The following is a 121,896-nucleotide window of genomic DNA, read 5'->3' on the forward strand; positions in this document are numbered from 1 at the left end:
CTAGGTGTCGAAGTATGATGACTAGTTTCCCTACTCTCCACCCAGGGCTGTGAATGCAGCCTAAACCACATCCTTAGCCAAGCTGACCCAGGAAGCAGAAATCTGATCTGGGAATCAATCTAAATCCTTCTAATGGGCCATGGAGCCAACTCACTCTTGTTTTTAAGCACATTTACACCCTTTGCTGTGGTACTGTTACACCATGTCCCCAATAGGATCATATAGCAGGGCTCCCTCCCTCCCATTATAAAGATTCTCATTTCAGCCACAATGCCAAGTAAAGAAGTATCATCAGCTCACAGCTCAGACCTTGAACTTAGGACATCAGCAAAAGACAGGGAAGTATTAACCACATTGCATTGCTTCTCCTCCTACTCTTTCATTCACTTTGTGATGTACTACTTCCACTGAGTCACTTCACTCATAGTAATGCAAAGCCCTCATTAATGTTATGTCTACAGAGCGCTATTCACAACCTAACCTTCAATTCAGGTCACCTAGTTGGCAACCTCACTTGGTACTGGCTGCTCTAGTTCAGTGACCTCCTAACACTGAATGCTACGGTGACCATCAAACAGGGATGAGATGTGTAAGTCAGCACTTAATGCATCAAACTTATGTTTTCATAGAATTAAACCTGAGAAAACTATTAAGCCAGTAAAGCATGAAAAGGGAATATTACAGTTTAGTGAATTTTAAGGGATTTAAAGAAGAGAAAAAATATTGTCAACTTATGCAGCAAATGTGCTGCAATTCCTGACCTTAACAGCTGAAACAGAATGTAAGTGAAAACTCATTTTATAGAAAAGGTACCCAACATTAGCAGAGTATATAACTGCCCACCCTCTTCCAGAAGGGGCATCAAATTTTACAAGAATTACATTTAATACTCATTTGCGCAGACCCGACACAGATACTGTACCTTTTTAAGTACTGTAACTGTAATTAATTTATACATCCTATATAATAGTAAGCTTCCATCTGCTGCCCTCTCATATAAGGAATGTGATGTCAAAGTCTCTAGTCCAACTGCTAAAAAAAAAAGCTCATGCTGGAAGGAACTAAACGGAAAGGCTGCCGAGAGGAGTACTGAGAATTTATTTAGTTTGATGGGTGGTGGGGATAGTGCTGGGCAGACTTATACGGTCTGTGCCCTGAAAAAGACAGGTACAAATCAAGGTAAGGTATACACAAAAAATGACACGTGAGTTTATCTTGTTGGGCAGACTGGGTGGACCGTGCAGGTCTTTTTCTGCCGTCATCTACTATGTTACTATGATGTGCTTTAGAAAAATTCCACAACAGCATAAATTTGAAATTTACACTCTTCCCAATCACTCCTCCAATCCCACGCCCAATGCAGAATACACTTCTAGTCACTGCGTTTTTTCCAGCGAAAAAGGTGCCAGTACTCAAATGCCAGGCCACCCTTCAGGGATTGGATGATCAATGAGGGACCCACAATAGCCAGGACCCTGCAACCAGTCACAGAATCTATGACAAGGCAGAATTTGGTGTGTAGAGCCTTAGCTGTTTCATTAAAACCTGGGGTCCATGGGTCAATTTTAGCAGACAATGGAAAAGGTACCGGTATTCAATACCCCCCAAGTACCCCCTCAAAAAAGCCCTGCTTCTAGTGAAAAAAAAAATAAGTAATGAGAAACACCTTTTATTCCAACCACCCATCCGTTATTAAAGACAAGGCGACTGCAACGTCTTTACTGACTTTTACCACTCAGCTCACACACTCTCCCCTGGTTTGGAAGGGAGACAATTTCTACTCCTCCTTCCCCAGATTCATGTTTCCAGCTTTGACAGCAAGATTTAAAACATCACATTTCACAGTGAAAACCACACACACAAGGAACACCACCGCACACGGAAAAGAAGGTGTAAAACAGCCACTGGTAAAAGCACTGCAACAAGCGCCTCACGTGGACACCCGAGCGCGCTCCACACAGCAGGTCACAGCGATCCCCGCCCCAGCCTTTCCCGTCAGCTTGCGAAACTAGGTCAGCAAAACAGGGACACAACTGAGACTCACGTGGAGCGACGGCAAACCCGCGCCCCAGCCCCACCTTGTGTAACCCTGACGTCACGGCCCGCGCAGCCAATCCGCGGAGACGCACGGGCCAACGTAAACAGTGGCCGCACATGGCTCAGGGTGCTGAGCCATGTGAGCTAGGGACGCTTAGCTTATACAGCATAGACGCTACCCCCCCCCCCCCACACACACACCCCCCAAGCGTATAACGCACGGAGAGTATCTGCTTCGATCGTCCCTTCCACCAGTTCCCACTGCACTACTGCACCCCCAGACCGGCCAGAGCCAGGCACTGGTTTCCGCTGCAATTAATGCTCACCTCCGGTGCTTTCCATGGCTGTGGATGATGGAGATGCGCCCTTTCCTCTTCCTCTCTCCACCGAGGACCCTCAGCTGCTCCGGCCAGCCCCAGCCACTGGATCCATCCCCCAGTCGCCCGATAGTAGTAGCTACCGCCGCAGCCTACCAACAGCAGCCAAGTGTGCGAGCCGAAGCCGGGCGGTCGAGCTGCTGTGGCCCCTCCTTTTCCTTTCCCCTCCCCCGCCGGGGGCGGAGAACTGGAGTCGCTGGCAGCATTGTATGGTGTGTGGGGAGCTGAGAGCTTACATATAGTCCGGTGATGATGACCCTAAAGCTGCAGAGCTTTTATGTGAGGGAACAGACAGGAGTTTGTTTTCCTCTCACTTTATTCCAGTACAGGCACAACAACCCAAAGCTCTACCTTTACTTCTTCCCCGCCTTATCATTGCAGGAGGGTCCAATATTGTAGTGCCGACTTTAGGAGGAACTCTTTCCTTTGGGATAAAAGAGCTACACACTGCTGCCTTCTCTGCCAAGCCTCCTAATCATTAGAACTTCAGGCATGATGACGGTTAATATAAGTGCAAAAGCTGCAGTTAACAATAACAGCTCTAGCCCTTGCACTTATAGAAGCTCTTGCTAAGATTAGCCAGGTTTTTTGCCCTAAAAAGAGAGTCTTTTTATGGCCAAATTGTTCTCTGTCTTTCAATTTAGCCACAGGTCTGGAATTAAGCCTAGCCAACTGCCTAAGGCACTGTGCACATTTTAAAGTTGCTAAAGAAGAGCCCACACCTGGTTTGGGATACTTCAAAGAGGAAATGAGTATGTAAATGGCAGTTTGACCTCTGATCTACAGAATCTGGCCCCTCACCTTTCCAGTCCATCCTATGGGTGCCAATATCTTAAATTAACTAAATTAGGGAATTAATCTATATTACTATTCTTCAAATCTAAACAATACCAACTAATAAGAATAGATTATAATAGCAACGTAATTTCCGTGAGTCACATAAGAGCCTACTTAGGAAAACACTGCAATGGGTACTAGAATATCAATAACCCCTATTGGAAAACTAAAGAAACCAGATTAGTACAGATCCGTCCTGCACAGTTAATGATAAACAGAAAACCATGTCTGTTTCATATACACAGAACACTGATAGACCCTCACACAGTATAAAATAACCACAAAGTAAAAACAAAAATACGCAGATAAATATTAAACTGAACCCCCAAGAAGCCACAGTGCAACTCCAGAGAAAGAGAAAAAGTGATGCATATCCCCCTGTACTGTGCAAATATAAAGATAGCAGATGGAAACAAACTCAAAGAAAATACAAATATACAATAAGACAAACCAAAAGATCATACTACAAAATCAAGATAGGGCCAGATTACAAAGACATTAAGAAACTATATCAACTCGTGAACAAACTACTAGACACCACCATGGTCACCACGACCAATTCAGACACCCTATCTGCAGACAAACTTGCTAAATACTTCAAGGAAAAAATTGAAAACCTATGCAACACCTTACCTCAGAACAACATCGACATCGATAAATTCTTTGAATGTCTGGACCCAATATCCAGCAGACCGAATCTGGACAAACTTCGATCTCAATGCTAAAACAGTCACCCAAGCGATCAACAAAGGTGCCAAGACTCACTATAATTGGACACCTGCTCCAGCTACTTAATAAAATCTGCTCCTCTACGTTTCATAGCAGACCTCACATCTCACCTAAACTACATGCTACAACATGGACACTTCCCTAAGAAAAACTGTAACATCCTACTCACCCCAATTCCAAAAGATACAAAGAAAAAAATGAATGAAATCACCAACTACCGCCCAGTAGCATCTATCCCACTGGTAGTCAAACTGATGGAAAGCATGGTAACCAAACAGCTCACCGACTACATAAATAGACCATGTTTGTAAGGGATGTATAACAGAAATCAACAATGAAATCAAACTCAGCTTGAACATCATGAACTCATGGGCGAATGTATTTCAACTAAACCTCAACGCAGAAAAAAAACACACTGTCTCTTCCTTTCATCTCAATACAACACGAATAAACCCACTAACATAAGCACCCCAGACTACACCCTTCCTATTTCAGACACAATAGACCGAAACCTCACGCTAGAAAATCAAACGAAATCTGTGACAAATAAATTGTTCCATTCAATGTGGAAACTCAAATGTATGAAACCTTTCTTCCCAAGGGAAATATTTCACAACTTGGTACAATCTATGGTACTGAGCCACCTAGACCACTGTAATGGAATCTATGCGGGATGCAAAGAAATAATCATAAAGAAACTCCAAACTGCTCAAAACACCGCAGCCAGGCTTATATTTGGTAAAACGAGATTCGAAAGCGCCAAACCCCTAAGAGAAAAACTGCATTGGCTTCCAATCAAAGAACGGATTGCGTTCAAAATCTGCACTCTGGTTCATAAAATCATCTACAGCGAAGCCCCAGGATACATGTTAAACCTCATAGACCTACCAACTAGAAACACAACAAGATCAACACGCTCATACCTAAACCTTCACTACCCAAGCTGCAAAGGACTCAAATACAAATCAACCTATGCATCCAGTTTCTCCTATATAAGCATGCAATGACCTACCAAACTTCCGGAAATCACTAAAGACTATCTTCAAAAAGGCATACCCTAACGATCCAACTTAAATACCTGAATCCTGCAACACAACGATACTAATACTTGAACTGGACATAACTTAAAGATTCCTCCTTTCTATTCCCTTATGTGTCTGTCACACATGCACCTTATTGTACCATAATATCACTCTGTATTTGTCATACCGGAAGGCGATCGCCTCACGGTACTATGTAAGCCACATTGAGCCTGCAAATAGGTGGTAAAATGTGGGATACAAATGCAACAAATACATTTCAAATGACATATTCCAATCACTACACTATAAGTTAACATACAAATAAAACAAAAAAAAGAAAATCTGATGATGCCATTTTATTGGACAAAATACATTTTTCAATTAGTTTTCAGAGGTCAAAACCTCTTTCCTCAGGTCTGGACAGTATACTGCTGATATAGTATTCTGTTATGACATGAAAAAGGGGGGTTTGGTTTCCAACCATTAGTCAAAAATATATTAAAATTAGTCCAATAAAGATATCACCTTATTTCAATTTTCTATATTTATTAACACAGCTACCACACTACTGCTTGATATTTTCTGAAGATTTTATTTCCTCTGTTTGGCTGTTCCAGCCCTTATAATGGGGGAATACTGGGCAAAAACATGACAAAGGGGGCCTTTTACTAAAGCTTAGTGCGCTCTAAATGAGTTTCTTAGCATTTAGAGCTTGCTAAGCTTTAGTAAAAGGGCCCCAAAGTGTACAGAACTTTCAATCTTTTTTTTATTTCGCTCAAAATTCCCTCAGGAGTAATATATATTCAATAGAGTGTCCTTTGCAGGCAGGTGGTGACATTAATGGAGTGTGGGTGTAGAGAACACTTATGCATATAACTCAGTGATTCCCAAACCTGTCCTGGGGAACCCCAGGTTTTCAGGATATCCACAATGAATATGCATGAGATTGATTTGCATACACTGCCTCCTTGGTATGAAAATCTACCTCATGCATATTAATTGTGGATATCCTGAAAACCTGACGCTGGGGTTCCCCCAAGACAGGTTTGGGAACCTCTGAGATACCTTATAGAATATTGTAAGTTACACACATATCTCTACAATCTATGTGCAAGCATTCACACTAGTAATATGCTTATGCTTTGTAGAACTTCCCTCCACATGATGTGTGCAAGTTCCACAAGGAATGGTAGTGGGATTTGAACCTTGACTTCACTAATTCTTAGCCCACTGCTCTAACTCAGGGGCTCTCAACCCAGTCCTCGGGACATGCCAAGCCAGTCAGGTTCTCAGGATACCCAGAATGAATATGCATGAGATAGTTCGACATACAATGGAGGTAGTGCATGCAAATTTATCTCATGCATATTCATTGCGCATAGCTTGAAAACCAGACTGGCATGGTGCATCCTGAGGACTGGGTTGAGAACAGCTGTTTTAATATCTTGGCAGCTGAGCAAGTCTAGGCTTCACCTAGATAAGAAACTAGCAGCACATTGCTGACATTTTTTTTTACTGTACTTTTATTATATACTAGTAAAAAAGGCCAGTTTCTGGAGCAAATGAAACGGGCACTAGCAAGGTTTTCCTCCCCAACCCCCCCCCCCCCACCTCCTCGTCGTTGTGAAGCCACTGACGCCATTGCTCCGTACCTCATCAACGCACCTTCATCACCTTCTTTGTTCTGAAGCCACTGACGCCATTGCTCCGCCCTCGATGTGTGATGCCATTGCTCCGCCCTCGACGTCATCACGTTTGACGCGAGGGCGGGGCCAGAGACGTAGTGATTTCGGTGACTTCACCACCACGAACCCTTCATGAAGGAAGTGACGTCAGTGGCTTGGCTTCAGTGACGTCAGTGTCTTCAGAACGTTGAGGGTGAGTTTTATTATATAGGATTTTTTTTTATATAAAAGAAATAAACAACAAAGGAAACAATATGATCAACCATACAACAGAAACATAGGTAGATACACATGGTTCCTTCAATGCACCTACCCACCCCCACAAATAATACAAACAAACCCCCTCAATCTCTCCATCCCCCAACTCCCCTACAGAATCCAACCCCCCACACCCTCAAACAAAATATCTCTTATCCCACCCACCATATATATCAGTTCAGTTGGGAGCAGACCTCCATACTTAGAACCTCTTCCATCGTTTCTCAAAGAGATGGACTTTGTTATATTTTAATGCAGTCAAAATCTGGATTTTTCTCCTGGCTCGGATTCCCGAGCGTTTTTCTTGTTGGGGAGCATTAGGTATACACTACTTGTATCAATAACAGACAGTTGCAAACTGAAACCTCTTCCTTCCTCCAGTCTCATACGAGTAGCCATTTAAGACCACTGTTGCGCCTATAGCATATCCTTCAAAAGTGAGAGGTGAGCGACTCTTTATACTATTTTTATGAGAGGTTTATGATGGAGTACCTTGAGCTGTTATGAGAGGTCGCGGCAGCCATTTTACAAAGGTGCCGCAAGGGGCAGGAGCGAGGGGGCTCTGCTTCTGCCCCCGACGACAACCGCTGGACCACCACGGATTAAGGTAGGCCTGGGGGGCCTACATGAACTACGGAGGGGGAAGGGGGGATGGATGGCATTTGTGGGGATGGGGAGAGGATGCAACACATTGAGGGCCGGGGAGGGGGCTTTACTTACAAGAAAACAAAAAAAAGAAAACAACAAAGCTTATGCAGGTCCAGGCTTTTGAGTTGCCCTAAATTTACCCACTTAAGCTTATGCAGGCATCAGCTGAATATCTCCGGCACCCACATACGCCCTGGCTCCTCCCCAACATGGCCCTGGCCCACCCCTGACCAGCCCACTTTATTTTGGGTCAGTCAGAGGCGATATCCAGCAGCACTGCCCGGTTTAATGCTGCTGAATATCAGCAATTGGGTGGGGACAGGTGATTTAAGAGGGCTAGAGTCTCTCCAGCCCACTTCAATCATTCTGAATATTGACCTGCAAGAATATTATAATGCCTCTGTCTTGGTCCAAGGTGCAACCTCACCTTGAGTACTGCATTCAATTCTGGTCGCTGTATCTCAAAAAAGATATAGCAGAATTAGAAAAGGTTCAAAAGTGACCAAAATGATAAAGGGGATGGAACTCCTCCCGTATGAGGAAAGGCTAAAGAGGTTATGGCTTTTCAGCTTGGAAAACAGACATCTGAAGGGGGTTTATGACTGAGGTTTATAAAATCCTGAGTGGTGTACAATGGATAGAAGTGAATCGATTTTTCACTATTTCAAAAAGTACAAAGACCAGGGGACACTCAATTAAGTTACATGGAAATATTTTTTAAACTAATATTAGGAAATATTTTTTCACTCAAAGAATAGAGGTTCTTGAACTCACTACTGGATCCACCCCAGGATATTGAGGGAGCTCAGAGAGGTTTTGGCGGGTCCTCTTAAAGATTTGTTTAATATATCCTTGCAGACGGGAAAGGTTCCGAGGGATTGGAGAACGGCAGAGGTGGTCCCTCTTCACAAAAGTGGTGATAGGGAAGAAGCTGGAAACTACAGGCCGGTAAGCCTCACTTCAGTTATTGGAAAAGTAATGGAAACGATGCTGAAGGAAAGGATAGTGAATTTCCTGGAAGTCAATAAGTTGCAAGATCCGAGACAACATGGTTTAACGAAAGAGAAATCGTGCCAAACGAATCTCATTGAGTTCTTTGATTGGGTGACAGAAGAATTGAATCAGGGACGAGCTATAGACGTAATCTACTTAGATTTCAGCAAAGCTTTTGACACGGTTCCCCACAAGAGGCTCTTAAATAAACTGGAGGGGCTGAAGATAGGACCTGAAGTGGTGAACTGGATTAGGAACTGGTTGACGGACAGACACCAGACGGTGGTGGTGAATGGAATTCACTCGGAGGGAAAGGTGAGTAGTGGAGTGCCTCAGGGATCGGTGCTGGGGCCGATTCTGTTCAATATATTTTTGAGTGACATTGCCGAAGGGTTAGAAGGTAAAGTTTGCCTATTTGCGGATGATACTAAGATCTGTAACAGAGTGGACACCCGGGAGGGAGTGGAAAACATGAAAAAGGATCTGAGGAAGCTAGAAGAATGGTCTAAGGTTTGGCAATTAAAATTCAATGCGAAGAAATACAAAGTGATGCACTTAGGGAATAGAAATCCACGGGAGACGTATGTGTTAGGCGGGGAGAGTCTGATAGGTATGGGCAGAGAGAGGGATCTTGGGGTGATAGTATCTGAGGATTTGAAGGTGACGAAACAGTGTGACAAGGCGGTGGCCGTAGCTAGAAGGTTGTTAGGCTGTATAGAGAGAGGTGTGACCAGCAGAAGAAAGGGGGTGTTGATGCCCCTGTATAAGTCATGGGTGAGGCCCTACCTGGAGTATTGTGTTCAGTTTTGGAGGCCGTATCTTGTTAAGGATGTAAAAAGAATTGAAGTGGTGCAAAGAAAAGATACGAGAATGGAATGGGATTTGCGTTACAAGACATATGAGGAGAGACTTGCTGAACTAAACATGTATACTCTGGAGGAAAGGAGAAACAGGGGTGATATGATACAGACGTTCAAATATTTGAAAGGTATTAATCCGCAAATGAACCTTTTCCGGAGATGGGAAGATGGTAGAACGAGAGGACATGAAATGAGATTGAAGGGGGGCAGACTCAAGAAAAATGTCAGGAAGTATTTTTTCACGGAGAGAGTAGTGGATGCTTGGAATGCTCTCCCGCGGGAGGTGGTGGAAATGAAAACCGTAACGGAATTCAAACATGCCTGGGATAAGCATAAAGGAATCCTGTGCCGAAGGAATGGATCCTCAGGAGCTTAGTCAAGATCGGGAGGCGGGGCTGGTGGTTGGTAGGCGGGGATAGTGCTGGGCAGACTTATACGGTCTGTGCCAGAGCCGGTGGTTGGGAGGCAGGGCTGGTGGTTGGGAGGTGAGGGTAGTGCTGGGCAGACTTATACGGTCTGTGCCAGAGCCGGTGGTTGGGAGAAGGGGCTGGTGGTTGGGAGGCGGGGATAGTGCTGGGCAGACTTATACGGTCTGTGCCCTGAAGAGCACAGGTACAAATCAAAATAGGGTATACACAAAAAGCAGCAAATATGAGCTATCTTGTTGGGTAGACTGGATGGACTATGCAGGTCTTTTTCTGCCGTCATCTACTATGTTACTATGTGGTAACAACGGCAAGCATATCTGGGTTTAAAAAAAGGTTTGGACAAGTTCCTGGAGGAAATGTTCATAGTCTGTTATTGAGATGGACATGGGGGAAGCCACTGCTTGCCCCGGGATTGGTAGCATGGAATGTTGCAACTAATTGGGTTTCTGCCAGGTACTTGTGACCTGGATTGGCCACTGTCGGAAGCCGGATACTGGGCTACATGGACAATTGAACTGACCCAGTATGGCTATTCTTATGTTCTTATACTATTACCGATTCTAGATGTCCTGCTAGGAATCTCTTTCAATTCTCTCTCGCCTCATCAATCAACTTTCCTCTCCTGCTGCCGATGTAGCCCTTATCCCATCTGCTACAGACTTGGGTAATTTATTTGTAGGTAAAATTTCCCAGCTACTGTGTGCTATAGATAACACTACTCCTATATCTCCTTGTACATCAACACACTCTATTTCCCCCACCCTTTGCTCCACTTTGAGTTCTTTCCAAATACATTCCCTCACAACATTCTCAATCTTGCTTAGTCACATGCACCAGACAACCTGTTTACTAGACCCTCTCCCCTCTAGCTGGTTGAAAATTCCCCTCCATAGCCTCACCCCTCTCCTTCTTCACCTTGTAATGCTTAGCCTCACGTCTGGATCTATCCTTCCCCTTGGAAAAAAAGCTGTTGTTAAGCCATTATTGAAATATCCATCTAGAGACCCCATTGTCCCCATTCACTATAAGGCCTGTTTCTAACCTTTATATTGCCTCCAACATCAGAGAAAATTGCCTTTGATCAGCCCCTCTGTTTTCCCCATGGTCTCTCAATCTTGCACCCCAGACAAACTGTTTTTCATTTCGAACACAGCACTGAAACTACCATCACTTCCCTACTTAGCGAATTCCACACCATCTTAGATAGGGGAAATATTGCTTATCTCTCTGCAGCCTTCGACCTGGTCAAACACTCTCTCTTACTATTTCAGCTAGAGGCCATCAGTTTTAGGGGCACTGTCCTTTCCTGGTTCACTTCCTACCTTTCCAGTCGATCTTTCACAGTTTCCACTTGTGTTTCCAGATCCACAAATACCCCCCTTAAATGTGGGGTCCCCCAGGGTTCCATTCTTTCGCCCCTTCTATTTAACAATTTCCTATGTCCACTAGCCACCCTTTTGCAAGATTTCAACATCCACTTCTTTGTCTATGCTGATGAAATTCTACTTATCTACCCCACTACTTTCTATGCCCCCAGCATTGGTCCTCTGCACGCTGTCCTTCATGCCCTTTCTGATTGGCACCTCGCCCACAGACTTGTACTTAATGCTACTAAGACCACTGCTTGTTAGATTACTGGCCCATGCCCCACTCCCTCTATCCCTTTGTTGTTCCTCAACCACCCTTTCACATCAGTTCCTTTCTTCTGCTATTTGGAAGTGATCTTCGACTTTCATCTTTCATTAGAACATCAGGTCTCCCACATGGTTAAATTAGGTTGCTTTTGGTTATGTTGTCTGCGATCAATTCACAAACTCTTAGACTTACCCTTGCATACCCTAATCCATTCCTTTATTATATCCCACCTAGACTACTGCAATTCCTATGCTGATATCACCCAGATTCAGAACTCTGCTGCCTGTTTACACTGGCTTCCTATCTCTTTTAGGTCCTGGTTTAAGATTCTTACTTACAAGGTCTTTCATTCTAGTAGCCCTTCTTCTGTCATCATCCCCTATACCCAAGCCTGCTCTCTTTGCTCTCTAGATGTCCATCGCATTGTTCTTCCCTCCCCTCTGTTTGCACACTACAGATCCACTAGGTCCACTGCCTTCTTTTTTCTGGCCGCCAAATTTTGGAATGACCTTTGCCCTATACTTCATTCTGAGCTTTCTCTCCCCAGATTCAAAACAAGCCTCAAAGCTCATTTTTTTCAGACTGGCCTTTGGCGCCCCCCTGAGCTAACTTGACCAGCGGTGACTATGGGAGAAAATAACTTTTAAAACTTAAACATTTTTTATCCTATTGTTTCCTGTGTTTGAGTGTTATCTCTTTGATGTGCATGCACTCTTGTCACGCTGGTCAGGAATAGTGAGCCCTTGGGCCACTGCCGAGGAGCGGCAGTGGCAGGCGAATCACCCAAACAGGAGGCAAGGCAGAACAGACTGGTACCACCAGAACTGGAACAGCCAGACTGAAGTTGCTGAACTGGAACAGAAGCAATAAGCAGGAGAATAGTCCACGAGCCAAGCAGAGTTTTACTGGCAGGCAGCAAAGCAGAAGGGAAACCAGGAACCAAACAGAGTCTATAGGCTGGCGGCAATCAGTAGTAAACCAGGAATCAAGCAGGGACTTGGGCAGGCAGCAAACAGGAGAATAAGCCAGGAATCAAGCAGGGTCTTGGGCAGGCAGCAGACAGTAGAATAAACCAGGAAACAAGCAGAGTCTTAGGCAGGCAGCAGACAGTAGAATAATCCAGGAAAACAAGCAGAGTCAAGCTGACAAAGCTTTCAGGGCAGGAACCGCAACAGACCAACAGGGACAGGAACAGGAACACAACTCAAGACCTCTGTTGCCAAGGCAAAGTAGAAAGTTTCCAGGTGGTTAATAAAGGCAACATACAAGGGAGGTCACCAGGTAAGGGTGCTGCTTAGTTCCAAAAATCCCAAGACAGTCTGGAAGGCTGGAAAATCCATACCGGACCAGACCAGCATGAATTCTGTAATATGGGAAACAGCAGACAGTCCATCGCAGCCACCAGGTCTAACCACCAGGTGGCGAGATGCATGAGAGCATGAAACATGGGCACAATCGTGACAACTCTTTAATTAATTTAGTTATTTATTGCACTTGTATCTCACATTTTCCCACCTATTTGCAGGCTCAATGTGGCTTACAGAGTCCTGTTATGGCATCACCATTACAGGGTATAATATACAATTTGGGATTACAGGGTATAACATACAGTTGGTGTTACAAAGAGATTAAGGATGACAAAAAGAACTAAGCAATTATAGAATGAAGATATTCAGAATAGGAGTGAGGTAGTGTTGTATTATAGTTAAGCTATGGATTCTGATGGTAGGCCTTGTTGAAGAGATAGGTTTTCAGGGATTTGCGAAAGTTAGTTATTTCGTTAATTGTTTTCAAGTTAGTTGGTAGTGCATTCCACAGCTGCGTGCTCATGTAGGCAAAGCTGGTCACATGTGTTAGTTTGTATTTTAATCCTTTACAGCTGGGGAAGTGTAGATTGAGAAATGTGCGAGCAGATCTTTTAGCGTTTCTGGGTGGGAGGTCCACGAGATCTAGCATGGAGGTCGGGGCATCTCCGTAAATGATTTTATGAACAATCATACAGATCTTGAACGCGGTATGTTTTTTGAGTGGGAGCCAGTGTAATTTCTCTCTTAGGGGTTTTGCAGTTTCATATTTTGTTTTTCCAAATACGAGTCTGGATGCGGTGTTCTGGGCTGTTTGAAGTTTCTTGATGGTCTGTTCTTTACATCCTGCGTAGACGGCATTACAGTAATCCAGGTGGCTTAGTACCATTGACTGTACCAAGTTACGAAAAACGGTTCTGGGGAAGAAAGGTTTTACTCTTTTGAGTTTCCACATGGAGTGGAACATCTGCATTAAGTTTTAGTTGGAATGCATCCGCCCAGGAATGCATGATTTGGAAGCTTTGGTTGATGTCATTGGTGATTTCCTTTAGCTCATGCTTGAACGGGATGTAGATCGTGACATCATCTGCATATATATATGGATTGAGGTTTTGATTGGCTAGTAGCTTGGCTAAGGGTATCATCATTAGGTTGAAGAGGGTGGGTGAGAGGGGGAATCCTTGGAGGACTCCACATTCAGGTTTCTATGGGGCTGAAGTGGCCGTGTTAGTTGTTACTTGGTATGATCTTGTGGTCAGGAATCCTTTAAGAACATTGACTCCGATTCCAAAGTATTCTAGGATGTGTAGTAATATTTCATGGTTGACCATGTCAAAGGCACTGGACATGTCAAATTGTAGGAGAAGTACATTGTTGCCAGTTGCAATTGTTTGTTTGAATTTATTCATTAAAGTCACTAGTACTGTTTCAGTGCTGTAGTTCGATCGAAATCCTGATTGAGATTCGTGCAGGATTGAGTGTTTATTTAGGTAGTTAGTGAGCTGTTTCGTCACTACGCCTTCCATAAGTTTGGTTATCAGCGGGATGGAAGCTACTGGGCGATAGTTGGTTAAGTCACTTGTGCTTTTCTTTGCATCATTAGGTAGAGGAGTCCCTCTTCCATCGTTGTTTGTAAACTGCTTTGACCTCACCTACGTAAAGGTGGTATATCAAGTAAAGAAATAAACAAACACTCTCTAGAGTCGGGAGTGGTCCCAGAGGACTGGAGAAGAAAGAGGTTGGGAACTACAGGCTGGTAAGTCTGACTTCTGTGGTAAGCAAATGAATGGAAACGCTTTTAAAAGAGAGAATAGTGAAGTTTCTGGAATATAATGGATTACAGGACCAGAAGCAACATGGTTTAACTAGAGGTAGGTCTTGTCAGACAAATCTGATTAACTTCTGTGACTGGGTGACTAGAGAGTTGGATTGAAGGAGAGTGCTAGATGTGGTGTATTTAGATTTTAGCAAAGCCTTTGACACGGTTCCACATAGACAACTAATAAATAAACTGAGTACCCTCAGTATGAGCCCTAAAGTGACTGGGTTAGAAACTAGTTGAATAGAAGGTGACAGAGGGTAGTGATAGAGCTCATTCTGAGGGGAAAAAATGTTACCAGTGGTGTGCCTTAAGGTTCGGTTCTTAGGCCGGTTCTTTTTCACATTTTTGTATGCAATATTGCTGAAGGGCTGTCTGGTAATGTTTGCCTCTTTGTGGATGATACCAAAATCCGCAATAGGGTAGACAACCCTGACAGTGTGGATAACATGAGGAAGGACTTAGCGAAGCTAGAGGAATGGTCTGGAATTTGACAGTTAAGATTTAATGCTAAGAAATGCAGGGTCATGCATTTGGGCTGCAAAAACCTGAGGGAACCGTACAAGTTTAGAGGGAGAAGAACTTTTGTGCACGAAAGAGTTGCTGGACTTGGGTGTAATCATATCAGGGGCGTAGCTACGGGTGGGCCTGGATGGGCCTGGGTGGGCCCAGGCCCACCCAATCTCAGCTCAGGCCCACCCAGTTTAAGCGCTGAAAAGTGCACAGCTGAGCTGAGCAGCCACTGCCTTTTTGCCTCGCAGCAGCGCCGGCCTGCTCAGCCACTTCCCACCTGCTTTTAGTCTCTCAGGCGGCACCAGTAGCTGTAGTGAGCGAAGTGACACTCCATGACGCAAGCCACGCGCTGTGCGGTGCCGAACAAATCCACCACTTCCTGTGGGCTGAGGTCGCGGAAACGAGGAACTGGGCGCAGAGGACAAACCAACACGTGTCCGGGCAGCACCGGTCGCCGGTTTACCAGTGCGAACGAGAGCTCTCAAATAGCTTCATGTCTACACATCCTGAAGGGACATTTGGTGTAATAATATATATGAGAGCAAGTGAGTGGCAAAATAAATTCTTATTGCTTTTATTTCTCTTTGACTTCTTATCACCTTATGAGAAAGATGCTCTCTCTGTTTACTGTGGTATTCTTTAAAAGTTCACAGAAGTAATATCCTCTGACAATTAAAACTCTGGCTGCTAAGTCATTATTCTTACAACTTCTCTCTCCCCCCCCCCCCCCCCCCCCCCCGTGTATCTTTTGAATTCTCAAGAGCATAAATGTTCATAACAGTGACAGCAGTTACTTTTCTCAGTATGGGATCTGTTGGTATGTGGATTTGCACAAGAACAGCAAAAAATAATTCGGTTACAAATGCTATTTTGAATTACCACAGGCAGGGAAAGATTGTGCCTAAAAAATTAGCACAAGCATGGCAATCCTCTCCTCTCCCCTTTCTTTCTCTCTCCCCATCTAACCTTGGTGCTGCAGTGTGGGCTGCTAGGTTCAGTGTATTATCACTGCAAGTCTCTGCCTCATTTAAACAAATTCCAGAAGCAGTAGTTTCCCTCCTTTCAAATCTGCCCCCTTAAAGGTACATGAGTTCATGAGCTGGCAGCTATTCCTGTACTGTGGCCTGCAAATCCCTGCATCTTTAAGAGGCTCGGGGGGGCCTCACTTTTGGGTTGCAAATCCTCTGCTTTCCTGGCGGGCGCAGATACTAAGCCCCACCAGCCAAACACCTCTCCTCACTGGGTCCTGCCTGCAGCAGCAGCAGCAGTGTTGCCAGGTACTCGCCCCGAAACCCGTCCAAAAAGTTCACACCCCCACCCCCGCCGTCATCAACTCCACCTCCGTCATCGACCCCGTCTCTTCCATCATCGGCCCCGCCCAAAACATCACTAACCCCGCCCCCAGCGGCCCGAAAAACCGGACAAAAACCACTGAAAAAAACCAAAAACCAGCCCAAAAAACCGCGACCTGCAGCGGGCAAAAATTTCCCGCAGCAGGTCGCGGAAAACCGCCCAATTCACCTGGCAACCTTGAGCAGCAGTTATTCAATAGGCGCACTTTGTACATGCTTAGTTGAGGTCTAACTGAGCATGTGCAATAGTGGTGAAGCGCTCCTGCTGAATAAGTGCTGCTGCAGGCATGTGTAAGGCAGGAGAGGTCTTTGGCTGGCAGGGCATGGCATCCCTGCCAGCTCAGGCATTTATATTTTGAAGAGCCAAGGGCACAAATGTATCTAAAAATAAAAAAAAAGTTGGGGTGGGGGAGAGAGAATTACTTGCCCACCCACATTGGGCCAAGGCCTACCCAGAATTGGTTGTCTGGCTACGCCACTGGATCATATGTGTTGATCTTAAGGTGGAGAAACAAGTAGAAAAGGTGATGGTGAAAGCTAGAAGGATGCTTGGGTGCATAGGGAGAGGAATGGCCAGTAGGAAAAAAGAGGTAATGAGACCTCATTTAGAATATTGTATACATTTCTGGAGACCACACTTTTAAAAAGATATAAGCAGGATTGAGTCGATCTAGAGGGTGGCTACTAGCATGGTCTGTGGTAATCATAAACAATATTTTTATTACATTTGTACCCCGCACTTTCCCACTCATGGCAGGCTCAATGCGGCAGGCAATGGAGGGTTAAGTGACTTGCCCAGAGTCCTGTGCCGGGAATTGAACTCAGTTCTCCAGGACCAAAGTCCACCACCCTAACCACTAGGCCACTCCTCCACTAAAAGATCTCAATATGTATTCGTTGGAAGAAAGGCGGGAAATGGGAAATATGATAGAGACATTTAAATACCTGTGTGGCATAAATGCACAAGAGGCAATTCTTTTACAATTGAAAGAAAGTTCTGGAACAAGGGGGCACAGGATGAAGGTGAAAGGGGATGAATTGAGAAGTAGCCTGAGGAAATTCTTCTTCATGAAAAGGGTGGAGAATTAATGAAACAGCCTCCCGGTGGAAAGAGTAGAGAGGAAAACAGTATCTGAATTAAAGAGAGCTTGGGAAAAGCAATAGGATCTCTAAGGGAGTGATGGGGAGAGGAGGTGGCATGGATGGGCAGACTGGACAGGCCATATGGTCTGTATCTGCCTACATTTTTCTGTGTTTCTATGTTCAAAAGCAAGGAGCAAATTTACCAAGCATATAAAAAACTAATATTTGCAGTGATTGTTATGGTTGTCTGGGTCTTGCTGCATCCTAGTAAGTGGAACAGACATTTCAACCATCATGCTGTGGCTTTCTTCAGGGTGTGCTGTGAGATCTGCAGTTTGTCTTTATATAGTGACAAACAAGATTTTCCTACCAAAATTGAAATTTGTGACCAACATTTTTCAGGGGCAAAATAAAATTACCCTAGGGTAAAAGGTAACCGCACTGTTTGCATCAATGCGAGCATTTTCAGTATTGCTCCACAACTCCTATGCATCTGAACCTCTCCCTCAGAGGCCTTTGATACAGTAGAGGAAAGTTTGTGTTTAAAAAGGCCATCACTCAGTGGCCTGAATGCTCAAGTGGATAGACTAGATATTATTTTTTTTTCTCTTTGAAGCCTGAATATATTTTTGATCAAATATTTACTTAAGTGGTAGGCAAACATTCAACTCCTCATCACTGAAATACAAAGGTCAGCCAGAGTGTATTATAAGCACAAGAATGCTCCTCAGTGTACATTCAGCTAGCTTTCTGTGATTTGTGTTTCTAATTCTCCCAGTCTGCAGATAACACACCCCGGTATGTACTCTGGGTTTAGGAATTTAATAGATAGGTGCCAAAGCATTTGCCTGATAAGAAACACTGCTCAGCTAAACAGCAATGCTCAAACCTACTGACATCTCATGGTGCATGCTTGTCAAGACTCAATCTAATAACAAGCAAGGGCGGGGGGGGGGGGGGGGGGGGGGGGTCAGTCTAACACCCCTCCTCCCCAATTACCCTTCCCATATCCTCTTCCTAATTTAGCTCATGCTTCTCCAGGTCTCCCCACAGCTGTTCTGGTCCCTGGCATAACTTTCCTCTTTCTCTCAGGAATGCATTGGGGGGTGGGGGGGAAGGGCCAGAGTACAAGGGGATCCAGTAGTCTTCATTCCAAGGTTGCTGACTGTGGCCAGTATTCCATAGTGCTCTTCAGTCAAGCGCAATGCTAGTCAATTTGGGAAGCTGTAAGCAGGCATCTGCTCAGAGGCCCCACCCATGCAGTCTGCATTGGCTTCGGGTTACTAAGGAAACCCAAGCAGGGTGCAAGCAAGAAGGTTTAATAGACAGGAGACAAGTGAGCCTATCTAGTCCACTGTAAAAGCTGAAGCCAGTAGGCGGAGCTTGCCGCAGTTTTAGTACACCCAAAACAATAGCAAACTAGCAAATGCAATTGAAAACAATAGCAAAACATTATTAGAAATAAGGGACTGCCTATGTGTGGTTCATCTGTAACAAGTCTAAAGCTGTTTCAGTTGGATAGGCAGTGCCTTAAAAGGTGAAGAACTAAAGATAGATTGATTTAGCAGCTTTTTATCGTGAAGTAACAATTGACTATCACTAAAACAGCTTCAAAAACTATTGTAGCTGGTAGAGATAGCAATTATAAACTCCATAGTTTGTGCTCATTTTTCTTCACTGTTCTATACAATGCAGATGGCCAAATTTTAATGAGGATATCCTGTTTCCTGATGGGTTAATGTTAACTGTTGTTGTAATCTGCCTTCGGAAGCCTGGTGTTATAAAGCTGATGGACTATATTGAAATTAAATGGAAGTAAAATTAAACTCTCCTTTCATTGGGATAAACAGCATAAAATGTATTGAACTTTTTTGGGATTTTGCCAGGTATTTGTGACCTGGATTGGCCACTGTTGGAAACAGGATGCTGGGCTTGATGGACCTTTGGTCTGTCCCATTGTGCCTAAACCTCAAACCACAACAAAACCAAAGCTCATAATAGACTCTATGCAACTCTTCCCCTCTACGATTCCCCAATGTGCCTATAACACATGAACCTTATTCGTCTACTACAACTCTCTGTATTTGTTTCACTACCGGAAATGGCGATTGCCTCTACAGTATTATGTAAGCCACATTGAGCTTGCTAATAGGTGGGAAAATGTGGGATACAAATGTAACAAATAAATAAAATAAATACTTATGTACTTATGGAATCACATCATCTGTTTTGTAGAAATTTACCTTTTAGATACAAAAATGGATTATTCTGTTTTTGAACATGTTTCAGAGACAAGTGGTTTTATAAGTCAAAATAAAAAATATTTTGTTTCATGTAGATCTCTTTTATTTAAACATAACTAAATGGGCTATAAGCTCCTAATGCAGTCCATTGGTTTTCTTATATTTTGTTCTTGTGATGACTTATCCAGTGCCAAAAATGAAAACTCTTATCTCTTCTATCTGGTTGATAATAAAAGCAGCTCCCAGTTTCAATCTAATTAATGTTTTTTTTTTATTTTTAATTCTACTTATAAATAGTAAGTCTGATTGTTAAGCACCTGATTTTCATAACATGATGTCTGTTTTTGTGGCCCTTTACTAGATGAAAACATCTCTGCATGAATACAGGGAGTCCCTATAGCCAGCCCCTCCAAATGACACAATTTAAAATGTAGAACAAATTAGTATTCTAACTGATGAAACTAATACTTAGTATTCATGCAGAGGAATACTTCCTCTGTGTACATCCGTATACTGCACAAGCCAGCATGTTTGAAAATATAAGTGAGATTAAATAAAAATGCCACCAACATTAAACAACGACAAGGATGCAGCAGGTCATAGGTTTGCTTGCATGTTTTTGGTATACTGGATGACGGCTGCGTGGGGGAGTGGAAACAGAAATTAACCTAATAGGTTTCAAGTTGTTGACGTCGCTTTGTCTCCTGTCTACTAAATCTCCTTGGGTACAAGAAAAGTGAGGGCTGGGCTCACAGGCTCCATATTAGCCCTTTCTCATTATTGAATGGAGAAGTAGTTTAATGGTTAGTGCAGTGGACTGAGATCCTGGGGAACTGGGTTCAATTCCCACTGCAGCTCTTTGTGATCCTGGGCAAGTCACTTAATCCTCCATTGCCCCAGGTACAAAAAAAAAATTGTGAACCTACTAGGGACAGAGTAAGTACCTGCATATGTGTGCATGTCCAGTAGTGCTATTGAAATGATTAGTAATAGTAGTATTGCTGCTCAACGATTGAAGCTGAGCATTGGGCTAGCAGTCCTAGGGTGAGGACCATTTGAGCCTGGCCCCTCTGTATTGTGGAGGTAGCTTAGATACAGTTTATCTCAGTGCCTGGGGCACAAGTTGTCAGCACTGATTCCTTTAAGCTGAGCAGGAGCTGTCCACCTACAGTCCTGCCAGTGGGGGGAGGCTGTTTCACTATTACATTTTCAGTAGTGAGAGACAGGCTAGCTCGGCAGGACTCCAGGGAACCCGTCTGTCCCAAATGCTTGAAAACACAATACTGAAGCACCACCCCCTACTGGCAGCAATGCAGTTGGAGGACTCCTGCTCTGCTTAGAGGGAACAGTGGTCTCAGGCAGAGGTGTTTGGATAAAATCAGTGCAGGACATATAACCTGGTGTGTGCGTACATGACGATTAGTGGCCCTGAATGTACTTAATTTGTAACAGGAAGCTTACATGGGAGGTGGTGTTGGAATCACCACAAGGCCTGTGAAATAGTGCTGGCTAAAGTGTCTCCTCTGTCACTGACTATCTCCATGGACCACTGCCTGAAGATGCCATCTGGGCCCAGGTCCAGGACCGGCCTGATGCGTAGAAGAAGAGGAAGGATCAGTAGGGAATGGAGAAGTACATTTTGAATGATTACTGTGGATTGGGAAGAGGTGGGGGTGTAGAGTAAAAACTGGAAGATTACCACAGGGGGAAAGCCTAAAAATTGGAGGGTTGATAGGGTAAGAGTAAAAATTAGAGGATCACCTTGGGAGAGTAGGTGAATTAAAATTGGCGGCTCACCAGGGTAAAGAGTTCAGACTTGGAGTTTTGCCAATGGGAAGGAAAGGAGTGGAGAATTCAAGATGTCTTGGTGTGATCTGGGTGGGAAAAAAATGTTACCCGAGGCTTGCCTTCTCTTTCTCTGTGCCATTCTGCCCTGAGATTGAGTGGGGGTAGGAGGAGGAGGATAACTTCAGTTGGATGGTGAGGATAAGGAGGAGGATGAGGGAGAGAACATAATATGGTGAGGTGGAGGGGTTAATATAAGAAGAGGGAGAGGAACTGAGATCAAAGGTGGAGGAGAGTGTAGGGAGGTGACTTGGGGAAGGAGGGGGGAGGATCAGGGATCAGGAGCGCAAGACTACCCATGCCTTAGTTTCTGTCACATCATCACCAAGAACCTATCCGACAATGTGCTCCCAAATTGAACCTCTTCTGGAAATGAGGAGAACTTTACAATTTCAGCAATAAGAGGATCTAGATACATACGGGTGTAACAATTGCCTAGACCAGGGGTTCGCAACCTAGTCCTTGGGACACATCTAGCCAGTCGGCTTTTCAGGATACCTACAATGAATAAGCATGAGATACATTTGCATACAGTGGAGGTAGCAGCACACAAATGGAACAGACAAGCAGATGTAGTTACTCCTACACCTGCTGGTCTGCTCCATTTATGTCTGATTGCTGTTTGCAGATCCCTGCTTCTTTGCGCTTCTGATACAATGGAGGTAGTGCATGCAAATTTATTTCATGCATATTCATTGTAGGTATCCTGAAAATCTGACTAGCTAGGTGTGTCCCAAACCCATGGCCACAACTGATAAAAAGTATCCATATTTTTACTCCATGGACTCTGCAGGATTTTCAAAGAAAAAGTACCTGCATACATTTACACATACTAATTTGTATGAATACTTTTTCCTGGGTAAAAGGTGGAATTCTTCTTAATCCTCTTAGCAGTGGCATAGCCACTGGTGGTGGTGGGGGAGCTCATGGGCCTGGGCCCTCTCACCTTTGGCTTGGGGCCCCTCTGCTTTAATGGCTGGCAGGGATGCCATGCCCCGTCAGCTGAAGACATCTCCTGCCCCAGTCCCCCCTGTACTGTCTGAGCAGCACTTAAGTTAGCAGGTGTGCTGACTGAACTGAGCATGTGTGGGAGTGCCGAAGTCAGTGGCTGACGTGCATTGCTGACTTGCGCAGGAGACGTCTTTAGCTGGCAGGGCTTGGTATCTCCACCAGCAAAGGTATATTTTAATGTTGTGGGGGGGGGGGGAGGGAGTGAATTCCTTGTCCCCTCAGTCCACCTTTGGGATCCCCCAAAATGGACTTCTGGCTATGCCCTTGTCTCTTAGTCAAGTATAAAGGCTGAAGCTAAGAAACTTGCATCCTGAACATGAATATGTGTCTCCTTATATGATTCAGTAAAAATGTCCCAGCTTCCTTCACCATGGAATGACATTCCAAAGACTACTAAGTAGATATGGGATCCACAGGTGGAAGAAGGGGTGAAATGTCTTCCAAAACAGACTGGCACATCTACCAAGGAGGGCTTTAAACTATGATCATTTGGGATGAGTGTTCAAAGCCTTCAGGTAAGTAAAACACTAAACACTTACAGAGAAATGGAGAAAGAGAGCAACATCCGGAAAGCCATGAAATGCCTCTAGTGTGGAAAATAAGGGCTCAGTTCTGGAGGCAAAAGGCTAGATACAATGCATAGAGAACCATGCCTGAGATATTATACTTCACTATGAGGAAAGGCTGAGAAGGTTAGGGCTCTTCAGCTTGGAGAAAAGGCGGCTGAGGGGTGATATGATTAGAAGTCTACAAGATAATGAGTGGAGTAGAGTGGACAGATGTGAAGCGTTTGGTTACACTTTCAAACAACAATAGAACCAGGGGACACAAGATGAAGCTAGAATATGGTAGATTTAAAATAAACAGGAGAAAGTTTTTCTTTACTCAGCGTAGTTGGACTCTGGAACTCGTTGCTGGAAAATGTAGTGACAGCAGCTGGCGTTACGGAGCTTAAAGGGGGTTTGGACAGATTCCTGAGGGAAAAGTCCATTGAACATTATTAAAAATTATTATTATTTTTTTTTTTTTTGGGGGGGGGGGGGGTTGCCGGGTTCTTGAGCTTGGATTGGCCGCTGTCAGAGACAGGATGCTGGGCTTGATGGACCATTGGTCTTTTCCCAGTATGGTGGTGCTTATGTCTTATTCAGGAAGGACCACAGGTGCTATAAGTAAAAAATAATATTAAAGCAACAGAACTGCAGCATGCAGATCACAGATGTGCACGTAAACTACTCAGTCAATTAGGTACTAAAAATAATTGGCGTTAATTGCCACTAATTAGGATTACGAGCACATCTGTCCTACACCCTAATCTATAACATGTGCTCCTAAATTTCACAGCGCACAACTCCAACAGGAGCATGGGTGGGTCAGGGGCTGTGACAAAACAGTGGGGTTTATTTCTTGAAGTGTATTTCTCTAGTTTGGCCAGCAGGTGGTGCATGTTTATGTTTGAAGCTGTTACAGAGAACTGACTGTGTAACCTGCAGTAATGTGGACAGCTATTTTTAAAACTTGTTGTTCTGGGCTTTGGTTGGCCCAAGAGCTCAAAATTCAACTAGAATGTACTGACGTTTTCTCTAGTCTTAGCCAGGGAGAAAAAAAAAAAAAGAGAAGGGTCTCTTTGCTGAGGCCCTGTGAACAGTTATATTTGATAACTTGTGAACAGCTATATGTCCTGATCTTCCCAGGTACTATTTACATAATAATGTTTTGTTAGTTTTAGAATTGATCCATATTCAGTTACCTGTTATTATGTGCTGTTTTATTCCATATATTTTTATGGTTCACTATTCTATATTTTTTTCATGACAATAAATAGTTTATTGCCTCTGCTTATCTGGACTAAGAATCTTGGTTGTTTGTGTGTTAGGTCTGTGGGTGCTTTCTAGGAACTGTGGGGAGTGTGGCCCCTGTAACCTAGAAATCACTGGAGATAATTTGAGAGGAGACTCACCCCGGGGTGGTTGGGACACAGTCAGTGGGAGAAGGGTGCTCGTGTACAGCACAAGCGGCAGGTGCAGGCAGACCTGAGCTGTGCTGGGGATAGACCTAAGTAGCTGTGGGGTAGCCCCTGGCGGGTGGCTAGACATTTTGTGACAGGTGCATTCCCACAAATTAGGCACAGTGTTATAGAATACTTGGATTTGTGCACCCAACTGCCATCAGTTGGGTGCAATCATTTGCACCAGCTTTTGGCAGGTGTAAGTGCTCATTCACAAAGGTAGGTGCATAGGAAGCATGCAAAATTACTATTCTATAAAGGGAGCTCTGTGTTTAATACCCGATATAGAATACTGTCTTTGCATGATCATAACGGCACCTAACTTTGGGTGCCATTTACCAAATCTAGCCCAAACTGTACTAAGTCCAATAAAAAAATGGAAAAATAAGATAATACCTTTCATGTTTTTTGTCTAGGCTTGAGTGAGTGTCTGGGGACAGATGTGTGTCTATATGATACATAGGGATATAAAAATGTCTATACTCTGGGTGGGTAAGTAGGTATGTGGGGATAGTTTTGGGGTATTTGGGTGTGTGCCAAGGGAGCTATGCTATGCTATTTATGTTTTGTATACCACACATATTATCCGCTCATGGAAGAAGGCCACAAGCAGCCTATCAGTGCCACTGCCTGGGTGGAGACTGCAGCAGAAAGGATTTTAAGGTACGGAAGGGGGGGGGTGGGGGAGACGGGCTACGTCACTGGTTCAAAGCAGATAAGACTGAATTATATAGATAAAATGTTAAGGAGCATCACTACTACAACAACAAGCAAATAAGAGGGAACCTTTTAAAAATCAGCAGGTAAAAACACCATGCAGAAACTGCTTTATAAGGAAATGAAGTTCATAGAGACTTTTTAAACTTAGCTTCTACAAAATATAGAAAGTAAATAAGAATCATTAGCTACTAGTAAAAAAGGCCCGTTTCTGACACAAATGAAACGGGCGCTAGCAAGGTTTTCCTCGGCTCCCCTGCAGCCAACCATGTCCAGCGACCCTCCTCTCTCCCCTGCCCCCCCCCACCCTCCAGCCACCCATGTCCAGCGACCCTCCTCTGGACATGGATCAGCTGTGAGGCATGTTTTTTTTTTCCCCCGGGTTCTGAAGTTGACATCATAATGGCTACAGTGATGTCAGCCTGATCTACGGAGCCTAGCAGGGGGGCAACTGAGAGAGTAAAAACTGTACAACAGGCATGGACGCTGTTCAAAAATACCATCCTGGAGGCCCAGGCCATACATATTCCGCGAATTAGAAAAGAAAGACGGAAGTCCAAAAGACAGCCGGCCTGGTTGAAAAGTGAGGTGAAGGAAGCTATTCGGGCTAAAAGAAATGCCTTCAGAAAATGGAAGAAGGAACCGTATGAAAATAACAAGAAGCAGCATAAGGAGTGTCAAATCAAATGCAAGGCGCAGATAAAGAAGGCCAAGAGGGATTACGAAAAAAAGATAGCATTAGAGGCAAAAAAAACATAGTAAAAAATGTTTTCGGTATATTAAAAGCAGGAAGCCGGCAAAAGAATCGGTTGGGCCGCTGGATGACCGAGGGGTAAAAGGGGCGGATCAAGGATGACAAAGACGTAGCGGAGAGACTGAATGAATTCTTTGCTTCGGTCTTCACCGAGGAAGATTTGGGTGGGATACCGGTGTTGGAAATGGTATTTCAAGCTGACGAGTCGGAGAAACTTACTGACTTCACGGTAAACCTGGAGGACGTAATGGGGCAGTTCAGCAAACTGAAGAGTAGCAAATCTCCTGGACTGGATGGTAATCATCCTAGAGTACTGATAGAACTGAAAAATGTGCTTGCGGAGCTACTGCTAGTGATATGCAACTTATCCTTAAAATCAAGCGTGGTACCGGAAGATTGGAGGGTGGCCAATGTAACACCGATTTTTCAAAAAGGCTCCAGGGGAGATCCTGGAAATTATAGACCGGTGAGTCTGACGTCAGTGCCGGGGAAAATGGTAGAGGCTATTATTAAAAACAAAATTACAGAGCACATCCGAGGACATGGATTACGGAGACCGAGTCAGCACGGCTTTTGTGTGGGGAAATCTTGCCTGACCAATTTACTTCAATTCTTTGAAGGAGTAAACAAACATGTGGACAAAGGGGAACCGGTTGATATTGTGTATCTGGATTTCCAAAAGGCATTTGACAAGGTACCTCATGAAAGGCTACAGAGGAAATTGGAGGGTCATGGGATAGGAGGAAATGTCCTATTGTGGATTAAAAACTGGTTGAAGGATAGGAAACAGAGAGTGGGGTTAAATGGGCAGTATTCACAATGGAGAAGGGTAGTTAGTGGGGTTCCTCAGGGGTCTGTGCTAGGACTGCTGCTTTTTAATATATTTATAAATGATTTAGAGATGGGAGTAACTAGCGAGGTAATTAAATTTGCTGAGGACACAAAGTTATTCAAAGTTGTTAAATCGAGACAGGATTGTGAAAAATTACAAGAGGACCTTACGAGACTGGAAGACTGGGCGGCTAAATGGCAGATGACGTTTAATGTGAGCAAGTGCAAGGTGATGCATGTGGGAAAAAAGAACCCGAATTATAGCTACGTCATGCAAGGTTCCACGTTAGGAGTTACGGACCAAGAAAGGGATCTGGGTGTCGTCGTCGATAACACACTGAAACCTTCTGCTCAGTGTGCTGCTGCGGCTAGGAAAGCGAATAGAATGTTGGGTATTATTAGGAAAGGTATGGAAAACAGGTGTGAGGATGTTATAATGCCGTTGTATCGCTCCATGGTGCGACCGCACCTTGAGTATTGTGTTCAATTCTGGTCGCCGCATCTCAAGAAAGATATAGTAGAATTGGAAAAGGTGCAGAGAAGGGCGACTAAATGATAGCGGGGATGGGACGACTTCCCTATGAAGAAGATTAAGGAGGCTAGGGCTATTCAGCTTGGAGAAGAGACGGCTGAGGGGAGACATGATAGAGGTATATAAAATAATGAGTGGAGTGGAACAGGTGGATGTGAAGCGTCTGTTCACGCTTTCCAAAAATACTAGGACTAGGGAGCATGCGATGAAACTACAGTGTAGTAAATTTAAAACAAATCTGAGAAAATTTTTCTTCACCCAACGTATAATTAAACTCTGGAATTCATTGCCGGAGAAAGTGGTGAAGGCGGTTAGCTTAGCAGAGTTTAAAAAGGGGTTGGACGGTTTCCTAAAGGACAAGTCCATAAACCGCTACTAAATGGACTTGGGGAAAAATCCACAATTTCAGGAACATGTATAGAATGTTTGTACGTTTGGGAAGCTCGCCAGGTGCTCTTGGCCTGGATTGGCCGCTGTCGTGGACAGGTTGCTGGGCTCGATGGACCCTTGGTCTTTTCCCAGTATGGCATTACTTATGTACTTATGAGCCACGGTCCCAGGCAAGTCAGAACGTTGGAGGTGAGAATTATTATATAGGATGAAGGTGCCCAGTGTGTGGCAGTGGGCAAAAAAACAAACAAGATGCTAGGAATTATTAGGAAAGGGATGCAAAATAAGAACAAAAATACTATAATGCCTCTGTATTGCTCCATGGTGTGACCTCACCTTGAGTATTACGTTCAGTTCTGGTTACCATATCTCAAAAAAAGATATAGCGGAATTAGAAAAGGTTCAAAGAAGAGCGACCAAAATAATAAAGGGGATGGAACTTACCATATGAGGAAAGGCTAAAGAGGTTAGGGCTCTTCAGCTTGGAAAAGGCCCATCCCGCAGCTTGCATCTTGAGATGTAGGTTTATCGATAGGAGCCAGCTCCGTTGGTAGCAGAAGGTGTCGAGCACTCCAAATACCATACAAGCTCCTGTCCAGGAAGTGGCAATTTATCTTCTGATAGGCATCTCTAATCATCCTGAAATATTAGCACCTATGGGTTTATCTGCACATGCACATCTATGTATATAGTAAGGCTGCACCTTAACCACAATTAACATGTTAAATTTATCAAGAACTAAAAGACAAAAAAAAAAAAAAAATCACAGTTACTGGCTTTTACCCTTGCTCGGGGCCACCATTGCTTCTCCTGCCCTCAGTCTGCATTTCATCATGCTTGGCCAGCCAAGTGGCCTCCTGCTTGGCTCTTTCCCCAGGGAGCCAATGAGTGCTGCTGATGGAGGATATCAGTTGTTCCCACTGCCATGTGGGCCCGAGCTAGCTAGCTGCCTGCCTGAGTGAAGCTTCTCCACCCTCCCTCCCAAGCAAACTGCCTGGCGCCTCACCTAGTATCACTTCACCCCCCCCCCCCCAAGGTCCAGCACTCTCACACCTGGCTCCACCCCCCCTCCCAGTCCAGCATCTTCTCCTGCCTGCCCTGTCACAGGGCAGAACAGGCTGCAGGGAGGGGGACAGGAGGGAGAGATGCAGTCACACAGGCAGTGAGTGTAACTAGAGAGACATGGGGACAAAAGTTTGGCAATGTCCTATCTCCACGTGCACTGTCCCCATAAGTTCTGACACCATCTACACAAGCAAAGTTATGTAGTACAATTTCTGCCCTGGGGCCCAGCCATGTCTAATACCAGCTCTGGCAGGATGTACATTTAATATATAACACATACTCTAATCACAAAATGGAAAATTAAATTTTCTGCCTTTTGCTGTTTGGTCATCTCTAGTTTTTGCTACCCACTGTCTTCTCTTAACTCACGCACCAGGGTGTCCTGTTCATTTGACATCTCTTCTCTCTTCACATCTACCATCCATCTCTGTGGCCCTATCGTCCCCCATGTTTAGCATCTCCTTTTTCTGTCCCTACACTTCCCTGTCCAGTATCTTCTGTTCACATCCCTGCATCCATCATTCCCTATCCTTTCCACGTTGAGCATCACTCCTCTATGCCCATCTCAGTGGCGTAGCTGGGGGGGGGGGGGGGGGGGGGGGGGGCGCCAGAGGAGCGGCTGCTCCCCCAAATGGAGTTCTGCCAGTGCCTATTGCATTGAAAATGTGTGCCGGCGCTGGCGGAAGTCCGCTCTTGCGCCCCCCGCACCGTCAACCTGGCTCATCTCCCTCCTGTGTTATTCTCCCCCATGCCCAGATACCCCCTCCTGTGTCCAGCACTGCCCTTTTGTGTCTACATACCATCCCCACACATCTCCAGTGTCCCTATGCTCCCCCATGCACATAATTTCCCGTTTCTGTTATATCCTCATGTCTCTCCCCCTCTAGTATTTAGCTCACTTGCCTGCCCTACTTTCCCCTGTGGGTTCAGTATTTGAGTCCTCCTTCTTTCAGTCCCTTGGTTTAGCATCTTTCCCTTCCCTCTCCCCCTTCCTATCCTCTCAGATCCGGCATCCCTTTCTACCCACTGCTTGTAGCTTACATTTTCCTGTGGGCCAGCAGCAATGTAGAGGCTGGCTCTGTGGCTTTCCTTCTACTGCATCGCACCCTCTCTACTGCAACTTCCTGTTTAATCCTCAAAATGAAGAGTTGCAGAACAGAAGGCAGGATGCGGCAAAAGGAAGGCCATGGAGTCAGCCTGTGTGAATTGCTGCTGGGCTGCAAAAACACAAGTTACAAGCAGTGGGTAAGAAAGAGGTCACCGACCTGCAGGGAGAAGACAGAAAAGGAGTAAAAGTTTTTTTTTTTTTTTTTTTAATAGCATGAACAAGGTTTTTTACCATTCCTGCAGGGCAGCAAAAAATTTTTTCTGCAGTTGCGGTAATTCCAATTAGTGTTACCATGTCACGACTGGTGTGGTAGCCATGTTAGTCCACTCTTAAAGGTTATCAATAGAAAAACAAACAAATATTTGAAAGGTATTAATCCGCAAACAAACCTTTTCCGGAGATGGGAAGATGGTAGAACGAGAGGACATGAAATGAGATTGAAGGGGGGCAGACTCAAGAAAAATGTCAGGAAGTATTTTTTCATGGAGAGAGTAGTGGATGCTTGGAATTCCCTCCCGCGGGAGCTGGTGGAAATGAAAACGGTAACAGAATTCAAACATGCGTGGGATAAGCATAAAGGAATCCTGTGCCGAAGGAATGGATCCTCAGGAGCTTAGTCAAGATCGGGAGGCGGGGATAGTGCTGGGCAGACTTATACGGTCTGTGCCAGAGCCAGTGGTGGGAAGCGGGACTGATGGTTGGGAGGCGGGGATAGTGCTGGACAGACTTGTATGGTCTGTGCCAGAGCCGGTGGTTGGGAGGCAGGGATAGTGCTGGGCAGACTTATACGGTCTGTGCCCTGAAGAGCACAGGTACAAATCAAAGTAGGGTATACACAAAAAGTAGCAAATATGAGTTATCTTGTTGGGCAGACTGGATGGACCGTGAGGTCTTTTTCTGCCGGCATCTACTATGTTACTATGTAAAATAAAACATGGAAAAGAAAATAAGATACCTTTTTTATTGGACATAACTTAATACATTTCTTGATTAGCTTTCGAAGGTTGCCCTTCTTCGTCAGATCGGAAATAAGCAAATGTGGTAGCAGATAGTATATATAAGAGAAACATCAAAGCATTACTTTGACAGTCTGACAGAGTGGGAGGGTGGGGGTATGCATGGGGACATCAAAGCGTTTCATTGATATTCTAACAGGATGGGTGTTGGTAGGTGAGAGGAGGGTAAGTATGACTGCATCTCCTCCCTCCAGTGTGCTACCTGCCATGCTCTGTGATGCACAGACTTTTACCAGGCAATGTTGAAAATCTCATGTACCTCAGCTGCTCACTGAAACACTATGATAATGTATAGTATGTTTAATGTATATGCCAGTCTTTTTTTTTTTTTTGCCTATCCTTTTTATGGTTATTTGTTAATACATACAATATTGTTATTTTAAGTTTTCACTGATTCCTTTTTCATTGTTTGATTGTAACTACTATTGTTGATGTAATTATTTTGTTGTTGTTGCTGTAATTAACCTCAAACCCAAGGCTTCCTTAGTTAAACTGGAGAAATATGAATCGAATTGTGGAATAATAAAAAAGAAGGGAAATGAGAACTCAATGTTGCCATGGAAACCATAAACTAGTATCTGTCTCTGCAGACTTCAGGTGCATTTAGTTATTGTAGTAAAATACAAATAACTTAGTGTACACCAGATTTCCTAACAACATTTTTGGTGCATTTTGGAGAACACCCAGCAGAGACTCAAAGCCAGGAGTGTTGTTGTTCCCCCCCCCCCCCCCCCCCCCCCCCCCCCTTTGGACATTTAGTGCTTGCTGTTTTCACTAGTAATTCTAAGTGAAGCAAAGTTCGATTGTTGTAGAGGAATTCGATATACTGCTTTTCTGTGGTACAATCAAAGCAGTTTACATATACAGGTACTGCCCTGTAGTAGGCTCATAATCTAAGTTCTTGGATTTGGGGCAATGGAGCATTAACTGAAACAAGTTTCTTTTTAAGCATTTATGTATTCTGCCTATGAGATATACCACCTAAAAGGCTGACAATAAAACCTTACTGGAGACATCCCCATGGCTTAGGCTTCAGTGGCCACAACACAAGTTACATATGCAATATGGAAGAGAGATGCTGCTGTTAACCACCACCCTCTAGAGGCCAACTAGTGTCACTGGAGGTATGCTTTAGCTTACTCCTTTCGCAGCAGCAGCTCAATGTAAATTATAAGATGCAGCAGGTAATTTACTGTCACAAAGAGACTTACAATTGAAGTTTATGAACAGAATAAAATCCTCTCCACAAACTTTCCCATGTGCATCAGGTCCTCAGGAAGTGTTTCTCCGTTTGGGGCGGGCCTAATATACTATCATGCTGCAGGGCCGTAGAGCGGTCAGAGGCACACGATGGCCATAGAATGGTGCTGGAGCTGCCCAGTAAAGAGCTTGTGCTGCCCCGTCCAAGACAGTCACCGTTTCTCTTTTGGGGCATCTACGGACAGGAGGGTTCCCCTTTGGATCGATGAAGGTGAGAGAAGTATTCTTGGCTGTCCAGGTCAGAACATTATAGCAATTAAAACTCACAGTTGCTGTGAGGAGAGGGGGGGGGGGGGGGGGGGAGGAATGTAACATGTCAGGAGGAGTTCTGGGCATGTACATAGAAGCCATGCTACCAATTGACTGACTGCTAGGCGCTTTTCCTACTGAGCTGAATGGTAAAAGTCCATGCAGCTCATTTGCATGCAATTTCTTTTGGGAATCACTCGCTATTTTCACCTCTTGTAATTCTAAGAAAATAAAGGAAAAAAAAGATATATATATATATATTTTTTTTAAACAAAGAAAGGGTAACAAAGAGACTTGAAAAAGCCAAAAAACATTCAAAGGCTCTTTCCCGGCCGAGAGAGGAATCACAGAACTTGGCTGTTGCTCCTCGCACAGAAAAAAACCCCAAAAACTGAGGAGCACGGCAGGTGGGAAGACACTGTACATGGACGGTGCGACACGCAGCACGCTCAGAAGGCTCTAGCAAATTCTGCTATGTGAAATGCCGGTTCCCAGGCCGGCGTGGATCGCTGACCCAGTTGTGAGTATAATACAGTCTGCTTGTCCCGAGAACATCAAATCACTATACAAACTAACTTAAAATATATAACATCTTTTATATTATAGTACTACTAATAGTTACACCATGTTTCAACAAATGCATTTGTATCTTGAATTATAAAGTTTGTTTTCCAAGATTGTATTTTATATTTATGCTTGTTTTATAGTGTTTGTAAGTGACCCCTGATCAAGTGGCTTGTCTGCCAAAACATGGACCCGTGATGGGTCTTAAAAAAGCACCAACAGTAATCTGCAACTGTCAGTCAAAGTCGTGTGCATCCTTTACTTACTTTGGTGTCTACAAAGGGTCTGTACCAGCTCCAATTGATTCAGAACACTGCAGCAAGACTAAAAGGTTGCAAGCGACATGACCACATCACACCATTTTTGCAAAAACTTCAGTGGTTACCAATAAAATACAAGGCTAAATTTAAAACTCTATGTCTTATTATCTTCAAGGCCCTTAAAGGAAATAGCCCCGAGTACTTAAAACCGGGATCACCCTCTACACACCTCCAAGGACACAGAGGTACTCCCAAGGAGTATCTCTAACCACACCCTCTTGAAAGGGCATTAGACTATGTGATACCCCCAAACGAGCCTTCTCTGGAATGCACTCCCTGAGGCTCCACTTAACACAAGACTACCTCTATTTCAGGAAGCAAGTGAAAGTTTGGCTCTTCAACAAGGTCTTTATAGAAGAACTAGCTAACTTGCTAGTCTGTCATGTACCATGTACAAGGAATGGCACCAGTTACATATACTGTAGCTAGACATTTATCTACTGCTACCCTAGCTAATATTTAATCACCTCTGACCTCATGTGCAACTTTCTTTAAAATAGTCCCCTTATTTTCTCTCTTACCTGTCTATATGTTCCATCTTTGTGAATACCCTATGCTATTAAAATGTTTTCTTACAAATTATGTTGATATTGTAAGTAGCATACTATGCCATACTTTGTATTGTTAGAATATTTTTACTGCTGTAATTGTCTATGACTTATGTTTGACTTATTCTTGCTGTACACTGCCTAGTGAATTCATTCACAAAGGCTAACAAATCCAAATAAATAAATGTCAACCCTTTGTCCAATTCAGCTGATAAACCCAGTGAATCCCAGCTCACACTATTTGTATACCCTTTAACTTAAAAATCCCATTTTAAAGTTTACCATGGACAATAGCACCTGTTGCCAGGGGTGTATCTCAATCCATGTTTGTTTCTTTACATGGTTGCCCCTGAACTCTATGTAGGTTTTGCTAGCAGCAGATGGACCTTTGAGAATATATGTTAGCATGCCAGAGTCAGCAGTGGCTATTTGACATGACACCAGGGTAGCAGCAGCAGCACAACTGAGGCACATTAGCAGAGGTTTCCAGATTCTGCTCAAAAGATACAGCCCAGAAGGAAAAGCCAGCACTTGCAGCAAGTAGCCACAGTTCTACATGTACCGACAAACATTTTCATGCAATAACTGTTAGCATGCACTTTAACATTCTTTTCGGAAGAGAATATACTCCTTTCTTTGAGTATATTCCCTGTCAGAATATTCCACTTTCAGTTTTAAAAATATTTCGTGACCCATGATGATGGCATTGTTGCGTGACTGTGTTTGAAAACCAAGGAAGCAGAGGTATGTCATCATCAACTTTTCAGTATTAGGCCAGTTCATGGTAACTACAATAAAAGTACCATAATTGTAGAGTAATAATAGTAGCATGCCACCTTTTTCACAAGACCATGACCTCTCTGAGATTTCAATCAAAGTAATATATATATCTATATAAAAGGCAAAACCAACGTTCTATGAAGCCTCCAGCCGGAAGTGTGAAGGGGGCGAGATATCCGGTTTCCCTATGAGTGTCTGCCCCACCCTCTCTAACACAGTCAGTGAAGGAAAACAGCAGAGCACGAAATCAAATCCCTGGCTCTGTAACAGTGAAGGACTCAGAGGGGGGAGGGGAGAGAGGCCAGAGGGCAGGGACACACACTCCCACATGCACACAGAAGAAAACATTGCTAGCGCCCGTTTCATTTGCATCAGAAACCGGGCTTTTTTACTAGTATATATATATATAAAGGGGGGGGGGGGGGGGGGGAGAGGAACCTAACCATCATGGAACTTTCACACCTTTCTTTGCCAACACCAGATTACTGACATTTGGGACTTGGAAAAAGACCAACATTCATTATGAGGTGCTAGCAACAGATGACAGCTTACTAACAAAGGAAGGCCAAAGCTGAGAATTTTTAGAGTCTGCAAAATTTCTTGGTCTCGTAGTTCCCCTACACTTCGTGTTGTACCACTGAGCATAGGAGCAATAACAGGCTGTGAAATATCTAACAGTAAAATTAGCCTCTATCCAGCACAAGAACTATAGGTGTACCAAACTAGCACTGTCAAACTCAAACTGATATACAATATGCTGCCCTATGAGAGGCACAGATTGGAAAAGAATAAGCTAGACCACTACAAATCTCTAAACAGAAAATTTGGCTAACAGAACATCAGCTCAGTTAAACATGCAAAACACAGACCCCCCCCCCCCCCCCCCCCCCCCAAATACAGAATAAGTTACCACAGCTTAGCAACAGAACTATGAAGACAAAAGCTGAACCAGAAACGCCAAGAAGCCAGGATCTGGATACAATGCAAACGTAGAGAAACAGAACTTTCTGCCATACAATATAAACATCTCAAGAAAGACAATGAAAGACTTCTCACAAAAACAGCAGCCTGCAAAACGTTTTTGTCTTGTTACTACATTGAAAATGTTAATATAACAGACTAGCACAAGAACCTTACTGGGTCCCTTTGACTAACCTGCATTAAGCACTAATATGCACTCAATGTAGGAAAAATGGCTCAACACAGGACAGAGTAAAGAGTTTTGTGTTAGCACACATAAATAGCAACGCTAACTGCACAGTATTTTTTTGGAAGGGGCAGAGAATAGGCATGGAAATGCTATTCAGCTAGCATGCCGACATCAATTATTCTTACCATACCGAATAATGCAGACTTAACTATGTCAAATTTTTTTTTCAGTGGCCACACACCAATCTTAACAGTGCACTGCCAGAAAAAGATAATAGAAAAAGGTCAAATTTATAGCTGTACTAGAAATGGATTTAGCACGTGGCAAAGTCCAGTGTTAGGACATGCTAAGCCCATTTACCAGTAAAAGGACCATATCATTTTGTATGTACACACATATTTATTTACAATTATTGTACTTTGTATTCCCCCCCCACCCCCAACTATTTTGGCAATTGTTATTCCAATAGGTTTATTGACACGAGTGACAAATCTGTAAAGGAAGCAGAAGTGTGAGAAGGGAATGAGACCATGGCTGCACGGATTTCCCTGGCAGCTTATGTGAACAAATTGGAGAGAATGCACCTTGCTCTGCTTCATGGAAAGCATTGGAAGGTATGCAGAAAGTTCTAACTACCTAGATTACACTCTGCATTTTACAGAGGATAAAACAGCATGTAGAAGCTAAGGTTGATAATTACTATAAGTTTGTATATAATTATACTACCATCTCAAGGCATGCACTATTTTAAAGAGAAACACTCTCCACGACAGTTTCTTTCTGAAAAAAAGCATGTGTTACCATTCCTTCTTCCTCAATACTCTAAAAGCTTATTCATAAGAAACAAATTGCCATGTCAGGATTTAATGTTCACAGGAACATGTGTAGGTTTACTGCTCTGGTATAATCTTGTTCATAAAGGGCCCAATTCAAACTCTGAATACAGCTGCATTATCACAACAGCAAGCAGACAGCCCCAAAGAATTTTGCAAATATTAAGCTTGTTTCCTGTGGGAACCTACAGCTAAGCCAGGAACAATAACTTTTGCCAAGTAGTGCATAGGTATGGACAAGACACCCAATTCTTCAGTTAGTTCTAGAACAAGGCCAGAAGATGTGGTAAAGAAAGGAGATGCACAAATACAAGATACAAAACTAAAACACAGTACATTGCATGAACAAAATACTATGATGGTTTCAGCTAGTAAAAGCAGAATACTACCTCCTATGTATTTTTTTTTTGGTTGGGGGGGGGGGGGGGGGGGAAGATGGATAGCTAGGGACTGAAAAGCCTGGATTTCTACATGCTGTAAAATTCTAGGCTAGATCATCATCAAGCAAGCAACTGAGATGTTTAATAAATGCAACTAAAAAAATGTGTTAGCAGACTGAAAATCTCCAGACTTTTATTAGTAAAATGAAATTTACAATCAGAATCAGATTTAGCGATAACGGTGGAGTTGCAAAGTATTGCGTCTTCTCCAGGCTGCACGCCGTGAACCACCAATGGTGAGATGGAATTTGTGGCCCTTGCCAAGCCCACGGCTCTTCTTGCCAGCTGATGTCAGTCCACGCATCTCTCTGTGTTTGTGGACTGGCTTTGTGATCCACTGGGTGTCAGGGTTGCGCCTGATGGCCTTGTGGAATGGGTCAATAAGAACAACCTCAAAGAACTTGTACGTGGAATCTTCACCCACCCAATATGAGCTCAGTACTCTCAAACCCCCACAGTGCCGGCCAGCACGCTCCTGAGGAAAAAAGTGCATAACACAGGCAGTGTTTAAAACAAAATGCATCCTAACACATTCATAAAAAACTTTCCAACAATTCAGAAATTTGTAAAGAAATATTCCAGAAGTACAGCAAATAATTGTACACATGGCCAAATAGAGTTGAAAAGCACAAAACATGCTTAACTGTTAAGAAAGAACGCTGTCATCCTTAACAACTGCTAATATGGCAGCCTAATACTACACTGCTCCCTGCAATTTAGATAAATATTTCAATCCTACTTGCTCACAGCTTTCCAACCTCTTGTAAAAAGTCCTAGGCCTCCCACTGGGCAGCTCAGCTCATGTCCCATCCCATGGGAACTTTGCATTTACACACAGCACTGTCCAGCAGTGATAAGTTTTCAGGTACAAGATGTCCGTTCTGCCTTAAGTGGGGTAGTTGTGACCTTGGACAAGTCACCATCTCCTAATGTCTCAATGAGTGCCAGAAGAGAGATTTGAACCCTGGCTTTCCTGGTTCTCAACCCATTGGCTAACGTAAGAACATAAGAATTGCCAAACTGGGTCAGACCAATGGTCCACGCAGCCCAGTATCTTGTTTCCAACAGGGGCCAATCCAGGTCACAAGTCCCTGGCAGAAACTAATAGTAGCAACATTCCATGATACCAATCCCAGGGCAAGCAGTGGCTTCCCCATGCCCTTGTCTACTTCTAATCTGCTTCTGTGATTTTCTCAAACCTCACCCTCCCTTAGACACAGAGTAGTCTAGTCTTTTATGGTATCGTCACCATATCCATTTGAACTTTTGCCCACTGCGTCTTAGTCTTCCAATAAGTTGAATGCATCAGTGACGGTCAGGTCATTTACAGAATTCTTAACCCTAACCTCACTGGATAGGAATGCATTTTATGAGATCAACCTTAAAAAGAACATGCAGTTAAATACATACATATATATATATATATATATATATATATATAAAAAAAAAGAACATGCAGTTTGCTAACAAAATAACTAATCCAGACTGGGGCGGGGGGGGGGGGGGGGGGGAGAAGACTCTCAAAATTTAAATAACACACCAAAGCTCCAAGAGCATTGGTCTGACCAAACAAGTTAGCGGGGAACCCCTTTGGGGAAGGCTTATCATCACTGGCCTCAATAAATCATCTAGCTCCACAAAAAAAGCCAACAAAAAACACCCTAGAATGGAGACAAAAAATTGTTCACCAAAAAAACCGGCGCAAAAATAGCCAAAACCCATATAGCCCATCAAAAAAACAAACATGTCCACAACAAATCCCAAGTAGCTCAAAAAAAAAAACCCACAAATATAATCCCACAAATACGTTAAATCAAAATATACTCAGTTCTGTAAAAAAAAAAAAATAATAATAAGTAGGCAGTTGTATGGTTTAAAAAGAAATTCTCATATTTATATATTTGCAATTCAGGGCTCAACATATTTTCTAACTCCCTTTACTCTCTTACATATCTATCGCCTATGTTTACTAATGTGCGCTATGGGCATGTTAGCATTTTTAACGCATGTAAATGGTTTACGTGCGATAAACGCTAACACGCAAATGTATAGGCGCGTTGGCATTTAATGTGCCTTAAATTTAAGGGCACGTTAGAAACACTAACACACCTTAGTAAACATACCCCCCCCCCCTATATGTTCCATCTTTGTTTATAACCTACACTGTCAATTAAAATGTTTTATTACATATTGTGTCGACATTCTACTTCAGTATGACATAATCCAAATAAATAATAAAATATCGGCTGCCTTTGACCTACTACTGAACAAATTGAGTGAGACTGGGATGGTTGTCCCTGTCCTAGATTAGTTTAATTTCTATTAAGCAAAAAGTTTTTCTGGAAAAATGGTAAAATTTCCTCAAAGCTGGCATTCAACCTGCGGAGTGCCCCAGGGCTCCCCCTTTCGTCAAATGTTATTCAATTTGTTTATGGGCTCTTTGGGAACAATTTTACTTACTGATGGTAAATAACTATTTCCTCATGCCAGTGATATATTGATGCTGGTTCCAATCTGTGCTAACACTTGGCGGCTCAACTAATTTTTTGCAGAAATGACAGTATTTATGATTATCTTCCTAGGCTTCATTGGCTTCCTTTAAAAGCACACATTGTTTTCAAATTGCTTGTACCATTTCTCAGTTATATTATATACAAGTTCATCGGATTCAACTCCTGTCTCAGTCATTTTTTTCTCTCATTTCAGGTACATGATACATTTTTATTAAAGGTACCTAACTATTAAAATACGTTTTAAACAATACGATTCCATGTTCTCTTTCCGGGCAATCTTTATATGGAATGAACTTCCTATGTATATTAGAGTAGAACCAAACTATGCACAATTTCAAAAGGAATTGAAAACTGTCTTAAAATGCTCTTGTATCTCCCTGATTTTTTTAAATATATAATTCTTGTTATCCTGATGTAGTTCTTATACATTACAAATTTTTTTTTTTTGGTAGGGGGGGCGGGGAGGGGTTAATTATATTTCCTACTGTCCACAAAGAACACCCATTACAGATAACTGACCTTGCTAACAAACAGACTTTCTCCATAGGTAAGCAGGGTGAGTTGGCCACACACTGGTGACTCCCAAGCAGAGGGCTGTGAAGGGATGTTATGTACAGGAGCATGCTGCAGTAGGATTAAGCTAGCCCTCCGGGCTTATTTAATAGCATTGTGAGATCCCAATGCACAAAAGTTGTTGAGAGGTGACAGAAAACGTTCAGAATCCCAATCTTATAGTAGACTTATTCACTGCACAAATCCCAGCTATGGGTTCTAGGTGGCTTACATACCAAGAAACCCATTAGTTATATATGGGGCATTATATTAAAAATAGCATGCTCCCGAAGTTAATATAATTAACCCCGACAGTAGGAAACGTTAGCTACACAAACGTGCCTCTAGCTGGAGAATGCACTTGATTATAAGTAACCCTCACTTGACACCACTACTGCCCGATTCCAACATGATAAAATATCCTATTGCCTGCAATAAGGGTGTACAGTTATTCAACCACTATTTTGATTGAAATGCAATCCTGGGTTCTAGTTATGTTTAAAAAATAACTACTAGTTTGTACTATTAACAATAAGAATTTTTTTGTCCCAAACAATTATCTTCAGCAAACAAATTTAAACTGGAAACTTTGCAGTCCTATTAATTGTTTTTAGAGCACTGTACATAAGTCTAGCATGTACTTGCTAAGCACTTCTGTGCAAAATGAAAATGGCTGTTACAGTGCAGCCAGAGCTCCAACTCCCTGTACTGTAGAAAATGCTGTGGAATTTCTACAGTATTGCTGTATATGTTTCCACCAGGAGCTAGAATGTTTGACCTTCTCTTATAAATGTATAAGAAGTAAACCATACTAAGTTAGTTTCTCCATAACTATAGGGTAGCACACCAGGAACTCTTCTGCTGGATGATGCCATATCCCCAGCACCTAACCCAATTCACTGCCAGTCAGAATTACAGCCGAGGTTGTAAATATTTATACGTCATTAGCTTTTGATGGTGGTGGGGTGGAGAAGACAGTAACTTGTATATTAACCCGCTCTCCTCCCCAAACTTTCCCACATGCCCCTGGGATAGCCTATATCCAACCCATGCAGCATGCTAAGGAAAGGAAAACTATGTCAATGGCTAACTTCAGCAGGTCTCCAACCCATCACGATCAATACGGGTGTTTATACAGTGACTAAAGAATAAGATATTTAATATCCCTTAATTACTCCGCCAAAGAAACCAGATTTCCAGTAGTGCTGCACCTCAGGATTAATCTTCAGAGCTACATTGTGCTTCACATTAATGATTGCTTGAAATTAAAATCCCCTTATCAGTCTTACCTCAGCAACTGACTGCAGGCTGCGTGCAAATTTGATTTGGTTGACACCATGGTGGACGGGTTTACCGTAAGTAGCTCCCTTAGGGACAGGGCGTTTGCGACCACCTCGGCGAACTCGAATACGGTAGATAACATAGCCTGCACATGGAGTTAAAAAGTATAGTAAAGGCACGATTATTAAACTGGATGCTTACATACAGCTCACAAAAGGCATATCTGCTCAAACCAGAAGCCCACCATCCTCTCTGAGAAATACCAGCAAGATCCGAAAGAACAGATTCATTCTTTGTTGCTCACTCCTGTGGATAAGCAATGGCTTTCCCAATTTTCTTATGGACAACTTGTTTAAACCCAGCTATGTAAACTTCCTGAACCAGCAAAATTTCACAGTTTAATTTGTGTTAAAGGAAAAAATTACCTTGTTTTGACACATTTGTAACCACTAAAGTACAATAAACAGCGCAAAAATATGACAAGTCATCTACTTTTTCCAAAATTATTAAACCCCCAATTCTACCCCTCCCCCCCATCCATGGCCTCTTATTCGTTTTAACCTGGTTCTAGTTTCATGGCCTGTCTGCCTATCTTGTGATTACTTAATAACTGGTCCTCATTTACCTGTAGAATTCAAAAAGGTGTTCTGGTACATAGCCCTTGGCTGTGGCATCAGAAGCAATTTTGTATGGCATCCGAGTTGGTAAAAAACATACCAACTCCAGCTTCAAAATAATGTTGTAGCTTTGTCCCAGATCTAAAGTACTGGTAAATATAGTTACAATTTGTACTAACTCCACTCAAAATTGCTTTCGACTCCATGGCCCAGTATTTAAATGATAATCCACAGCCAAGGGCTATGTAACGGAACATCTTTTGGAGTCCTACAGTCATGGACCATAAATCTGGTCACTAGGTGTTATCATGGCTATAATATTAAACTATACCACGTAAATAAGCAGCACTGTGATACAGTCTGTCCTTCAAATGTGTTAGTTGCCGATTCAAGATAGGGGTTCAAATCCATACAAAGCAAATAGTTGGAATAGATGTAAAGCAGAAAGGTTCATCTGAAAGCACTAGCAATCTGCCTTACCAGTACTTTAGATCCAGGACAAAAAAACTTTAAAGCCTAACATCAGTGGCATCACAGCTGGAGGACAGTAGGAAAACAGAGGAGTCAGAGTCGAAAGCTTGGTATACTGACTCCACAGCCCTGCTTAAATGACTGGACTAAAATAGGAAGGGATATAATAGGAACAAAATAAAATGGGAAGGAGTATAATAAACAACATCTCTGTGTACAAAAGCTTGTGACAATAACTAGACAACTTTTTTTTTTTTTAAGACAAAAAGGTGTGCACGCTTACAAAGAATTTTCTATTTTATGGAGGGAAGTCCCGGAGCCCAAGTAAGGCAGACCACACAGTGTTTGCAAGTAAAGGAAAATATTTATTGAAGGTGTTTGGCAAGGTGTTTTATTCACAGGAAAGAAGGCAAACTCAAAACAAAATCCTTGAATGTGACAATGTCCTTGGCTTATGATTATGAGGAAGTATGTTTAAGGGAAAGTGGCGGTATCCTATAGACTCCCTCGAGATTAAATGAAAAGTAGTGCCTCCACCTTCATAACTTTTGTTTAAATGAAGATATTGTAATGAATAAAAAAAATGTTTCAAATTTGCTCTTATTACATGTTTGTACAGAGTCACCACTTCTTGCCACACATTTCTGCCAACAAAGGACATAATTTTGAAAGCAGTCACAAAAACCTGCAAATCTTGTCTCTTCAACAAATTGCTCATCCTCTCCACCTCTTCATGTCAAACAAGGTATTCCTTCAATTTTGAAAAAAGGATGAAAAAAAAAATCAAATGGCGCAGCTTTACTGTTGAAGGGGTAAGACTAAAACCCATCTTGGAAACTTTCTCTATGTTTTGTGCTGTGTGAGGCCTGGGGTCATGTTGCAACAAAATTTCCTCCTTGTGCTTCCAAACTCCTCTCAATTGTTCTTACACTGCAGCCCTGAAAACTTTGCATGACCTCCAATTGTCCATTATGAGTTTGTCATGCGAGTCATCTGTTGCCATCACAGATCATCCACTTTGCTTCTATCACACACGTCAGCCTTTCATGGTCTACAATCTTTACATTTTTTGGCCCAGCGATGACTTGACTGAGTACTGTATATCACCATAAACAACCTGTATGTGGCAGTGAATTTCAATAAAATGAACTCCTTAGTGTTCACTGCATGCTTCCATGTCACAAACAGCAAAATAGCTTCTCATCAACTAAGTTGAAGGAAAAGATTTCAAAGAACAAATGAACCCATAGTGCTGATATCTGTTGAATCATGGAGGTGGAGATGTTACTTTTCAATTAATATATATATATATATATATATATATATACACATATACATATATATACACACACACTTGACACTTCAGCTGCACCTGTCATTTTCACCCGCAGTGTAACAACCGAGAAAGACTGTAGCCACATAACTACCTAAATCTACTGAATTGCTGACCGTACAAATTTCTGCATTCCACCAGAGCAAGTCACTTCCCATTACACTGACCCAGCAGCAACCACTTTGTTGTGCAGCTTTCAAGATCAAAACATGTTAACTGGATCTCGAGACCAAATGTATTCAAACATGGTTAAATGGAAGATTTACTGCAGATCTACTGTAGTCCTGCTATAGCCCTGAAGGAGCAGAGTTTAAGTTCTTTAACAGTAAATACTTTTACCATGTGTATACTGGTAAAGTAGACCAAGCCTTTTGACATTTCATACAAATACTTTAAAATCTTTTCATTCAACAGGTGATAAAGAAAGTGGTTTATTACCAACCTTGTTTAGCCTTATACCCCAGCCTTCGAGCCTTGTCTGGCCTAGTGGGACGGGGTGCCCGGTGGAGGGAAGATAACTGGCGATACTGCCAGCATCGGACTCGCAACAGGAAACGCATCACATCTGACTGCTTCTTCCTCCATAGTTCTTGCATGTATTTGTATGCACCCATCTTGACCTACAAATTCAAGAAAGAAATCAAGAATGTCAGCACTATCTCTGGCGGGCTGCAACATTATGTAAATGTCAGAACCAGAAATACATTTTTACTTATCACAGATCTATGGAGCCCTGTGTAACTAAAAACAATGGTAACAAACCAGTAGCTTAGAGTACTGAAACACAGTATTTAAAAATCACAAACTCTGGTTAATGTAATTTTCTGTGTCTACTTCCCATGGTCTCACAGGCTGCATAAAATTCAATGGTGGGCCACATTCAGCTTATCCCCGATCTAGAATTAATCACAAGGAAAAAAAAACCCCCCAGACATCCAGTTTACATAAAGAACAGCTCAAAGGACTTTGGGGCCCATGCAGGAAGAGGTAGAGCCAGCGCACTGCACTCTTTCTGCGCTCCAACTCAAAAAAATATTCCACTAAGTACATAAGTAATGCCACACTGGGAAAAGACCAAGGGTCCTTCGAGCCCAGCATCCTGTCCACGACAGCGGCCAATCCACTAGTATGCTACATGCAAGGCAGTAATCTGCAGCTCACTGTGAAATGTAACTGTCAGTGTCTAAGAAGTAATTAACTCAGGCACTGACAGGAAAGGGGGGGGGGGGGGGAGTAACTGGGATGTACCATGAGAGCCAGATATCGCCATTTTTGAAGACAGTGGCAAGAATGCATGGGCATTGCTCCTGCCTCTTTTGAAGTACAAACCTGGGGTCTTGGGAGAAGTGTTGGGGTGTCGCTAGACACCAGGGATTGTTTTCTAAACTGGGGACAAGGCGGGTTGGGGGGAAAGAGCGTGGCCAGGGACGTGTAATGTTGGGGGCAAAGCTGTAGGGATGGAAGGACAGAGAGAGAGGGGCTGTCAAAGGCACTTTTTTGTGTGGCATTTGATGTAGCCCTTCTAGGAGACACTGGGGGGGGGGGGGGGGGGGGCATTGGGCCTGGTGATCCATTTCATTGCCCCCCCATTTATATACCGCTCTTTTCTTGTGCACGTGTGGTTCTGTCCTCTCTTTATTGGAGGTTTTTTTATTTGGTTTTGTGTTTTTATTGGAATGTAAACAGCTGTGAAATTAGGTTTTCCAGCCTAGCAGTATAACAAATGAAAAGCTATAAACCGTACAAGCGCTTACAGGATTAGTAGTGTAGCCAGCAAGGCTCTTCAAAAAACAAGATGACTGGAGGGTAAAATACTTTATTCTTCAAAAGGACCTGACCAAACTGTGCCATGTCAGATCCTTTCAAGAATAAAGTATTTTCCCTTCCAATCATCCTCCTGTTTTTGGAAGAGCCCTACTGGCTACACTACTCTTCCTGTGATCACTTTTATACATAGTGAGCTACAGTCTTCTGTGGTCTTTTCCCCCACTGTACTAGACCACTAGGACTTTTTGGTATATTGAGGTGGGTGGGAAGGAATAGTTTGAATTGTATCGGGGTTGAGGAGGGGGTATTAGACTACCAGGGAACAATATAGAAATCTACCGAGGACAGGGTGTGGCCTCCCCCTAACCCTATTTTGCCTCAGACCCAGAGGTAAATTTCTTGCACTGCAGACATTTGCATACAGGCTACAAGTTGATTTTTTTGTTTTTGTTGTTGCATTGTTGTGGATTAGCTAAGTCTGTTTACCATGCATTTTAAAGTGTTATGCACCATCGTCTACTGAGCGAGTTAATTTTATCCCTAAATCCCTTTCTGCACTGTGCAGCACGTGGAGGGGCATTTTCGAAAGGGACGTCCATGTTTTGATATGGACGTCCCGATATAGGGGTGGGGAAACCCGTATTTTCGAAACAAGATGGACGTCCATCTTTCGTTTCGAAAATACCATCAGGGACATCCAAATCCTTAAATTTGGTCGTCCGTAGATTTGGTAGTTTCTGATTTTCAGCGATAATCGAAACCATGGACGTCCATCTCAGAAACGACCAAATACAAGCCATTTGGTTGTGGGAGGAGCCAGCTTTTGTAGTGCACTGGTCCCCCTGACATGCCAGGACACCAACCAGGCACCCTAGAGGGCACTGCAGTGGACTTCATAAGTGCTCCCAGGTACATAGCTCCCTTACCCTTGTGTGTTGAGCCCCCCCCAACCCCACTACCATATCCCTTACGGGTGAAGGGGGGCACCTAGATGTGGGTACAGTGGATTTGTGGCAGGTTTTGGAGGGCTCGCTGTTTCCTCCACAAACGTAACAGGTGGAGGTGGGATGGGCCTGGGCCTGCCTGAAGTGCTCTGCACCCACTAAAACTGCTCCAGGGACCTGCATACTGCTGTCATGGACCCGAGTACGACATCTGAGGCTGGCACGACATATTTTGAAACATGCTTTTTTGATGGTGGGAGGGGGTTAGTGACCACTGGGGGAGTAACGGGAGGTCATCCCCAATTCCCTCCGGTGGTCATCTGGTCTTTTCGAGCTCCTTTTTGTGCCTTGGTCATAAGAAAAATACAACCAGGTAAAGTTGTCCAAGTGTTCATCAGGGACGTCCTTATTTCTTTCGATTATGGGTTGAGCATGTCCAAGTGTTAGGCACGCCCATGTCCCGCCTTCGCTACGCCTCCTTGAACTTTGGCCATTCCCGCGACGGAAAGCAGTTGGGAACTTCCAAAATCGGCTTTCGATTATACTGATTTGGACGACCCTGTGAGAAGGACGCCCATCTTCCAATTTCTGTCGAAAGATGGGCGTCCTCTTTTGAAAATGAGCCCTATAAGTACCTAGCCTGCTCGTTAACTATGAGCTGCAGCTTTCTGGTAGCTTTCTGCATGACCCCCTTTGTTAGAATTCAGTCAAAGAGAGAGCTAGATGGCAGAATAAACTCAGCTCACACGAACCTTTGCAAAACACGGGAGATACAAAGGGTTAAAGATGTGGCCTGATGAGGGCTCAGCTCTAGCTTTGTAACCAAGGAGGTTAGATTGAGAACAGAAGATAGTATGAGCAAGTCTAGCCCATTATATGGGCTGAGGCCAGTAGGCGGAGCTTGCTGGCAGTAGGCAGAGATTGCCACCACTTTTGCCCATCCAAAACAATAGCAAACGCTAAACAAAAGCAAAATAATGAATTGCCTATCTGAGGTCCATCTGTAAAAAAATCAAAAGCTGTTCCAGCTGGTTAGGCAGTGTCTTAAAAGGAGGACAAAAGTTTTTTTTTAACTTGACAGCTTTTTAATATATTTGAAAGCTTCCCATATCCTATATAATAAAACTCACCCTCAACGTTCTGAGGACACTGACGTCACTGTCAGGTCCTCCGGGCACTTCCTTCCGGTTCGAAGCCTTTGTGGTGGTGAAGCCACCGAAAACACTGTGCTGGGGCCCCGCCCTCGCGTCAAACGTGATGACGTCGAGGGTGGAGCAATGGCGTCAGTGGCTTCACAACCAACGAATCAGCAGATGGAAGGTGGCGTGCCGAGGTCCGCAACAATGGCGGTCAGTGCCTTCAGTACGCCAAAGGGGTGAGTAGGGAGGGGGGCAGGTTCGGAAGGAAACCGTGCTAGCGCCCGTTTCATTTGCGCAAGAAACGAGCATGTTTTACTAGTGTAGATATAAATATCATGAAATAAAAATTAAGTAAAACAGCTTAAAAATTACTGTAGCTGGTAGAAACAGCAGTTATAAACTCTATTTTGTGCTTATTTTTCTACACTGTTCTATACAATACAGATGGCAAAATTTCAGTGAGGACACAGATTCATCTTCACTGTTGTAATCTGCCTTGAGAAGCTTAGTGTTATAAAGATGGAATCACATCTGTTTTGTAGAAGTTTACATTCTAGATACACAAATGGATTCCGTTTTGAGCATGTTTCAGGGACAAGTGGTTTTATAAGTCAAAATAAAAATTAATATTTTGTTGCATTCAGATCTTTTGTTTAAACATAATTAAATGGGCTATAAGCCCCTAAAGCAGTGCACTGGTTTTCTTATATTTTGTTCTTGTGATGACTTAAGAGTGCCAAAACTGAAACTCTTAACTCTTCTATCTGATTGATAATAAAAGGAGCTCATTGTTGTTTTGGGGCTGTATGTTTTTGCTCCTAGTCATGCATCCAAAGATTATATAATCCTTTCAAGAAAGGACTTCATAAAGTGCTCCCAGGTACATAGCTCCCTTACCCTTGTGTGTTGAGCCCCCCCAACCCCACTACCAGAGAAGCATGGTAGGGTCGCATTTTCAATATGGTAATACTAGAGCCCAGCTAAGGAAACAAGTTATTTTGATTTATTCTTCACTGGACCAAACTTGCTTTCCTTGTGCCATCACCATCCAGCTGGATAGGTAATGTCTTAAAAGGTGGCAGATAAAGGATTTTACATTAATATACCAAATTATCCCAAGTAAACTCAGGTTCAATGTGGCTTACATTTGAAAATACAGTGAAACAGAATAATAGAATCCAGTTACATCATGGGAGCAAGTAGATAGATAAGTCTGAAACATTTAACAAAGTTGAAATTAGCACATATACCCAACTGGTCATTTGTCCTTTAATAATGCCGCATGTTCAGTAATCATAGCAGTAAGACGGTTATTCAAACATTATGAGATGCACACACTAGAACAGGCATCCACATACATACACGTTACAAATGTAAACAACTTCTACAGAGCACATCCAAAACTTAATTTTTATTTTCTCATTTCCATCTTCCAAAATTCTAGACAGATGTACAGATCAGTAGGGCCAAAAGCAGTCCAAAACAAGTCTGAAACAGCACAGTTTATACCTAATTGTTCAACCACCCACAGAATTCACCTTTGGGTTTAAAAAGCAAACCATGTACATGTAAGGACTGGATAAACAAAATAAAGTTTAAAGCAAATGCCCTTCACATGTAATACTTAGTAGCAATAATGAAACAGTAATAGAATATTTACATAGCAAGCAGGCTGAGCCAACAGATTCTGACCCTGGACAGAACTTCTGCATGATGGAAGCCCTTCCTTCATTATTCAATACATATGTGTGAAATAGTAGCATTTTTATAATATACTATGGCATTTCATAAAACAAAAAGAGCAAGTTCCCACATGCCATCTTTTTCTTTTGATTTAGGCACATGAAAAAAAAAAAAAAAAAAGAAAATATGTTAAATACTCCCAGGTTTCAACCTAATTAACGTTAAAAAAATTGTACTTACAAATAGTAAATCTTATTTTGATTCTCATGTCTCTTTTGGTGGCCCTAGGTGAAAACATTTCTGCATGAATACAGGGAGCCCCTAAACCAGCCCCCATCTAAATGACTACTACTAATCATTTCTATATCGCTGCTAGACGTTTGCAGCACTGTACACTTGAATGACACAACAACTTACAATTTAAAGCCAATTACTACTCTAACCCACGAAACCAATACTTCCGTATGCTGCACAAGCCTGCATATTTGAATATAAGTGAAACCAAGTAAAAATGCTACCAACAAAGAACGACAGTGTGGATAGAGGTACTCGTACGGTTTACTTTGCTTTGTTTCGAGTGAACGGGGATGACGGCTGCACGAAGAGGGAAAAGGAGATAAGCCTAATCGGCTTCAGTTTTTTTTTATGCCATGCCGGCTTCTGTTTTCAATTTAACCTCATCGTTTGTAACTTTATTACAAACCTATACGGCTTAAGCTCCAAAACCAAGCAGTGCAACTTTCTGTGATCGCGTTGATGTCCACCAAGAAACTCACCGACAAGAAAGTGCAAAGTTTGGAATGTACGAGTCACAGGAAATACAATAAACGCCTATAACAAAACTGAACATTTAAGCCAAATAGCAAATGCACCCCCTCGCTTTTATACTACATACCGAGAAGTTTCCTCATTATCAAACCATATAAACATTAAAGCATCAGCTGATCCCCAAACATTCCAGTTGCTTATAGGGGAAAAAAAAAACATATTTTGCTCAGCTGAAGTGACTCAATTTACCTCCGATTCAAACGTCACCACACTCGTGCATCATAACTACAGTATGGCGCACACAGGGTGAAACCCAGGTCCAGCTAATAATAAGGCAGGGTGAGAAAGACTTAAGCGAACTGTCACAGTGAATCGGGAGCTCTCCTTCATTATACAGCGCACAGTTTTATTAGCAGGCCATGGCCGAGCTCCGTTCACCACCCAGCCTCCCTCCCCAGAGCCGGCAAACCAGCAACAATGGCCAAAGAGGCACCACCACCAGTAGGGCTTTATCCTCGAATGGGGGGAGTCGTGCCCATCCACAATCCAGGTCCTCCATCACTGGATGGCAATGTTCTCTACCCGATATTCAACAGATACCACAACCCACCAAGCAACAAACCAGACTAGCCTTTACCTGATGGCGCCCTTACCGGAAAGGAAAGGCCGCTTTCCCAGAATCCTTTAAGGCAGCGACGTCCTTCTTCCGGTTCTAGACGGCGGGGCGTCGCTGGGAAATGTAGTTCTTCTCTCAGACTATCCGCACCAGTGGCGCCTGCCCTCTGCTCTGTTTCTCTTCTCTCTTTTCTAGTCGCCGCTAACGTCAGGTCAGAGGCTCAGAGCGACTTCGCTCCGGTCGCCTCAGGTACAGACATACGAGGGTCCTGCCATGCTCCACCTCTCCGCGCTCTCCCCCTGTGCCCCCCTGGTTGCTTGCCAACTGCTCTCCCTCCATGCGTCGTTTGCGCTGCGCGAGGCTCAATAGGCGTAGGTGATGGCATCACCGTGATGCTAAGGTTAGAACCGCGCAGGCCGGCAGGAAGAGAGAGAGAGAGAAGGGAATTTCAGGGAGAAATGAGACTTACATGGGAGGGCCGGGGGACTCGGGGGAGAATAAGAGATGATGAGTCCAAGAGTGGGGACTTCAGGGAGAAGTTTCTCTCCCCATTAGGAGGGGGTTTGCGCTCGCAGCGAGTGGGGGCTCTAACATTGAAAGGGGGGAGGGGGCTTGGAAACAAATAGGGGTATATGGGAATCGCAAGGAGAGCAAGCACTTAATGGTGGTATTGGATGAGTTAGGAGAGGATGTGTGTATGTTGGGGATAAGAGAATGGCGCTGAAAGGTTTAAGATGTACAAAAAGTTTGATTAATCGTCCTTCATGAAAAGCAGCAAAGCTGTGTGCAAAACATTAGTAAAACTGAAATTAAAATACAGGTCAGACAAAGGAAACAACATAGAAAAAAAAAGTAGCCGCACGCATAGGAGTATCAAATACAATTTATAAGCTATCGACAGTGGAAACACAAGAAGTCAGAGAAAGGTAAAGAGAAGACAAAGCAGTTTTTAAAGCAGTCTTAAACTTTAGTTAGATTGGGCTCTAATCTCTACCAGAAGTTTATTCCACAAATGTGGGACCAAATATGTAAAAGACAATGAGGTGTAGTGTCAAAGCCTAACTATGAAAAGTGTGGGACAAAGATGGTGTGATTAAGTGGATCTAAGAGGATGTGTAGAAAAATTAGATATTAACAGGGAGTCTACGCAATATGGAGGACCTGTATGTAAAACACAGTGAGCCAGTAATGTGTGATGGGAGATGCATAGCCATTGGAGCATTTGCAATTAATGGATGATGTGGTTGTAGTACTTGCAGTGGCATGATTTTTGTTTAGAACATTTTGTGCTGTTTGAAAGTTATAACATTGAACAAACATTCAAACTAGCAAGTAAAGAATTACAGTAATCTTTTCTGTTAGAAATTAAAGAGTCAAGTACTGAAAGTCTTTATCAGATAGAAAGAATCTTATAATTCTAAGTTTTTGTAATGGAAAAGCAAATTAAACCAGAAATGTGCTTCCAAACATTAAGGAGGGGTAGCATATGGTTCCAAGAACTGTAGTTAATGTAAGTAGTTAAGGTTGGTCAAGAATATTAAGAACTGGATATATGTTTTCTGTGAAAATCAAAACAACCATTGATTTTTCTGAGTTAAGCTTCGGTTTCTGTAACCAATTTGTAACTGGAGGGAGACAAGCTAAGTAATTGAGAATTTGGAGATAAAGGATCAAAAGAAGCAACAATTTGAATGTCATCAGCTTAGGAGTAACCAGTTTATACTTATTCAAAATTCTGAATAACTATAAACAGTGCAGACAAAAATAGATTAAACCGTGTAGAGGCTAAAATAGAACCTTGTGGAACACCACAGTTCATTGGTTTCAATGCTAACTGATTATGCCATGGATATGGAAAGCTCTGCCTTTTAAAACTAGCACTAAACCACTGAAGAACCATGCCACTAATATCTATGGTTTGTAACTGAGTCAGCAGAAGATTGTGGTCAAATAGATGAAATGCTAAACTAAATGACCAATGCAAGTCTATTAGATGTCCTAGGACAAACCTCACCAAATTTTCATTAAATCTAGGAGCCAGCCCCGAAACTTAGGAGCCAGTGATTGAGATCTCCATCGCTTCTTGTTCCCTACCCTTCCAAAATTGTCTGTAGTAAAGTTTGGGGCGAGGGGGGGAGACAAGAATCCCCTCATAGATCAGCAGTAGCTTTTTAAGAAACTGATTTACTAACGCTCTTTTCCTAGTCTGTATTTGTAGGCAAAGAAACTAGGAAATTATTCCCTTAAGGTGCTTCTGCAAATCGCTGGCAGAAGTCAGTATGCTGTCAGCTATATGACAGCACACTTTGATAGGTGAAGCAAAGAGGATACTGCCTCTTTGTTTTACATATCCCTATAGCCAAGATCCTCACCAGTCTCTCTGCCTTTTACCGATATGACCCCCCCCCCAACCTTCATCCCATCTCTCTTTCCCACACATAACTCCCCATCCTTTGTTCCATCTCTCCTTAGCACTCATACTCCCTGGCCTTGACCCTTTCTCTTGTTCATGCTTCCCCTGGCCTTCACCCCCATCTCTAGTTCATGCCCCCCCTTCCTTTACCCCATCTCTTGGTCACGTTGCACCCAGCCTTCAGCCAGTCTCGCGCCCATACCTTCCCCAGCCTTCATTTGTCTCTTTCACTCATAGCCCCTCAACCTTTATCCCATCTCTTTTGCCCATTCCCCACAACTTTCACCTCGTCTCTCTTGCTTATAACCCCCAACCTTCACTCCAGCTCTCTCTTGCTCATACCTACCCCCAGCCTTCATCCAGTCTTTCTAGCTCATATCTACCCCCAAACATTCACCCAATCACTCTCTTGCTCAAACCTACTCCCCCAGCCTTCATCCAGTTTCTCTCACTTATACTGTTCCCCTCCCTAGCCTTTACTCTGTATCCCTTGCTCATACATAGAAACAGAGAAAAATGAAGGTAGATAAAGACCATGTGGTTTATCCAATCTGTCCATCAATGCCATCTATTTCCTTAGAGATCCTATGTACTTTCCCAAGCTTTCTTGAATTCAAATACTGTCTTGATCTCTGCCACCTCCACCAGAAGCTATTCTGTGTATTCTCCACCCTTTCAGTGAAGAAGTACTTCCTTAGGTCTGTTCCTTTCACTGTCATCCTATGCTCCCTCATTCTAGAACTTCCTTCCAGTTGAAAAAGACTCGCCTTCTGTGCATTTTTGCCACAGAGGTATTTAAATGTCTCTATCATATCTCCCCTCTCCTACCTTTCTTCTAAAATATATATATTGAGATCTTTAAGCCTCCCCATATGCTTTATGATGAATACCACTGACTTTTATTAGCCACCCACTGGACCGAGTCCATCCTGTTTATATCTTTTTGAAGGTGCGGTCTCCAAAACTGTACCCATTATTCTAAATGAGGTCTCACCAGAGGTTTAATCAGAGGCATTATCACTTCCATTTTCCTGCAGGCCATTCCTCTCCCTGTGCACTCAAGCATTCTTCTGGATTTTGCTGTGACCTTTTATACCTATTTGGCCATCTTAGGATCATCACATACGATCACACCAAAGTCCCACTCTTTTGTGCACAAAAGTTCTTCACCCCCTAAACCGTATCGTTCCATTGAGTTTTTGCAGCCGAAATGCATGACCTCATTTTTTAGCATTAAATCTTAACTGCCAGATTCTGGACTGTTTGTCTAGTTTCACTAGGTCCCTTCTCATATTATCCATACTGTCAGGTGGACAATTGCAGATTTTGGCATCATTTACAAAGAGGCAAACCTTACCAGATAGTCCCGCTCCCCCAGCCTTCACACCGTCTCACATTCCTTCTCTCACTTGGGAAAGGAGAGAGAGAGCTTCAGAGAGGCTACTGCTGGGAGGGAATAGCAGTGGGTTTTGAACACTGGTTTCCCTGGTTCTTAGCCTGCTGCTGCCAGCCATTAGGTACAGGTAATACACATCGAGTATTCCAAACATGTTAGGTAAATCAACATAAACTAAAGGCCGCTAGACCTGAAGCCAGGCAGCTATTTGGAAACCTACCAAAAAAAAAACTGATAGGGAAATTCTTTTGTGCTTGCTGATAACTACAGGATTTCTGCTACAGTGCTGCTGAACATGACATGGTAACATAGTAGATGACAGCAGATAAAGACCTGTATGGTCCATCCAGTCTGTCCAACAAGATGAATTCATTACATATAGTGTGAAGTGATACATCAATTGTATATCTGATCTTGATTTCTCCTTGTAATTTTTAGGGCATAGACCGTAGAAGTCTGCTCGGCACTGGCCTTGTTCTAAAATTTCTGAAGTTGTTGTCGAAGCCCCTGAAAAGCTCCACTCCAGCCCATTCAAATCTATTCAGCCTCGATCAGGGCACAGACCATAGAATTCTGCCCAGCACAGGCTTTCCTACCTAATGTTGGACTGGGAAGCTATCGCTGATTGGGAGCCAAGTTTAAAATACCACTGGTAGACTGTGGGCACAAACCAGAGTCTTCCCTGCTCCCACTGGTGATGGGTCAGTCTTTTTTCCAGAATAATACAAAGTACTATTCTGTGTAATATGTTGTATTATTTTGTTAAGTTTTTTTTGTGCATAATATCGTCAGTAACAGAGGTATTAGCGGTGGCAAAATACCACTCCTAATAATAAGCACCTGAATGATTATAGGAGTCTCATGAATAAATTGAGCAACCTGGGGTTACGTTGGATCAGAAATTGGTTGACAGATAACAGAGGGTGGTGGCAAATGCAATTTACTTGGAAGAAAGAAGAGTATTGGAGAGCCTTGGGGGTCAGTTTTTGGGCTTTGAGCAGTATTGCTGAAGAATTAGAAGGACAGGTTTACCTTTTTGCAGATGATACAACCATAAAAAGTGAAGGACTGGTCAACTGCTTGGTAGTTAAACTTTCTCCGAGGACAAGCAGGCTGTTGTATTCTCACAGCTGGGTGACATCATCCAACGGAGCCCGGTCCAGATGTTGACTAGTGATTTTAACTTAGATCTTTGTAGCAGCGTCCAACCTCGCATGCGCTGGTGTTTTCTCGGTCTCTCAGTCTTTGTTTTTCTGCAGAGCAGGGAAGATCCATCTTCATTATTTTGGTTCTTTGCCACATCTCTCTTTCACAGTGCCTTTCTGTGTGGGTATTTTTTGTCTTTGAAAAATTTTTCATTTTTCTTTATTTTATTTCCCTATTTTACGAGTTTTTTCAGCTCTTACTTTATTTTTCACAAGTTACTAGGCTTAGTTAGGCCAGGAGCACCGACCTCAGTTTGAACGCTAACCCTTTTTCAGTTCACAATTGAGGAGTTTAATTTATTCACAGTTCTTTTCTTGATGTCCCAGAAGACCCCCAGTGGCTTCAAAAGCAGTGCCCATTTTAATTGGGTGATTTCTGCGATGGACCCACATTCTTGGTGCATTGGGTGCCTTGGGCCTGAGCATGAGTCTAACTTGTTCTCTCTGTTTAAAAATGCAGTTGAGAACTCAGAGGGCATTGCAGGTCTACCAGGAGAAACATTTTGGCTCCTTGAAGGCAGGTACATTGGCATCAGAAGCATCAACCTCTACCAAGGCTTCAGCATCCACTGGGAGCGAACTAGATATCAGTCTCTCAATATTGGGTGCTGAAAGTAGGCCCTGGGACCAGTCAGCATCAGACCTGATACCGAGGTCACATACAGGTTTGATGTTGTAATCGTTGACACTGGAGGACCGTGATGCTGAGCATCAGGGGAAGCCCAAAAAGCATAAGCATAGGTCCTTATCTATGCATGGTGCCTGGAGCGTCAGGGCACCAACATTGCTGGTACTGAGAGGAGCACTACCTTCTTTGAAAGCGGTGCCAGTGTGGAATTTCTAGGCAGTCAGGTCCCTGCTACTGGTTCGACACCTTATCAGGCTGCCTCTGTCCTGGCTCCTCTGCCTTTTGCTAATGCCTACCTTTGATGAGCGGTTCTGAGCCATGCTCAGGGAGGAGCTGGTGCAGATGCAATCTGCTCATGCAGCGAGGGTGCTTTTGCCAGCTGTGGGTCAGCCCCAGATTCTTCCTCAGGCTCCATCCATGCCTGTGCAGAGATCCTTGATGCCAGCACCTCGAAGGGTGTTGACATCAACACATACAGTACCATTCTTGACTTTGAGGGAGGAAGCTTCCCTGGAGTCAGAGAATAGGCCTGTATCTTGGCGCACTTTGGGGCATGGACATGGTTCTACTGAACCGAGGCAGGCACAGACTCACTTAGCCCAGTCTGAAAATGGTGAGGAGTCTGAATGGGACTCAGAAGGGGACCCTTATTACTTCTTGGAGGAGAATTTTTATGGGGTACCTTCTGATCCCTTCCCACCTCAACAGAGATGTAAATCTCTACCTGAGGGTCTCTTTCACTGGTTTTGTCAGAGAGATGGCTTCTGCCATCTCAGAAAACAAAAATTAATCTACTTACATCCACAAGACACAATACAGACAACCCCCTCTGTAACCTCTTCTCTCACCACGCCCTCACTCTCCCTATTCTCTATCCCTCTCCTTTCCTATCAAAATGTAATTCCCTTCCTCTCCTACTGGCTTTATAAGCCACATTGAACCAAAGATTTGGAGAATGTGGGATATAAATGCTACTATAAATAAAATAAATACATTTAAGTTAGAAATAGAGGAAGAGTCCAGGTCAGAGATGTTAACTGTCCTGGACTATGAGTCTTCTCCTAAGGAAGGGGTTACAGTACCATTTGCACCCTAGCCTTAAGGATGCACTGACAAAAAACTGGGAATCTTCCCTCTCGGTGTAGGATGTACCTAAGTAGGTGGATATTCAGTATCGTATTCCGAAGGCTCCTGGATTCGAGAGGGCCCAACTGCCTCACAACTCTCTGGTGGTTAAATCCTCCCTCAAATGAGCTAGGAACTCCAGGACTCATGCCTCAGTGCCCCTTTTGGTGACATCACTAGTACCTGATAAGTCTCTCTTTAAAGGGAAGCCCGTTTCTGAGGCATTTAACTGCTTTTCCTATCATCTGCAAGCACTTACCTACTACCATCTTATTGTTTAATTGTTTCAGTAATTGAACTTTGGCTGGGATTATCTTATTTTTTCATTTTTTTTAATAGTGGTTAAAAAAAAGGTTTTAATCACAGTCATATTACAGAATTGAGTAATAGGATTCATGTTGGTGATTTTGTTCTGAAACACATGTGGCTTGCCAAAGTTGGGATAATCAAATACCAGTTGTTTTAATGAATATACATTGTCAAAGACATTTTAATAGAGTGAATACCTATAATTGCTTAACAGACTGTGAACATGCTATGTAACATCAAATTGAGGTCTTATAGGGAGAAGCCAATATGACAGAGATACTTGTAGGACATGTAGATCAGAGAAACGTCAATTAAAGAATTTAAGTTATATGAATTTATATTCATCCCAGTTCTAGTCTAGGGAAGGCAAGAATTTTGAAAGACTGGATAGTTGAAAATCAGTTTGGATTGATATTTATTACAGAGACATGGCTTAAGCGTCCTGATGACTCAATAATTAATGAGATTTGTCCAGATGGTTATAAAATAACTCATTTCCCGGGGGATCAGAAAAGAGGTAGCGGCATAGCATTGTTTTATAAATCGTGCTTTCAAATTTAAATTAAATCTAGCCACATGTCACCATATTTAGAAATTTTCTCTTGTACATGATGATTCATTGCAGGAAGGGATCTGCTGCATATTGTTTTACTGTCCCCTGGGAAAATGATCTGAAGCTCAAGAGGATTTCATGGATTTTGTTTCAGAGGCTAGTTTAGGATTGGCCAATATGTTGTTGCTGGGACATATTAACTTGTATTTAGAGTAGGACAAAAGTCCACTTATACTAGGTTTAAAGTCATATTGATAACTTACCCCCTTGCAAATGCCTCCTATTTAAGAGTTGGTAAGTGGTCCCACACTAACTGCAAAAGTGATGATTAGTGCTAGCCAGAAAACACTGTCCATATCCATTCTCCATCCATGACATGTCCCCTAACACAAAAAGCACTTAACATGTGGTTTTACCTGTAAAACTAATGCTGAGCCCATTAACATGGTTGTACGCTAGCAGTACCACACATTAAGTGCTTAATATGGTTTAATAAGGTCTCAGTTGGAAGGTGGAAATAGACTACATAGGATTAAGGAGAAGACTCTTAATCCCTCATGTACAGCCTGGTTGAAAAAAGCATTTTTAAAAAAAAAGCCTTTGAGCAAGTGTAAGACCCGATGTGGGAATTTTCCCGTGTGCAGGTATATTTCTTTTGTAAAATGGAGACTATATGTGAAAATGTTAGTCCCTCAAGCCACACCGTCTTCAAATCTCTATATGTTGTGGATATCCATATATAAATAGCAGCTTTCTAACATTGATAGTAAGTAGCACATGGATATGTTTTTCAAATAATGTGTACGTAAAATTGGTGGTGGTTTTGTGTGGAGTATCCTTGAAGGATACTATTGAAACAGGACATTTAGGGAATCCCAGTAGAAAGGTTTCAACAATGCTGAAAGTAAGCCAGGTGTACTTAATGAGAGAGCAGGACAAAGGATGCACATTATCCCTTTCAACAGCTAAGCAGCTTGTAGGTCAAAGGAAAAAACACAGTTTGAAGTGCCTGTATACAAATGCTAGAAGCCTAAAAAATAAGATGGGAGAGTTAGAATATATAGCACTAAATGATGAGGTAGATATAATAGACATCTCAGGTGGAAAAAGGATAATCAATAGGACACTGTGTTAACAGGGTACAAATTGTATCGCAATGATAGGGTCAAATTGGAGGGGGGTGCGCTATAAGTTAGAGGGAATTCAGTCAAATAAACTAAACATTCCATATGAAACAGATAGCAGCATGGAATCATTATGAATAGAAATTCCATGTGTGAAAGGAAGGAGTATTCTTGTAGGGCTGTACTACCGTCCGCCAGGACAGAACGAACATACAGATGAAGAAATGTTTACAGAGATTAGGAAAGCTGGCAAATTCGGTAATGCTATAATACTGGGTGATTTCAATTACCCTGATATTGACTGGATAAATGTTACATCAGGGAGTGACAGGTAGATAACATTTCTAGATGCAAGAAACAACTGCTTCTTGGATCAACTGGTCCAGGAGCTGACGAGGGGGAGCCATTTTGGATCTGATCCTTGGTGGCGTGCAGGGCATAGTGCGAGAGTTAGTGGTGTTGGGTCCCCTGGGAAACAGTGATCATAACAAGTTCAAGTTTGAGCTACTATCTGGGATGAACCTGCAAATGAAATTTACTGTAGCTGCATTTAATTTTCAAAAGGGTGACTATAATAAAATGAGGAAAATGGTTAAAAAGAAACTAAAAGGATCAGCTGCTAGGGTTAGGACACTAAATTAGGCATGGATGTTATTCAAAATTACCATTTTGGAATCCCAGTCCAGATGTATTCCACATATTTGCAAAGGTGGAAAGAAGAGAAAATGACAGCTAGCATGGTTAATAGGTAAAGTAAAAGGACTATACAGCCAAAAGATTGTTCTTCAAAGAATTGAAAAAGGATTCAAATGAAGAAAATAAGAAACAACATAAGCACTGGCAAGTCAGATGCAAAGCATAAATAAAGAAGGCTAAAAGAGAATATGAAGAGAAATTTGCCGCAGAGGCTAAAACTCACAGTAACCACTTTTTCAGGTACATCAGAAGCAGAAAGACTGTGAGGGAATTTGTGGGACCGTTAGATCACGAAGGAGCAAAAGGGGTGCTCGGGGAGGACAAGGCCATAGTTGAGAAACTGAATAAATTCTTTGCTTCTGTCTTTACGGAAGGAGATGTAAGAGATCTGCCTGTACTGGAAATGGTTTTCAAGGGTGATGATGCGGAGGAACGGAAAGAAATCTCAGTGAACCTGGAAGATGTACTGAGCCAAATTGACAAATTAAAGAGTAGTAACTCACCTGGACCAGATGGCATACATCCAAGGGTACTCAAAGAACTCAAGCATGAAATTGCTGATCTGCTGTTAGTAATACGTAACCTGTCATTAAAATCGTCCATAGTACCTGAAGATTGGAGGGTGGTCAATGTGACGCTGATTTTTAAAAAATTTCTAGGGGTGAGCCGGGAAATTACAGACCAGTAAGCCTGACGTTGGTGCTGTGCAAAATAAATTTTCAGAAAGCTTTTCATAACGTTCATCATGAGACACTCCTGAGAAAATTAAAGAGTCATGGGATAGGAGGCAAGGTTCTGGTGTGGATTAGGAATTGGTTATTGGACAGAAAACAAAGGGTAGAGTTAAGTGGTCATTTCTCTCAGTGGAGGAGGGTGAACAGTGGAGTACCGCAGGGATCTGTATTGGGACCGGTGCTGTTTTGCATATTTTTAAATTATATGGAAATCGGGACGACGAGTGAGGTGATTAAATTTGCAGATGATACAAAACTATTCAAGGCTGTTAAAACGTGAGCAAACTGTGAAATATTGCTGGAAGACCATAGGAAGTTGGAAGACTGGGCATCCAAATGACAGATGAAATTTAATGTAGACAAGTGCAAGGTGATGCACATTAGAAAGAATAATCCAAATCATATGCTAGGATTCACCTTGGGGGTCAGCACTCAAGAAAAAAAACCTAGGTGTCGTCGTAGATAATACGCTGAAATTTTCTGCTTAGTGTGCGGTGGAAGCCAAAAAAGCAATCAGGATGCTAGGAATTATTAGGAAAGGAATGGTGAATAAGCCCGAAAATACTGTAATGCCTTTGTATCGCTCCATGGTGCAACCACACCTTTATTCTGTTCAGTTCTGGTCGCCATATCTCAAAAAAGATATAGCAGAATTAGAAAAGGTTCAAAGAAGAGTGATCAAAATGATAAAGGGGATGGAACTCCTCTCATATGAGGAAAGGCTAAAGTTAGGGCTCTTCAGCTTGGAAAAGAGACGGATGAGGGGAGATGTGATTAAGGTCTACAAAATCCTGGCCAGGATGAACAGACGGAAATGTTATCAGAAATTAGGGAGGTTAACAAACTGGTGAACACAATAATAATGGGTGATTTCAATTACCGTTAATTTCCACAGGGATAGTAGAATAATATCAAAATATATAACCCACAAATTCCACTATTGTATACCTGGGTATTGGAGGTGTGTGATCGCTAGCATATATGAAATGTGGAGAAAAAAAGACTTCAGAAATCCTAGAGAATGCTCCTGTGTGGAAACCACCATATGTCTGTGGAGCACCCCACTTCTTCAATCACTAGTCTTCACAAAAAAAACTCCACTCTTCTTATTCATATACTGCGTGCACAAACACCTAACACAATACTCAAAGGTGAAGGCAACTAATCCAAAACATTCGGTGAAAGAAAAACTACTTAACTTAAATGTTCTTAGAACTGTCCAGTCTTCATCTATTTCCAAAGCCCAACAGGAGACCCTGTTTCGCCCCAAATAGGCTGTTTCAAGGGCAAAAACTTTAATCCAGACAGCTGATTTCCATAATTCAAAGTCACCGCATTCAACTGCCTCCGGTTGGCGTCTTAAACGCAGGAGGAAGTGAGATTCGCGTTTAAGACGCCAACCGGAGGCAGTTGAATGCGGTGACTTTGAATTATGGAAATCAGCTGTCTGGATTAAAGTTTTTGCCCTTGAAACAGCCTATTTGGGGCGAAACAGGGTCTCCTGTTGGGCTTTGGAAATAGATGAAGACTGGACAGTTCTAAGAACATTTAAGTTAAGTAGTTTTTCTTTCACCGAATGTTTTGGATTAGTTGCCTTCACCTTTGAGTATTGTGTTAGGTGTTTGTGCACGCAGTATATGAATAAGAAGAGTGGAGTTTTTTTTTGTGAAGACTAGTGATTGAAGAAGTGGGGTGCTCCACAGACATATGGTGGTTTCCACACAGGAGCATTCTCTAGGATTTCTGAAGTCTTTTTTTCTCCACATTTCATATATGCTAGCGATCACACACCTCCAATACCCAGGTATACAATAGTGGAATTTGTGGGTTATATATTTTGATTTCAATTACCCCAATATTGACTGGATAAATGTAATATCAGGGCATACTAGGGAGGTAAAATTCCTTGACGAAATCAAGAACTGCTTTATGGAGCAGCTGGTACAGGAGCCAACAAAAGAAGGAAAAATTCTAGACCTAGTCCTTAGTGGAGCGCATGATCTGATGCAGGAGATAATGGTGCTAGGGTCACTTGATAACTGTGATCATAATATGATCAGATTTGGTATTGGCTTTGGAGTAAGTACACACAGGAAATCCAATAGGTTAGCATTGAACTTTCAAAAAGGAGACTATGATAAAATGAGAAGAACGGTGAAAAAAAACTTAGAGGAGCAGCTGCAAAGGTCAAAAATTTACATCAGGCATGGATGCTGTTCAAAAATATCCTGGAAGCCCAGGCCAAATATATTCCGTGCATTAAAAAAAGGAGGAAGGAAGACCAAACGACAGCTGGCATGGTTAAAAAGTGAGGTGAAGGAAGCTATTAGAGCTAAAAGAAAATCCTTCAGAAAATGGAAGAAGGAACCAACTGAAAATAAGAAACAGCAAATAGAATGGCAAGTGAAATGCAAAGCGCTGATAAGGAAGGCAAAGAAGGACTTTGCCTCCAACGCAATCTTTTCTTCAAAAACAACCTTACAGATGGTCGACCTAAATGTTGAGATGGTCGTCCCCGGTTTTCGGCCATAATGGAAACCAAAGACGCCCATCTCAAAAATGACCAAATCCAAGGCATTTGGTCGTGGGAGGAACCAGCATTCGTAGTGCACTGGTCCCCCTGACATGCCAGGACACCAACCGGGCACCCTAGGGGGCACTGCAGTGGAGTTCACAAATTGCTCCCAGGTGCATAGCTCCCTTACCTTTGGTGCTGAGCCCCCCAACCCCCCCCAAACCCACTCCCCACAACTGTACACCACTACCATAGCCCTAAGTGGTGAAGGGGGGCACCTACAGGTGGGTGCAGTGGGTTTCGGGTGGGTTTTGAAGGGCTCACATTTACCAGCACAAGTGTAACAGGTAGGGGGGGGATGGGCCTGAGTCTGCCTGCCTGAAGTGCACTGCACCCACTAAAACTGCTCCAGGGACCCTGCATACTGCTGTCATGGAGCTGGGTATGACATTTGAGGCTGGCAAAAAATTAAAAAAAATTTTAGGGTGGGAGGGAGTTGGTGACCACTGGGGGAGTAGGGGGAGGTCATCCCTGATACCCTCCAGTGGTCATCTGGTCAGTTTGGGCACTTCTTTGAGGCTTGGTCGTGAAAAAAAATGGACTAAGTAAAGTCGACCAAATGCTCGTCAGGGACGTCCTTCTTTTTTCCATTATCAGCCGAGGACGCCCATCTCTTAAGCACGCCCCAGTCCCGCCTTCGCTATGCCTCTGACACGTCCCCATGAACTTTGGTCGTCCCCACGACGGACTGCAGTTGAGGGTGCCTGAAATCGGCTTTCGATTATGCCGATTTGAGCGACCCTGAGAGAAGGGCGCCCATCTCCCAATTTGTGTCGGAAGATGGGCACTCTTCTCTTTCAAAAATGCCCCTGATAGTAAAACTTTTTTTTAGGTATATTAAAAGCAAGAAGCCGGCAAAAGAATCGGTTGGACCACTAGATAAGCGAGTGGTAAAGGAGGCACTCATGGAAGACAAAGCCATAGCGGAGAGATTAAATGAATTCTTTGCTTCTGTCTTTACCGAGGAAGATTTGGGAGAGATACCGGTGCCAGAAATGGTATTCAAAGCTGACGAGTCAGAGAAACTGAACGAAATCTCTATATACCTCAAGAATGTAATGGCACAATTTGACAAATTGAAGAGTAGCAAATCTCCAGGATTGGATGGTATTCATCCCAGAGTACTGATAGAATTGAAAAATGAACTTGCAGAACTAATTTAAAATCAAGCATGGTTCTGGAAGATTGGAGGTGGCCAATGTAATGCCGATTTGTATGTTTGATCATTTTTATTGGCAACAATTTCATCGAAATAGAACACCAATATGAGCAAAAAAAACTTCCAAACCAATACAGCAATGTTGAATTCAGGTATACAAGAAACATTACCCTCCAACCATTCCAACTAAAAGAAATCTCCCCCCCCCCCCCACCCTCCCTCTATCCACTTGTGAGTTATTTAAATGTTCAAGATGAAACTTCGTGCCCTCGAGGGCATAGTTAATCACAACGGTTCCCATAACGTGCGAAACTCTACTCCCTCCTTGCTGTCCAACGATTTCACTCGGCATCTGTCAACCCGCATTTGTTGAATCATCTGTGCACGCCAACATGCAAGAGGTGGCATTAAGTCTGACTGCCAGGATTTCAGAATCATAATCCCAAATAAAATTGTCCACTGCACATATCTCTTAAAACCTTTAGGCGGCGTCCCTGTAAATTTGTAACTGAAAAATAGTATCAAAGGTTCACACACCACAGAGCATCCCCACTGTGACTGCAGTGAGGAAAGGACAGCTCCCCAAAAGAGCTGCACCAGAGGCAGAGCCAGAACATGTGTCCCAAGGTAGCCGACCCACTTCCACATCTTGCGCAAGTCCCATCACAGGATTCTGTTATTCTAGCTACTCTCTTAGGGGCCATATAGGTTCTCATGAAAAATCTATATAACCGTTCACCCTGAGGGACAGAAAAGTGCATTTTATATATACTCCCCAAGAACCTCCTGCCAGTATCTGGAGTAATTGTGCAGCCTAAGTCCTCAGTCCAACATTTAGTCACCCGCACATAATCTATTTCTTGGGTAGTATCTTTTAATTGCTGAAGGTGAAATCGCAAGGGAACTGAGACCTGCGCCCCCAGAGAATAATTCTCCGTAAGAACATCTATCACATCCTCCGTGAGATCTGTCCATTGTAAAGTGGACACATAATGTTTTAATTGGGCATAGGCAAAATACTGTGATCTGGGGATACCAGACTCTTCAACTAGGGAATCTAGCGTTTTAAGCTGTCCCTCCTCATCAACTATGTGAGATAAGTAACTCCACTGGCTCTCCATTGACCAAAAACACTGGCTCCCATCCCCGGAGGGAAGTCTGGGTTATTACAAATGGAGAGCAGTGGAGTAACCTTTGCACTAAAATTATATCTCCGACACACCCACCGCCAGGTACAGTGGTGGAAATAAGTATTTGATCCCTTGCTGATTTTGTAAGTTTGCCCACTGACAAAGACATGAGCAGCCCATAATTGAAGGGTAGGTTATTGGTAACAGTGAGAGATAGCACATCACAAATTAAATCCGGAAAATCACATTGTGGAAAGTATATGAATTTATTTGCATTCTGCAGAGGGAAATAAGTATTTAATCCCTCTGGCAAACAAGACCTAATACTTGGTGGCAAAACCCTTGTTGGCAAGCACAGCGGTCAGACGTCTTCTGTAGTTGATGATGAGGTTTGCACACATGTCAGGAGGAATTTTGGTCCACTCCTCTTTGCAGATCATCTCTAAATCATTAAGAGTTCTGGGCTGTCGCTTGGCAACTCGCAGCTTCAGCTCCCTCCATAAGTTTTCAATGGGATTAAGGTCTGGTGACTGGCTAGGCCACTCCATGACCCTAATGTGCTTCTTCCTGAGCCACTCCTTTGTTGCCTTGGCTGTATGTTTTGGGTCATTGTCGTGCTGGAAGACCCAGCCACGACCCATTTTTAAGGCCCTGGCGGAGGGAAGGAGGTTGTCACTCAGAATTGTACGGTACATGGCCCCATCCATTCTCCCATTGATGCGGTGAAGTAGTCCTGTGCCCTTAGCAGAGAAACACCCCCAAAACATAACATTTCCACCTCCATGCTTGACAGTGGGGACGGTGTTCTTTGGGTCATAGGCAGCATTTCTCTTCCTCCAAACACGGCGAGTTGAGTTCATGCCAAAGAGCTCAATTTTTGTCTCATCTGACCACAGCACCTTCTCCCAATCACTCTCGGCATCATCCAGGTGTTCACTGGCAAACCTCAGACGGGCCGTCACATGTGCCTTCCAGAGCAGGGGGACCTTGCGGGCACTGCAGGATTGCAATCCGTTATGTCGTAATGTGTTACCAATGGTTTTCGTGGTGACAGTGGTCCCAGCTGCCTTGAGATCATTGACAAGTTCCCCCCTTGTAGTTGTAGGCTGATTTCTAACCTTCCTCATGATCAAGGATACCCCACGAGGTGAGATTTTGCGTGGAGCCCCAGATCTTTGTCGATTGACAGTCATTTTGTACTTCTTCCATTTTCTTACTATGGCACCAACAGTTGTCTCCTTCTCGCCCAGCGTCTTACTGATGGTTTTGTAGCCCATTCCAGCCTTGTGCAGGTGTATGATCTTGTCCCTGACATCCTTAGACAGCTCCTTGCTCTTGGCCATTTTGTAGAGGTTAGAGTCTGACTGATCCACTGAGTCTGTGGACAGGTGTCTTTCATACAGGTGACCATTGCCGACAGCTGTCTGTCATGCAGGTAACGAGTTGATTTGGAGCATCTACCTGGTCTGTAGGGGCCAGATCTCTTACTGGTTGGTGGGGGATCAAATACTTATTTCCCTCTGCAGAATGCAAATAAATTCATATACTTTCCACAATGTGATTTTCCGGATTTAATTTGTGATGTGCTATCTCTCACTGTTACCAATAACCTACCCTTCAATTATGGGCTGCTCATGTCTTTGTCAGTGGGCAAACTTACAAAATCAGCAAGGGATCAAATACTTATTTCCACCACTGTAACTCTCAATGAGTGCAAGAGTGGATGTCTGTGAAATGCCCTTGGGGGTAAACTGCATCCTGTGTGTAAAAGATAGCTAAAATGAGTCTCAGGAAAAACCGATGTCTCTGCCTCTGTGTTGGAAATCTCTGTTGTGCCCCGAAACCAATCATTGATGTGACGCATTGCACATGCTATTGAAAGATTCCGTAGGCTAACAGTCCCATCCCCCCTGCTCCCGTGGAGTAGTAATCACCTCCAAAGGCAGTCTAGGTCGCTTACCCTGCCAGAGAAAATTCTGTTTGAGCCTGTTTAATGCCTTCTCCTCTTTCACACGCAGAAACAGTGGGAGCTGTTGGAACAGATAAAGCCATCGTGGCGCGATAAGCATATTAAAAAGTGCGACCCGTCCCCATAAAGAAAGCGGGAGAGCTTGCCACAACTGCAATTTTTGTTTCATGGACTTTATCATTGGGCCAACATTAATGCGATATAGGGTCGACAACTCCCGGGGAATTAAGACACCTAAGTATTTTAGGGCCGTATCCACCCACCTCAGCGGGAATTTCCCCCGCCAAGTCTGCCGAAGAGTGTCACCCAGTGCCAGCGCGCAGGACTTCTGGAGGTTCAATGAAAACCCAGAGAGCATCCCATAGTGGTTAAGAATTTCTAAAGTAAGTTGTAAGGAAGTTTGCGGTTCTCTCAAAACCAGTAGGATGTCGTCTGTGTAGGCCAAGGTTTTCACTTCTTCACACCCAATAATCACCCCTTTGATGTCCTTTGTACCATTTAGTATTCTGATCAGAGGCTCCAGGGAGATGTCAAATAAAAACGGTGACAAGGGACACCCCTGACTTGTCCCTCTACAAACTGGGAGCCAATCCGATCTACCCCCATTAGCCACTATTTGGGCACCTAGCCCTGTGTATAGCACCCGAACGGACCGAATAAAACCCTCCGGGAACTCTAGCCACTCCAGCACCTGAAATAAATAGCTCCAATCCACATGGTTGAAGGCCTTAGCCGCATCTAAACTGACCACCATGCAAGGTTCCCTCAGACCAGTGCATTGGGCCAATGCAAGAAGAATTCGCCGCACATGGAGAACTGAGTGTCGTTTGGGGACAAACCCCACCTGCGCATTACTTATTAACTCTGGTATGTATTCTGGCAGGCGGTTGGCCAACACCTTTGCCAGGAGTTTGATGTCCACATATATAATAAGGGAGATGGGATGATACGACTCTGGGTCTTCTGCTTGCTTACCCGGTTTAAGTAATAATGTAATCAGGGCTGTGTTTTCATGCTGAGGGAATACTCCATCATCTATCACCGTCTGATAATAATTAAGGGTGCCACTAAGGACAACTGTAAGGCTTTGTAAAATTCTCCGGAGAAACCATCAGCACTACTACTACTACTACTACTATTAAGCATTTCTATAGCACTACAAGGCATACGCAGCGCTGCACAAACATAGAAGAAAGACAGTCCCTGCTCAAAGAGCTTACAATCTAATAGACAAAAAATAAATAAAGTAAGCAAATCAAATCAATTAATGTGAATGGGAAGGAAGAGAGGAGGGTAGGTGGAGGCGAGTGGTTACGAGTCAAAAGCAATGTTAAAGAGGTGGGCTTTCAGTCTAGATTTAAAGGTGGCCAAGGATGGGGCAAGACGTAGGGGCTCAGGAAGTTTATTCCAGGCGTAGGGTGCAGCGAGACAGAAGGAGCGAAGTCTGGAGTTGGCAGTAGTGGTGAAGGGAACAGATAAGAAGGATTTATCCATGGAGCGGAGTGCACGGGAATGGGTGTAGGGAAGGATGAGTGTGGAGAGATACTGGGGAGCAGCAGAGTGAATACATTTATAGGTTAGTAGAAGAAGTTTGAACAGGATGCGAAAACGGATAGGGAGCCAGTGAAGGGTCTTGAGGAGAGGGGTAGTATGAGTAAAGCGACCCTGGCGGAAGATGAGACGGGCAGCAGAGTTTTGAACCGACTGGAGAGGGGAGAGGTGACTAAGTGGGAGGCCAGCAAGAAGCAGATTGCAGTAGTCTAAACGAGAGGTGACAAGGGTGTGGATGAGGGTTTTGGTAGAGTGCTCGGACAGAAAGGGGCGGATTTTACGGATGTTGTAAAGAAAGAAACGACAGGTCTTGGCGGTCTGCTGGATATGAGCAGAGAAGGAGAGAGAAGAGTCAAAGATGACCCCAAGGTTTCGAGCTGAGGAGACAGGGAGAATGAGAGAGCCATCAACAGAAATAGAAAACGGGGGGAGCGGGGAGGTGGGTTTGGGGGGGAAAATGAGAAGCTCGGTTTTGGTCATATTTAATTTCAGGTGGCGTTGAGACATCCAGGCAGCAATGTCAGACAAGCATGCTGAAACTTTGGTTTGGATGCAAGGTGAGATATCAGGGGTAGAAAGGTAGATTTGGGAGTCATCAGCTTAGAGATGGTAGGAAAAGCCATGGGATGAGATTAATGAACCAAGGGAAGAAGTGTAGATAGAAAAAAGGAGGGGACCAAGAACAGAACCCTGAGGTACGCCGACAGGCAGAGGGATAGAAGTAGAAGAGGATCCACCAGAGTGAACACTAAAGGTGCGGAGGGAGAGGTAGGAAGAGAACCAGGAAAGGATAGAGCCCTGGAATCCAAGTGAGGACAGGGTATTGAGAAGTATGCTGTGATCGACAGTGTCAAAAGCAGCAGAAAGATCAAGAAGAATGAGGATGGAATATTGACCTCTGAATTTAGCCAGTAATAGGTCATTGGAGACTTTAGTAAGCGAAGTTTCGGTTGAATGGAGAGGGCGAAAACCAGATTGTAGTGAGTCAAGAATAGCATGTGAGGAGAGAAAATCAAGGCAGCGGCGGTGAACAGCACGCTCAAGTAATTTGGAGAGAAAAGGAAGGAGGGAGATGGGTCAGTAATTAGAGGGACAAGTAGGGTCAAGTGAAGGCTTCTTAAGGAGAGGTGTGACCACAGCATGTTTAAAGGCAGCAGGGACAGTCGCAGTGGAAAGTGAGAGGTTGAGAATGTGACAACAGGAATAAGAGTAGGAGAGATGGCATTAAGAAGGTGGGTGGGAATGGGATCAGAGGAACAGGTGGTACCGAGCCTGCCTTTAAGCCCCGGATAGCCCTCTGTAGCTCCTTCGGTTGCAATGGTAGCCCCAAACAATCACACGCCCCAATTCCCAGCTTTGGCATCCCTGATTTGTCCAAAAACTTGTGCACAGCCTCTCTAGATGGTGGCTCCATGGGAGCATACACCTCGCTAAAGTATTTCTGCAACAACCGTAATAAATTGTTTTATTATGTAGGGTCCCTTGGGCGTCTTTCAAGGCTACAATCGTGCGATTCCCTGTCCGTGGACCCACCATCCTAGCCAATAAACCTCCCTGCTTATTCCCATATTTATGCAACCTAAATTTGTGATATAGTAGGTGCTTTTGAGTGTGTTCTTATATCAAGGACAAGGAATTGATTGTGACCTGCAAGGCTTCATAACTATCCCTGTTCCTCTGGGTGGGGGCAGCCACAAATACACGTTTAGCCCTATTCAGCTGGCTCGTCAAATTAAGAATACTGGCCGCCACTTTTTTCTTTCTAGTAGCCACATAAGAGATAACCTCCCCTCTCATGACTGCTTTAGCAGTACACCAGAACAGAACAGGATCAGATCTATGCTCTTGATTATGGGTAGAGAACTCCTCCCATTTCTGCTGTAGAAAGGTGGTAAACTCTGGATCTTTCACTAAATAACCCGGAAACCTCCAGCGTTTTACTACCGGGATCCCCGTCCCAACATCTAGTGTGAGCCGCACTGGGGCATGATCAGAGACCAGCACCTGCTAAATGTCGGTCGTTATGACACATGGGAACAGGGATGCCGAGACCAGAATATAATCAAGGCGAGCACATGACCCATGTGCCCGAGATCTGTGCGTGAAGTCCCTCCCCTCGGGATGAAGGGCCCTCCAGGTATCTATCAACCCAAGAGAAGTCGCAAAGGAAGACAACATACCTCGGCCAATGTCCTGGCTCTGATCTCATGCTCCTCTGCCCCGTGCAGTCTACCTGTGCATTCATTATGACATTCAGGTCCCCAGCAAGGATTATCTCCTTGTCTCGGTATGGGAGAAGAGCCCTCAGCAGGCCCCAAAAAAAAAACAGATCTGAGGGAGTGGGTGCATACACCGATAACAGATATATTTCTTTCCCCTGGATGTTAAGCTTAACCATCAGATATCTACCCTCGGCATCACGTAAGAGGATTTCAGAGGAATAGACTAAATGCCTGCGATACAAAATGGCCACCCCCCCCCCCCCTTCTCCACCCCGAGGAGACATAATCCACCTGTCCCACCCACAATCTTCTCAACTTTTCATGCTCTTCATCCGATAATCTGGTCTCCTGGAGACAAGCTATGTCCGTTTTATGGGGGAGGAGATCCCCCCCACGTTCCAGGTTACCAAGTTATATGATGAAGACCCAGCTGTGTAAGAGATCTATCAGAAAGTCCAGTAGCCGAAGAGTAATGAGTGCAGGGGCCCAGCCCTCCCCCCACACCAAGTTTCTACAGCGACTCTGCATTGTATTTCAAGGAGTTTAAACAATATGCTAACCAACCCTCCAGCAATAACAGGAAACAGCTCACAAGATTCCCCCCGTCCCTAAAACCTTGGCCTTCCCACTCCCCTCCTACCCTCTCCCCTATAACCCAAAACCCCAAACAAATCTCTGAACTTAGCGATGAATGAACCCTCATCGCATGAAGTCACCTAATGCAAGGGTCCCCCCTCCGTTTAGAAACGATCATACTGTAAGACAAGACAGCATAGAAAAATCAAGTTAAACAGTTCACACCCCTCACTAACAGAGTCCCGTTATTCTGGCGGTTTTATTCCTGTATTATAACCGGCTTCACCTTCCACATGGTTCATGCCTTCATGGCGAAATGTTCAAGTTCGCTGGTTGTTTATAAATTCCATCGCCGCTTTCTCCGAATCAAACTTGGACCATTTACCTCCAATTTGGATCTTTAAGGTTGCAGGATAAGCCAGCGTAAAGCGAATTTGTTTTTCCACCAACTTGGAACACACTGGGTGGAAGCGTTTGCGCTTTTCCTGAATGCTTGTGGGGTAGTCTGGAAAAATCAGAATCGGAGCTCCTTCATACCGTAATGTGTTTCTTTTGGCTCTGAATCCTTGCATAATTTCCTCTTTGTGGATGTAATTGTGGATTTTCACAATTACTGCACGTGGTCTCGATTACTCCGGTTGTAATCTGCCTAAGCGGTGCGCTCGCTCAATACAGAAGGCCCCACGGCTATCCGAGAGCGCAAACTCCGTCTGCAGCCAGGTTTCTAGCAAAGGCCCCAAGTTCTTCTCGGGAGTAGACTTGGGGATACCAATAATTCGTATATTCGAGCGACGGGTTCTGCTCTCAAAATCCTCGAGCTTGGCACTCTGAGCTCTTACTTTCTCCTCGAGCTCCTTAATCACCGGCAAGTGCTTGTTCCAGGAATCTTCCACCTCAGACATGCGTTGTTCTAGCTCTGTAGTGCGCTTTGTAGAATCAGCCATACTTGCCTCCAGTTTCCCCAGCTGCCTAGCTAGCGATTCAGATCTTGCGTTCAGGGCTGCCCCGACCACTGCTGTAAATTGTGCAAGCTGTTTATCGGAAAACTCAGGTTCCGTCTCAATCTTTGCATCCGCCATCTTGGATTCAGCGGCTAGTGACTGTGGTTTCTTTTTGTCACTTTTGGCACTTCTTTTCGCTGATCCAACGGGCATTGAGACTAGGTAAGCTTCCATGCACACTAGTAAAGCTCTCTCACCTTTCCAGATAATCGCCAGAGGGGATTTCAAACAAGTTATAGTGCAATAACGGAGAGGGAACCCCGGAGCACAGCCTAGACCCTGCTGCTGCTCTCAGTGCATCACGTCGTAATGCCGATTTTTAAAAAAAGGTTCCAGAGGAGATCTGGGAAATTATAGACTGGTGAGCCTGATGTCATTGCCAGGCAAGATGGTAGAGACTATTATTAAGAACAAAATTACAGAACATATTCAAAAGCATGGATTAATGAGACAAAGTTGTTAAATTGCAAGAGGATTGTGAAAAATTACAAGAGGACCTTACGAGACTGAGAATCTAAATGGCAGATGACATTTAATGTGAGTAAGTGCAAAGTGATGCGCAGTGGAAAAGAGGAACCCGAATTATAGTTATATATGCAAGGTTCCACATTAGGAGTCATCGACTGGGAAAGGGATCTAGGCATCATCGTTGATGATACATTGAAATCCTCTGCTCAGTATGTGGCGGAAGCTAAGAAAGCAAATAGAATGTTAGGTATTATTAGGAAAGGAATGGAAAACAAAAATGAGGGTGTTATAATGCCTTTGTATCCCTCCATGGTGCGACCGTACCTTGAATATTGTGTTCAATTCTGGTCACCACATCTCAAAAAAGATATAGTGGAATTAGAAAAGGTATAGAGAAGGGCGATAAAAATGAGAAAGGGGATGAGACGACTTCCCTTTGAGGAAAGGATAAAGTGACTTGGGCTCTTCAGTTTGTAAAAAAAGACAGCTGAGGGGAGATATGATAGAGATCTATAAAATAGAGTGGAGTGGAATTCATTGCCAGAGAATGTAGTAAAAGCAGTTATCTTAGCGGGGTTTAAAAAAGGTTTGGCTAGCTTCCTAAAGGAAAAGTCCATTATTAAAATGGACTTGGGGAAAGTCCGCTGCTTATTTCTAGAATATGCAGCATAAAATGTATTGTATTGTTTTGGGATCTTGCCAAGTACTTGTGACCTGGATTGGCCACTGTTGGAAACAGGATGCTGGGCTTGATGGACTTTCGGTCTGACCCAGTATGGCAATACTTATGAGTGTTGTAGAACAAATAGAAGTAAATCGTTTTTTTTTTACTCGATCCAAAAATACAAAGACTAGGAGATACTCGAAGAAGTTACATGAAAAAACTTTTAAAACAAATAGGAGGAAATATTTTTTCACTCAACGAATAGTTAAGCTCTAGAACTCTTTGCCAGAGGATGTAGTAACAATGGTTAGCATATCTGGGTTTAAAAAAAGGTTAGGACAAATTCCTGGAGGAAAAGTTCATAGTCTGCTGTTGAGACAGTGTCACCAGGAAGAGCGCTCCTGGTACAATCAAGAAACAAATGTCCAACTGCAACTTCAGTTTTAAGGCTTTTATTCCATGCAGGTTTCTAGTAGACCTGATACATGGTTCCAATAGCAGCATTCACCTTTAATCTTAAACACATGTAAGCCACCTGAAAGTGTGTGGCAAATAGTCCCCTTTAAGCAGTAGGCTGCCAGCACCTACCAGGACTCAATATAGGCTCACAGTCTTCAGTCTGGGGCTCTTTATCCAGTGCACAATAAACAGTAGTTCAATTCCCAAGACAATCAGTTCATCATCCCAGTTAAATCACAAAGCAGCTTTTAACTTCAGGAGGTTTCAATATTTTATCACACCCAAGGGATTTCAGCCTGCTTCAGTACTTTAGGGACCTTTCTTGCCCAAGGATTTTCAGCCTGCACCTGCTTCTCTCCTCCTGAACTGAACTCCTCTGGGACTCCTTCCCACCTACCTAATCAATCCCTGGCTTCTGCCCTCACAACCAATCATTCTCCTTCCACTAGCTTCCCTAACACCCATACCAGCTGAGTTAAGCATTAGACTAATGATTGAGGAGCTCCTGCACACAGGGTTTCCTATCTCTCTTTCCCCCTAGTGGCAGCCACTCTATACATCCTGCCAGCTTACACCCATGTCTTCCCCGATTGCAGCTAGGAGTCCAGTCCTGGTTCTTCATCTCACCCCCTGGCTCCTTGCCTGCAATGCCTTCTGGGACTTGTATTTCAAACTGAAACTGCCTTAACCCAACTATCCTGGATGTGACTATCACAACAGACATGGGGAAGCAACTGCTTTCCCCGGGATTGGTAGCATGGAATGTTGCTGCTAATTGGGTTTCTGCCAGGTACTTTTGACCTGGCTTGGCCACTGTTTGGAAAACAGGATACTGGGCTAGATGGACTGTTGGTCTGACCCAGTATGGCTACTCATACTCTTATGTGTTTCCACAGAGACGCTTGCTCATCCTCGCATCTTAATAGAAGATGGGGAAGGGTTGTAAAGTGGTGGTGTGTGGCTTATCATCTGTTGGAAAAACTGCAATTCTTGAACAGCTGCTGTATGGGAATCACACAGTTGGTAAGATTTCGATTTAAACTCTAAATATTTTCCTCTTTGGCTATAAGCTTTCTTATATTAACTAACAATGGCAGATTTTAAACAAATTGTGCTTGTAAGAAACATATATGTATGATTTACCAAAGCCTATCCTCATGTGCTCAGAATGAGAAAACTGATAGCATAGGATTGTTTGCGTTAACATGTATATGTTGCTTGTGGTATTCAGTATGGCATCATGTCTACCATAAAAGCTACCAGCTATTTAGTTTTCAATTATTATCAAAACACAATACTTACTATTAATGAAAATGATAGGCTAACTTTAGTGGGCTGCTTTATCCACTCCATGACAAACCCATTTCCCTGTTTTGGTATCAATGTAGGCAACGATTACTAATTTATTTTATGAGGACAATAAAGCACCACTATATTCTAATATCATTGTTGGACTTGGTCATTGCACCATTTACTTCTGGGAGAATACAGTATTTTAAAATTCTGTATATTTATCAAAATAAAATATAACCACTGTCTTTGAGCAGGAATTAAAATTAAATTTAAACCTCAAAACAGAAAAGTTCTTATTCCAAGATGCAGTATTTGTAAATGTTTGGTGCAGATATTCCTCAGGAGTACACTAGCAGTGCAGCATAGCTAGGGTGTTAGCTTTACAGAGATTTTACGTATTTCTGCAATCAACTAAAACCAAGGGTAGCTTTGAGCTGCAGGGAGTATCAGCTTCTTGCAGCTGCCAAGAATTGTGCCAACACTAGTGTTCATTGTGCTACAGATGCCGGCATTTGAAAACAGTTGTTGCTACCTGTAACTCCTCTTGGGCTCTACAGATAGAATCCCCTGAAATGAGGGAGCCTAACCATACAACAATAGATCTTTCTTCCTCTACCCTTGCACGCACAGCTCCCCTCCCTAAGGTTATCCCCCTTCAACAGTATCTCTTCCCCTTTCTGAGCTCATCTCCCTCCTCCTCCTCCAAACACACACGTTCCCTCACCCCTTGTCTTCTTTAGTGCATCTCTTCCTTACACACATGTCCCTTTTATCTCCAGTCTCCCCCAGCTTCTTCCTCTCCTGTTCACCTCCCAGCACTATTAGTTCTTTGTTGTACCATGTGGCTTTCTCAGAGTGCACTGTACAGTACCCAGAGTTCTACTGTGTTCTAAGTCTTGCAAGAATGGCAAATGATATCCGCACCAGCAGCTTTTTGACCATGGCAGCACTTCAGGCTGACTTGGGTAAATTCTGCATCCTAGGGCAATTTTCCACAAATTCTGCATTCTTTCTTTTTTTTTTCTGTAATTCTTTATTTAGGTTTTTAGATCCACAAGAGTACATACAATGCGTTGTGTACCCACTCTCTCTAAACATAAACTCAGCTGGACCAACCAAGAAAAACAATACACATAAACCCCCCCAACCCCCCCTCCAAAAAAACTCCCTCTATCATCCCCAAAGAACTATATACAATGTCACCATAAGTATGGTGGTCTGCCCCAATTCACCAAACCTGTCCCCCTGACAATAGGTACATCCCCATAACACCATTTCCATATATCAGGCAGAGTCATATATCATTTCCATGTACCGACCCAGTATATGGTGGAAGTGTTGGTCAATATTTCTCACATAGCCAGCCCAACTGTTCCCTCACAGCCACTGCCAGGCTAAGACCATGTGAGCTGCTGCAAAGATCAACATCAAAAGTTTACCACTGGGCTATCAAGGTCAAGCACCTGAATATTCAACAATGCCATATCCATAGAGATAGGTACTGCACACTCCATCAATTGTTGTACATATTCAAACACTTTACCCTAAAACCCCTGGTAGAAGGGGCAAACCCACCACGTGTATAAAGCTACCCACATCTCCACACCTCCTCCAACATTGCCTCTTCCCATCTCCTAAATCATAGCCCACTACCACTGGTGTTCTATGCCACCAAACTAGCATCTTAATAGCATTTTCCAGTATTAATGTAGTATAAGCAATGTGGTATATGCGCTTCAGTATATCCTCCCTGGCTTCATGTAGTGTGTTTTAACATCCCTATCCTCATGAGGAAGTCAGAATAATGAGAGATCTGACAGGGGGAGTAATAATCAGTGGCGTAGCCACAGGTGGGCCTGGGTGGGCCAGGGCCCACCCACTTAGGGTTCAGGCCCACCCAACAGTAGCATACGTTTAGTGGTAGCTGGTGGAGATCCCAAGCTCTATCAGCTGAAGACTTCCCTTTCATGTTAAGCCAAGGTGGAAAGAAGCGTTTTCTCGCCAGCTGAGATATCTTTTTGGTGGTGGTGGTGAAGAACACTTGGTGCCCACCCATTTCTTGCCGAGGCCCACCCAGAATCTGTTGTCTGGCTACGCCCCTGGTAACCATGCTTTTTCCGCTTGTAAACACTATGCATAGTAACCAATAGGCCAAAAGGGAAGAGCCACTTATATCTGAAATTATGTTGTCTCTGCACCACTTGCACCTCCTTAAATTCTATCCATTGCTGCAGTGCAAGAGCGGACAAATCCTGGAAGATCTCCACCTTGTGGTTTTCCCACATGATAGGCCCCTTCTCCTTAGCCTTTCTAAGAAAAGTCTCTTTGTCTTTTAAAATTATGGACACATACTACAATGTCCTTAGATAGCTCTCCTTTTTTAGACTGTAATGCTCTGTGAGCCCTATCCACTGGAACCGCGGTAGTAGTCTCTCCAGTTCCCAAACCATCTGTGTCCCGGTACTCCTCCATGTCCGGAATACCCCTGATTTGCACATTTTGCCTCCGGGACCTGTTCTTCAAATCTTCCACTCTGGTCAGAAGGTCCATGATCTTTTTCCATATTTTTCATGATGGAGTGGAGTTCTGTAGCCATTTCTTGTTGTTCTCCTATCCTCTTCTCTGCATCCTCCTCTCTTCTCACCAATTCTGCCATTTCCTTTTTTATCTCCCAAACTGCCTCTTTGATCTTGCCTCTCACCCCCTGAAATTCACTTTTGAGCTCAAGAGTGAAGCATGGCCAAAAAGGACATTTTTATTATTCGGGGGGGGGGGGGGGGGGGGGGAGCCACGGAGCCGCCCAAAATGGACATTTTTTTTTTGAAGCGAAGCTTTATTAAAAAAAATCAAACAGGCTCCGATGCTGCAGGCTCTTTTTTGGACATCATTCAACCCCAGAATAATAAAAACGTCCTTTTTGGCCGTGCTTCACTCAGCTCATAGACCTGGAAGTCTCTGAGCCAATCACAGCGCATTTAGCTGAGCTAAACACACTGTGATTGGCTCAGAGACTTCCAGGTCTCTCAGCTGAGTGAAGTACGGCCAATCACAGCGCGTTTAGCTCAGCTAAACACGCTGTGATTGGCTCAGAGACTTCCAGGTCTCTGAGCTGAGTGAAGCGCGGCCAAAAAGGACGTTTTTATTATTGCGGGGTTGAATGTCCAAAATAGAGCCTGCAGCATTGGAGCCTGTTTGATTTTTTTTTAATAAAGCTCTGCTTAAAAAAAAAAGTCCATTCCCCCCCCCCGCAATAATAAAAACGTCCTTTTTGGCCGTGCTTCACTCAGCTCAGAGACCTGGAGGTAAGGGAGGGACATCCAAGTAAGTACAGTTGTGGCCGAGTGGTTAGAGCAGTGGTCTTGTAATCTAGAGGTGGCGGGTTCAAATCGCACTAATAATTTTGTAAAAAAAAAAGGACGAGCACTTGGATTTTTTTTCCACTTTTTTAAGTTGTATGAAGTCTTTATTGAACATTTATCAAAACAGCATAACAAAATACAGCACTCCAGAACAAGTAAGTAATAGCATAACTAATCAGCTCCAGGTCTCTCTCAGCTAATCCCAGCGCATTTAGCCTTTACCAGTATCAGCTAAACGCGCTGTGATTGGCAGAGAGAGACCTGGAGGGAGGGACGTGCAGAAAGTTTTGATTTGTGTCCTCTCACGTCCCGATTTTCTGGGCTGGAAGGCTCCTCCGTATAGTCAGGTTAGTTTTTATTCTCTTGCTTCTGAACTGTACATTAGCTTGTAGCCTGTAAAAAAACGTCTTTTTAGAGGGAGTTTTTTTTTAATAGTGAAGGACGACCATAAAGGACATCCTTGGCATGCGCAGAGCAGCCAGCAAAACGCTTGGCTGCTCTGCGCATGCTTGAGCGGCTGACCATCCGACTGTTTAACGACGGAATAGAGAATGCAAGTGAGCTACAACGAGCAGCTCATTTGCATTCCTGTTCATTGATGCATACCCGTTCCTTACCAATTCGCTAAGAGAATCGGTAAGGGAAGGGCTCTAACGATTGATTAGTGCATCTAGCCCTCAGTGGCTTTAAGAAGTGTTCCAGGTGTAACAGGACCATATCCATCACAGATACTCATAATTGGTGCTGGCAATGCTTGGGACCTGACCATGATCCCTTTTCTTGTAATCTCTGTTCACAAATGTTAAGGAGAAGTATCAGAGGTTACTACTACTTAGCATTTCTATAGCGCTGCCAGGGTTACGCAGCGCTGTACAAGTTACAAAAGGATTTTTGGCACAGTTAAATCCAGGGCCAAAAACACCAAAGTTAGAGACGTTAAACAGCCTTCCAAAACAAATCCAAGAGGAGACTCCAAAGGTAAACACAAAAGTTAACCTTTATTCGAATGTCAGTTTAAACCAGGACTTGACAGGGAGCCTTGTTTTGGCATGAATGCCTGCCTCAGGCTAATGATGTGTTTTGATATTTACTTAGGGATCTGCTTTTGTTCAATCCCTTAGATGTGCACATATGTTGCTCCTTCCTGCTGTAATACCTGCTAGCATTTTCAGTGCATTACCAGCAATAAGTTTACAGAAGAGTGACCTAGAAAGTTAGTCTTTTAATATAGTTAATTGTAACTGTTTTGTTGTCTCTTACCTTTTTAGATTGTTTATCTTTGAGATATGGAGTAAATGTATCCATTGATATTTTTAATCTTTTACTTTTCAATATTTCACTGTTTTTATTTACATTAGCAGTTTTTTTTAGCTTTGTTTTTATATTGTATGCATTGATTTGTTGTTCAGATTTTATGTCCATGTACCATTGGTTTCTCATCATGTTTTATCATTATGTTTATATTTATCATATTTGTTTTTACTTTCTATAATTTGCATGTTTTCTATTTAAGTATCTTTCTGTTTGTACATAGAGTCAAAGCTATTTGTACATAGCTTTGATTCCTCAGGCAGGCATTTCATACCGAAACATGGCTCTGTAATGAGCCCTGGTTTAACTTGATGTTCAAATGAAATTTGACTTTGGGCTTACCTTTGGAATTGTTTTGGAAGGCTGACATTCCTACTTTGGTATTTTTGGACTTGTGCTTTCGTAGCGGTGTCTCTCCCTCTTTTTTTGCTACTGATAAATCCAGTCCATTGACTTTATTAGAAGCACTGGTCTGCATGGCTCTAAATGTATCCCCAGTGTTTGATGCAGCAGTATCAAGAGGTCTCAATCACCCTTGACATTGGACATCGATAAAGGCCATAGAGATGGGGCTTCCGATCCTCTCCTGAGGAAGAGGAAAGATTCGTCCTCATCGGCACAGGGGGATGAAGGTGCCGAATGTTGGACGGAGGCCAAGGTGCACCGATTCCCCTCCCCCCTCAAGGCACGTTTCTGAGAGCATTGAGGTACAGGTGCCTTCGAAGTGTTTCTGATGTGAAGGCAGTTTACCCTTCTTGACATTGGAGGGGGTGTGTCAGCCTCTAAGGAGCCAAGACCTTGTATCCAATACACCCCCAAAGTGTCTCTGAAGGACTTGACCACAATGACTTAGCACTAGTCTTCATTGATGGCAATCCTCAAGGAGTGTCTGTTTCATGGGTGGAGCATTCTTTGTACAGCAAGAAGCTATGGTTTCTAAGGCATCAATGCTGAGGCTGGAAGCTGGAAATCCCATTCTCAAGACCCATGCATTGTCTGTAGGATGTGCATCAACGTTGAGGTCTTAAAGTGTATCAGTATCAGTGCACAGTGCGCTGGTGTTGATCTCTAGACCTTCAGAAGAGAAAGCTTCCCTGACTCCCCAGAGGTCCCTGGTGTGTCGACGCCCCAGGCACAGGCCTAATCAACCTGTCAGTTATTTGAGGCAGGCAGAGGTATTACTCTTGACAGAGATCCTACTACTCTCAAAGGTATAGGGGTTTTCACTCTCGTCAGAGACGGCCAAGGGTTCAAAAGTCCCAGCCAGCTTCCCAGACAAAGCAAGGGATGAGCTTTTGACTGCCTCCAGAAGAGCATAACCTCAATCTCCGCAACTCTGCTAGATGATCTTCTGGTAGGAGGGAGGCTAAATTTTTTCCAAGCAAGGTGGCACCTTATAACCTCAGACTGGTGGATTCTCAAAACTGTCCAAGTAGTTTTTCCACCAAGAGCAACAAAGTTAAGCTCTTACCACCAGAAATTGCTTACTAAGGAACTCTCTTCCCTGTTACAGACAGCACAGATGAACCTGTTTCACCAGAGAAAAGAGGGAAGAGATCTTGTTCCAGTACTCTCTGACCACAAAAAGGATGGGGGGGGGGGGGGGTTGTGTCCCATCCTAGACCTGAGGGCCCTAAAACATATCTGGTCAAGTAAAAGTTGGAGATATTTTCCTTAGGCTCCCTAACAACCAATCTCCTTTTGAATGATGGGTATGGTCTCTGAACTTAAAGGATGCTTATACATACATATAGTGTAGCATCCCGCTAGGGTGTGGTGCAGCCTGGGTCACCAGGTCTGGATCTTTTTTTAATCCCTCCTGGAAATGGAGTAAAAGTTAAAAAAAAAAAAAAACCTGTATCTAAATCCGGTCTAGTGTTTCTGGTTCTCCAGGCACTGTGCTCCAACAGCAAATAGTAAAGTTTCAAACACAGCCAGCTCCTGGTAAAGTTCAAAACATACCCAGCTCTTAACCTTCAGAGCAGAATTAAGTCCATTAGTGTTATAAATAGCCCCAGATAGCCTGAGAACCTATACAAAAATAGGACTCATAAAATCAGATGGATGAACCAGAGCTTAATTAAGCAATTTATTATTCAAAAATCAAAAGTCAAATAGTCATCCTTACAAGAATGGATGTGTGTTCTGGTAGCTCTAAACTTGGAGCTTGCATATACACACACATACCCAGTTTCTACAGCAGCTTGATTATATACAGCGTACTTTCTTTGTCTACCCTTTGAGTTGTCTCATTGGACACTGATCACATGTACCTTTCTCCAACCCCCATTTCTGCTTCGCTTCTCTGTGCATACTTCCATAGAACAAGTCTGTATCTCTGAACTCCTATGAAAGTTTGCTTAACAGATGAGCAGCTGGGACTTATCACTTTGCTCGTTTCCCTCCCCTCCCTTTGGTGTTTCTTGTTTAGGGTTCACTCCAAGTTCTCTTCTTGGTCTGACTTTCATCTGACACCACCTTTTCATTTATGGCTCAGCTCTGGAGCTTGACTGAAGTTTTTTTTACATCCTGCTTATTACAGAAAAACACTATTCCTTTGTGCAATGATTTAAACAGCTAAGATGTTGTGAAATGCTTTCTTTTAGAGACATCTTAGCTAGGACCTATTATGAAAATGCCATATATTTCTACATTTCTTACAACTCCTCCCTTTTTTTGAACCCTATGGCATTTTCATCTATAATCCCCCACAAGTCTCTTCCAATCTGGTTAGCATATTTTCACACTCTTCATTAACCCTCAGTTCTTTTAAGAGCATTACATTCTCTGAATAGGATGGTGGGTCTAATTGCATTTTCTTAGAACTTGCTGTCTCAATCAACCTCTGTGTCAACCCTCTAACTCATGGTATTATACAACATCCTAATCCCACTAAAACTCCTATCACTACTATCAGAGATGTGAACAAAGATGCTACAATGTTTTTCCATTTTCCAAACCACGTATCTAACCATCCTGTTAAGGAACTATCTATACCTGAGTTGTCTGCCAACTCATCTGCTAGGGTTGTAAGTCCTAAGAGGGCTTTAGTGATTGTCCCATCAGGAGCTGTGTTATTGGGTATGAAAGTACAACTCCCCCTCCCCCCAACATCATACAGCCCCCTCCTCTTTCAGCTAACATCCTAGTACCAGTCTGTTCTCCCTTGCGATTCTGCTGGTTGCATCTGACTGTGCGAATATGCCCGTCACTGCATCCAATCCACATTCTTGTTGACCGTTGACCACCAAAAGAAGGCAGATTCAAATCCTGCAGCTATCTGATTCCTAGTGTTGAACTCATCTGGTACACCCCTAGGAACCCCTATACTGTCTATATAAATTCTATCATCAAAAGAGGTACTTATGGTACTTCTCTTTTGTCTATTATGTAACTTGGGCCCTTCTTCAAATGCCAGGGTGAATGGTATAGCCAATTGTACCAATGCATATGTGCCTCTCCAGTCTGCCAAGTAGGCCTGAGAATTCCCCCCACAATACCACCACACATCTGCTTTGGCTATTTTCAGGTTTGACTAGTTTCCACTAACCTGCTTCCCAGTCACATTAACCACATGTGTGCATTTGCAGAAGGCTCCTACCTGCCTGGTTGCCCCTTCCTCCCATCTTGAGAGACAGGCTGAATGGTTCCCATGGCCTAGTGAGGAGACCGGTGGTAGCGCACATCTTCAAGGCTTAGTGCCGGAAATAGCAGTGCTAGGGATTTACAGGAGTTATTTCCCCATGCTCTTTCCTCTTGAAACAAAGCCAACATACAATTCATGGTATTGGGATTTTAATTCCACCCCAAAGGAAAAGGGGTGATTCCAGCCATATGTCTGCCTGAGGCACATGCATAGCAATCACTTTTATTTAAACTGGCCACTGTAAATTTGACCCATTCAACCCGGGCATTTACCTCCCCCCTCTTAATCTTCTTTCTCAATGTTTGTTCCAAATCCTTTACCCCTATTTACTTACACTACCCGTAAGAGGACTTCTACGAGCTGTGCCCATATATAATACTCTGTTTTGATCATTCAAAACAGCAGTAGTGACTCATTTTCTTCTCGTCCTTTTTCTTGTACAAGATTCATTTTTCCCATATCCCCCCCCCCCCCCCTTTACAGACTATTTTTTTTTTGGGGGGGGGGGGAAATATCTGAAGGCAAAAATTCCACCTTTATTCTTGGCTAGCCTATTTCCCTTTTAAGTACCCAGAAGTACTAACAATACCTCAGCCAGTAAGGTAAGTACTGTGAATAGTCAAATTTCCTTACCGTAGTCTATGCATAGATTTTTATGGCCGATCGATATGCTTGCAGATCCTTATCTTGATTTATCAATCAATGGGTTATCAGTCAGGATATGACGGCATTGGCTACTAACTCAGGGACTATTGAACTCAATAGGACGCATCTTCCCTTGGTCAGGAGCCAGCATCGGCGTCTCTGATGATTTTATCCTGGGACAAGCCCCCATCTATTATAAGTAGCCCCCCAATAACCTGAGAATCTATACAAAAATAGGACTCATAACATCAGATTGATGAACCAGAGCTTAATTAAGCAATTGAGTGGGCTTCCTCTCATTTACCGTGCAGGAATCACTAACGTAGCTTTGTAAAAGAAGCTCTAAGTGGACATCTGAGGCAACAGAAGATAAAGTGGGGGAATTTGAACTCTAGTTTCCCTGATCTCTAGCCTAGTGCTCTAACCACTAGGCCAGCTTGGTTTTCTTTCTAAGTCTCTGTGCACAAACAGGAATATGGTACAGTAGTTATTTTAAGTGACTCTAGGTAGATTTTTCAATGCAAACTAAAATCCTGGGGTCAGAGTAGACAGAAAGAATAGGCATCCTAACAGCATGGCTTAATCAGAAGCAGTTAAAACTGTAATCACCATGGAGTAGGCTACAGGTGAGATTTACATAAGAATATAAAAGTAGCCATACTGGGTCAGACCAATGGTCCATCTAGCCCAGTATCCTGTTTACAACATTGGCCAATCCAGTCAAAGTACCTGGTAGGGAAGAGGAATCCAAGATGGCGTTGGACTAGGAGGACGAGCCTCTAGTCCCTCCGGAGCTTTGAATTACATACGCAGCGGTGTCCGACTGCACTTACCCCCTGAAATGTGGCTGATGGCGGACGAAGAGGTGAGCGGTCGGGAGATGGTGCAGTGAAGAAGCTGGAGCTGCGAACGGAGAGGTTCGGGGAGGAAAAATCGCGTCTGCACTTGGTGGGCGCGGGGACAGTGCAGAGCGGCAGGAGCAGACGGGCAAGAGCGGTGAACTCCAAAAAGCACGAGCGGAGAGCTGGTGAGGGTGCAGGCAGCCACAACGGGTAATTGAAGGGCAGTGGCTGGTGCCGGCAGCGGACTGGGGTCTGGTGGGGTCCTCTGTTTGATAAGGGGAGGAGGTGAAGGCCCAGACTGGGCTGAAGAGTAAAGCAAGGAGAGAAAATGCTGTTTTAAGGAGGTGAGAGAGGCCAGGTCATTGCTGGGATAGGAATTGGGGAGCACTGAGGGAAGGGAGTTGCTCCTTAATGGACATCATTGATAATAATACTGCTTGTTACAGTACTTAGCTGTAACATTGAGTGGAGCAAGTGCAATTTGCAAAGGAAAGTGGCAGCCTGAGTAAGATCCCCTGGGAAATGCCACCTAAGAAGAGTTTGGAGCATTTCCGCTTTTCAGCAGAGCAAGGAAAAAAAAACCCCAGTGGCGTTGAAGGGTACAGAGCGGAGTGAAGTAACGATGGCGGCAAGTCCAGCAGTGACCAGGGAGATGCACATTGAGGAGAGCCCTGAGCCTGGTGAAGCAGTGAAAAGGGAGATGGTGACTTGGTTTCAAGACCTAAAGGCTGACTTGGCTGGGGTCCGGCTGGATATACAAAATGCCCTTAGAGAAATTAGGGTGGACGTTCGCGATTTGGGAACACGTGTTGGTGAAATGGAGGAAGGGATGGAGAATTACAAGGAAGACCTGGGGAAACTGCAAAAATTGGTGAATGAGGAGATGCGGGAACTGCAACAACTCAGGGAGCAGGTGGAGGATCTGGAAAATAGGTTACGCCGCAATAACCTGCGATTTAAGGAGTCCCTGAGTTGGATAAGGCCGGAAATTGTACAGCGGTGATTCAAGAACTGTGCGGGTTTATTTTGAGTCCTGAAGATGGAGGTCAATTGCCGGATTTTCATATCCAAAGAGCTCACAGAGTGGTGGGTCCACAGTGGGAATCTCGTCAAAGAGACATTGTGGTGTGTTTCACATATTTTCCCTTGAAGGAGAGAATTTTGGCTAAGGCCAGGCAACAAAAAGAGATTATTTGGAAAAATTGTAAAATTGAAGTATTTCAAGATTTGGCCTGGTCTACATTGCAAAAACGTCTCTCTTTTCGAGAAGCCACAAAGTTTATGAGGTCAAAAGGGATTAGATACAAGTGGCTCTTTCCATTTGGGATGCGGTTAACAGTGGACGGCAAATCGCGTAAAGTTCAGACCCCGGAAGAGGCTTGGTCAGCTTTACGATCTTTGGGGTGCAGAGATGTTCCAGTTCAGAAAGAGATTCAGGAAACTGCTGGAGAGCCCAGAATAGATTCGGCATGGCAGAAAGTGGTGAAGTGGGCGAAGGCTTCTGACAAGCAAGGATCCTGAAAGCATACAGATTTATGTGGACTGGTGGTGATTTGCTCAATTCTGTGGGGGAGTTGAGGGGTGGGGAGCTTGCGGAGCTACTGCTAGTGATATGCAACTTATCCTTAAAATCGAGCGTGGTACCAGAAGATTGGAGGGTGGCCAATGTAACGCCCATTTTTAAAAAGGCTCCAGGGGAGATCCGGGAAATTATAGGACCGGTGAGTCTGATGTCGGTGCCGGGGAAAATGGTAGAGGCTATTATTAAAAACAAAATTACAGAGCACATCCGAGGACATGGATTACTGAGACTGAGTCAGCACGGCTTTTGTGTGGGGAAATCTTGCAATCTGCCTGACCAAATTTACTTCAATTCTTTGAAGGAGTAAACAAACATGTGGACAAAGGGGAGCCGGTTGATATTGTGTATCTGGATTTTCAAAAGGCGTTTGACAAGGTACCTCATGAAAGGCTACAGAGGAAATTGGAGGGTCATGGGATAGGAGGAAATGTCCTATTGTGGATTAAAAACTGGTTAAAGGATAGGAAACAGAGAGTGGGGTTAAATGGGCAGTATTCACAATGGAGAAGAGTAGTTAGTGGGGTTCCTCAGGGGTCTGTGCTAGGACCGCTGCTTTTTAATATATTTATAATGATTTAGAGATGGGAGTAACTAGCGAGGTAATTAAATTTCCTGATGACACAAAGTTATTCAAAGTCGTTAACTTGCGACAGGATTGTGAAAAATTACAAGAGGACCTTACGAGACTGGGAGACTGGGCGGCTAAATGGCAGATGACGTTTTAATGTGAGCAAGTGCAAGGTGATGCATGTGGGAAAAAAGAACCCGAATATAGCTACGTCATGCAAGGTTCCACGTTAGGAGTTACGGACCAAGAAAGGGATCTGGGTGTCGTCATCGATAACACACTGAAACCTTCTGCTCAGTGTGCTGCTGCGGCTAGGAAAGCGAATAGAATGTTGGGTATTATTAGGAAAGGTATGGAAAACAGGTGTGAGGATGTTATAATGCGTTGTATCGCTCCATGGTGCGACCGCACCTTGAGTATTGTGTTCAATTCTGGTCGCCGCATCTCAAGAAAGATATAGTAGAATTGGAAAAGGTGCAGCGAAGGGCGACTAAAATGATAGCGGGGATGGGAGACTTCTCTATGAAGAAAGACTAAGGAGGCTAGGGCTATTCAGCCAGGAGAAGAGACGGCTGAGGGGAGACATGATAGAGGTATATAAAATAATGAGTGGAGTGGAACAGTGGATGTGAAGCGTCTGTTCACGCTTTCCAAAAATACTAGGACTAGGGGGCATGCGATTAAACTACAGTGTAGTAAATTTTAAACAAATCGGAGAAAATTTTTCTCACCCAACGTGTAATTAAACTCTGGAATTCATTGCCGGAAAATGTGGTGAAGGCGGTTAGCTTAGCAGAGTTTCAAAAGGGGTGGACGGTTTCCTAAAGGACAAGTCCATAAACCGCTACTAAACGGACTTGGAAAAATCCAAATCCCAGGAATAACATGTATAGACTGTTGTATGTTTTGGAAGCTTGCCAGGTGCCCTTGGCCTGGATTGGCCGCTGTCGTGGACAAGATGCTGGGCTCGATGGACCCTTGGGTCTTTTCCCAGTATGGCATTACTTATGTACTTATGGAGTGTGGGATATCTGAATGGACTGAAAGAAATGTGGGTGTAAGTAGAATGATGGGAGGGATAGGGGTTAGCGTTGGAAGGGTTAAAGTTTTGGGAGGGAGAGTGGATTCCGAGTGTGATGGCTGATTTACTGAAAAAAGATCAGTTGTAGGGGAGGGGCAGGGGACAAGAGGGAGCAGAGGAGAGGGGATTTGGGGCAAGGGGGAGGGCAGGGAATGTCTAAGGGGGAGGTGAAGGGATATGGGGGGAGGGAGGGAGAAGGGTGGTGCGTTGTTGGTGGGCACATGGAATGTGAATGGGTTAAACAATCAAGGAAAATGCAATAGAGTATTTAAGGAGTTGGGTAGGCTGAGGTGGGATGTAACGTTTTTGCAAGAAACACATTTAAGACCGAGAGATGCCCACTTGCTGCGTCGTAGCCTTTTCGGAAAGTGGTGGTACATCAGGGAATAGGGCCAAGAAAGATGGCTATTTTGTTCAGACAAACTTGTGGAATGGTGATTAAAGAGGTATTTCGTGATACTAGTGGACGTTGTGTGGGCCTTAGAGGGTGGCTACAGGGGGAGGAGTTGACATTGATCAATGTATGTGCTCCGAATATAGGACAGAGGGAATTTTTTTCGCAAGCTACATGAAGAAATTTCTGGATTGTGAAAGGACAAGTAGTGGTAGGAGGGATTTTAATATTGCCACGGATGCAAGGTTAGATCATTCAGCAGGAGGTGGGCAGCAAAGTGGTCCTGGGAGGAAGGCACTGCATCAATTTTTTGAAGGGGTTGGAAGTGGTGGATTGCTGGAGGCTGAAGCATGGGTGCAGCGGGATTATACCTTTTACTCTCATGCAGCTCAGACTTATTCCAGGATTGATGGGCTATGGGTGCATCACAATGGATGGCATATGGTGGGGGACAGCTGAGACAGAGACCACGTGTGTTTCTGATCATGCGCCAATGTGGATTAAATTACTGGGGTTGGGGAAAAGTGAGGGAAGATATTCAGAGTACTATTCGGGAATTCTGCCGGTTTTAATGATAATGGGGAAGTAAGGATGGGGTGCTGTGGGATGCGTTTGAAAGTGGGTGGTGAGGGGTGTGTTGATTAAATGGGGGGCACGTAAGAAAGGGAAAAAGGGCAGTTGTCATTGATCTTACAAAAAAGGTTATTGCATTTAGAACAGATGCCCAAAGGAATCCTTCTCTACAGGTATGGGCAGAATTAAACAAGTGAGAGGGGAACTAGCGCAATTCCAGATGGTAGAGGTGGATTTTATGAGATCTAAGCTGAAGCAACAATACTTTGAATTTACTAATAAGTCCAGTGCAATGTTGGCCTGGTATCTGAGGGTGAGAAGAGGGCGTTCCCTTATTCAGAAGCTGAGGGATGAGAGTGGAGGCTGGCAATATACTGATCTTGAGATAGGAAATTGTTTTGTAGAATATTATCAAAAACTTTATAGTGTGTCGGGAGAACCACAGATGATAGATATGGCTTGGTTTTGGATCAGATTCCTCTACCATGTTTGGATGAAGCTGAAAGAGCCCAGCTTGGGGAGCCAATTAGATTAGGGGAAGTTCAAGGGGTGATAAAAAGACTCTCTAATGGAAAAGCGCCTGGCTTAGATGGATATTCGGCAAGGTTCTATAAATGGTTCGTGGAGGAGGTGGGGGATGGTGCTTTGGAGGGTAAATGGGCTTCCGGAATCCATGTCTGAGGCTGGGATAACTGTTTTGCCTAAGTCTGGGAAAGATCCAGTAGAATGCGGTGCCTAAAGACCCATATCCCTTTTGAATGTAGATGCAAAGATTGTGGCTAAGGTACTTGCTAATAGACTGGCTAGAGTGCTACTGAAGTTCGTCCATATTGACCAATCGGGATTTATACCGAAGAGACAGGTAGGGGATAATATCAGGCATACTCTTCATTTGATTTGGGAGGTGCAAAGGTCTCGGGATAGTACAGTTTTGTTGGCCTTAGATGCTGAAAAGGCTTTGACCGCGTAAGCTGGGGGTTTTTGCGTTCAGTGATGAATAGAATGGGCTTGGGAGATACTTTTGAGGCTTGGTTGTCAGCGTTTGTACACAGCACTGAAGGCACGCCTTAACATTAATGGGGGCTATACTTCCTTCTTTCCAGTAGGTAGGGGGACCAAGCAGGGTTGTCCCTTGTCTCCACTCCTTTTGCTATGTACATGGAACCGTTGGCAGTATTGATAAGGCAGCACCCAGAATTTAAGGGTATAAGATTGGGGGGATGGAACATTGAACTGCGTATTTGCAGATGATGTGCTGCTTTATGTGGTAGTTCCGGAGAGGTCACTTCCGTTGGTTTGGGGAATTTTTGAGGACTTTGAACGATATGCTGGCCTAAGAGTTAATATGGATAAGAGAACTCATGGGGATATCTTTGCAACACAGGGAAAAAAGTAGATTGAGAGCATTGTTCGAGTTTTGGTGGGCCAAGCACCATATTCGATTCAAATCCTAGGGACTTGGGGAGGGTGTATAGTCTTAATTATGGGAAGATAATAGATCAAATTCGGGGGGAGTTGTCCCGATGGAAGGGATTGTGGCTATCGTGGTGGGGGCGTATGGCTGTGGTGAAAATGTGTTGCCTAGATTGCTATTTTTGTTTCAGGTGTACCAGTAGCAGTTCCGAAAAGGATATTGAAGCAATTGCAGGGTCTGGTGGGACAGTTTATATGGGGGGGGGGGGGGGGGGGGGTAGTATCCCCGTTTGGCGAGGTGAGTGTTATGGAGGGATCCTGAGAGGGGGGTAGAGGGGTACCTAATTTTAAGTGGTATTACATTGCTGCTCAATTGAGGATGATTGTAGATTGGGAGAGGGGAATAATTAAGCCAGCCAGTCAGTTGGAGCAATCATGTAGCCCGCAAAGGCCACTGAGCTCTTATTTGTGGACTTCTGAAGGAATGGGGGGGGGATATTAACAGGGATACAGAACCATATGTGAGGCACCTGCTGGAAGTGTGGGGAGGAGTGAGGAGGAAATGGGGGCAGTTGGAAGGGGTGTCAATACTGGCGCCTTTGCGGTGGGATCCAAAGATTTGGGGCAGGGAGAGCAAATGCTAGTTTTGTGAGGTGGGGGCAAGCGGGCATTGTGAATTTCTGAGTGGTATTACAGGGGGGAGGGTGAATAGCTTTGATACGTTGTGTTCTTTGTTTGGTTTATCGGGGGGGGGTGACGTTTTCTTACATACAGATTCAACATTTTGTGGGGGCACTGGGTTGGAAGGGGGGAAATCCACAGGAGAGGGAGAGTTTGGAAAATCTGTGGCTTTTGTTGAAGAAGGTTCCTAGGCCAATATCAGTGATATATAAATTCTTGAGGGGATGTGACCCTAAGCCATTTGGTTTTCAGGGGTTTGGGAGGAGGATTTAGGTTACTGCTTTTCAGATCAAGAGTGGGAAGTTATTTGTGGGGAGGTGCGGAAAGCCTCAGTATGTGTTCTGGTGCAGGAAAATGCATATAAAGTTTTATCTCGTTGGTATTATACACCTGAGAGGTTGAGGAGGATGTACCCTGACGCGTCAGAGCTGTGTTGGCGGTGTGGTCTACAAAAGGGTTCCTTTTTGCATATATGGTGGACATGCCCCGGGGTGGTACCTTTTTGGCAAGGGGTTATGAAGGCCTTAATAAAGTTAATTGGATCATCATTGGTGTGCAGCCCTGTGGTGTGCCTTTTGGGCTTACACAATGACAGGGAAACTTGGGAGGAGCGGAAATGGCTGCGCTGGGGGCTGGCGGCAGCTAAGTGCCTCATAGCACAGTATTGCAAGAGGGTGGATCCCCCGACATTGAGTGATTGGAAATGTAAATTGGGTCAGTTAATGCAAATGGAGAGATTAACGGCCTAACATAGGGAGGGGGCAAGGAGGCATGAGGGAAGATGGGCCCGCTTAGAGCAGCGACTGACAAGTATTTAAGTTAATTAAGTTATATGGGGGGGGGGGTTAAGGGGGGGGGAGGGGGGAGAGAGAGTATCAAAGAACCATGGGGTGATTTCATGTTGAGTAGGGATGAGGGTGGTTAGAATGAATGGGTGAGGGATGATATATTTAGGGGCATAAGGTTGAGATGGGTGGTGGGTGGTGTTACGGTTTTGATTTTGTTAATGGTTCTTTGTTGCAGTGGGTGCAAGGGGGAGTTGGTTTCAGAAATAATAGTGTACTAGATTAGCACATATGAGCCCTGCGAGGGTAAATGTGAGCGAGATGTGCTCTTGTTACGGAGTTATGTAAATAAAAAATTTTAAAGTGAAAAAAAAAAAAAAAGTACCTGGCAGAAACCCAAATAGTAGCAACATTTCATCCTCCCAATCCCAGGGCAAGCGGTGGCTTCCTCCATGTCTGTCTCAATAACAGTTTATGGACTTTTCCTCCAGGAACTTGTCCAAGCCTTTTTTAAACCCAGATACCATATCCTCCGGCAGTGAGTTCCAGAGCTTTTTCCCAGATTTATAAACCCCCTTTCCTGTCCACCTACCATAATCATTAACATATATTGCTTCACTTTTAGACTGGATGTTATAACAGCCTTGTTAAAGCATTGCTGAATATTCTGAAGCACTTGGGGCGGAACTGGTGAGAAGGTTTCTAGTCACGGCATATAGCACTTTGATGAATAATGCTTCTTGAAATGTGTAATTGGTATGCTGTCTTAACATACCTGATAGATATCCAGGTACTGGCGCCGAATATTGGTGGTATCCAGATACTTTCCAGCTCCACCTCTGGACCACCTGACACTATTCTTAATAAGCCAGCGAAAATCAAATAAATGCTTCTGAATATCAACCCATTATATAGATTATATGTACAAAATCTGCAAACAAACCTTTTCCAGAGATGGGAAGGTGCTAGAACTAGAGGACATGAATTGAGGTTTAAGGGGTCAGATTCAGCAATAATGTCAGGAAGTATTTTTTCACCGAGAGGGTGGTAAATACCTGGAATGCCCTCCCACGGGAAGTGGTGGAGATGAAAACGGTAACAGAATTAAAAAATGCGTGGGATAAACACAAAGGAATCCTGTTTAGAAGGAATTGATCTACAGAGGCTTAGCGGAAATTAGGTAGCAACATCAGTAATTGGGAAGCAAAGCCAGTGCTGGGCAGACTTCTACGGTGTGTACCCTGAAAATGGTAAGGACAAATAAAGGTCAGGTATATATATGAAGTATCACATACCATGTGTAATGAGTTTCTTGTTGGGCAGAGTGGATGGACATAGAGGTCTTTATCTGTCGTCATCTACTATGTTACTATAAAATATTCCAATATTCTGTTGGTCTACTGCCATTAAAATTAACCAAGATTAAACAGAGTTTCCAATCACAGGCAATATTTGAAGCAGTACAGATATTTTTTTTACTTTATTGAAATACTTAACAGTTCATAACTGTCCATTACATGCTTCTATACTGGAATTCTTTTTGTAAACTTCTGAGGGAACTTGTCTTCCAGTACTGCTGTATTTGCAAGTGTATTTTTTTTTTGAATTGCTTATAGGCTGGGGAACTATATTATTTTTTTTTACTGATTCTGTGTATACGATTTCTTTAGGAACAATATAACCTTTAGTAAACTTGGGGATAGACATTCAGTACAAAACAGTGCTGTGAGCTTTTACTGAAATGTTACAAAATGAAACAGCTGTCTAAAAAAATCCTCTGGGTATCCTGTAATTATTTCTACAGTATTGGAAAGCTAATGGCAAATAATTAAGGATCCCATTGAAATGAGCTAATCACCATTTTTATTAGTCAAGCCTCAGGCCTTTCAGACTGTAACAAACCAGCTGTGAACTGCAATAAAATAATTCCAGAGAAGATTATTTTTCAGTCATGTTCTTCATCCTACATTTTAATAATATTTATTTTTACAGAAACAATTTGTTTTTGTGCCAAGAGAACCTGTATTATTGCTTCAATTAGACTTGCTAAGACGAGGTCCACGAAGTGAGGTCATTTGGATTTATATATTGTTCTGATTCATTTCCAATTTTCATTATAAAACTGCTAGGATATAAATAATGGATCTGGCCCAGAATGTGTTCTGTTAGTATATTGAGCTGTTTGTAGCTGATCAGAATACTGATATTGAAGAATGTTTTTCTTTGCGTCAGCTTTCCTTTTCTCCTCATCCTCCTGACTCTGGCTTCCACCCTATGTTATACCTGTTCATAATGGTAGTATAGGGTCTCAGGACCTTCACCTTGTATTCAGGTTGGTTTTATTTTTGGCTCAGCAGTTTCATTGGATATCTGTTATGAAAATCAGCTTCTGTAGTACCATGTAACTTAGGGGGTCCTTTTGGTAAGGTGTGCTAAATGCCATGCAGCCCAGCTGCATGGCATCTAATGCACACTTTACTAAAAGGACCTCTTAATTTCCCATTATCTGGGTGATCCCCTAATTTATCTCCTTCCTCCTGAACCATTGCAGTGATTAATTCTTAGCTGGGGACAAGTCACAGCTCCTTCTGCCTTCCTACTGTGATTCTATTTACTTCTGTTCAGCCTTTATGCTTCCCTTTGTAATAAAGATTCCAGCTAAATGTGGAATGCTTTGCCTGATGATTTGGAAAAGGAAGGAAAGGGGATGGGGTTTGAAATACTTTGTTCTATGGTTACAATCCAAGCATACTTTATTTTGTACCTGGGGCAATGGAGGGTTAGGTGACTTGCCCAAAGTCACAAGACACTGCAGTGGGAATCAACCCGGTTCTCCTGATCTCAGGCCACTGCACTAATCATTGGCTACTAAGGAGTATTTATCTTTTTGCATGTTTTAATTAGACCGCCTTTTCACTGTCTAGTTTTTCTGTTTGTGTTTTATTTTGTTTAATGTTGTCTTTTTATTATAAGCTGTTTTGAATATTGTGGATCTTGCAGGAAGGTAACGTGACTCCATAGACAAGCCTGGGTCCTCAATAAACCCAGCCACACAGGGGTTAAAGGTGAAAGGAAAATAGTTATTTCCTTGTCACTTGGAGCAGATGAATCCAGGAACTAGTGGGTTAAGTCCGCCTACCAGCACGGTGGCGATAGAGATAAACAAACTAAAGGCAGTGAGCCAGAGGGCCAGCTCCTTCCTCAGTTAATATGTCTTTATCTCAGCAGGTGGTGGATGACTTTTTCTCCAGCTCCTGGGCCTAAGGCCTCGGAGGGTGCTCCTGGGCCAGTGGCCAGTTTGAGCCGGGGGGGGGGGGGGGGTGGCAGACTGGTGGTGTCCCCTTTGGCAGCATACCCAGTTGCTGGGTCCCTGCTGCACCTCAAATTCCCTCTGAACAGGCTTTAGCTGTGCTTTCCTTCCCTGTTTGTTTCTGCCTCCTCACTCAAAAAAAAAAAAAAGAGAACCATAGAATTTATTTAAAAGAGAAACAGAGAAGCACAGGGAAGTGTGTTTTTGTTGAGAGCAGGTTTGTGTTACTGCTGTCCAAGTCCTCTTTTCTGTTGCCTGCTTGTCTAAGCCTGCCTCGAAGTGGAGTTGGAGAGTTTTTTTCTTCGGCTCAGCTGTCAGTTCTCGCGCTTTCCCGGTCTGGGGTAAGTCCTGCTGGGTTCCTGTTTAGGGATGGGCGATGGCAGCAGAGGCAGTAAAACACTGTTCCCGATGCAGGAAACAGTATTCGGTGGCGGGTCTTTGCAGCGCGGGGTGTGCTGATTTGGCGGGACTTGACGGAGCTGTGCCCCCCCCCCCCCCCCCGACAGCGTGCTTTCCTGCCCAGAGCCTGGCGATTCTCGTGCCATTTTGCGATCGGTCGCGGAGCCGGCTCCGGTAGCGGTTTTGGGCAAAGCTTCTTCTCCGCTGGTAGGGGAGTTGGGGGGGGGGTCGACGGGCACTGTGGGCGGTGGTGCAGGTGCCATGGCTGCGACCTGCTCCGTTGCGGGGGAGGGGTTTTCGCCAGAGTTTATTTTGCTACTCCATCAGGCGTTTTTGTTGAAAAGGCTTTGCCCCCCCTCACGCGGCTGCGACAGCTGCGGCGTTTGATTTTCTCAGGGGATCTGGGGTAACCAAGAGATTTTGGGTTTTCCCCCAGAGGATTTCTCCTCCCTTAAAAGCCTAGGCTTTCTTTGGGGTCTGAGGAGGGGTCCTGCATACGGTCGCCTGCAGCTTCCTCCGTGGTGGCTCTCTAGGAGCAGACGGGGGTGGAGGATGGTTGTCCTCACTGACCAACCGGAGGACTCTTCTGCCATGAGGATCTTCCATAATGAGGAGTTTGTCCTCCTTTATCTCTCAGGCACTGGAAGCCCTGAATATAGAGGACCCTGAGGTGCGGCTTCTCAGGCAGTCAGCCCCAAGATGGCTAGTACCAGAGACTTCTAGGCCTTTCGGTACATGAAGCTATTGAAGAATTGATTTCGGCCCAGTGGGCAGATCCAGATGGGGGGGGCTGAAAGTAGCCAGGGCTATGGCCAGGCTGTATCAGGTTTCAGCAGACCGTTAGAGCAGTTTGCTCTACCTAGGGTAGATGCCGGAACAACAGCTACTGTATGTTTTTTCTCCGTGGCCTCTGATAGGGAGAGTTCTTTGCCGCATAGGGCGGGCATCGAGGGCCGGTCGTTCTAGTGGCCCCGACGGCCATGGTATGCGGATCTCGTTCGAGCACTCTCAGAGCCACCATTGCGACTTCCCGGTGACTCCCGATCTGCGGCAATCAAGGGCCAGTTCAGATGGAAAATCACTAAGCGGATTTGTTGAGTAGTGTGTGTCCACCCAGTAGCTGCATTGGCCAAAGTGGGATCCCATTCCTGTTTCTTCCTAGTCCGCTCTTTTGATTTTGCTCTGACATCTGTAGGGAGGGTCACAATTTGGATTCTTGAGGTTTGCAAACTGGCTGGCACATGAATAAATTGCCATGGGAGAGCCCAGGCTATTCAATTTACTTTCTGTTTAGAGAAAGGTGACATGGGTAAGAGAGAGACCAGAGGCGTAGCCAGACTCGGTATTTTGGATGGGTGCAGAGGTAAATTGGATGGGTCCATCCACGTGCCCCCCCCCCCCCCCCCCCCCCCCACCACACACCACAAATATCTTCCCGGAGATATTTTTAAGAACATAAGAGGTTTTTTTTCACCTACCCCACATCTTCTCTCTCTCCTCTGCGGTGTCCCAGCATCTGCGCTCCTGTCTCTGAACTCTGTCCCTCCCCGGTGCTGGTACAGGTGCCCTCGGCGTCTGCAGCAATTCATTCTCACTACTTGCGCCAGCCCCACAGGCTTCCATCTGCCATGTCCCATCCTCGCTGATGTCACTGCCTGTTTCCTGTCTGCGGAATGTGGCAGATGGAAGCCCTGCGGGGCGGTGCAATCAGCAGAATGAACGCTGCAGGCGCCGAGGACACCTGTACTGACACCGGGGAGGGAAGGGGTTCAGAGACCAGAGTGCAGATGCTGGGACGCCATGGAGGAGAGGGGGAACAGCGGGTGGAGCGCTGCAGCTGGGTGGGCTTGAGCCAAGATGGTTGGGCCTGTGCCCACCCAGGCCCACCTGTAGCTACGCCACTGAGAAAGACTGAAGGGGGTAGGTGATAAGGAAAAAGAGACTGGTGGGAATGGGATAGAAGGGTGAGAGAGAGAGACTGGTTGGAAACAAAATGGGGAATGAGAGCAAAAGAGACCGATGGGGACAAAGTTGGAGAGAAAAGACTGATGAAAACAGGATGGGGAGACAGAGAGACTGATGGGATAGAGAGGAAAGCTGAAAGAGCTGGCCCTTTCTTTAGAGGCCAAACGAATTTCGATTTTGGTTTCTGATTTGGAACTGAAACTGACTCAAAATATGGGTTTGGATTTTGGCCAAAAATGCCTATACATTTTTGGTGGCAGGGCCGGTCTTAAGGCAAGGCGACCGCATAGGGCCTCGCGGTCAAGGGGGCCCTGAGCGGCACGCCTCCTTCCCGCCCTCGGCCCGACCGGCAGCCCTCCTCCGCTCCGTTCCCCCCCCTCTGTTCCGTCCCCCCCCCACGCAAGAGTGTTGAACCTGTCCTTTTTCTTTCAGTAGCACGAGCGATGTGAAGACACTGCTTCAAGTTCTCTCTTTCCTCTTCACACAGTGTCCGTCCCGCCTTTACGATGACGTATTTCCTGTTTCCGCGAAGGCGGGACGGACACTGTGTGAAGACAGGGAAGGGAGAACTTGAAGCTGGCGAGCTTGGTGGTGCAACTCCCTCAATCAGGTGTTCTCGGCGGCTGCCTGCTGCTGCTGTTGCCTGTGTTGCGGGCTCCTGTTCCTGTCGTGCCGCAGGTTTGCGGGGAGACCCCGCTGGATCCTGAGACTCATGGCGAGGATGGAGAGACCCTTCTTCAGGTTCGCGTGAGTTCCCGCTAGGCGCATCGCAGGTGTTCTGGGGAGATCTGGCCTGATACATGGGGAGGGGGGTGCAGGGGGAGAGATGCACACGGAGGAGCGATGCGAGGGGAGATGAGGAGTGCAATTCTCCTAGAGGACGGATGGGAGTTGGGTGCACGCAGAGGACTGATATGAATGGGGTGCACGCAGAGGACTGATGGGAAGTGGGGTGCACAGGGGTTGGAAGTGGGGTTCACACAGAGGACTGATGTGAGTGGGGTGGGGTACATACAGAAAACTGATGTGAGTGGGGTGCAAGCAGATGACTGATATGAATGAATGAGGTGCATGGAGGGTGCGCAGAGGACTGATGTCAGTGGGGTGCATGAGGGTGGAAGTGGGGTGCATACAGAGGACTGACGTCAGAAGGGTACATTGGAGGATGGGGAGTAGAGTGCATGCAGAGGACTTGTGTGAATGGAGTGCATGTGGGGTATTGCTGCATGCTGAGTCTGACTTCTTGAGGTAACTTTATCTGTTGTGTCATGTGTTTTTCATGTGTGATCAAGATGCAGTATTCTGCTAGCATGTAGTATTTGCAGTCTTTTTTTTTTGTTTGTTTCACTAGGTTGTGTACTGGTGTTTTAGAGCCCGGTGTAATTATAGTGCTGCCTTTCCATGCATAAGGTTGTAGCTCGTCCTGTCCTTGGAATTAGTGCTATTATGGTTTGGTAAAGTTATGAGTGTGTTTTTGCACAAGTTTGTGTATAGTGTTTTGCAGTGGAGAGATTGTGTGTTGGCCTTACTGAGGTGGCACCAAAACATCAGAAAGAGTGTAGAGCCTAAATCATGACACACTACCTCTTGAAGGATCTATATATGGTCGTTAATAAAGGAGCTCATTATGAACACTATTCACCCTAAAAGGTGTTTTGTGGCTCTACATGAGAATTGTGATATGATCCCTTGTTTCATATTGTTGACGGTCTGCATTTTCCATATGGGCGGTATATTGATGTATTAGGGTCTGCCCAGTGTAATAGTTATGGTACAGTAAGGTTCTGAGTGTGTTTTTGCACAAATTTGTGCATAGCGTTTTGCAGTTGAGCGTTTGTGGTTAGTATATGCTTTGAGCAACATATGATACATATCTAATATCTAAAATTCTTTGACATATGATACATATCTAATATCTAAATTTAATTAAAGGTATTGTCGGTGGGGCAGAGCTAGGTGAGGCGGGGCTAGGATGGGGCCCCACCAAATTGGTCTGCACAGGGCCCCGCACTTTTTTTTTTTTTATTTGTACCCCGTGCTTTCCCATTCATGGCAGGCTCAATGCGGCTTAGGTACTTATTTGTACCTGGGGCAATGGAGGGTTAAGTGACTTGCCCAGAGTCACAAGGAGCTGCCTGTGCCTGCAGTGGGAATTGAACCTAGTTCCCCAGGACCAAAGTCCACCACTTTAACCACTAGGCCACTCCTCCACTCCAAGACCGGCCACACACTTGCTAAGACCGGCCCTGTTTGGTGGAAACTGAAACCGTAGCCCCAGCTTCTACAACCTAGACAGAAAACCTGTCCCCCTAGGGGCCACCAACCAGCTCTGCCCTCCCTGGAAGTCGCTTCTGCTCATGCCATTTCCAGTCCCAAAATATCAGCCGTGACCACCTGCGCCTGCCATTTTTACAACGCAGCCGGTGGGGACAGGAGCAACTCGGGAAGAGGCCACTAGGCCACCAGGGCTTTTAGAAGGTAGGTCCAGGGAGAGCAGAGCTTGTGGGTGACCTTGGGGGGGGGGGATGGGATTTCAGTCAAGGAGGGAGGAGACTGGCTTGGGGAGGGGGACCGGCTTGTGGTGGCAGAGGGAAAGGGCCACAGTTTTGTTTCTGGCCGAAACCTAGCAGCGAATATAACCAAAACCGCTATTTTTGATTGACCTCTGCCTTTCTTTGGAGAGTGGGAGGACACTTTTCTTTCCTCCCTCCTCTGTTCTTCAAAGGTAAGGCTCTTGATGTGTGAAAGGTTGGCCAGTCCTGTATTTATCCAATAAAGAGATTCATTAGCAGATTTTTATTTGAACCTTTTCTGCATATCCAGGCAGACTAACATGGCTACAACACTTCTCTGTTATATAAAAATCTCCTTCACAGGTTTAGAGTCCAGTGAAACTCTGGAAGATGTTTATATAGCTTCAGTGGAAACGGATCGAGGTGTGAAAGAGCAATTACGCCTTTATGACACCAGGGGACTACAGGATGGAGTGGAGCTACCAAAGCACTATTTCTCTTTTGCGGATGGTTTTGTTCTTGTGTACAGTGTGGACAATCTGGAGTCCTTCAGGAGAATAGAGCTACTAAAAAAGGAGGTGGACAAGTTTAGAGACAAAAAAGAGGTACATATTAAATACTGAAATTTAGGATGCTACAACCCAGTTTCACAGTTTATTTTTAAGACAGATTTGCTAAAGTGCTGGGTATAAACTGTTAAAGAAATAATACTTGCCTCTGTATCTCTCTGATTTCACTTGAATGTGATTAGGCAGGCTAGATGAGTCTAGCAGTCCTTGCATTTTATGTACCAAAGCGTTTTCCTCATAGACACAAACTGGTTTAGCCCTTATTCATGGTCTGTGCTTGCTGTGCTGTTGTTTTCCCTGCAATATCTGATATGATTTGGTACCATCTTTCCAGATGTGCTGATGACATGTTCCTAATATTCTCACCTGAAACAATCATACTGAGTCAGACCAATGGTCCATCCATCCAAGTATCCTAATTGTGACCAAGTGTCCAACAGTGACCAATCCAGGTTGCGAGTGCCTGGCAGAAACCCAAATAGTAGCAATATTCCATGCTACTAATCCCAGGGCAAGTAGTAGCTTCCCTATGTCTCTCTCTTATAGCAATGTTTCTGAAATCTGGTCCTGGAGTACCCCTTGTTAGTCAGGTTTTCAGGATATCTACAATGAATATGCATGAAATAAATTTGCATATAATGGAGGCAGCGTACGCAAATCAAGTTCATACATATTCATTGTGGATATCCTGAAAACCTGACTGGCAAGGGGTACTCCAGGACTGGACTTGGGAAACATTATAGCAGACTATGGACTTTTCCTCTAAGAACTCGTCCAAACCTTTTTTAAAACCCAGAAACACTAACCATTGTTACCACATCCTCAGGCAATGAGTTCCAGAGCTTAACTATTCGTTCACTGAAAAAATATTTCCTATTTGTTTTTAGGTTTCAACATTTTATTGATGATAATTCCAAGAGAACATTGCCAAATAACATAAAAATATAAAATTCAAAGCTAAAATTGTGCTCATCTCTAACAGATTAATACAGTCTATCATCATTCTTTTCTCCCATTTTTCTCCCCCCCCCCCCAAAACTCTCTCTTTTACAGCTCAACATTTTATCTGATGACAATGCATAGGACCTTCATCCAATTGATGGGTACGATTTCCGTCATCAAAGACCCGATGGTACCGTTCGTCATCAGACGCTTAACCGTTTATCCCCATTCCTTTCCCCCCTCCCCTTTCCCTCCGCTTCCTCCCCTTCCCCTTCGACTCTGTACCATCCGAGCTCGCAAAACACCCCAGCTGCCCCAGGCAACACGTCCCGGGCCCCACCGAAGCCCCCCTCCCGTCCTGCTATCCATGGATCCTTCCTCTCTTCCTCAGGGAAACGAATTCAGCACCAGGCTGCGGGCTATGTGGGATAAGGATGGATATATTTATCCCAAATGGACAAAACAGTTTCTTCCGTTTTAAATGTCGGCGAGCATACTGTAATTCTAACAACATCAGGGCATGTAACTTATTCCTCCATTGCCAATGTGATGGAGCTTGGTTGCTGATCCACTCCCCCCACACGGTTCTTTTGCCCAGCATCCCTGCCTTCCTGATCAGCAATTTAAAATATTTATCTTGTAGGACCAAAATCCTCATATTGGTCCAGCAGAAATCCCGCAGGAGACAGCTTAATTGGTCTATCCCCCAGGCTCTCCAGATAGGTTATAGCCTTCCAAAAAACCTGAATCTGTAACATATTCCCAAAGCACATGTATGAATGAGTTAACTTCTGTCTTACATTTTTTGCAAATCGGGATTCTATTCCTCCCGCTTTAAAAGGTGTTCCTATGTAAAATAGGCTCTGTGCAGCACTCGAAATTACACTCGCGTAGCTCAGCGCTAACCGACCGAAGGTATGCGCCCTACTAATTGATTCAGATCTATCGATGTGCCGGTATACCCAAATCTTGGCTCCAACGTCGCTGCAACTCCCCTTTCTCCTGTCTCTCCTGTATTGTCTCCAGCACTCTTTTCAAGGTTGATACTGAAACCCCTCTATCCTGGATAGGCTCATAAAATTCTAACAACCGCTGTCTAAGGGGGAACCGCGTATCCTTTAAATTCAGACTCTGAATATAATGCTGTACTTGCCTATAGGCAAACATATCACGCCTGTCCACCCTACCTGAGGATAACAGCACCTCCCATGTCATTAATCTCCCCTCTGCGTCTAAAAGGTCCTTAATATATCTAACCTCTTTGCTTTCCCACCATCTAAAACAGATATTGTCATTCCCCGGTGCAAAGTCTACATTCCCTACCAAAGGTATCTGATCCGACTGCTGCGGATTCCCCCCTAGCAAAGTTATCAAATACCTCCATGATATCCAAATCGATTTCAGGAGAAAGTTGCAACGCAACTCCTCTGGAAGTTTAACAGTGGGACAGTGGACCAGAGAGAAAATATTCCATTTACCATACGTTGCCTGCTCTAACCTCCTAGGTGTGTATACTTGACTTTCTAAGACCCAATCTCCCAGGTGTCTTAGCAGACATGCCCAGTTATAGCTCTGCATATCCGGCAAACCCAGACCCCCCTGTCACCATGGACCTATCAGGTATCTAAATGGAGTCCTGGGTTTCTTCCCCTGCCAGCAAAACTTTGAGACCATTCTATATAGAGCATTAATTTCTCTCCTAGTAAGTTTGATCGGCAGTAATTGTAGCGTGTACAACCATCTAGGAAACAGGATCATATGAAACATTTGAATACACTCATACACTGAGATAGGCAATAACATCCACTGTGACAAAAGCTGGCTGGTCTGCTCTAACAAGTAAGATATGTTCAAGTCCTGTACCAAAAATGTCCTATATGGGAGTTTAATACCTAAATAATTGAAATAACGTGAAGCCAACTTCAAAGGAAATTGTCCCTCCCAATAGCGCTTCACCAAACTACTGGTTGGTAAAGCTAAAGACTTATCCAAATTTAATTTAAACCCTGAGAAGTCTCCAAATTTGGCGATGCTATCCATCAAAGCTAAGAGGGATTCCCTGGGATTAGTCAAATGTACCAAGAGATCATCAGCAAAGGCCGATATCTTAAATTCCTGTCCTCCCATTTCCACTCCTCAAATGTCTGGGTTCGACAGTATCTCCCTTATCAAAGGATCTATGCTTAAAACAAACAACAATGGCGACGGTGGGCACCCCTGTCGTGTCCCCCGCTGGATGGCAATAGATTCTGATGAGATCCCATTCACCCATATTGCTGCCCGCGGTGCCCGTACCGCCCTAATCCACAGTCCATCAAAACCATATATCTTTAAGGTCGCAAACAAAAAGTCCCAATTTACCCTGTTGAACGCCTTCTCCACATCAAAACTGATAAGCAGAGAAGGCTTCCCTTCTATTTGTTTTTGAAGTATTTCCATGTAACTTAATTGATTGTCCTTTGGTCTTTGCACTTTTTTAAAGAGTAAAAAATCGATTCACTTTTACCAAATCTACACCACTCAGGATGTAGACTTCAATCATAAACCCCCTTCAACCATCTCTTTTCCAAGCTGACGAGCCCTAACCTCATTAGCTATTCCTCATATGAGGAGTTCCATCCTCTTTATCATTTTGGTTGCTCTTCTTTGAACCTTTTCTCTATCTTTTTTGAGACACGGGGACTAGAATTGAACGCAGTTCTCAAGGTCAAGTTGCACTGTGGAGTGATATTGAGGCATTAGAGTATTTTTGGTATTACTTACTATCTCTTTCCTAATAATTCCTAGCATCCTGTTTTCTTTTTTTTTTTCCGCTGCCGCATACTAGGCAGAAGATTTCAGCATATTGAAAGATAGGAAGCAGAGAGTAGGATTGCGTGGCCAGTATTCTCAGTGGAGGAGGGTAGTTAGTGGGGTCCCGCAGGGGTCTGTGCTGGGTCCGTTGCTTTTTAATGTATTTATAAATGACCTAGAGATGGGAATAACTAGTGAGGTAATTAAATTCGCCGATGACACAAAATTATTCAGGGTCGTCAAGTCGCAGGAGGAATGTGAACGATTACAGGAGGACCTTGCGAGGACTGGGAGATTGGGCGTGCAAGTGGCAGATGAAGTTCAATGTTGACAAGTGCAAAGTGATGCATGTGGGTAAGAGGAACCCGAATTATTAGCTACGTCTTGCAAGGTTCCGCGTTAGGAGTTACGGATCAGAAAGGGATCTGGGTGTCGTCGTCGATGATACGCTGAAACCTTCTGCTCAGTGTGCTGCTGCGGCTAGGAAAGCGAATAGAATGTTGGGTGTTATTAGGAAGGGTATGGAGTCCAGGTGTGCGGATGTTATAATGCCGTTGTATCGCTCCATGGTGCGACCGCACCTGGAGTATTGTGTTCAGTACTGGTCTCCGTATCTCAAAAAAGATATAGTAGAATTGGAAAAGGTACAGCGAAGGGCGACGAAAATGATAGTGGGATGGGACGACTTTCCTATGAAGAGAGGCTGAGAAGGCTAGGGCTTTTTAGCTTGGAGAAGAGACGGCTGAGGGGAGATATGATAGAAGTGTATAAAATAATGAGTGGAATGGATCGGGTGGATGTGAAGCGACTGTTCATGCTATCCAAAAATACTAGGACTAGAGGGCATGAGTTGAAGCTACAGTGTGTAAATTTTAAAACGAATCGGAGAAAATTTTTTCTTCACCCAACGTGTAATTAGACTCTGGAATTCGTAGCGGAGAACGTGGTACGGGCGGTTAGCTTGACGGAGTTTAAAAAGGGGTTAGATAGATTCCTAAAGGACAAGTCCATAGACCGCTATTAAATGGACTTGGAAAAATTCCGCATTTTTAGGTATAACTTGTCTGGACTGTTTTTACGTTTGGGGAGCGTGCCAGGTGCCCTTGACCTGGATTGGCCACTGTCGGTGACAGGATGCTGGGCTAGATGGACCTTTGGTCTTTCCCAGTATGGCACTACTTATGTACTTATGTACTTATGTAATAACACCTGGATTTTTTTTCTGAGTGCTGACTCCCAAGTGGACTCAAGCATCAGATAACTATGATTTGGATTATTCTTCCCAATGTGCATTACGTTGCATTTGTCCACATTACATTTAATCTGCTGTTGCGTTGTCGAGGGCCTTGGCATTCTGTCAGGTCCTCGAGGCAGGACTGGAGTTTGTGAGCCCTTAGGCCACTGCCGAGGAGCTGGCAGCGGCAGGCAAGACCACTCGGGACTGGAAACACAGAAGAAGCAGTACTGGAACTCTGGACTGGAGTAGTACAAGGCAGGCAACTAGAACAGATGAGACAGGAACAGCTTCACCTGCACCTAGCCACCGTTCCTCTGGAGTGAGCTCCGAAGTGCAGGTGGCGGCAGGACTTGCAGGATAAGGCAGGAACTGAAGATCAGAGGACCCACCACGGGGTCTGGGATACACGAGGGGCGACAGGGCACGGAACTAGACTCCGACAGTGTGCTGCTGCACAGCCACTAGCAAGACCAGAAGACAGACCAAGGAACACAAGGGTACAGAAGCTAGCAGGAGCAAGGACTAGGGCAGCAACACATTAGGCAGAACGGGGATCCAGGAATACCCACAGGGTAAACCCTCTAGCTAGGTGGAGACAGGATACAGGAATAATCACCCAGGAAAACACACTAGCCAGACAGATACAGGATTCAGGATATACCCTCAGGATATACAAGCAGGGTAGGCACACAGGCTAGGCAAGGCAGGGTTCAGGGTAAAGAGAGCAAACCAGGAATAACAGGCCAAGGGTCTTGGGCAGGCAGCACAGCAAACAGAGTAACCAGGAAGAACAGGCCAAGGGTCTGAAGCCACAGCCGTTCCACACACTGACTGGGGAACCGACAAAGGCTGAGGCTTCGCATACAGACAGAGAACAAACCCGGACAAAGGCTTCACCCCAACCCAGGGTAAGCCAGGAACAGAGGCTTCACCCCAACACAGGGTAAGCCTGGAGCAGAAGCTTCACCCCAAACACAGGGTAAGCCAGGAAGGACCCGCAGTCCACAGACAGACAGTGGCAGGGAAGACCCCCCACGGAAGGACAACAGAGACACAGAAAGAAACTGGGCTGGAACCCAGAGAGAGGCTAAGCAGTAGTGCAGCAGACACTTACTAACCTGACCTGGCCTAAGAGCATAACACTTATGCAAAGGCCCTGACTGCAAGCACAGCACTTCCTTATGAAGGCTCTCACTGATGAGTCACCAGCAGTAGGGCAGAAGCAGGAAGTACACAGACCCCAAAGAGACGCTTGACACACATAGGAAGTGAGCCCACAGGAAAGACAAGCAGGAGCCATCTTGGAAGCTGGCACAGAGCCGGTGGCAGCCATCTTAGATGCTGGCTCCCTAGAGAGTCATAGCCCACACAGGTGAGGTCTAGTGAAGCAATCAGCCCAGAGACTAGAGACAAGACAAACACAGACAGAAGCCAGCAGAGCTGCTGACCCCCAGAAAGAAGGTAAGGCTGAGGGTGGTCACGGCCACAGGCGTGACATCTGCCATGTGGATGGCCAGACTTCCAATTTCCTAAGGTTTCCCTGCAAGTTTTCACAGTCTGCATCTGTTTTAACAACGTTCATCTGCAAATTTAATCACCTCACTTGTTCTGATTTCCAGATCATTTATAAATATATTAAATAGCACCAATCCCAGTACAGGTCCCTGCGGCACCCCACTTCATTGAGAAAAATGGCCATTTAACCCTACCTTGTTTTCTGTCCAGTAACCAATTCCTTATCCACAACAGAACATTGCCTCCTATCCCATGACTCTCTAATTTTCTCAGGAGTCTCTCATGAGGAACTTTGTCAAAAGCTTTCTGAAAATCTGGATACACAACATCAACTAGCTCACCTTTATCCACATGTTTATTCACACCTTCAAATAAGTGAAGCAAATTGGTGAGGCAAGACTTCTCTTGGCTGAATCCATGCCGACTCTATCCCATTAAACCATGTTTAGGTATGTGTTCCGTAATGTTATTCTTTATAATAGTTTCCACTATTTTTCCGAGCACTGAAGTCAGACTTACTGGTTTGTAATTTCCAAGATCACCATTGGAGTCCTATTTAAAAATCGGCATTACATTGGCCACTCTCCAATCTTCAGGTACTATGGATGATTTTAATGAGAGGTTACAGATCACTAACAGCAGATCAGTAATTTCATGTTTGAGTTCTTTCAGTATCCTAGGGTGCATGCCCTCTGTTTCTGGTGATTTACTACTCTTTAATTTGTCGATTTGGGTTAGTAAGTCTTCCAGGTTCATTGAGATTTCTTTCAGTTCCTCCACATCATCACCCTTGAAAGCCATTTCTGGTACAGTTAGATCTCTTACATCTTCTTCCATAAAGACCAAAGCAAAGAATTCATTCGGTCTCTCCACTTTGGCCATCCCTGAGTGCCCCTTTGTTCCTTCATGATCTATTGGCCCCACGGATTCCCTTACAGGCTTTCTGCTTCTGATGTACGTTGTTACTGTGAGTTTTTGCATTTGCAGCAAGTGTCTCTTCATATTCTTTTTTAGCCTTCTTTATCTAGCTTCTCAGTGCATATGTTGCTTCTTATTTTCTTAATTCTGGTTCTTTTTTCCATTCTTTGAAGGACATTCTTAAGTACATAAGTACATAAGGTCTTATTTTCCACTAACTATACTTTCTCAATCCTAACTTACCCCTCCCCAACTGCTCCAAACCCATATCAGGATAAATAGCCAAGTGTACATAATCTAATATACAAAGAGACAATAATGCATCCAGGTGTCAAAACTTAGAAATTGAACAGGCGTACCATGAGGAAGAGGCCTTGTATCTTATAGCCTTACTGTCAGTGGCTAACCCCATGTAGTACACTGCTGAGTCCTATCCATCCCATTTCTCTCCCTCACAAAAAACAAACTTTCCATGGCGTCCCACAGATCAATCCAGAGACTTGTGGGTTGTGTCCCTCTACCAGCAGGTGGAGATAGAGAGAACCTCCGAGGTTTGCTATATGTGGACCTGTGCAGCCAGCTGAACCTCAGTATTCTCTCTATGTAGCAGGTGGAAGGACATCTCTGTGCAGCTCTGGTTTGATCTGGCTACTGGTGTCCTTTGGGCCTAGTTTAGCACAGACAGGGGTTGAGTGGCTGTTTGCAACTTGTGGTGTACACCTGGTGGTGCCAGGTCCCTCCTGGTCTCCCCCTACCTTTCCTCCGTCGCCCGGGGCTGTTGGCCTGATCAGGTGTTTCCTTTCTCTCCTGACTAAAAAAAAAAAAAAAAGGTTAAAGACTTTGTTTTTGTTTAATCATACAGAGGAACTAGACGTTCTGTCTAGTCAGTTTTGGAGCAGGAGTTTGTGGAGCATGTCAGTGCTTTCTGAGGCGGCTAAGCACTGCTCACGGTGTGGGGGCAGGAGAGCAGCATCGGGGGAGTGTGAGTCCTGCCGCCGTTAGCCCACAGTGGGTGTTCAGCGCGACGGGGGTTCCCCTCAGTCTTCCGGTGATTCGGAAGCGCAGGGGATAGTTTTGGCAGTTTCCTCGGGGCAGTTAGTGCAGCGCATGTTGGCGGGCGCAATTTTTTCCTCTCAGGCGCGACCCGCTCCACACATGGCGGTTGATAGACAAGAGGCGCAGCGCGCTTCTGTGGCACAGGCTCCGATGGAGGGAAACGATGTACAGGGAGCAGGGGAGTCCCTTAAGTTCCTTTTTCCTTGGATTTGCACAATGCCTTTCTTTTGAAGAAGTCAGGAGCTTCTGTTCAGGCAGCCCCGTCTCTTGCTCAGCAAACTTCGGTTGCTGCAGCCTCTCAGTCTTTCCTGCCAAAATGTCCCCGGGTGGAGATTTTGGATCCCGAGGAGCTATCTGACACAGATGGCCCGGTTTTGTCTCCGGGCTCTCTCTCAGAATCTTTGGATTTGGCAGATGAGGTCACCCTGCCCTCTGAGGAAGGGGACGATCCGACGGCTGCCTGCCTTTTTCGCAGGGAAGAGCTTCCCCCCCTGATTGTTAGGTTTTGGCCATTTCCCCCCTGAATCATCAGGGGGAACAGGTCCAGTGCCCTCTATTATGTCTGGCGCCAAATGCCCACGTCGTTCCTTTCATGTGCATGAGGCCATGGAGATCCTTATTTTGGCGCAGTGGGATATGCTGGACAGTGGGCCTAAGGTTGCTTAGAGCTATGTTGCGTCTTTACTTGCTACCTGCTCCTGACTTAGACTTGCTGAAGGTCACTACAGTGGATTCCTTATTCACAGCAGTCACTAAGAAAACCACTGCCCCTGTGGAGGGTGGTACGGCACTCAAGGACCCTCAGGATTGTAGTTGAAGACTTACTTGAAGCTGTCCTTGAAGTAGCGGCCCTTTCCCTGTAGACCTCAGTTTGTGGCTCCTACGCGGCGCAGGCATGCTTATTGTGGGTACAGAAAGTCTCCTCTCCGGAAGATCTCGTGGCTATTTTGCTGGCCTTAGAGTCCAATTTAGCTTTCCTTGTGGATCTTCTTCATGATCTTTTGAGGGCTTTGGCGAAGGAGGTTTCCCTAGCGGTCACTGGCTGTGGTTGCGGCATTGGGCTGCAGATGTGGCCTCTTAGTCACGTTTAGCAAGGCTTCCTTTTAGGGGAAAGCTTTTGTTTGGGACAGACTTAGAACAGATTGTGAAGGACCTTGGTGACTCTAAGGGCCAGTGCCTCCTGGAGGACAGGTCCAAGTTTGTATGACCGGCGGGACCTAGACCTAAGTTTAGGGATACACGGCATTGCCGTCCAGGTCGCGGGGCCTCTTTTCAGAGAGCAAAGTCTTCTCAGAGGCCTCAGCCCTTTCGAGGTGACAGGTGGGCCTTCCTTTCTGGTAACAGAAACCAGCCCGCAGCCAGGTCCGCCCAATGATGGGGCCCTGGTCCATATTCAGCCGGTTATTGGGGGCAGACTGTCCCTATTCCTGGTGGAGTGGACCAGGGTAACATCCAATGAATGGAATCTCCTTGCAAATGTCCTGCCAACTTGCGGGCCGTTTGACACACCCTCCTCAACTTACAACAGCTGGGTGCCGTCCAGCCTGTACCCCCAGCAGAAAGAGAGTGCGGTCGATACTCCATTTATTTTGTGGTGCCAAAAAAGGGTGGTTCTTGGCGACCCGTCTTAGATCTCAAGTGCGTCAACAGGTCCTTACGGGTTCGGCTTTTCCGCATGGAAACTCTCTGATCGGTGATTGCAGCGGTACAGCCATGGGAGTTTTTGACCTCTCTCGATCTCAGAGGCCTATTTAGACATTCCAATCTGGTCTCCCCACAGGCACTTTCTTCGCTTTGCAGTGCTCGGTCGTCATTTTCAATTCAAAGCAATGCCCTTCGTCCTAGCCACAGTGCCTCGGACCTTTTCCAAGGTCCTGGTAGTAGTGGCGGCCTATCTCAGGAAGGAAGGGATTCAGGTTCATCCATATCTAGACGACTGGCTTGTGCGGGTGTCTTCTTTCAAGGAGAGTCGGCGGGCAACCGACAAGTGTTCGGATTGCTTCAGTCGCTTGGTTGGGTGATCAACTTCCCGAAGTGCAGCTTAACGTCTTCCCAAACGCTGGAATACTTGAGGGTGTGCTTCGATACCCGAACAGGGATAGTTTCTCTTCCTTCAGCTCGAGCACAGCGGTGACAGGCTCAGTTACGAGTGCTGTTTCAAACTCCGAACCCATGGGCTTGGGACTATGTACAAGTTCTAGGTTCCATGGCCTCCACCTTGGACGTGGTAAAGTGGGCCAGAGCTCACATGCGCCCCCTCCAGTGGCACCTTCTGAGCCATTGGTCTCCACTCTCGTAGGATTATGAGGTTCATGTGCCATGTTCGGCCCGTCTTCACACAATCATGCACTGGTGGTTCATTCAAAAGAATCTGGTGTCGAGCATTCCTCTGGCAACCCTGGACTGGAAGATAGTGACCACGGGTGTGTCACTGTCTGGCTGGGGGGCTCATTGCCTGCAACAGACGGCCCAGGGTATTTGGACTTTGACGGAGGTGTCATAGTCTATCAACTGCTTGGAGTTACGGGCGATTCATCTGGCCCTTCGGGAGTTTCTGTCTCTTCTCCACGGTTGCCCAGTTCGAGTTCTTTCGGACAATACAACGGCGGTCGCCTATGTAAACCGTCAGGGGGACACCAGGAGTGCACCCCTAGCATGCGAGGCGGCTCTGATCTGCCGTTGGGCAGAGACTCATCTCTCTTGACAGCGGCTCATATAGCGGGGTCACAGAATGTGCAAGTGGACTTTCTCAGTCGCCACCAGTTGGAGCCGGGGGAGTGAACGCTCTCCCCTCTGGCCTTCAATCAGATAACTGCCCATTGGGGAATGCCAGAGATGGACTTAATGGCTACCGCATTCAATGCGAAGGTTCCCCGTTTCTTCAGCAGGGAATGAGAGCTGGGCTCAGAAGGCATCGATGTCCTTCTTCAACCTTGGCCCAGGGGCATGCTCTATGCCTTTCCCCCGTGGCCAATGGTGGGCAGGTTACTGACTCGCATTGCCAGTCATCCCGGTCGAGTGATCCTAGTGGCCCTGGATTGGCCCGGACGACCCTGGTACACAGATGTGATCAGGCTTCTGTTCGTTTGTCCTTTTCTGCTACCAGCACAGGACAGTGTCCTGCTGCAGGGGCCAGTCACGATGGAGGATCCCTCCCCCTTTCGTCTTATGGCCTGACCCTTGAAAGGGCGAGGTTAAGAAGAAAAGGGTATCCGGACGCGGTTATCGCTACGATGCTGTGGGCTCGGAAAAGATCCACCTCGATAGCTTATGCTAGGGCATGGCGTACCTTCGATTCATGGTGTGCAAGTTCGGGATTGTCAGCGGCTTCGGCTTCAGTATTGGTTATCCTTGCGTTTCTTCAGGAGGCTGCACAAAAATCACTCTCATTAAGTTCTCTTAAGGTACAGGTGGCAGCTCTGGCATGTTTTAGAGGCCGGCTTCAGGGGGCGCCCATCGCCTCCCACCCAGATGTGGTTCGTTTCTTGAGGGGCGTAAATCGTTTGCGTCCTCCTCACATGCCAGTTCTGCCATCCTGGAACCTTAATCTAGTTCTCAAAGCGCTTCAGCGTCCTGCTTTCAAACCCTTATCGAGGATTACAATTAAGGATCTCACCTTGAAGGCGATTTTCCTAGTAGCCATTACTTCTGCTCAGAGAATTTCAGAGTTGCAGGCCCTTTCTTGCAGAGACACCCTTCCTGTGTTTTATGGAGGCGGGGGTATTAATTAGGACAGTTCCTTCGTTTTTGCCCAAGGTGGTTTCTTGTTTCCACTTGGGGCAGTCCTTGCATTTGCCGGCCTTCCGCTGGGAAGATTACCCTGAGCAATTCCGGGCTCTTCGCTGCCTCGACATGAGATGGGCTGTTCTCAGGTATTTCGAGGTGACAAATGAATTTCATCTTTCCGACCACCTCTTCGTCCTTTTTGGAGGCAGTAAGAAGGGTCATATGGCGTCCAAGGACACCATAGCCCGTTAGTTGTGGGAGGCCTTCTCTTCGGCACACGCATTGGGCAAGCAACCCTTTGCAAGTTCGTGCTCATTCTACGTGAGCTCAAGCGTCCTCCTATGCAGAGTCCATTTGATTTCTCTGGAAGATATCTGCAGGGCAGCTACATGGGCTTCGGTCCATACATTCAGTCGGCATTATCGGGTGGATGTGGCTGCTCGTCAAGATGCAGTGTTTGGCTCATCGGTGATTTCTGCCGGGTTGGGGGTGTCCTGCCCTACTTGAGGACTGCTTGAGTACATCCCACAAGTCTCTGGATTGATCTGTGGGATGCCATGGAAGGAAAAAATAATTCTTACCTGATAATTTTCTTTCCATTAGTCCCAACAGATCAATCCAGAGGCCCCCCTGGGTTTACTGTCTGCGATTTTGTTGCAGTTGGTTAGTTTTTTTCGGGTTCTGTTGTTCTGAATGTTCCTTCATTTGATTAAAAAATAAAATAAATAAATATAGAAGTGGTGGAAGTATGTTGGGCAGTTGGTCTGACAATGTCAGGAGAGTTTTCTATTGTTTCCATTCCACTGCTTTGGTATTGTTCATACTGAGGTTCAGCTGGCTGCACAGGTCCACATATAGCAAACCTCGGAGGTTCTCTCTGTCTCCACCTGCTGGTAGAGGGACACAACCCACAAGTCTCTGGATTGATCGGTTGGGACTAATGGAAAGAAAATTATCAGGTAAGAATTATTTTTTCCATATGAAGCTCTCTGTTAGCCAAGGGACTCAAACCCTCCACTGGCACTCCCATTCATAATGTGTTCAAGATGAGACTCCTAGCCCTTTGACAGGGAAGCTATGTAAGGATCCCAAATGGACAGAAATATTTGTTTCCTTTTAGGGGCCATTCCAGCCTATCGACGTTCCATTAACATAGTTTGATGCAGCAGTCCCCTCCAGCCCCAAAAAAGAAGGTGGATCTGGAACCGTCCACACCTTTAAAATAGATTTTTTTTTTAGCTAGCAAAACCACTTTACAAATGAGTGTACAACTACCTCTGCTCTGCAACACAAATACCTCATATTAGCCCATAAAAACCCATAATGGAAAGTGGAACAGGCCCCACCAGGAGGTCTTCTAAATATTGAGCCACCTGCAACCAAAAATAGCATACTTTCTGACATTCCCAAAAAGTGTGGAAGAAAGAGTCATGGTGTAACAAACATTTTTGACAAACTGGGGAATGAATACCCCCCATTTGAAATAATTGAGACTGAGAGATGTAAGCCCGATGCAATATTCTAAATTGACAGTTTCTCAAATCCACTGCCATGGTCATAGATGGGATACGAGATACCAGTTTGATAATATCTATCCACTGTCAGAGATTGCCTGCAAAGATCTACCCCCTATCTAGCCAGTAATGATAAATCATTCTTCCTAGGGAAGCTTTTCATAAGAGCTTCATGGATCCTCGATACTGAAAGATGCTGTCCACCCGGAACTTAGAGAAGGGAGCATATATGAGAGCTATGTGATGCAGATAAAGCCGCCTCATCGAGAGAAATCACGTAATGATGTAATTGGTAGTAAGCAAAGATGTTCGATCCCCGGATCAGGGAACCACCCCCTAGGTCTCGAAGAGGCTACATGCCCCCACCAGGTTCCAATCTAGAAATACCCAGCTCTTCCAAAGTCGAAACATTCCATTCTCAAGACCTGGCAAAAACTCATTGTTTCTCCTAATGGGCAGAAACCCCCCATGACCCAGTAAGGTTCAACCATAATCTTCTAAGGGACATCAGCAGTATACTACCCCGGACATCAGGGGGAAGATCCCTCCCATGTACCTGCAGCAAAAATGAAAAATGCCATGGTGCAAAAAACTCAGTCTCCAACCCTGTTGGGGTATAATGTTCCTTATTTAGAACCAGGGCCGTGCCGATGCGGTAAGCGGGGTAAGCGCCGCAGGGGGGCGCTATCCTATGGGGGGCGCCGCCGCTGCGTGCTTACCCTGCCCTCCCGCTCCCATGTAGGAACTGCCCGCCCTCTTCTCCCCCCCAAGATCCCGTTCCTTTTTTTTTTCTTTTAAATTTACCTTCCTCCGGCAGCGCAGCGTCAGTGAAGGAGGCGGCGCTCCCAGTCCCGACGTCTCTAGCCTTCCCTTGTTCGCTGCTCACTGCCCCGCCTTCTTGACGGGGGGGGGGGGGGGCGCCAACTGGTAGTCTGCAGGGGGGCGCCAGAGACCCTTGGCATGGCCCTGTTTAGAACCCAATCTCCCAGATGTCTTATTAAGCATGCTTGGCTATACTTATAGAGGACAGGCATCCCCAACTTCCCTGTCCCCAGGAACCTAATAACTTGTGGAATTAAATTTTTGATTCCCCCCTCCCCCCTACACACCACCACCTCCAACAACACTGGGAAAGATGTTTATAAAACTTGCGAATGTCTTTCTGTAAGATTTGTAACGGAAGCATTTGTAAAGTGTACAGACACCGGGGGAACTCCACCATCCTAAAAAGTTGGATCTGGCCATGCCTGATTTAAAGTCCTAATCTTTGTAGTCAATCCTTAAGCTTCTTTCAAAACATTTTCCTCATTTTATCATAGTCACCCTTTTGAAAATTAAATGCTGCTACATTAATTTCCTTTGTGACTTCACTCCAGATATTAGCTCAAATTTGATCATGTTATGATCACTGTTTCCCAGCAGACCCAACACTGTTACCTCATACTATACCCTGCATTCCACTAAGGACCAGATCTAAAATAGCTCCCCCTCTTGTCGTTCCTGAACCAGTTGCCCCAAGAAGCAGTCATTTATTATGTCTAGAAATTTTACCTTCCTAGCGCTCCCTGATGTAACATTTATCCAGTCAATATTAGGGTAATTGAAATCAGTCAAACAGAAGAAAGTAAGAGAAGACCAATTTGATTCCAACTTAAAAATTTAATGCAATATAAAATCATTGGCAACAATAAACTGGTCAGTTAATATGTCCAGGCGCCATGCAGTATACCATAAAAATAAGCATGTGCATCATAAAACTAAGTCTGTAGATCCAGACTCGATACAGATCTATGTTTCGACTTTTAAAGCCTTCCTCAGGAGTCTGAACATCTAGCCAAGTAGAAGTCACATTCATGTGTAGGCAAAATAATTTTTTCAACAAGTCTGCATGTATGCCGAAGGCACACTGAGACAATACTGTCAGCACTGCAAAGAACTGTCAGTAACTAAACAAAATTTCCTCAAAGGTAATTGAAATCATCCATCATCTACTGTTGTCCAATTTGCCAGCTTTCTTAATTTCTGTAAACATTTCTTCATCTGTCTATTCTTTCTGTCCTTGCGGATGGTAGTAGAGCCCTACCAGTATACTCCTTTCCTTCACATATGGAATTTCTATCCATAAGGATTACACACTGCTGTTTTATTCCTCACCGAATCACTTATAAAATCCTTCGGTTAGTGTTCAGAACCTTATCTGCTTCAGAACCTGTTTATCTTTTAAGACATCTTACTCCTTATACACAATCAAGAGTGCTCAGATCATCACAACTCAGTCTTTTAACTATACCATAACATTGAGAACTTTACCACCCCATTTTAGACAACTTTACTCATTGCCCCTTTTCAAACAAGAACCGAAGGCTTTTCTTTTTCAGGATGCATACACTTAGGATTTCCACTTATGTGGCTACGGGTACCTGGCTTACAGCCTTCCCCTCCTACTGTTCTTTCCCATATTATCACTCTTTTCTACAACCATTGTAGTTTTTCCCCTAGTTCCTTTTTGTTTCATGTTAGTACTGTGTGTCCATTTCTTCTTTCCTCTTTTTAGGTTGTATGCCACCCAGATGGTTTTCTGTTGGGCAGGATTGAAAGTCTATAATAAACTTGAAACTAGAATATTTATTTTGTTTGACTGCACAGTTCGTCTTTTAATTGCAGACTTGATGCAATATTATTTACAAACAACCACAGACCAGTTAGTTTTGTGTATCAAGTAATATGTGGACCATAGGAAAGCAAGTGCACTGGGCTTCTTATAATATAAAAACATTTTAAAACACCCACAAATGGAGGTCTATGTAGTTCTAATTGCAGAAAAAAACTGGTACTGACTAAAGGACAATGCATGGAGTGGGTAGAACCTCTGTGGACAGCAGTAGCTCTGGTGTCCCTTCCCATGACTCTTCCTTCTTCCTTTCTAGGGCTAAAGTCTGTTTGGTAACCATTGACTTAGCATATCTAAGAGGGCTCCTTGTAAATGTTTGGGCCCCAAGCATGTGCCTGGTTTGCCTGTACCTTAATCTTGCCCTGGGTGCAGGCAAGCAACTTTGCCCAACACGCTGTCGTGCACAAGATTCAGCTGGTCAAATAACTTAATGGCAGCAGAGGGAGACAGAGTGACATAGATAATAGTAAGGTTAAGGACTGCAAAAAGCCTTAAACAATGTTATTCAAACTAAATTCTCATTTTTCTGAATTCTGTTTTATTTTCAGAAAAGAAGTATGTCACAGTTTTGAATATGCTTTCAACTCTCAGCATTATGAATCTGGGGAATGCTTCAGAATTCCTTGTAGCAGTGGCATAACCACGGGTCAGCCCAGACCCGTCCACTAGCAGTACAACGATGATGTGGCTGGTGGGGATCCCCAAGGCTGGTCTGCTTGTCCTCGGAGAAAGCAATGATACATACCTGTAGCAGGTATTCTCCAAGGACAGCAGGCTATTCATTCTCACATATCCTCCCACCTCCCCTTTGAGTCGTTTCCATGCTATGTTGTTGTACTGCTGGTTCCGCGTTCTTGCAGTGGGCAGGAAGGCACTCTTACATGCACAGTGGGGATGCTACACCTGCTGTTTAAGCTGTATTTGCTTTATTTAAGCTCCATACCAGTGCGATGTAGATGACATTACCCACACGTGAGAATAAATGGCCTGCTGTCCTTAGCAAATACCTGCTACAGATAAGTATCTTCACTTTTCTCTCTTTGTAGCCCTTTTATTACTGTAAGCTGTGTTAAGCAGCTGATGCAGAGTTTACCACATGGTAGACATTACACAGACCTGCACACATGCTTCCTGTGCTAAAAAGGCACCCTCACAGTAAAAATCCCATGTTAGCTGCTTAATAGAGAAATGGGCGGGATCTGGGTATAACATGGGCAAGAGGAGGTATGCTAGCTGTCACAACTCCATATAGCACAGTTGAAGTTACCATCACCTCAAGAAAAAGTGGTGGGTGCACAGTGACAGTTCAGTAGCACAGTATGCTGTCATTGATTGCCTGATGGCAGTACCCTGAAGCCCCCCAATCCAGCACCCAACCACACTGATCTGACTTAGTCAGGGGTCCTCATTGGTGGAGCATTGGGTCCTGTCGGCAACGATCTACCTCTGCTGCTGCTTAGGTTGGCACCAATGACCCCCTAGCCATAGTCGTGCAGTACTACCACTCGAGGTCATCAGCGTCATTTTGGATTCAGGTGCTGACCCAGACAACAGCAGAGGAAGATTGCTGCCACCCGGGACCCAATGAATTCCCCATCAACGCTGACCTATGGTTGTCTCGGGGTCAGGATTGTTGGATCCAGTGGGAGAGAGGGTTTGGTTCTTGAGTCAGGGATTTCAGTGTAGTGCTGCTGCAGGAAGCTGTCTGATAGAAGGAGGCAATGCTCACCCACTGCATTACATACTTGGACCAATAGCATAGAGGGCCTGCACTATTGAACCAGGCATGTAACATAGTGGCTGTGTGTTGATTGTGTGCCATGCGTGCTTAACGTATTTACAGAAGAGACCCTGCTCTTACCATACGTTAGTTTTTGTGTTAAACAAGCAGTTAAGTGCAAAACTTACCACAGTTTAGTAAACGGCCCCTTTATCACAAGTTGTTAATTGTAGACAATATCATTTATGAAGGAAAAAGTGATTATTTAGGTGTACAGTAAACACATTTGTTTCTTCTAGATGACCATTGTGGTTTTAGGAAACAAAATGGATCTTGCAGACCAGAAGCAAGTGGACACCGAAATGGCACAACAGTGGGCTAAGAGTGAAAAGCTGAAACTTTGGGAGGTAACTGTGACAGACCGTAAGACATTGATTGAGCCTTTTATTTTGCTGGCCAGCAAACTCACCCAGCCTCAGAGTAAATCCACTTTCCCCTTACCTGGAAGAAAAAACAAGGCTACTGCTGCATCTGACAACTGACAAGCCCTCCTCTACCAGATCGAGTCTCCATGCGACACCCTCTGACAGATGTCCCATTAGCATTTTGCTCATTCTTGACATTTGTGATTTGGTTTCTGACTTTAGAAAAATCGAGATCAGCTCCTTTTTTTGACTGTGTAAAACTAACCTACTAGTTAAAATATAATCTGACATTTGTGAGTTGCATTTTATTGAGTAGTTCTTGAATTTGTGTTTGTATCTGGTTAAAAATATCAATTTATACGTATTCAACCTTCAAGGAACAGGAACCCATGATTTGCCCTCATAGTTACTTGTCCGTACTGAGTGTCAGGTTGGCTTGCTTTTCCTGTATTAACTTTCTATATTTTTTGTGGAAAACGGTATTAACGATATGTTACTTACAGCTATAAATTCATGTCAGATACCTGCTTTCCCCCCCCCCCCCAACATGACATTCTATACATTTTTCTAACTTTTGCATAAACTGGTTCAAGTACATTAGAGCCACATTATGCTTCTAAACAATAAAGATAGAGGTGATAATCAATGTTTTTGCAGGTGTCATTATGATCTTTGTAAGGCATGACACGAGAATGCAGTTTTTCCTCTATTTAAAACAGCAATGTGCCAAAAAAAGGAGAGAAAAGGAGATTGCTAGGTCGTTTACTCAGTTGTTAAAGTAAATACCTTCTGTTTGAATATTCCCACCACCTTGAGTCTACCAGTATATTACAGTGCTTTGGCATGTTAGAACCCCATGCAAGCATCATAAGCCTACATATAAAGTATGACCAATACAACCTGAAGAATTCAGGACTGGCAAGGAAATGTTTACAGAAGGGTGGGATCATAAGTCACATACCTGTTTTATTAATGTAGCCCCTGTGGGCGATAGGCCTTCAATGAGTGTGTCCCTCTTTTGGGAGATCCAGGGCAGAACGTCATGAGTGGGAGCACTGGCCTTTTCAGCTCTATCTCCCATGAATTACAGCAGGCATCCATGGTCCTCAAGGACCACAACACAGCCGTTTTTCAAGATTCCCACAATGCCATGAATGCGCTGGTGCCTTCCCGCCTGATGCATCAGCATGGGTGCCTCAGTCTTCATTTTACTGCGGAGCAGGGAGGACACGTCATCGTATTCTCACAGTGTTTTCTAATAGTGCCTTCCAATGTGGGTTTTGCAGTCCATTCAGATAATTTTTCTTTTCTACTTCTTTCTTCGATTTCCCTTTAATTTCTCTTAGTTTTTTCAGCCCTCAAAGTTTCCTTTATTTTTCGTGTACTGCTGGGCCCTTTTTAGGCCGGAGCCCCGACCTCAATTTGAATACTGCCCCTTTTTCCGGTTTCAAATTGAGGAATGTAATTTGGACGTGATTCTTTTCTCGATATCCAAGAAGACCGCCATTGGCTTCAAAAAGAGCACCCAATGTAATTGGGTGATTTCCGTACAACTTGTACCTTAGATC

General features: G+C 44.3%; 3 protein-coding genes across 4 annotated transcripts in view; 1 reads left to right on the plus strand and 2 right to left on the minus strand.

The window, feature by feature from the left end:
- Nucleotides 1-2,565, minus strand: part of LOC115472426 (nuclear receptor subfamily 1 group D member 2-like) — a 31,450-nt gene extending 28,885 nt beyond the window's left edge. Inside the window, exon 1 of the mRNA XM_030206716.1 lies at nucleotides 2,364-2,565. Coding sequence (XP_030062576.1) covers nucleotides 2,364-2,379 — 16 coding nt within the window. The 5' untranslated portion in view covers nucleotides 2,380-2,565. The remainder of the gene's footprint in view (nucleotides 1-2,363) is intronic.
- Nucleotides 2,566-37,344: 34,779 nt separating this feature from the next.
- On the minus strand, nucleotides 37,345-51,001 carry RPL15 (ribosomal protein L15). The gene is made up of 4 exons (XM_030206726.1): nucleotides 50,947-51,001; nucleotides 44,451-44,628; nucleotides 41,596-41,732; nucleotides 37,345-37,716 (listed from the first exon to the last, which is right to left on the minus strand). Exons 2-4 carry the CDS (start codon nucleotides 44,620-44,622, stop codon nucleotides 37,411-37,413), a joined length of 615 nt encoding a protein of 204 aa, XP_030062586.1. The 5' UTR covers nucleotides 44,623-44,628; nucleotides 50,947-51,001; the 3' UTR covers nucleotides 37,345-37,410.
- A 74-nt stretch (nucleotides 51,002-51,075) lies between these two features.
- Nucleotides 51,076-120,974, plus strand: NKIRAS1 (NFKB inhibitor interacting Ras like 1). Of its 2 annotated transcripts, none has more exons than XM_030206734.1 (4): nucleotides 51,076-51,174; nucleotides 75,779-75,905; nucleotides 101,606-101,847; nucleotides 120,203-120,974. In XM_030206734.1, exons 2-4 carry the CDS (start codon nucleotides 75,812-75,814, stop codon nucleotides 120,443-120,445), a joined length of 579 nt encoding a protein of 192 aa, XP_030062594.1. In that variant the 5' UTR covers nucleotides 51,076-51,174; nucleotides 75,779-75,811; the 3' UTR covers nucleotides 120,446-120,974. The 2 variants fall into 2 exon arrangements, with proteins under 2 accessions (XP_030062594.1, XP_030062600.1); XM_030206740.1 differs by lacking the exon at nucleotides 51,076-51,174 and adding an exon at nucleotides 55,381-55,435.
- The last annotated feature ends 922 nt before the right edge of the window (nucleotides 120,975-121,896 follow it).

Source organism: Microcaecilia unicolor, chromosome 1, assembly GCF_901765095.1.
Source record: "Microcaecilia unicolor chromosome 1, aMicUni1.1, whole genome shotgun sequence".
In the NCBI taxonomy this organism is placed as follows: domain Eukaryota; kingdom Metazoa; phylum Chordata; class Amphibia; order Gymnophiona; family Siphonopidae; genus Microcaecilia; species Microcaecilia unicolor.

Excerpts from the sequence above, each read along its gene's own strand:
- RPL15 (XM_030206726.1), bottom strand. The coding sequence starts at position 44,622 with ATGGGTGCATACAAATACATGCAAGAACTATGGAGGAAGAAGCAGTCA. Across the intron at positions 41,733-44,450 it reads GGGGTATAAGGCTAAACAAG|GCTATGTTATCTACCGTATT; the intron begins GTTGGTAATAAA and ends CTCCATGTGCAG. Across the intron at positions 37,717-41,595 it reads GCCTGCAGTCAGTTGCTGAG|GAGCGTGCTGGCCGGCACTG; the intron begins GTAAGACTGATA and ends TTTTTTCCTCAG.
- NKIRAS1 (XM_030206734.1), top strand. The coding sequence starts at position 75,812 with ATGGGGAAGGGTTGTAAAGTGGTGGTGTGTGGCTTATCATCTGTTGGA. Across the intron at positions 75,906-101,605 it reads GTATGGGAATCACACAGTTG|GTTTAGAGTCCAGTGAAACT; the intron begins GTAAGATTTCGA and ends TCTCCTTCACAG. Across the intron at positions 101,848-120,202 it reads AGTTTAGAGACAAAAAAGAG|ATGACCATTGTGGTTTTAGG; the intron begins GTACATATTAAA and ends TGTTTCTTCTAG.